Below are 144,179 nucleotides of genomic sequence, written 5' to 3' on the forward strand. Positions count from 1 at the left end.
ATCATCTTAATTCATATATAATAATCCTATATGGACTGGTCCAGGTGTCCTATTTTACATACAGCTATGGACAACACACAATGAAGCACCGAACAAAGAAATCAGTTATAGCAGAATTGAAAGGATTAGCAAGACTGCAGGTGTGTGAACAGTCAACAGCAAATGATGAATAGTGTGATACTAACTTCAATATGGTTGGGTGTGCCCGTTTAAAAGAAATGATTCATCTTTACAGTACACTAACTCCACCAGAAACAATTACCTTATTTTTTAGTAAATAAAAGGTTTGCAGTTCAATTTAGGGATTCTGTCTGATGTGAAACAAATGTCTGAATCTATGTAGGCACAGAAAACGGCAGACTATAAACATGGTCTATTCCTCTTAATGAAAAGCTTTTTTTCCTTTAATACCAACTTGCAGAAGTAGGTAATGAAACGTGACATTTCTGCATTTTAGTGGGGTGTGGTCAACAGATTCTTATATCGGCCTATGCTGTCATGCTCAAATATCACGCATTTACAATTTGAATTATTTCAAAGTGTGCTGGCTTTTCTCATTTTTAAATGCTGATTTCCAATTTACAGGTATTCATAAAATTAACCTGTAAGTCAATTTACAGGTTTTTAGTAAAATACATAAGTGTAAAAGATTTGATGTGGCCTTGTAGACCGAGCGTCCAAGTGGATGTCTTTGTAAAGAGGTTTCAGGCTTCCTCTCCTTGGGGGAAGCACCAGAAACATCAAAACAAGAACTCTGTTTAAAGCAGACCACATTCCTGTCTTAGCATGAGCAAACCGCAGAGCTCAACCCAGTCGTTTTCTCTGCGGATGTTTCCCATTCAACAGCTTTCCAATGACAAGTCTTTGCTTGCCCCCTGCAGGAATCAGAGAACACTGCAGCATCAGCCTAACCTTTAGCCTAGTGTTGAAGTAACTGAACAACAGCAGCTCTTCTAAGGACAAATTAAAAATGTTCCAAAAAGAAAAGGTTTCCCAGTTAGGATGCTAAATTTATTCACCCATTCACAACATCAACAGTAGAAGTGGAACACAAAGGGTCTAGTATCTATGAGTCACAAATGGTAGTTACTTGACACCAAGCTGAAAAGCTTTGTTTCACTCACCTCTTCTGGTGGAAAATAAACGACAGATTTCCAACCACACCCGGCATTGCCATTGGGTGTGGTCAAGTGTGCTCTATCACACAACACTGATGTCAAGTGTTATATTAACTTCTAATTAATGGTTTTTACTTCTACAGCAAGATTTTCAGCAGCTGCTACATTACTCTTATTACTAATCATAGTAGTCTGCACACAAGAAATAAAAAAAAAAAAAAAAAAAAAATATTCCCACCATTAACATTTACTTTGTCCCTTTTCTGAGTAGGGCTCTTGAGAGAGATGCACGAAATTAAATTCATTTGTAGATGAGTTTGCACACAACAAAACTTTGAACAAAACAGACTGAAGTCAGACCACAGACATTAAATCCCATAGGTGGCATCTTGGAAAATGCTTTATTTCGCAGGTCAAACAAAAAACCAGTTTGGGGCCACTGAGACAATTCACTAGTCTTCAAAACTCTGTCATTCCAAGTCATTCTTGCAGTAAAGTAAGCACGTGGTGGCTGAAAGTCCACTGGTTTTTAAGTGCTGGAAATCAGAAGCGCATAATGCTTTTGTTCAGGCTGTCCCAGTGTCCTCTCACTTGAAGATCTTGCCCTGGTTGAAGTCTTTACCCACATGCTCGAAGGTTCCCTCCCAGGCAAAGTACTCCTTTACCATGGTCTTGCACTCCTCACTTTTTGAATCCAGCTTGCGCCAGTCGTATGATTCATAGTCAATCTGCCAGTCTTGAGACAGCTAGGATGGGAATTAAAAATAAAAAATGCTTTGTTAAGACTCATATACTTGAACATTGTCTCACGTTTCAATTCTGAGCTGCAGTCTCTTCACTTGACTGATTATAACCAATGACAAAAGCCCAAACAGCAGTGCAGACATCTAACAATTTTCAACATCTAATATTTAAAGTAAATTTTAACTCGAACTTTGATATAATTTGTGCCCATAGCATGAACCAGCCTATTGCTCACTGAAACAGAGATGACTGGGATGAATATGGTCTTAAGTTTCTCTTCCCCTGTCAGATTAAGACTCTGTGCCATGATTAGCCACCGCCTTGCCCATGACAGGGGACTGTCCAACTCTGAGATGAGTCTCATCCAATCAAACATTTTGTCACTCAGGAAACTTGCATTTAAATTTGAGCTGTAGTCAAGTATTTCATAGTGACTATACACACAAATGCCCAAATCAAGTACTAGATGGTTGGAACGTTCTCAGGATAGGACATTTTACCCTTTAATACTTACAGTGAAGGCCAGGTCCTGGCCTCTGAAGATCCAGATGCCAGAGATGCTGCTGTCATTGTTGGTGCCAAACAAGATGACACTGGCAAAGGCGTTCTTTCGGAGTTTGTCCAGGCGCTGGAACATACCTGTGAAGGGTTTGAGACATGTTATCAATAGAAACAAAGTCATAACATACAATGTAATGTCAATTCTGCTTCAAACATTAACCAATGTGTGTTTTTTTTTTTTTTTTTTAATTACTTAACACTAGAAGTTTATCTGGATGATCAACTTCCATAGCCACCTTTTCAGATATGGGCAAACAAAGGCCAAAACACCTGTAGGGTAGTTCGGTCTACATTTCAGTATTCTTACAGACTTTTTTTTACTGTGCCCATAGCATGAACCAGCCTATTACTCACTGAAACAGAGATGACTGGGATGAACATGGTCTCAAGTTTCTCTTCCCCTGTCAGATTAAGACTTGGTGCCATGATTGGACACTGCCTTGCCCAATGACAGGGGAGCATCCATTTTCCCCCTAAAGAAGGGAGTTTCCTGGTTGGTGTACAGGCCTGTTTCTGGACAAAAACTTGAGAAGCAGCTGCTAAAGTTTTAAAATGTAATTATTCCAAAGACTAGCAGTGGCTTGAGCGGTGACCAAACCTGGTTAAACTTATCCTTAGTTATGTGTTCTGAGCATGATTTATCAACTTCACAGAAAAGCTGTGCTACATTGAAATATGGGCCAAACCACTGAGGAAACATGTTCATGTCACTAAAGAATCTATGAACTAGGCCTCCAGGCAATTTTAATTCTACAAGCCTTACTCGCAAGCCATTATTAAAATAAATCCTTTACAAACAAGCAACATTTAAGTAATTATCAATACCCATTTGGCTAACAAAAACCTTTACACCACTATTAAAAAAACAGACTTGCTTGTCTTCGGCTTAACCATAACCAACCGGAACTAACAGAGGAAACTCACACTAACCCATGAACGAGCAAACCTCATACGTGACCACATTTAAAATGTTTCTTTCCAACCACTGAGGCACCCTATTGCTCCAGATAACAAGTAGGACTGACATACGATAAATGGGCATTCACTTTAGATCCAAGGTGTTGAGGGAAGCGGCAGCTGCTGAGTCTCACCTGTGATAAGGTTGCAGCTCTTGAAGGTAAGTGTGAGCTCCTCTGGGTATTTGTACTGGCCGTACCAGATAGAGTACCCCTCATGGTCAAAGTGCTCCCAAAAGTGGGGAATGGCTACCTTCATGGTGTCCTCATTAGAATACTTTCTCTTGAACTCGTCCATGACAAATGAGCTAAAAAGAAAAGAAAAGGTCATATATCTGTTGTCTGTATATGTGTGGAAGAGAGAGAGAGAAAGACATGGTGTAGAAATTAGGCAAAGTGTCAAAGATGCGATTAGACATCTACATTAGAGGTTGGATACCTAAAACAAGCCAGTTGGGACCCGACGGGCCGAGTTCAAACAGATTTAGAAATGACGTTCGGGTCAGGCTCTGTCACATCAGCGCGATAAGGCATTGAACATTTTAAATTTAAAAAAGCTTATTATGTAGGTGCACGCTTGTGTTAATGTGCGCTTGTTGCCCCGTGTGCGCTGATGCGCTCATCTGTTGACATTCCCAAATGCCTTCCTACAGTTTAATAAAAGCGTGCTTTCCACACAAAGAAACATACATGGGTCATAAGTATGGAGAAAAAAAAAAAAAAAAAAAAGATTTTAACTGTCGGGCTCAGACATAAATATCTAAATGCCTGTTGGATGCGGGCGGGTCTTGGACAGAGAAATGCGGCCCGATCCACGCTCTAATATAAACGTTATGTTTCAACTCTAGTTCATTTATTACCCCAGCACACCAACTTCACACTTATGATTTTTTGTAATTTGAAAATACAGCACAGCAGTAACAGGGGTATGGTCTTAACCCAGTTAAGTTAATAACCAGGTTATGCCAATTATCCCCATATACATAAGTGGGGAAGAATGACTGGAGTAACTACCTCCGGTGCATTAGGTGACGCTCGGCAACGCCCAACTGGTCAGAATAAGGCTTTTTCTTCCGGTTGACCTTCGCCGAGATCACATTTTGGAAAGCGGGGGAAGACATACGACCTTTCAGTGCCAAAAACGGGTCTTCTCATGGCAAAGTCTTTATCGGATTTAAAGCTCCTGTTGCTGCCGTTTTTGGCACTTTTGCTTCCAACTGCTTTCTTCAATTTCCATTTCAAAAACCAACGCAACGGAGTGTGGAGGGGCAGTTATAACCTACGGTGCATTTGCTTTTACTCCATGCATTTAACCCTTGTGTTGACTTAGGGACAAATTGACATTTCATTTTTGTTTTATAATCATAAAATATGGGACGTAGAAATAAGCGCTGAAAATGTAACAAAGAAAAGTGCTACAATTTAAAAAGTTGGAAAAAACAAAAACCAACCAGGCGTAAAAAAAAGTTTTTTCCAAGGTTGACAGGAAGACCGCACAAGGGTTAAAAAAATAAACCAAACATTAGGGCTGGGACAATATGGGTGCCGATTCAATTTGGATTGCGATTTTCTTTTTTAATTCGATAGTATAGAGTATTGCGAATTTCTTTAACAAAACTAAAAGTTGAATACACTATCATGAGACATTTCTAAAGATAATTTGTTTTCTAAAAAGATTGTACATCACGTGTCAGTCAGTCTGACATTTCATTTATAACGTACATAACCTGTACTTTCTGCGATCAATCCGTTTTGCTGGAAACATATGTAGTCGCCGCCTGCGGCACCGTAAAAAAAAAAAAAGAGATTTCGGTGAATCACTGGTATTAAAAAAAAAATAAATAAAAAATAACCAATTTTAAAAATGGCAAAAACAAATACTGTAGATCTTAAGGTTCAATTTGGCTTGTGGCCATATTATGAACCAGCCTTTTACTCACTGACACAGAGATGGCTGGGATGAATATATGGTCTTAAGTTTCTCTTCCCCTGTCAGATTAAGACTTGGTGCCATACTGGACACTGCCTTGCCCAATGACAGGGGACCACCCATTTTCTCTAAAGAGGAGAGTTTCCCCAATTGGTGTACTGCACTGTAAGAAATTCATTGTTGGCCACTGCTATCTATAAAATGTTGAAGAAAAAAAAAAAAAAAAAAAAAAAAAAAAAAACTTTAGACAAGCATTAAGATCGTTCTACCTCTTTGGCAGGTGTGCAAAGGGGTCCTTGGCTTTGGGCTCAGAGGCCAAAGCAGCATCACAGTCATCCATCTCCTCTTCTGGGGCAGGCTTCTTCTCTTCTTTCTTCTTTTCCTTCTTCTCCTGGGGCTTGGCTGCCTCTTTTCCACCCTTCTCTTTCTTAGGAGGAGTCTCTTTTTTGGGCTGCATATCGGCAAACTTCTTTGCTGGAGGAATGGAAGATAAACAAAAAAAACAAAAAAAAAACATGTTCTGTTAAGTGTTCAATTATCAGTCTTTGGTTTTGCACTCAAAACTAAACAATCCATAAAGTAGTTCTGTCAGTAACATTTCAATACCCTAAGGTCAGATTCTTTACTGTGCCCATAGCATGAACCAGCCTATTGCTCACTGAAACAGAGATGACTGGGATGAACATGGTCAAGTTTCTCTTCCCCTGTCAGATTAAGACTTGGTGCCATGATTGGACACTGCCTTGCCCAATGACAGGGGAGCATCCTTCTGGCGAGGTCTTTGGAGATGAATTTTGAAATATTGCAAGAATTTTGATGTTTAAGGGAATTATCAGCACTCTTGATAAATAATTCAGTATTTCATTCAATGGCTTTAATTCTAAAACCCAGTGTTTGTCAAATGGCATCTAGTTCTTTTAGTGTAATCCTTTAGCCACAAAACATTTATCTACCTTAGATTTAAGACTACAAAAAAAACAAAAAAAAACATTTAAACATAATACAGCCTTTCAAAAAGAGTGAAAATGACAGCATAGGCTACCATTTAAACAATTTAGGGAATGCAAAAAGAACAGATTAATGTAAAATAAGTTAGTTAAGTTGCAGTTATTTTCTTACACGGCTTTTTAATTCACTTCCGCTTAAAAAAAAAAAAAAAAAAAAAAAAAAAGTCTAATTACATTAGGCATTTAAATTAAATGCTCCAGAAGTCAGACTCGTGCTCAATATGTATGCCTTCTGATCTAATTGCTTATAGTTACTCACCATCGAACTGGGCCATCTTTTCACACAGCTTGACCTCTCCAAGGACAGCCTTGAACTGGGGCTGGTTGACACAGGTGGTGAACCAGCGAGTTGCGTTGGGGTAAGACTGACGGAAAGAAGGCTCAAGGACCTACAAGGGACAAAAGCATCTCTACTCAAATATCAAGTATTAATCTAAGAAAGGTCACAATTAATGAAAATAGTGTTTCAGATGCTTTGTGTTACTGTTATCTGCGGTGTGTATGTCAAACCTGTTTGTAGAGCCAGAGCATGGAGCAGGCCACAGTGATGTCAGCAAGGCTGACCCTCTCTCCCACAAGGAAGGTACGAGTGTTCAGGTGTTGGTTCAGCACTGCAAGGACCCTCTTCACATCCTCCTTGGCCTGCTCTGTGGCCTGGACAGCCCAGATAGAAGAATGACTTTGCATGATTACGCAGAAGATGTGCCAAGTCTCAACTACAGGGTGTCACACTGACAAACTGATACTGGCACCCAACTTCCACCACAGCTATCAAGTAATAATGTAAAAGTCTTAAGCTTGACCATAAAATGCTGAGCTGCACACCTGCTTGTTGAACTGCATGATTCCCAGAGTTGGGAAGACCCATGCACTGGCTGGAGGGATGATCTCTGAGTCAGCGAAGCTCACCCACTGCAGCACTTGGGCTGCGGCCTGGGGAGTGGCACCGCGCAGGGCATCATTGCTCACTGTGGTTGAAAAAGGTGGAGAGTGTTTAGGAAAGCAATAACAAAAAAAACTGTAGAATCATAGTCATTCCAAATGTTGTACAAAGAGAGTATAAAAGTTGTTTTCATGGATTTAAACTCTATTTTACTGATTTATTCCCTTTAAAAAGCATGCATGGAAAAGCTGTTGCGTTAAGCGCAGACAGTGCAACAGACATTTCAAACTCGTCCATCAGGTATAACTAATGATGGTGCAATTCATTAAGGTGTGCAGGAGTGCATGTAATGCAAGTGGTAGAGCACAGTGACCTGTTAATTTATGAATTTACTAATAGTTTGCCGATTCAAGTGACAAATTCCACCACAAATTCTAGACCTTCGGGAAACACCAAATGTGTTCATGGAGAAACCGTCCATTAAACAGAGCAGCATTTACTCTACTTCCTTAAAAAGGAACACGCTGACTTATTGGGAATTTAGCTTATTCACCGTAACCCCCAGAGTAAGACAAGTCGATACATACCCTTCTCATCTCAGGCAGCGTTACAGCACGCACCGAGATGAGAAGGATACGTATCAACGTCTAACTCTGGGGGTTACGGTGAATAAGCTAAATTCCCAATAAGTCTGCGTTTTTTTTTAAAGATTTCTTTATTTAAAAAGGGACAGTGCGCATTAAATCAACATTAGTACAATGTCCAACATGTAAATGTGCCAGATTTAGCCGTACCGGCTAATTTTCATCTGCAGTCCCTAGCAGGTTAATGACAGTGTTCCTTTAAGACTTAGGTGCACAATAAATAGGGACCTTTTGGATGAACAAATTGATAGTGCATAAGTTAACAATATTACTAAATGTGAGACTTACAGTAGTGAGCAATGGCATTACTCTCAAACAGACAGAAACCGTCATCTCCCTGGTAGGCGGGTACCTACAAACAAGGACAAAAATTCAGTAATTATTTAACACATGTAGCTTTTTTTTTTATATCCAGAGCATCATGCAGTCAAGTGGAAACATGTTAATTACAACAGTGGCATAATCAAAACAGTTAAAGCCTTTATAATTTATCATATTTATTTATGATTGGTTAATCGACTTGAAGGCAGTAACTGATTCGTCACATTCATTGTTGAAACAAGAGCTACTGTGGAACAATAGTCCTACCAATCAAGCACTATTGCACTAACCTAGCCTACAAGCCAAGCACTACTTCACTAACCTTGCCCAGAGGGAAGTTGTTGAGGAAGGCAGGAGTACGGTTCGTCTGCCCGAAGGTGAAGGCAGGGGAGCTGTTGGCGACTTTGAGGCGAGCCCCACTGTACTGGGCTGCAATCTGGGCCTTGAAGGCCCGCCAGTTCTCTGGGTACGTGTACAAAGTCTGCAAACAGAGGAGACAACCCTACATTAATCAAAACAATCAAACACATAACAAATCTAATTTGAACATACAAGCATTACATTTTTGCTGCCAGGTTAGCAAGACACTGAGCAAACCTAAGGATGTTTCGCATGGCAATATCACCTAACAAGAAAGAAAAAAAAAAATCTCGCCCTGTAATGCAAATTCGGTTAATTTAAAATTACACTAGGGAGAAAGAAAAGTACGGTAAATAAAGCCACACGTTCAGTAGAGAGATTGTTCTGGTAGTGTTCTTTAAACAAATGAATGTTCAAAATTAACGATGCTATCCAAATCTATAAGCTCGATCGGTTTAAAATGGACTGGAAGCAGGGTGATGCTAGGTCGTAACGTTAGTTAGATGCAACTACCCACTGCTAAAGTACTTTGTGGACCAACAAGGGAAAAAATTACTATATTCACGTGGCTGTTGACCAACTACAAGGGGGAAGAGCTATATTCACGTGGCTTTTAGCTTGCTTTAAAGGCTCACTTATGCTAGCTATCGCTACCGGTAATATAACCCGACCAGTCTTCGTTCGCATAACGTTAGCTTTAAACAAAGTAACAGGTTAGCCTTTGCACTACAACAAAGGACATAAGCACCAACGTCTTGCGAAAACACCTATAAATGCGACAGTAAGTTTTCACGGCTCGAAAACAGCCACGTTAACGTGGCAAAAGCCTGGGCCGGGAGAGGGGCGTCTTTTACAGTGAATGCAACGTCAGGACAGCAAAAGCTAACCATAGTTTGTATGAACACTGAATGAAATTCTTCATAAATACCCCCAATAACAGCTAATTAACAGACAGAGGACACTTTTAACGTGTAAAGGTGCTCAGTACAAGTGCAGATGGGCAAGATTTTCGTCGGATTGCGCCAGGAAAGTTGAGAAAAAACCCCAAACTAGCTATTTGTCCATCTTACTCACCCCTGCCGCCATCTTCAGGACGAGAGAAAGAAAGAACGAGCGTCCCACTGACGTATTTACGGCCCCAAGCCGTGCGCGCCGTTGCAATTTCCGCGTTCACGTTTCGGTTCAGGTTATGTACGGCCACAGAGAAATACGTTTCACGCAGTTGCAGCTGCGCATCATGTCTCTTTGCACAAAAAGAAAGACCAATGCTCTGACAAGATATTCAATTTAAAACATGAAACAGCATACAAAGATAACAAATAAAATACTTTATTCCAGTACAAAAAAAAAACTAAACCATATAGATAGAAATTTTGAATTCTACATGTAAGAAACAGCAAATGAATAATGTGCTGCATTGTGTGCCATCTTTCTATACATTTAGCAAGCAGTCTCTGGGTTTTCTTTGAATCTTACACCAGTTCAAATAAAAGCAAATGTAGGTTGTGCATAATAATACAATTGTGTCACTATGATGCTTCTCTACCTGTAATACCATATCAATCAGTGTAGAAAAATATTAATTTTAACAAAGAAATGACTAGGCTACTACATAAAATGTCCAATGTGAAATGTGCTTCCTCTCGGGCGAATCAGCTCACAAGACCTGGAAATAAAGTACAGAAGGCAAGTTCAACGATCAACCATAAAACTGAAAATAAAAACACAGCCAAAATTGTTCCATTGCAACCACAGTAACACAATTAGAGCAATAAAAACCTGTTTTGTCAAACTATGAATCACATTTTCCACATTGTGCAGAATAATTTGACATTAACTAAATCTATGTAAGGCATTATCAATTCATGAAAATTCAACGAGCAGATCTACCACCTGTATGACAAGGTTATGTGTAATACTCACCCAGATAATCATCCATGAGAGATCCAATAGCAAACTGAAAAAAGGGAAAAGCTTTATTATAAATCAACATACAGTACATCCATTTAATAAACTACTGTGTAACATTGGAGATATAGTGACACAACCTTTTTTGATGTCTTTGGCTATGGCGAGGAGAAAAAAAAAAAAACACTTACAATGTCATTCTTGTCCACTCTTGTTCCCACAATCTTTAGCCGGATCTCATCATCTTGCTGGATTACAATGTCCTTGAAAGGAAGAGAAGAAAACATCATTAAATGCCAGACTCAACAACAGTCACATGACAGGAGCAGAACAACAAGTAGCACCGCAACTACTTTGCCTACAGAATTTATGGCATACTTTTTGTTCCATTCTTGCTTCCTGAAAAAAACTTCTTAACACCAGTGTTACTATAATTACCTGGATTTTTACAAGCTCATTTAATGTTAAAAGATGTAAAAGGCAAAGCAATGAAAATATTTGGAGAACATTTATTTGATTAAAAACTTTTGTGTAATATTCTGATCTTTTTTTTTTTTTTTTTTATCTCCATCATGTAATGAGAAATAATGAATATTCTTACCTCATCAACTGTCTTATAACAAGGAGGATTGGAGTTGGGGTCAAACTCCATTTCTGAGGGGATGGACTGCAAAAAAAAGTTTCTTGTGAGATAAAGATAATATAAATCAAAAGGGTATTGAAGCCAACCAATTCGGTCAATAACCATAGATTAAGTTGTTAAATTAAGATGACTCACATGGCGAGAGATGAAGCAAGACATGGGACCAATTTCTGTGAACAATCCAACCTGCAAGAAAATAGAGAAAAATATAACTTAGATAAGACACAAAAAAAGTCTATTATCAGTTAATAATTACTTTATATTCAACACATCAGCCACTTCAGAAGCATAAAGTCTTTACTGAAAGCACATTTACTGTGATAAAGTTAAAAGATGTGCTCTATAACCATAGAGAATTGCAATTTGCCAATATAAAATACAATTATCTTATAATTAATATGATTTATATCACAAAACAGCATAAGTTGGAAAACATATGTAAACATAACCAGTTACATACTGTGCAGATCTTTAAGAAATAAATGTACATGTTTTGGACATCAGAAAATGTTAGTAAGCAATGCAGTGTCAGAATGATTTATTATAGTATCAATTATATGTCAGAATTAATGTCAGATTTCACATGTCATCGTATAAGAATAATGTTTCAGTTTAGCAATCTGCAAAGAGTCCAGAAACCTGCACTGCTTTGTCCCTCACCTTGTTAACCTGAGTAACCACAGCGTCAACCACCTCCCCTTTAAATGGGCGGAACACAATGGCCTTGTACTTGACTGGGTAGAGGACAAACCCTCTCCCCGGCTGGATTACACCCGCCCCGATGTTGTCAATAGTGGTGACTGCGATGACGAAGCCGTACCTGAAGGAGAGACATTAATCAATGTATATGTGCATGCAGTATTATGAATACAAAGTTGATAACTTTGTCGTGCATTGTTGATACGGTCATGATGACTTAAAGGGCATAACAAATATCAGCTTTGATATGTTGCCTTTGCTTGTGTTTTTTTTTTTAAATTGCCAAGTCAAAACTCTTTTCCACAGATCATAAATCAAAACAGCTAAAGTTAAACTAAAGTATCAAAATAATTACACATAGTATACACAAGTTATCAAATAGCACAATCCCCAAGTAAGTCCTACAAGAATTTCTATTATTATTCGATCTTCTATCCCCTATTAAGGAGACGGAAATGCCGATTTGTTTATTTCTGCCTATATCCCTCAAAGTGTGTACACGCATCTCTGCATTGGGTTGAAGTTCATTGCACTTTATTAACGTTTGTTTCAATCTAAAAGGTCTAACATTTCACTGAAATGACAACTCTCCAGTAAAATTACAGCCTCTGTACCATTTAACTAATGAGCTCTGCTCAGAACAAACACAAGTCATTTGTATGTAATTGCACATAACTGGGTCTTGCAGCCACTCACTTGCCAGTGCAGGTACCTTCCACTTCTGTGAAAAGCTTCTGCTTCACGGTGTTTAGGAGGTTAGGACCAAAATACCTTGGGTGTAGTAAAATTTCATGCTCCAAAGAAATCTGAGAACACAAAAAATATACGTGCATTATAAGACAACGCTTCTATTGGTAGTGTGGGTTGCATAATGTTAGATGTTTTACTTTTTTTAAGTTATTATAAATGTGATAATTAATCAAGACTAAAATTGTATATATTATTTCTGCATGACTATAAAACAACAACGCTAAGTTTAGCTAAGTTTTGTTCAGCTACGTTAGCTAACGTTATGCTAACAGCTCAAGCTAGGCACACATTGACAAACAAAACACGCAAACACTGCTATTAGCCGGCTCATACACAGAGGGTATTGCAGATACTTACATGGTAAAACATGTTTGCTGTAATGTTCAATCCCTACTCGATTAATTGTCTTGTTTTGATAAACTAGCAAAAACGTCTTTCTCGGATGAATGAAACCTTGTCGCTCATTCGCGACTAAATCATTTCCGGGGCACGGGGTCGAATTTAGGGCTTATCTTCCCTGGGTTCTGTCTCGCAGGGAGCGTTCAGTTTCTTTAACTGTCTTTGGTTCTTATATACTGTCTATGCTTTGGTTCAGTCCGGTACCAAGTTCTCTTAATACATCCATGGGTACCAACCTAGAATGATTATTATGGTACCAACCGAATACACTTTATTGGCCAGCTATGAGTACACATATTTTTTAACTCCGTTTTACGTACTTACACATAAATAGACATAACAGCTAGAAACAAGGACAACAAAGCTGGACAAGTAAAAAACAGACAGGGCTATTCATACACACTTGTCTGTGGAAATAGGTGTTCATACAAATATTATATAAATGTATATAAAAAGCACCAATGGTCAACAATAAAAAATTAATAAATACAGTGTCTATGTATAAGTCAAGTGTTCTGTAAGCCTTAAACTATGTCTATACAAATAGTGCAAACAAATGGACTGGATGTACAGTAGTGCGCATATGTGTCTATATCGTAGACTGTATGGTGCATGTTGGATTTATAGTCAGACAGTGACAGATGATGTGGTACGCCTAATTAATGATTAGATTCCACTACTGCCCTGCCTCCTGAACCCTATCTTTAAACACTCGTCTTTGTTTAAGTACTTTATTAAAGTTTATGCAATACAAGTTTATAAATACAGTAGAAATAATAACATACAAAAACAAGACAAAACATGTGCAAACCATTGCATAATGTGCAAAATATAATAATATGCATCAAATATAAAGTGTAAGATCTTTTATTTCCACCTCATTCAATGTCCAGTATACCTTTTCATCTCAAACCTAAATTATACTATTTATCTGTAGGGGCTTGGTGGGAAGGTCATTGACAATGGATTGGTGCACGAGGGCGGGGAAAGACTGCAGGCGTGACTTAATTCGGCTCTATGATTGGGTTGTTTGACTTGTCAGTCAACATGACATGTCATGAAGCAAAACAGAACCGCCAATAAACACCAAAGAAGAAGAGGAAGAAGCAAAACAAAATATTTTAACCACACAATAGGTAAGTGGTTACTTTGTCATGATCATTGGATGTTTATAAGTTAAAAACCCATTATATTAATTGAACAACGACAGGCCACTGACAGTTGAAAAGACTGATAATTGTTTTTATTGTACTAAGTTACATTAGAAGCAGTAAGTCGATACCTGACAAGTATTTGCTTGACTTCTGTTAATCGCTTTCGAAAGACTGGAAACTACCCCAGCTAGCTGACAGCTAGTTTTTGACGCTCACTTTCAAGCCAGGCAAGGCGACTGACATGGCGAGTAACCTCGTCTCGAAGTTATTTCGTCCCTCTGTGTTCACACAGCTGGTAAGTTGTCGTACTTACTTCTCATTTTGCTAGTGCAGTTTCTGTATTGAACTCGTGTGACTTTCCTGTCCTCCGACCAGGCGTCTCTCCGGTCGGGTTGCGTGTCTCGGGGGAAGGCGGCGGCGGGCATTAGACATTTCTCCAGCGACCCGCCACCGGAGAACATCAGTCGCTATCCAGTTCCTTACAAGAAAGAGCTACCTTATGATATAGTGGAGCTTATGGAAGAGGTTGAGTCAAAGGTAAAACAAAAACGAAACAAAACAACACATCCTTAATATATGAGGCATTTAACTGCACATAAACATTGTTACGAGTCTTATTTTACAACCTGCTAAACTTCACCTTTCCTTCTTTACAGGGAGGCTTTTTGCCCAATGTCTTCAAAGTCCTCTCCCATAGACCAGCAGAGTTCAGAGCCTTCTTCGCTTACTACAATGAACTAATGAACAAAGAGTCAGGTGTGTGTTTGTTGTTGTGACAGAACGTGCAAGTGGTAAGGGCGGTGATAGAAATGCTAGGAATCCTGAGGACAGCGCTTGGTCCCCTGACACAGTATAAACATCTAATTTCTGTTCCTGGGCCCATATGACACTCATAGCTTTAATCTAAACATAAACCTTTATAAGCAGTATTGCTGACTCTGTTTACAGGGCTGCACTCTGGCTTTTCTGGTTGTGTGCTGCATTTTGTTGTGCAACCAGTGTAAGGGTGAAAAGGTACTCAGACATGCCGATTCAATGACACAGACTGTATCTTGTCTCGCACTGAATCTTCAGCTTTCAGGCACATTCGCTTTGCAAACATAATTTACATTTTTAGCTCTAGTTAGGAATTTATGGCATTGCCACTATAAGAAAGTGAGAGTATATTTTTTGTGTCTTGCTGCTGCATGGTGTCTGCTCTCCGCTACTCAATAAGCATATACAAACGTAGTAGATGTCAACCACAGCCATAAGAAGCAGGGAAGCTTGCAGACTCATGTGGAAGTATTAAGCTACTCCTTAAAAAACGAAGGTAAATGCTGTGTGCTCATGAAGTTACTTGAAGTGTCCATTGTAGCAACAAATACGCTGAGTTGGCAACGCTGTTGGCAGGTAGAGTGAGTCCTCGTGGTCATAGGGAGAGGGCCATAATAAAACCAGAGTAGTCATTGCAGCAAGAGATCTCCAGAGCACATTAGGATTTTGTGTTGCTATGCCTTTATTTCATTGGGTTTTAAAGTTCAATTTCACTTTGTTTTGTTTCTATTTAGTGAAATAAAACTGAATGTGTGCTTAGTAAGGCCACATGTGAACTGTGACTTATTGACTAAAGAGAAATGTGAACCCTGAGGGTAGACCAATTAAGGCTTGGAATATGCTACAAAGCACCCCATTGTCATGTTTCAGCTTTTCAGAAGTGAATGATAAAAAAGCTTTTAATGAGAAGACATTTACACAGTTTTTGGAACAAAAGCTAACCTGTAAGCATCCCACTCCACTTCAGCTAAAACCACACACTACAACCTCAGAGTTCTCATAGATGTGAATCCAAACCTTTTTGGTGTTGTGGCCACTTCTTTAATATCCTGGACCTGAACCAAGAGGGAGTTTACTCAGTTATCTGGATAACTTTGTTTACTAAAACCAGCCAGCCATCTCTGATGCTATGTACTTTATATTTGTATTCTTGTTGTGTGAATGGGTGTTATTTTTTCATGATTTCACATTAATTTGATAAGTAATGTCTTCCAGGTGGATTAACCAAGGCAGATCGTGAGCTGATTGTAGTGGCTACTAGTATCCACAACAAGTGTCTTTACTGCGTGGTATCCCACAGTGCACTGCACCGCATCTACTCTAAGAAACCCACTCTTTCCGATCAGGTAAAATCTTTAATTGATCTACTACTTGCCTCTGCTTTGCTTATTATAATACACAGTTACTGTTGTATGTTGGGCATTTTAATCAATCACAGTGGCGGTTCTACATTGAATTACACCCAGGGCGAGATACCCCCAAAAAAAAAAAAAAGCAGAATTACTATATTAAAGTGTATATTTATTTTAAGTTCTGATAACTTATAACTTATACTGTCATATTTTGTGCAGAATTGTGTTCATTGTCTTTTGAAAATGTTGGAGGAGGAGATTGTGCAACTTAAAAAGTGTTTCCTGTTGTAATTGTAATAGTTAAATAACTGGATTCTCTTAAATGTGTTTTTCAAATGTGCTAATGAAGGATTTGTGCAATTGAGAAATATAATTTTCTCTTTCACTTATGTTGTTATAATAATAATATATATATATATATATATATATATATATATATATATATATTTTAATATGTGCCAAAAATATATACAATCAGATATATAAAAAATGTAACGAGCAGAGAGCAACAATAATATAAAATATTAATAATAATATTCAAATAAAATATAGAATAAATATTCTAAATAGCACAAATCCTTCATCACACAAATGTAAAAACACACTAAAGAGCATCTAATTATTACACTATCGCACTAAGAACAGAAAACTAAAACTAAATCCTGACCTTTCTGGCCTTCCTTGATGCAAAAGCATCAATGATGTTATCGTATGAAATCTGCTGCCCTATTGAATGATTGATACTGATGGAAAGGCCAGTGAGCCGTTCCTGGGACATGGTTGATCTCAGGTATGACTTGATCAACTTTTAGTTTTGAAAAGCTCCTCTCTGCTTGAGCCACAGTGACTGTCAGAGTAAGTGCAATGCTGAGAGCAGTCCAAAAGTGGGGATAGATCTCCGATAGATCCTTATGCATAAACGTGATAAGCTCAAGGAGGCTCGTGGTCCCCCGTTCCCCCGCTTGTCCGGACCATTTCATTTGGGAGACCCAGCAACATAGGCGCCGATTTATGTTTTCCTCCGTGGGTGCTCACGGGCGCACGCCCTTTTAAAAAAAGAAAGTAGTCAAAAAATGTTTGCATTTCAGACGGCCGACACAAACACACACGCCTATCAACTCGATAATAGTTAAAGTAGGCTATCTTTCAACTCAGGATAGGATTGGAGATGAAAAGTTTAACTGACACATAACCGCGATCAGCTTCGTGGGTGCTCAGTATTAGCGAAGCACCAACGGTATCGGCACCAGAGGTGAACTGTCCCCCGCTCCCCCCTCCCCTTTCCCCTTCTCACACAGCTTATCTGTGCATGCTACCTTCTCAGCAAGCAGGGGCGCCAATTTGCCAATTCCCCACACGGTGAAATGATAGATAATACAGTAGAAAACCGCTTTGAAGATTATTTTTTTTTAAGTGCTCGTGCCGCCCCCCATGTGTCATGAAGAAAAAATGCCGCCCTGTGCGGCTGCCTGCTTCGCCCGTGCCAAAAAACGCTACTGATCAATCGGAGCACAACACATTTTGGGGGGTTTCAAAGAAGTTCTTTATTAAATCACAAACATTTCCCGCTCTTTCTGATTGGCTCCATCCCTACTTCCACGCAGGTCGTTGTTAACTATGAGAATGCAGAGCTGTCCCCTCGGGAGCGTGCCATGTTGGACTTTGCGATGGCTGTGTGTCGCTGCGACACCATTACAGAGCAGCATTTCCAGTCTTTGGAGGAAGTGGGCTTTGACCGTGAGGATGCGTGGGACATTGCTGCCATCACTGCTTTCTTTGCCATGTCCAACCGGCTCGCCCACCTCACAGACATGAGACCAAACTTAGAATTTTATAACATGGGCCGGTTACCACGGGACAAGAGCAAGGACAAAGGGCAGTTGAAAGGGGAGTAGCGTTACAGACAAGATTATCAGATGTCGAGATGTTTTTTTTGAGGTGCAATTTACAGATTTGAACGTTAACATTGGAATTAGTCCGTTTTTCCTGAGATCATAATTTAGGTTCCACAGTTGCTTGACTGAGTCAGGGTAGGCACGGAGAACAACTAGAGACTTACATGGGAAGGAAGCAAAATAACTGACCTCCCTGATATTTTAGTACATGCTTAAAATCACTCCAAAGTGTTTTTGCCTGCCCTTTACTTTGAACATAGCAGGTCAAATTCAGGATTCTATGAAGTATGTGTGCCTTTTAAAAATGATTCTCATTTAGATGACGAAGAAGCATGAGAGAGACAGTTTGATGGGGTAGACATGGTTTTGTTAATTTGTCATTCTGTGTAACTCATTGTGTCTGCTTATTTACCTTGACATTTTGAATTTTAGGTGGCTCTGGTTGTTTACTGGATACTTGCCATATGATGGGGAAAAGTTACTTCTTTGCAGCTAGTTGTCTATTACATTACATTTAATGACACCGTTTCATAATTGTCTTTTAACTTCCATGTTTGGGTTATAAAACCTATGGAAAAAAGAAAATCACATAAAACTCAGAATCTCGAACCAGCTCTTTATTTCCTTGTTCACCAGTTGAAAGTGCTTTGTGTTGTGATGTGTTGCTCAGTGCATTGTTACTGTGACTACCAGGAAGAGTGTAAATAACTTGCTGGCATTGTTCACAGCAATGTAAGCGAGTGTTGTGAAGTATTAAAATGAAAACTGCTTCTCTAAGCCTTCCCTTTATCTTCTAAATAAACAATTTTTCTTGATAATATGTAAGATTTGGCAGTTATTTTTCTGACTTTAGCACTTTGCTTTCTTTGGGAATAATTTATCTAAAATAAATCACTTTTTTTGTCACAGTTTACTGCTGGCAGGACAGTCAGTGGTGGGACAGTTAAAAAAAGAAGAGATCACGTAATATTGGGAAAGTACTGTCTATCACCACCAGATGGCAACGCACCCATGCGCATATTGGAATGGCTTAAATGTACACTGCTAAACTATAATTAAAAGATGAAGGTTATACGCCATAGGAGCTGCACATGTGAGGGACATTAGCCAACGCAACCTTATAGAGATAAAAGGATTTTTGTCAATAAGTATTATTAAGATTACGATCATACATGATGGGTGCAAATCTTAGCTATAATTTAGTTTCTTTCACTGGAGTTGTATAGAATCACTGCTCCTGATCTAATTTCTGTGTGCTACACAACATTCTCTCCCAGACTTTATTTTCTGGCAACCTACTTTTAATGCTGATGTCCCTGTACTGTCTATTATCTACAGCGATACAAGTCAAACAGGACTCAAGGCGTCACCAGAAGATTTACTTTGGTGTGCATGTATGATAGATGTTGGAGTTACAAACTGCAATGAGAGCACGTATTGTATTTTTTTACCGTGTGCATTTGAAAGCTACCTCGCTCACTTGAGAAAATGTTTTTGAATGTGAACCGAGCTCTGGTGAATGACAGCTCAGTCCAAAGAATCACAAATGATGTTTCGGTATTAACATGTTGAGTGACAAGCTGAAAGTCATCCAGACTCTGAAAGTCATTCAAACTGGATATTTACTTCAGTGTAGTGGTAGTAGTGTACTTTTTAAGTATACACATACTCACATTGAATTCCTCTGACAGAGCTTGAGACACATTGTTAAATCGTTTGAAAGCTAATCTATTGACGTTAATGAAGGTCATTTCACTAATAATTTCCTTTCAGGGCTGCTCCTGTACTGTCCTTACTGTACTGTGATTACTGTGATTACTGTCTCAGGAAGTGGTCATGTACTATTACAGGTACTCTTATTATGGCACCAACCCTCTTGACCCCCTTGTCTCCTATTAGTATTGAAAGGAGACAACAGTTTCCAGACAATGCTAATGTATGGTATGTGGCTGCTGTTCTCACTCATCTTGTAACAACATGCAAACAAAGTTAATGTCTTTCAGGTGGAGGCTTTTTATTTCATTTTTTAAAATTATTTTATATTACTGTAAAGCAAAGAGCAGGAGCAACAGGTTTAAGGCATCCTTCATCTGAGCAGTCCTGACAGTGGTTGTGAGAGTGTGATCTGGGAACTTACAGCAATTTCTGAGGGGATTTTGGCTTTAGTTTAAATTGCCCCAAAATCTGAATGTATAGGCATCTACAATTTAGAGGTTTTACTCACACCCCATTAGAACCCTCATCTAGAGTGAATGTGCAGTGTAGAATGGTAAAAACTGTCCCCCTCAGACTGAGCCTCTCCATGTTTACAACATGAAAGAACCTACTTTAGAAAAGGGGTCATAAACCATAGAGATGTTGGAGAAAAGAAAGAACATTCAATCTCAAATGTAAAGCATCATGAATGAGAAGCCTAATGAACATTCAAACAAGTACACTTCTGTGAAAATTGGTAATGTGCAATGTGGTGAGATTGCTTTGTCAACTACATGTGACCAAGGTCAAAAATACACTTTCAATTAAAGTTTTTAATGATGACCACGGCCATGTCATCATAAATATTTGATTCAAGATAGATCAAGTAATTATTTCTGCTTATATGAACTCTAGTAATACATGTCAAGTGAACTTAATGCTTTGATACATGAAGCTGTTCATTTGTGAATTTGCCATCTCTTTGTGTCTGCGCTCAGCCTCCCGACTTCCTGCTGTTAGAGTCAACCCACATAGCTCGAGGAGAGATAAGAAGAGGGGGTTCTGGAAGAAGTGCTTCTCATCTTTTATGCCTCTGCTGTGTGTTCGGAGCAAACTTAACACAACTCTGAGAGTTGTCAGACAACTCCTCCATTCTTTCACAGCTGCAAAGGAGTGTGCAGTTAAAATGGGAAAAAATAATTCAAGGAAAAATATTGAGGAATGCTCTGCCCCACATTGTGTGTTCAGCTTTTTCTCTTTATTTTGTGGTGACCAAACTCTCCCAACTGTGCTTATGCATAGTTTGCCTTTTCAACCCACTAACTGTAACATCAAATTCCAATACAGAACTTCAGCTGTATCTTTGACTGGATGCTAAGGCACAAGGTTGGAAACTACTGATGGCTGATGTAAGCAGGGTTGAAGTATTAAGATAAAAAGCAACAACTTTCACAGTTTGAATTCTTTGTTGGAAGCAATATGCATTTTAATGGCAAGCAGAGAGAATACTGTAGATCATAGAAATATTTTACTAGATTAGAAACAGCTGCTGCATGGCAATGAAATCACGTTTTTTTTCATACAAAATGCTAGTATTCCTTCAGAGTTTGAGACAACGTAGAAGGCAACATGAACATCAGACCTTAAGAGTCATGTATATGAGATATGATTCTTGAAGTAAGTATTTTACTGTAAGTTTGCATTGCATTTCTATGCTTTTCTAAGCTCAGTCTGTTGAGGTGACGTGATATCTTGTTGCAATACGAGTATTTCAAGGACAGCCACAACTAAAAAAATGAACAGTAAACATAAATCCCTCAAAATGAAGGAATGAGGGCCTCTTTCTTCATCGACATTATGACCCAGTGTTAAACAATTACTTTCTATGCTTTTCTAAGCTCAGTCTGTTGAGGTGACGTGATATCTTGTTGCAATACCAGTATTTCAAGGACAGCCACAACTAAAAAAATGAACAGTAAACATAAATCCCTCAAAATTTAGGAATGAGGGCCTCTTTCTTCATCGACATTATGACCCAGTGTTAAACAATTACATAGATAAGCTGGCATTTAACATTTGAATCTCTCCTACCACAGAAGCCTCAGTACACCAGAAAGCATTAGAGTCAGGAAATGTGTTTTGAATAGTACTACTGTGATTTTGGCCACCTATATACAGTTATTTTCTGCACATATAACACCAATGTATTTAAATAATTTAGTTAATTTAGTTTAAGTTTAGCCAAAGTTCACGTCCACAGGATTTGTTGAAAATTGATTCAGGTAAATTAAATCTGACTTGAAAAAGCATGAAAAAAGCACTTGATTACATTTGATTTAAAAAAAAAAATAATAATAAAAAATAAAACAGGAAATAATAAAATGTAGTGACTGTAACAAACTGATTTTATCAGGTATTCTATTTTAGGATGGCTTTTCCTGCTCTATTTACACACAAGGGATGCACTCGCACTGTGTAACTCATTGAGGAGAATGCAGACGGACATAAGGTCTGACTTCTAACAAAGCGAGCACATATGGGACATTAGCAAATGGACAGACACAAGGATGTGTCAGTTCCTGTTACAGTAAGAGTGTGTGTGAGCACGTATATATATGCACAGTGTGTGTACCCATTAATGTACATTCTCCAGCTAAGTGTGTGTGTGTGTGTGTGTGTGTGTGTGTGTGTGTGTGTGCAGAACATGCTTTTAAATAAGCATGTTCTGTGAACATTTGCAGCTGGAGTCTTTTGCATTTATTTAATTTGATGGAATTTCACGTGTAACAGAGCAGCTACTTGTCCCTTTACGGGAGTCTAATCCCCACAGATTCTACATCAGAGATAGAACATGCAGTCAGACACACAGCTGTGACACAGGGAGGATGAGGGCCAAAAAGGCAACACATCTTTGAAAATAGGCTAAATGAGAAATGTCAGATTTTGGTGTTAGGGCTTCTGTTTGGAGCTGCCATTTAAAATATCGGATAACATTTTTCAAATTAGGCACCTCATCCACACCCTCAGGAACCATAGATGTTTGCATAGGCTCCCCTGGGCCTTGGGCAGAGGTCTTCTGTACCCTTTGACCCTCCCTGACGGCAGGCCTGCTGATAGCCTCGATACACCAGAGTGCAATACGAAATGTACTTTGAAACACAGGTCACTTTTTTTTCATGGAACAAGAAAAAGGGCGTATTAGGTACAATTTATTCGTACCGTGTCCAAGTACAATTGCCCCCCACCTCTCCTCTCCACTCCCCCACGCTCCGCTTTCACATTAGTAATGTTGTTTTGTACCCGACTACACTTGCGTCATCATCTACATGACATTTGTTTAGGTTGTCGCTACAGTTTAGAAAAGGGTGCCAATCGTAAGATCCCAAGCCCAAATTAATTTAGATCAGTGCTATGACTTTTCTTCTGAAAGTGTGTACCATGATATTTTCATTGACATCAATGAATACATTTATTAGTATAGTTGACCAGTTAGAACGAGGAAACATGGGTATGATAGAAAAGTAAATTTGCACATTTTGAATCTGATCAGAGTGCTGGTAGACTTGCCATAGCAATTGTCACATGAGTGCATCATGATGAAAAAAGTAACATTGACTCACAGAGAAAGGTGTGGCAGCAGCCAAGGGAACTCTAAATATCAGACAGTGACCATAGGAATGTTACATGTAACACATTAACTCTGATATATCCTCTGCTATTTATCATAATCATAAGACTGACACACTCCATCTCCACATGGCTGAAGCTGTTTCATGACCTCTCAGTCAACCAGTTTGAGAAGCGTTTCAGATTAGACTGTTTCAGACTGATAATCCAAATGCACATTCGCTCAGATTACTTTATGCCTGTGGATTATGGGTCATGCATCATCTCATATTTGCAATAGAGAGATTCATGCTTGTACTCTTTGTTTGTGTATCCTTGTTTTTTAGTAGGTATTTGTGCCGTGTAGTGTATGTCTGCTTTCTGCATTTATGGCTGTTTGTGCGCTTACAGGTGCTGAATGTTGCTGTTTGTTTCTCTGTTGTTTTTAGGATTATATTTAACTTTACGATGAAAGGGCAGTTCAGTTCCTGTCAATGCAGCCATCAAAAGTGTGACCTGCAGCCTGTTATTTGAGCTCCATGAGTACACTGGAACTAATGTCTTAAGTATTAGATGGAAGATTGTTTAATCATGTGATCTGTTTGGTTTTGGCATCACTACCAGTTTACAGTTCAAAGGCTTCAATCTGCTTGGTTCTTTCTCTGTTTTCACAGTGTTTAGGTTTCAGATTATGCTACAGTCTACGTTGTAATACTCTTAACTATTTCAGAGGGCTGCTTTCTCTGCGGTTGTCCTCGAAACTTGGCAAAATCATCACTTGGCAGACTAATGTACCTATTTACAAATGGTGTGCTCATTTTTTGCGTGTCATGAATATGAATACCATTTGACTCATTTAATTGCCACCATATCTCTTTTGGGGAGTATCACGTCTCACATATAAAACTTCGAGCCTGCAGACAGAGCCAAGTAAACCGTTTTTCAGACTTCTGACCAAAAGAGAGGATAAGGGCTCCGCTCTGTCAAGACAACCAGGAAAGTGAGATGAGATGAGACTGATGGATGACAGGACTCCCTGTCCGGCCAACCCTGCTGCTGTTCTCTCATTTGGCGATGTGTCACTTTAGTATTCAGGGTGTCGCTTTTTCCCACCCACTGAAATGAATCACAGCTTGTTACAGTAATGAAAGTGTCACAACAGAGTTGATTAAATAATGCCTTAATGAATTACTGAAACAGCACAGAAAAAGACACACAATAAAGAAAATAGAGAAGAGAACACGACCACACAGTAACAAATAGACAAAAAACAAGACATAGACAACATAAGAAATTAACCAAATGCTAACATGCTAATGTGTAGCAGGTAAAATGTTTAACATGTTAACATCTTAGTTCAGCGTGTTAGCATGCTAACATTTACTAACTGTATTGGCCAAGCTAATACTTTGACTTGATGGTAGCACTAGATGAAAATTTAGATGATCACCAAAATAATTATAATTCATTCTGAGGGGAACATGACAACAAGTCCTCCAAATTATATGACAAAGTATGTTGTTTATAACTGAACTGCCTTTTAGAAAGACACAAACTTTTTCTTATCCGATGCCCATATTGGACCACATCATTTGTTCGTGCCTTCCAAAACCATAAAAAAATCACTGTTTAATTGTTTTATGATGAATGCTATGGTTAAGGTTTGGTTAGGTCTAGGCACAAGAAAAACTTGGTTAGGGAAAGATCACAAGTCCTTAGTTGGTTAGGAAATATTGTAGTTGAAGATTAGAAGACCTATGTTACCATGGTTACAAAAATAGCTGAATATGTGATTAATCCATCCATCCACCCAGACCTCCACCCTACACTAACTTTGTTGGTCTATAATATCATTACCTGACTACATCCTTTGCTCCTGTTGGATGAGTCCTAACTCCTATGGCTTTTGGACAGTCTCTGACATGAATGTCTGTACCAAATTTCATGGCAATCCCTCACAACCACAAATGTCAACCTCATGGTTGCTGTAGATTAAAAGATAGGAGATCACCAAAGTCTGTGAGCTTTATCCTTTGGGGACCATGAATGTCTTTACAACAGATCATGTCAAAAAATCCAATAGTTGTCAAGATACTTCATTCTAAATCAGAAGGTGGACCGACAGACCAACCAACCAACCAACCAACCAACCAACCGACCGACAGACTGACATTGCCATCCATAGAGCCACGCCACTAGTATGACTAAAACGTAAAGCAAGCAAATGGGTAGCAGCAAAGCAGAATAGAGTAAAGTAAGAGATGTCGTGATGACGTGTCTCTCACAATCCACCTGACACACACATAAACAAACAGCGAGAGCTTCATATTTCTTTTAACTAATAATGCTAGGCCAGCAGTTCAGCAGACAGAGGTCGTTGCTATATTGGATAATAATAAGATTGAGCTTCAACCGATAACTTTTTCATGAATTTCATTACTTTCCTGCCCTTTCCCCACTTTGCCCTTATAGCTCCCTTGACATGTTTATTTCATTTTTCACAGATCAGATTTTATTCCGGAAAAAAGGGCAAGTGTCTCTGTTTTGGTTCATAACTTTTGGATTCCCCATGAAGTATACATCAGCCGCATGCTGAGCTCAGCAGTCTGACCGTTTGACACTCTCTGAACAGGCAATCTGGTCTCGCTCAGGCCCCCGCCATGCACAGTGTGTGTGAACGGTGTGTGCGGCTGGTAGTGGCAGCTACAATTGTGTACATGTGTGTATGTGAGGCATCCAACACCCAGTCTTGCACTTGCCACGTTACCTCTTAGACTCCATATCATCAAGCTTCCTGTCACTGGCATGAACTAAAAACAACAATAACAAACACAACAACAACACTTGTTTACATGTTGTCATCTCAGAAGCCTGAGTCTGGCAGCTGAGCTGTTCATCGTCACAGGGGGTTTGCTATGTAGATCAGGCGGTATTGATGAGATTGGGACACATGGATCTGTTCTAATAAACCGTTTTCATTTGTTTATAGCAGCATAAATAAAATTCCAACAAAGACATTTTTCCTTCAGGATTTCTCTGTATTTTGTTGCATCATTTTACCCCATACCTTCACAAGTCTTCCAGGGCCTCAACCTGGCAAATAATACTTTATATTTATATATAATAGGTGTAGATTGATAGATTGGAATATAAATAGTGATCACCTTTTCACAACTTGTGGGCTGTGATCCCTGATTAAATTCTCAGATGAAAATAAGAATGAACAGATTTCTAATTAAACTGTGTGTAATGTGGTGAGTGACTGCTACAGTATGTATTCCCAAAATCCCTGAATAATTACAAGGTTAAAGCTGATTTTCAATATCGGACTTTTCCCTCATGACAAACCCCATTGTGCTCAGATTTGTTACACTGGTACAAAATCAATGTAGTACATGCTTTTACATTCTAAATGCAATCTAGTATTAATATTATATTTATTAATCAGATCTGCGCTCACAAATTATAGTCAGGATTTAATTTGGACTCAAATGAGGGTGTGAAATGTTAAATAAATTAAACAACTCTAGTCTATTGTTGTCAGGAGGCACGAATACTTCTCTATTCTAACAACCCAGCCTATTCCAAACTTGATCACTTATTTAACACACATGCACACACACACACACGCACACGCACACGCACACATAACATATGGACTGCCAGAGGTCACTCTTTATCATGAATTTGACATTTCTCTTCTTAACCTATGATCTAGCCTTGCAGCTGGGATTCTCTGTTTATCCTCAGTTATGTAATATTCTTTATGTGTGGCCTACTGACTGGTTGCTCCCCTAAAGTCCAACCTCTTCCTCTCTCCCTTTTCAATTAAGCAGACCATTTATTGGAAAGCACACACAATTTATGTTCCAAAATGATTTATTTATTGTCCATCTGAATTAATGTAAGGGAATCATTACATGATATCTGGTTTTGGTCCTTTGCTATTTGCTGTTTTCACCCTCCTGAACTGTTTTACCTGTTCATTCCTTTCCTCTTTGACTTCTCATGCTCTCCCACACAATTGATGTGTCTTCTCCACCAAAAATGTAACATTATCTCCCTTGCAAAACTGTAGAGTTAGGCCAGTGGCATAATGCAATGTATTAGGATACTGTTGCAATACTAACGCAGCAGCACATCTATTTACAGTACGAGCAGTCCAAATCACAACTGTATAAGTATTAACTGATGTCTGATCATACTGCTTGATGTTTAATATGGGTAATCTACGGGTAGTTCCTACATTTTCTACTGAATCTCTGTATAAGAAGTTTGTTCAAAGTGCTGTATCTCCCTCTGCCCACCAGCTGCTGTACTTTCATCTGCATGGACTGTTTCACTCATTTTTATTCCCATGCCCCTTTAATAAATGATTAGAATACTGACACAGTGCAGGAAGCATAACTCAACACTTTAGTGTCCTACACACACATACAGCACAGAAGAGCACTGACTGGAATCTTTTAGTCTCAGCCTGTTAACTATGATGTTTATTTAGTATTTTCTTGATAAATTCCACAAGTAAAGCTGCCTCTTTTGCTCAGTCTAATTGTTTATCTGATGTTTGCTTTCCTTTTCGTCTGTGAACCCTCAGAGAGTAAAGTTGAATTTCTTTTATTATTTAATTAGTAGTTTTAAGTAAAATTTTGAGTTCAGAAGATATTGCATAATGACGAAATCATTTGAAAAATAGATTCCTGCCTTAATTTGATAACTTTTGATAGTCATTGAGCAAAATAAAACTTATATCTTTCAAAGGAACCGCCAACAATTCCTCCTGAAATGTGGGTTCTGCCTTATTCATTGGAGTTCATCCACAAAACATCAAACAATTGGAAGTTGAGAGGCAGCCTTGGTTGTCCACACAAAAAAAATCTGAGAATATGTACTCAACCACAGAAGGAAAACATGCCCCACATTCTTTTTCTTGCATGCTTTGCTGGCATATTTCAGCTCAGATTTCTATTTGATTTCCTCTCCCATTCAATGTTTTATTTCCTTTCATTATCTCAGACCAAAGACATTTCTACCACTGTCTAAGAAAACTAGAGCTTTACTGAAATAAAGGGATTTTTCCCATTATATTGGTCTTGTCCTAACCAGGTTCTTTGACTGTTTAACTTGTCCAAAAGTTGTTTTTGCCCTCCTATCAAAATAAGCACATTCCGTCCCATTAACATGGTGGCAAAATTAATGTAAAACAGTTATGAAAGCTGGAGATTTAGAGCCGTCTGTGACACAAACACAAGACACTTTACTGTAATGGCTCATTAGTCTTCTTAATTATCACTGAAGACACTAATGGTGACATTGTGTTTGTGGATGTGCTCATCTTTAAATATGGCACCATAATTGCAACTGTTTTACAATCAGTTTAAGGACTTTTTCCCATTTTCTTTTGCATTGTCCCGATTCATTTGACACTTTGAGACATCTGGCCAATCTGTTCTCTTGCAATTTTGCCAGCTTGAAGTAAGCAAAATGCACTCTGATTGAACTTGTAACTTGTGGATGGAGTTTGTAGACTTGAAGCTATAAGCTGGTGTTTTGTCCAGTAAGTTAAGCAAAAGTCTGAGCTTGATTTGTTTAACCAAGAAACTGTACAGAGAGCAATCTAAGGAGAGGCCTCAGCTATTATTTGTGTTTGGGATAATTCTATGAAGGCCACAACACGCTGTTATTTCAATTTATTTACCACAGTGAATGTATAAGGCTTAGTCTACTTTCAATGGCAAATGTTCCAGATGACTATCAACAAACCATTGGTTTCTTCCAAGACTGAACCAAGCTTTCCCCTCCCTCCACTTTATATCTTCACAGATCTATCCAGAGCCTGGTATACAGAGAATAAATAGAATTTTATTAACATAGAGAGCCAAAACCCCATACTTGGAATCACAGAAAAAGAGATAAAGAGACCAATGACTGTAGCACTAAACACGTTAACAACGCTGTGTGAATCAGTCACTCGGATCCCTCTACAAAACACAGACAAAACTTACTGACAGTAGGGCCTTTTATAAATCTACAGTATATTCTCCAGTGATATGGTGGCGGATGGGGTTGTGAAGTTTTCTTCTTGCTTTCTGTGGTGTCAGAGGGTCAAGTCACTTCGCTCTTCATCTTCAGTGACCACATATGTACAGCGAAGTCCAACAAGGTACATAAATATGAGTATTTCATTTACAGCAGTTAGACAACTTTTACTTGACCTATTTCCTATAATTGAAGCAATGGCTTTTACGTGTAGTGACAGAACACTTGGTTAAGAGATGTACTTACAGTTCATACAGTATTTGACTGCACTTTAGAAAGACATCTGTGCATTTTGTGTAAGTGGTCAACACCATTACATACTAGTCGACACAGTGCTGAAACAATATACTGTATGTTTCATTGTTTCATACACTGTCTGAAACTGTTCTTAATATGTTACAGATTCTATTGGCTAAAATAAAACAGCATAAGCATTCCTAAAAGCAAATTAAGTTGTGTCCAATGGTATGTTGATGGAAGTGAAAGCCAAAACAATTACATTTACAGTGAAACATCTAATTTTATTAACTAACCAACATCATTATGGGGATGGTACAACATCAGAAAACGCCTAATTTCCTTACTAAGAGTTAAGAAGGTGAACAGTTGGTATGAACCCAAACTGAGGTGATATTTGTACATTGCGTGTGTGTGTGTGTGTGTGTGTGTGTGTGTGTGTGTGTGTGTGTGTGTGTGTGTGTGTGTGTGTGTGTGTATGTGGATTTGTACATACAGGACAAAAATAGTTGCGATGAGTGAAATGAACTAGAGAAAAAATAGTGAGGTGGACTGTGGTGCTGTATGAGTCATTGTGCAGTAAATTAAGCAGCTTCTAAATGAATACTACAGATAAAACACTGATATTTACACTGTTTTCAGGGTAAAGACAATTAGTTGCCACATTATCTTCCCCTTATTGATATCTTAATTAATGTAAAAAATTAAATCTACACAGTGTACTCCTCTACTGCCTCCTACTACTTCCTAACCTTTTGCCTTTAGTCTCCCCAGATTTTTCTGTTTAGTCTGCATGCCCAACCTATTTTGCTCTTCTAGATATGAACAGTTTGTCTCCAACATTAGGTCAGAGTGTGACAATGAATGTATGTTTCTATTCTTAATTTGGAATGTGCTAATGTAACATAATGATTTGTCTTTGCTATTACTTATTTATCAATCATGAATATTCTGTTTCCTGATTGGCTCGATTCAGCAGCTTAACAGAGCTGCAAGGCTCCATTTACATTCTTGAGTTTCTTGAGTTAGATTTTCTCATGATACTGTGTAGCCCAGCTCCTTTCCAATGGAGTGCCCAGACTGTAGGTTGAGGACCACACACTGCACCCTTCATTGTTTCCTTCCCCCATCCACTTTCTCTCTCAATCTCTTCTTTAACCCTAATATTCTGCTTTTTACCTTCTCTCTCTCCTGCTGCTGCAAACAGCTATGTGAAGTCCTTGGAGACGGCCTCTATGAAGTTGGGAGCTGACATAAGGATGGTGAAGGTACAAATGATGGAGAAGAGAGAGAAGGCCACCAGGCACAGCCGGTCCACCACCGCCGCTGCAAACTTCCACTCGCTGCAGATGGCCTCAGCCTTGTCCTGGTCACGGAACCGCTGGGCTATGTACGACACCTCCTCCAAGATGCGCTGGATCTCTGGTGGGGGGATGCTGACTCCCATACCAGGTCCAACTCCCATCCCCAGGCCTCCGACACCACTGCCAACTCCTCCAGGGGTCTCAGCCTCATCACTGAGGGAGCCACGGGCACGTCCTCCTAGTGCTACCCCGGAGTCGCTAGAAGGTGGGCAGTGTGGGCTCTCTATGGCGTGGTAATTTCCAAAGTAGTGGCTCATGGAACCATTGGTGGTGCCTGTGGGGCAAGGTGGGCAGGATGTCTGTGAGAGGGGCATAGTGAGGCTTGGTACAGTGCCCATCTCTAGAGAGCTGGTGCTGGTGTGGTGCTGGGAGGTGTGACGGTAGCTGTAAACAGGCCGCTTGCGCTCATCGCCAGGTTGTTTCATACGGAGAAACCAGGCACACCAGTTCAGCAGAACCACACGAACCTGAGGGGAGAGAGGAAGCGTCAGTAGTGTGCGCGCATACACACACACACACACACACACACACACACACACACACACACGATCACACACTTAAACAAACATTGACATTAACAGAAATAATTATCTGATTAAATCATTTGTAGTCACTCACCCACTTGGGCATTTTGCCTCCCTGAGGGTCATGATGGTGAAACTGCAGGACTATAACTGTCACCACCACAGACATTCCCACTATCATCATGGTGCTGGCAAAGTACTGGGCTGCCGAGTACACAAAAAACATCAACATACTTTGAATTTTTTATTATTTTTGCTCAGAGATAAGGTCATGCCTACCCCATGGTCACATTTAATGAACATGAACAGGTGAAAAATTAAGATAGAATAGGTTGATTTCACACTGTGAAAGGAAAGCAAGTCTATGACGGAGCATTAGGGCCACATCAAGGGGAAAAAAATTAAGGAGGAAGATTTATTTATTTATTTTGCATTTCGAGAATAAAGTCGAAATGTCGAGAATTAAGTCAAAATGGCGAGAATAAAGTCAACATGACGAGAATAAAGTCAACATGACGAGAATAAAGTCAAAATACCATTTTGAGAATAATGTCAAAATGTCGAGATTCAAGTTGAAATGACGAGAATAAATTCAACTCCTTAATCACATTAGTTTGACTGTCCGCCATGCCAGCTACCATGTAGGCAACATTATAGATAGGCTATAGGTTACATCCTTGGAGTGCTGCGCCCCACTCCTTCAGGATCCAAAAATGTGATCAATTGTCTTAATGTGTCTTGCTATACAACATATCCTCTCTGTATTGCGCATAAGCGTAACTGTCCATTACAAGCTATTTCATTACAGGAATGCAGCCACCTCTTCCAAGTTTGTGTGGTTTCTCCTTCTGAACAGCCGCAATTTTTGGCACAATCTCTTCAAAGTCCTAATACTTATCACCATACTGTGTTTATGCGCTCAAAGAGATATAATTTCCTTATTATTAAAACTGATTCTGAAGTATAATTTCACTAGTTCATATAGACCTTCACAATGCATTTAGTAGAAGATTATAGGTAAAGCTAGTAGTTTGGTTTAGGCTATTCTCAAAAGTCCCACTTGATTCCTGAAATATCAAGATTTTTTCTCGACATGTCGACTTTATTCTCGAAATGGAATTTTCAACTTTATTCTCGTCATGTTGACTTTATCCTTGACGTTTCGACTTTATTCTCGAAAATGCATAATAAATAAAAAATCTTCCTCCTTATTTTTTTCCCTTGATGTGGCAATAATGCTCCGTCGTACACGTCTGATCAATTTGTGCAAGCAGTTACCAAGAAAAAAGATGCACACTTGCACTAAAACGGGGGAAATAAAATAAGTGCAAAAATGTGACCAAACAGAGAATGGGGGTAAACAAACCAAAAAACAGTGGAGAGAGAGAGAGAGAGAGAGAGAGAGAGAGAGAGAGAGTGAGAGAGGCATCTAAGGGCATAAGTGTCATGACTGCTTTATGGTCAATCACTAATCACTTTGGTTTTCTTTATGGAAGAAAAGTCAGAAAAAGACAGATATGATGTACAGTAATTCAAAACATAACTGTGAGACCTTCTGTCAGGAACCACATTGTTGATCATGGCTAAACTAACTAAATAAAAAATGAAAGCTGAACAAAATTAAAATCAACTGATGCAAGTCTTGAAACAGATAAGACAGGTCTAACTAAATGAGCGAAAATGAAATGGACACACTATGCTTATCTGGTGATTAAGGGCTGATGATAAAAGACATATGGCTTAATACTGGCAGCAGTGTTGAACAGTTGCTTCAGGTATTCAAGGTCAAGCTCAAGCAGCTACAATAACTCATATCTACACTCAGACATTGTGTTGTAAAGGGCCATGAGTCATTTTAACAACGCTGCTAAGTGTCCCAGTTGGCCTTGTGTTGAGGTTGAGGGAAATAAAAAAAACACAGATAAATCACTCTATTGACTACGCATTTATCAAGCTTTTCTCAGCGAGGTTAGTTATCATCGCATTCATGTAGTGCTGACCATGTTCAGCATGAGCAAACACAACTCACATCACTCATATAATGAACAGTTGATATGTACAATATATTTAATTTTGACCAAGTGAGATTGGTATGACACTACAGTGTTAACAATACATTGATTCAATGATCAACCATTCAATATCATCGATGCAAAGTGAAAATATCGATACTTAACATCATCTTTAAGCTGTGCCTTTATTTTGAAAGTCCCACTTTATATGTATTCTTTTTATTCAAAAAAATAGTTTGTAATTCATTTAAATGTCTGGAAAAAACAAGAAATTGTCAAATCATATTTTAGTTGCTTTTTGTTGGTTGATATTAATGTAACTTATTGTGTTAAATGGGCATATGATATTGTCTATTATTACACGGGTTGGTTGAATACTTGATTCTGATTGGTTAACCATGGATGCAGTTATGATCAGTCTGGATGACAACCATCAATCCGCAGAAAGAAGTCCTGCTAATTTATAAACTGTGGCAAAAAGTTGAGCAAGATCCTGTCCTCCAATCCATGCAACTGCAGTAGATCTGGTGATCGCTACATCTTTATATACAGTCTATGATCACTACAGTAACTTCAGTTACATGCTAACGTTGTGTTTCTAGGTGTGTCGACTGCATTGCCTGGGCAAGAAGGAAACAAGATTAATGAGGACAGAAACGTCAACATGAAAATTCCCCAAATTCACCTTGTCTCACTTCACTATCAACAAAAAATTTCAGTTTAATGTGAATTATAACGCTAAGTAGGCTACAGCACTATCATTGCTATGGACGCAGTGTTCCAACTGTAGAGAATACAACACAGACAATTTACAATTTTCTCCACACACACCATCCAGGAGCGCTGTGAATGATGTATAGATGCCCTCAGGCTGCTCAAACCAAAGCCCAGGCAGACACCAAGATGGGTTTTTATTTATGATTTTATTTATATATATATATATATATATACACACACACACACACAACACACACACACACACACACACACACACACGCAACCCACCGATGAGAGGAACAGAGTCCGACGTGGCAGGCATGATCTCTGCTACCAGAAGCATGAAGACAGTTAACGAAAGGAGCACAGTGATGCCTTGAGACAGAGATCGAGAGAGACACATACAGGGGGAGAGGGAGAGAGAGAGAGAGAGAGAGAGAGAGAGAGAGAGAGAGAGAGAGAGAGAGAGAGAGAGAGGGGGACAACATGAGTATATACATAATGATGTGATCAGAGTCACTGGTGTAAGAAATTATTCCTGTAACTACTTATGTATGTAATCAGTTATGTTCCAATGACTACAACTATTTATCAGATGCTGGCTCCTCTGACATGTCCAAGGTAGGTTACAGCTCCAGAAATCCCTTAAACACTTTGACTTTGTAAGTGTTGACTGCTCATTCACAGATGGCTATTTATCAAAACTCACTGGCACTGACAGAATTCCAAAATGCATTTAGTGGCAAGCCTCTTATTTTCAAATTTAATTATTCCAAGGAGATTTGACATGCATGTATTCATGGCTTGCTATATGATTCATGAAAACAAATATGCATGACCAAATATGTGAGTGTGCTTTAATATGTTTATGTATTGCTGTACAGTTCTGACTGTATTTGTATTAGTTGGACATCAAACTAAAATTTGTATATTGCTCTTGGTGGAGTTTTTTATTTACCAAATGCCATGTACTTAAAAACTGTACAAACATCTTCACCTTCTTTCTTCTTCAGATCAATAACATGTTTTATAAATGTTTTACAAAGCAAAGTCATTTAATGTGAATAATATGTGTGTTCACCCAGAGAAATCTTTTCTCCAGAGTCTGCAGGTAGCAGGAAGACCAGCAGGGCCAAGCCAGAGATCAGCACACATGGGATGAGCAAATTGAGGCCATAGTAAAGCGTCCTGCGGCGCATGGTGACCGTGAATGTCACATCAGGGTAGGGCTCTTTACAGCACTCATAGTACAGCTCATTGCGCTTGGCTGGCACACCTAAGAGCGGGGCACAGGGCATACAGGTCAGGTAGAATTGTGTGGACTAATAAAGTCATTCAAGATTTAAATAGCTTCTATAATGTATGTAAACGAGAAAACCAGATGGAAGAAATAAAGAGTCTAAATGTTTTATGGGATGTATTACTCAGACCAAGCTTTGAACTTTGCTCTGCCTTTGTTTTATCATTGTATTGTTAGTAAAAATGTTCAGCATCCAAAGAAGAAAAAAAGCTTAAACGGTTTTGATTTTTGACAGTTGAACTATCTAACCTTGAACTACAACTCTGGGGATGTGGTGTGCTGCTCTCACACATAGCCTGGCTACACACCTGCCAACGTGTCAAACTATTGCATGCCATCTGCTGCTGTCTGACACCCATTTCCAGCTAACCATCACCCAGGGGGCACAGGGATCTGCTCTGTTCTAGCTGGAAACACCCCAATTGGGAGGTCTTCCAAAAATTCTTCCCTTTCCAATTCATCCAGCTACAACCATCCAAATGATGTCCCATCAAGAAATCTTTTATATAAAAAGACTTTGGACACAGGAAGTTTGCGGGGCCTGATCACGGTGTAATATGGAGGGAGCACAAATGAAGAGATGTTATTTATGGATCCATATGTATTTTACTCTATAGCCTGTAAAGCATTGTCCTGGTCAGTTATGTTTGAATATTTTTTCAATTATTAAAATCATGGAAAATAGTGACTCAAGTAATCTAACTTTTTATTGTATAGGCTATACAGCAGCCAAACATTTTTAACCACCTGAACTAACGTTTAGAGTTTGTTTTCATCTCATCTCAGGATTTAGATAGAGAAATCTTAGGAGACAACTAGAGAAAACAGTTTTATGTTAAAATATACTTATTGTATTATACAATTACAATGGATTCTCAAATACAGCTAAAACAGTGCATCTCTCTTACCCACAAGGTCCCACTCCCCGTTGGGTATATAAGTGGATGTGTCCACATCCAGCATCTGGAGGTCCAGCAGCCAGCCATTGTGCGTCCAGGAGCCAAACTTCAAGTCGCACTTTTGGACGTCGAAGGGGAACCAACGCACGTCAATGTAGCATGTGCTCTTCAAGATCCCAGGGGGGATGTACTGGCAGTAACCTGACGCATTCACCAGTACGTTGGTGTGGAAGGTGGCATCAAACCGCTCGTCCGCACTGGGGAGAGAATAAGCGAGAGTAACGTGTGTGCACCTTCGAAACATTTCATCATCTTGCTGTGAGCTAAAGCTCTATTTTGCCAAAATCTTTTTATTGCATTTTTAATTAAATCATTTTTTTTTTTTTTTTATTGAACACAACATTGACATATCATCACCTTTCAAGTTTATATGGCTAACTAGTTAGTCAACAGTTGCTTATTTACACAGTCAGCAGTTACGGAGCAATGTTTTCATTCATTTTGAGTCGTTTGAGTTTCTGACCACCTAATGAATGTACTGTAAGTCTAACATTCACTCTCTTTTGGCTCTGTTTCGGTTCTCTACCAACTACCAAGATAATGCCTAGACACCTTACGTTAGACCCACTTTTGGCTCTGGCACTCCAGTTGAACTCTAATTAAGAATTAAACAGTAGCTCATCTGGTGTCGGCGAGAGTGTGAACTCTTGAATAAAGTGCCAGAGGCAAAGTCTGAACTCAGACAGTGTCTTGTTTTGTTTCCTTATACAGTATACGGCCAAAATCCTGTTCATACAAATTGATTATCCACTGTAGAAACTAGCTGGAAGGAGTTATTATGCAGGCAGCTTATAGGAATAAGATCAGTTTAGACCAGAAAAGCTATGAAAGCAAAATATAGAGAATAAAGTTTGTCATTGTGCTATATTTGTTTTGGATTATCCTTTTATCTCTAAAAGATAAACTAATGTTATTTAATTGAATGCTTTAGTCATCTGGATTTACATGCCCCCATTTACAGTTGCATAACCAGTTTCTCTTTATCTATTTTCATCAGCCAGACAGTGGGTTTTATATTTTCTGTCAGTTGTTCACACAAAAGACAGTTTACTGATTGTTTTTTATCACTTGTTGTCAGTCTGCATGGAGGTAATTGAAAACCTCCACACGATAGTCATATACAAAATCATTTAGGGAGCAAGAGCATTTATAAAATCTCCACCTATTTCATTACTCTGAACTAAACGGTTTTGGATTTTGAAAAATGTGTAAACACATTTTAGTCCAAAAAGTACTAAAAGAAAGAATCCCTTCAAACATAGTGAATATCACATGAAATTGAAAACAAGGAGGCAACCAATCAGTAGCATTTAATCCATTTACCCATTCATATTATTGCTATAAGTGTCTTAACATTTGAACAGACAGCCTTAGGCAGTAGCAAATGGCAGTAGAATAAAAATGCCAACCCTACACAAACACTGCATGAAGAAAAAAGGAAACAACGGATATTGTAGCGAACAAATTGGGACAAAAAGGGCAGTACCCCTTTCTGTTAGACTTGCTGTCATTTGAAGGTAGTTGGAAAGAATGAAAAATATTAGTGTATATCATTCCATGAACTGTCCATAACACACAGACACATGCACGCAAACAGGCAGGGGCACACACACACGCACACACACACACCTCTCAGTAAAGTCCTGCATTTGTCATCGTAGGCCATTCAAAATACAAAAGCCCATTGAACAGCTGACAGTCCTTTTCACTTTACAATCCACACCAACTTAGAACTAAAACCCAAACACTGAACTCTATATACATATATGGCATAAAGGCACACAATACACCTATACATGCACACACAAATCAACACACACAAACACAATGTAGTCCCCAGCAAGAGAGATAACGCCAGTGTGTCTGAAACATCCTGGAGTCTCATTCAGCCCGACAAAAGAACGTGGCAAGCATCTTAACAGAATTTGTAGATGGACCCGTTTTATTTGTCACTGCCTTTGCTCAAGATTGAGTGATTTATCTTTTTTCAGGTGCTTATGTGTGGTAATTTATTTCTCTTCTGTGTGCAGGTTGCTATCAGCTGTGGCTCCGGGTGCTGGGGGAGGGATGTGTGGGTTGGCCAAGGCGGAGCTATGTGATTGTGAATTATTCAAGATTTGGCCTTACTTCATCTGAAGGTGTGCGCTTTCCTGCAATCAGCCCTTAAATACATCACAGCAGAGCATGACCTGGACTGTATGTGTGTTTTGGAGAGTACATACAGTACAAGTTGTATATGTGCAGAAAAAGAGAGACAAAGCAAGATATTTAAAGTTATCTAAAAACAAATTAGAGCTTGTTTCATGTACTGTTTCAAAATATATTTACTTTATTGTAGCTTGCTTCAGAAATTTTAAATCTGAAATATGCATACAACTGGACAAGTGATAGCCCTGGGAGAAAGGGACCACACCAGAGAAAGAGTACTGTGGACATGTGAGAGTTGGGCAAGGTGGAAACAGAAACCGACTGACAATGAAAATGGTGGCAGTGACAGGTTCCTGCACCATGGGACATGAGTCACCAAAGCTTTTTTCTCACTAACTCTGCTGCGCACACACACACACACACACACACACACACACACACACACACACACACACACACACACACACACACACACACACACACACACGACAAAAAAGAGGAAGCCATAAAGCAAAGCGTGTTTTTTTTTGAAGCAGAAAGAGATCAGTGCCGGATGGAATAAATAATGCACTGATCTTTAAGGAGAGATCTCAATGCCAGACTAAGAAATAAAATGTAATATACCAATATTATGTACCTTTAAAGTCAATATTTAACTTGCATGCATTTTGTTGATGCCTGCCATCAGGTTGCACAGCATGAAATAGCGACAAAGATTACTACAGAACACTATTATCTTGGGCATTGTTTCTTTGCAAACAGTAGTTCTGAACTTGTTAAATCAGAAAGAATTGGTATTGCTCCGAAAGAGAAAACACCTTCCCTGAAGCTTTTAGTCATACACAGTTGAGAGCTACATATAGTCAGCGCCTACTCATCCCTGCATTAAGCAAAGACCTATCCATCCATGTTCATTATGTCATATCCCAAGAACATAGCATTCAACTAAACAGCCTCAGGGGGTGCTGGCATTAGCCATTCTGTTTGACAGCCTGTAGGCTAAGTGGTTAGCTGGTCAAGGAAGCTGCAGGTAAGAAGTACAGTATATTTCCGTGGGATGGATATTCCTGTAGAGCCATGACGAATGGATTACTTAATTGTCATTGGAATCATTATGTTGGGATAATGATATGTGACATAATTGTTGTAAGATTAAATACTTTTTTGTGAAAACTCCAGCAAAATAATGTTATGTTACTAATTAAAAGTGAACATGATTATTATTGATTACACTTACATATTCACTTATGTATCATGGAAGCTTCATTATTGTTGATTAGCAGAATTTCAGTACGACTTTTAGATGTCATCAGGCACTCCATTGTCTCTTTGGCTTCTGGATGCTCACTTTGTCAAGTAACAATAAATTCCATAGGAAGGTACTGACACTTGATACCCCCAGTATGCACTTTAGTACATCTTTGTGCACACAAACATACAAATAGTGCAGGCTCTTGCTAATCATGGTGATATCAGCTCACTCCAATTCAGGGTGTTATAACTGATTTTATTTAAAATTTAAGGTTTGACCTCATTCAAAAATTTACAGAAAAGTATTTTTACTGTCAGATCTTATTTGGAGGGTCTTTGCAAACCTTGTTCCACAAAAAAATGCAATTTAAAAACATGCACCTAAAAACATTGCATATTGTATTTTAGTTCCAGAGTATTTTTCTATTTAATTAATCACAGAAATGTCAACAAATTCATCCATCTATCCATTTATTCAACCATCCGCCCATCTAAAAGAAAACCAAAAATCCCTTCGACTATCCCTTTATTCAATTAATTTCCCTTTCATCTTCATGGCCTGTCGCAATGCCTGGTTGTACATCTACCGTCCCTGCTGGCAGAATTAGGATTCTGTCTGTGTTTTACCTGAGTTGGACGTCCTTCATGTGCCTCATTGATCTCCAGTCAAGTGAGACCATTGACTTATCCCTCTAATGAGAGAGGAGGTCAATGGCTTACATAGCTGTTTTAGATCTGGATATTCTTTTTCCAAACACTATCATCAATCACACACACACACACACACACACACACACACACACACACACACACACACACACACACACACACACACACACAGCAGACGAGCCGGAGCCAACATAAAGTTTACAGTTGGTTCTCATCAGTGAAGTGGAGGAGCTTCATCGTAAACATGCATCTCTGTCTCAGTGGAGGCCATGTGCATTTGTCCTCTTGTCATAACCTTCTTATGAATAATACAATATTTAACTTTTCTATATCAAATAGACCAATATCTTGAATTGTTTATTGGAAGGATCCATTTTCATGAGCTGAGTTTAAAAATATATATGTTTAAGCAGTACTAATATCAGTCTGAGCCATGGAAGATGCCAGCTGTCAATCACAACAAAATCTTTGCAAATATGGTGAACAACAAAATATTTTGCCCAGGGAGTATGCATGGATATGGGCAGGATGGTCAATCCATGTCTCACAGATTATCCATGCGTGAAACAGTGTAAGCAAAATTGATCTTAAAATATGCATATCTCTCAAGCAATTTGAGAGAAATATGAGAGATTCCCCACTGGGATAATATGAGCTAAGTGACTCATTACAGACAATAGCAGATTTTTTTTTTATCTCACTCTTCCTTTCTTGAACACATTACATATTGAGATGGCATCTGACCTTGACACTCCAAAACATCATTAACTTCATATTAAAACAATAAATATGAAAAAATGGATTGATGGCGAGCTCTTGCTGAGTTGCATGCTAATACGCCTGCATTCATCTGCTATTCAACACATTAAGACTAGCGTGTTTTTTGGTTGCGCACTTATGGCCCACTGTGTAATGACGTGTGTTATGTCAAGAGTGTGCGTCTGTTTGCAACTAGCGTGCATGTGTGTGCACAGATATTTATTTTGCATTATGTAGTGAGACGAGAGCTTTAATGTGTGGTGTGCATGTGTTTGTGTGTATCTAGCATATTATTGCTGAAAACTGTAAACTCTTTCCTCAGAGGGTGCGTAAACCTTCCAGCTCGGCTGTAAACTGAATCTTCCACTTCAGCTTCATGTAATCTATTCTGACTTCAACGAGCTAAGCAATAGTCTTAGCCTGAAAACCAGCAACATCAACACTGGGTTTTTTTTCAGTTACCAAACTAAGGCAGACAAGTTTGGCTGTTTTCAACAAGTTATAATGAATAAATGTTTTGTTTTTAAACCTGGCTTCTAAAAAGAGTTTAGGCAACTTAGACTGTATTGCTGTAGACTCTTAGTCCTGTTCAGTATTTAAAGGTCCCATGACATGGTGTTCTTTGGATGTTTTTATATAGACCTTAGTGGTCCCCTAATACTGTATCTGAAGTCTCTTTCCCGAAATTCAGCCTTGGTGCAGAATTATAGCCACCAGAGCCAGTCCCACAATGAGCTTTCCTTAGTAGGTGCCATTTCTGTGTCTGTAGCTATTTTTAGAAAACGTAGTTGTTGTTTTCATGTGTGAACAGATTTGAGCAGGTAGCATAGTAAAACACAGCACAAGAGAAAGCAGCCGACAAACTAGCAAGCCACAAACAGGTAGACTGAGAAAAGGGGGAGAGTAAGATGCTGACACTTTGACAGACAGAGACAGGTAGCTGGGATGATTTATAAAGAGGAGTCAGTGAAGACAGGGAATGGAAAAAATGGAGAGAAAGAGTTGATTGAATAGAATGAATTATAGTGAGACAGTGAGTTATGAAAGAGAGACAGAAGAAGACACAATTTGAATGAGATGAGAGAAAAGATGGTAAGACGGGATGTGTGATGGAGGTAGAGAGGGAGGAGTGGAGGCAGAGGGTAAAAGGCAGAGAGAAAGGGAGATTAGGATGGGTAATCCTGGCAGGTCTGAAAGCTGAGCTTTTAAAATTTGGGTTAATACTCCCAAACCTTTGTTTTGTCCTTGTATTCCCTGTGATATGCATGTGTGTGTGTGTGTGTGTGTGTGTGTGTGTGTGTGTGTGTGTGTGTTTGTGTGTATTGGGGGGAAATATGGTCATTTTCTCCATTAACTCAGTAACATGGGTGATCAACATCAACTGCAAAGCTGTCTGTCTCTCTTGACCTCACTTTATCTGTTGAAATCTCTCAAATCTTCTGTTTTACAAGCTTCTCAACTCATTGTATCTGTGTCATTGTCTCTCTGTTTGTGACTGAATCCTCTTCGTATTTCTTCCCCCCTCACGGGTCTCAGACCAGATCATCCATCTCTCACTCAAGCATGCAAACGCAATGCAATTAGTTGTTCTGGAGAAAAACAACTGGCCTACATTTCAAATTGACCTGAGAAGCCTTGCAAAGAAGCATGAACAACAGTGGATACAGCCTGACCTGAATCAAAAAAATGCAATGAGCCAAGCTCAGTTATTAAAATAAGGGTCTCAACCAGTATGTCTGGTTAATTCTTTCAAACAACAGAATTCTTTGTTTTAATGTAATGAGAAATGACCTGCAGCATGTTGACATCAATAGCTCTTTATCAGCTTTCTTGACACTAGTTTCTTTATTATTAACAAGCAAGTCCAAATTAAATCATCAAGGAGATCAACAGCCTTTGTCAGCCACTGCACAGCATCCTAAGAAGACTGAACGACAGTTTGAATTGAGACTGTTGATATTCTGTCAATGATTGATGATTGGAGGAGTGTAACACCACTTGTTAATTCTATTTCAATAAAGCAAATTAATTGTCAAAATGGTTGTTCTATTAATACATACTTTTCTTTTCTAAAAGAAAGCTTTTGGAGCAAATTCCCATCAGTGGGAAAGTCATAGTCAATTAAATGTAGTTTTCAAAGTTTTTAAAGCGACCCATCTCCTCCTGCTAACTGTGTCACTTGGTTTTGTATTTGGTTTGGTGTGATCTTATCACATTGGCTTAAAGTTCCTCTGACACTACTTTGGTTTTTGGGGATTAAAAACTGAATCAATAAAACAGAGGTGCATTAAGGATTAGAGTGATATTTTAATCACTGACAACCAATAATAAAAATACTAAGAAAACATGCCAGGTGTGTGTTTCTGCTGGACTGATAATGGTGGATTATAACACCTATTTTATCAAGTTTGACAACAACAACAACAAAAATGAAATTAAACTAAAAAAACAAAACTTTAAAAAAGTAAATGAAAAGGTTACAACAGTTCACTATTCACTCAGTGAACTACCAGTAAAGTTGTTAAACTCACTATAAAACTAATTATAACAAATATTGCTGCTTTAAGAAAGGTGGTTATGAGCAGGAGGAAGTAGCTCTGACCTGTTGTAAAGGAGGATGTCAGGGGTCCAGATCTGGTCTGAAGGGAATCGTAGGTTCTGGACACCGGGGTAGTTTTCTGGATTCCAGCTAAGGTAGATGTCTGTCCAGTACTGTAAACAGAAAGAGAGAGAGAGAGAGAGAGAGAGAGAGAGAGAGAGAGAGAGAGAGAGAGAGAGAGAGAGAGAGAGATATTTTCACAAAATTTCACTAAACTTTAAGATGATCTTAAAATCAATTTTAAATAGTTGCGATAACTCACTGCATGTAGTAATGTGCAATGGCTAGCTGAACTAATCTAACTGAACTTTTACAAGTTAATGGCACATTTAAGAGAAATAAGAAGGGCTGTATCTTGCCAAAATGGGAATGAAAATAGAGGGGTAAAACAATTCTTGCAGTATTACGGTTTTCAAAATTAAACAGCAATTCTGAAGTTATCAAGGAATGGAACAAAAATGTTATTATTGTAAGCATGTTTCTAATCATGCAGGCACACCTGATGGCTTAAACAATATAACTGTCTATCACCATTTACAGCCTACTATCTACATTATTAAGCTATAAAATGGCAACACTATCGGATAATGAGCTAGAGACAGTTCTTCACTCTACTTCATGAGAATGTGTTATTTATTTCAGGCCACCCCGTCTAACCAAAGCAGAAGTCAGGATTTTTACTTTATTAAACAGTAAACACCAAGCAAACTGTGTCCTACTTGAAACTGTTGCACTGAATAGTTTGGCCCGAAGCTTTGAAAATGTCTGTGGAAATTTTTGCCTGTTGGCATTAAATCCATTAACTATCAAGTTGACTGGCACTTAATCCTCCTCCTCTTCTTTTTTCACTTTCTGCTTGACAATCTGCCTAAAGTGATGTTTTCTTGAGTATGCTGATGCCAGCATTGAACACGGACACACACAAAACTACTGTCTCTATTTCACACACGGTCAGCAACTGTTGGCTGAGTTCCAGTATTGAAGATGAGTGCTCTGTTAAACTGTGAGCTCTGAAAATAATTGCAAATAGCTTAAAAAATACTTAGATGGAGGAGCTAACACTAATACCAACTGGATATACAGGAAATATTAGATTATTAATATTTCTTTCAGACTGTGAGTAAGGACAAAGAAATAATCCAGGAAATAAATTGCAAATCTGGATGTGCATGGTTAAAATTTGATATCATCAACAAGCACTTAATGTAGTGGTGCTAGTAATTTCAGAAACAGTCACAGTGTCATTAGAAGAGATAATTGTGTAATAAACCAAAAATATGTGTCCTTCTCAAACTTTGACTCACCAGCTGCAGCCAAGCGTTGGTCATCAGCACTTGGTTTTTTTCATCCTGAGGACAACAGAAAAAAAGAAGAGGAAAAGAGAGAATACGTTTTTCTTTTGTAGAAGAAAAGACAACCAGGGCAATCCATATTTAATATAGTGGAAAAGGGCTTCGCCATTAGCAAGTCAGGGCAGTTGCTTTGCATATCCAAAGAACAAACCAGGCTTTGTAAATCTGTATAAAAGATGGTTTTATGTAACCAAGTGTAGTTCTGTTGAATGGTTTCACAGTGGAGCCATCTGACAAATTATACAACCCTTTCAAAACTAAAATACTGTAGGTCCTAGTGGATTTAAACAATAGTAACTGTAAAATGCCATGCTGGCTCGAATGAAAAAAAAAAATCTAATCATATTCACAGACATAATAACATCACAAAAGGAATGCTCTCAGTGTTTCTTTTCTCGACTCACTGATGCACAATGAAAACATTTGCAGCAGGTTTATCTGTGTCCATTTATTTATTTCAAGTGTGCAATGCATGCCAACAGTTAAACATGCTCTGTAAAGGTGTTGAATGTTATTGTGTAATTATGTATTATCTTAAAAGCACTACTGCAAACACAATGATAACAGAGATTGATCTTAACTGTATTTTCTACAAAGGAGGCAACAGCAAAGAATCCTCAGCAATTAAAAAATGTAAAAGCAACTATTTTAACATATTTTTATATTTTAAGTGTGACTATATGGTTTGTAACTTATATATTGTATGTTCTATATGCTGCTGATGGTTTGGCAAGGACATTCCTGTAAAATCTATTTGTAATCTCAGTGAGACAATATCCTGGTTAAAAACATAATTATTATTAAAAGTTATTATTAACAATAAGTAATTAAGTTAAGTAAAATATGTAGAAACAATGCAGTTTGAAAAATGTCTTTGCCTATATCTATGTCTTTATTATATTAAATAATGAACTTCAGAAATGTTTTCAAAGTGTACTTTGCATTTTGGAAATTATGTATTGCTAATTATGTTGCTAATATTCTAGCTGCAAGGTGAAATTAGCATTTCTGCAAGCTTCAGAATTTCAGCTCCAAGTGCAGAGTGAAAAAGTCAGAATGCCTGCACTGAAGAGAGGAAGGCTGAAAGGGATCAAAGAAGTTTCCTTTTTAAAGCGCACTGCATTTGTTTATCCATTCATCTCTCTTTTTGTTCTTTTTCTGAGCTTGGGGTTAAAAACATGGGCAGTGGGCACATATGGCAAATCCTTCTATAATGTCTTTTCTTTAGGCAGATGACCCAGATGATCTAGTAAAAGTAATAATAGGAAACGTGTGTTTCTTCAGAGATTTTGAATGGCCCAGTGATTTGTTGGTGTGTGTTTGCAATTTGTTGAAATGGATCATATAAAATGTATTAGGACTGTACCCTACTCAGAATATTGCCAGTCAAATTGGATTTGATCCACCCCACCCCCCCAGGTATTGAGTATCAAGCAACACTTTATTGAACTGGGTTCGGCAAGACAACTCCGATATTGACAATGGCAGCGCATAATGCTACAGCTTTACTTCTTCCGTTTTACCCTTTAAATAAAAGCCCAACATAAATTCACTCAGAGCATTTCGCTAAGAGGCAACCCAATATAATAGCTTAAATTACACTAACAACATTGTTTTGCCGACACTAGATATTAGAAAGAGCGCTCACGCTGAATGACAAAAAAAACTGATCAATTTGTGTGGATTCTGCGAAGCACTTTGTGTTACAAGTCAGTGTTTCCCACTCATAGACTAATGTGTGGCGGTGCGCCTCACTATCAACGCCGGCCGCCACTGTGTTGTGTTTATATTATATTTATATATATATATATATATATATATATATATATATATATATATATATATATATATATATATATATATATATATATATATATATATTATATATAATATATATATATATATATATATATATATTTTTTTTTTTAATGCTATTTAAAACATGTTCTTCTGCATTTCCTTTTCCTGCTCTCCTCCGTCTCTCTGTCACTTGTGTCTCACTCACATACACACACACAGCCCCTCCCACCGTGCGGTGTTTGGTGTTTTTAGCCCCCCACGTCGCCGTCCACGTTGGAGGCTTAAAACACCATCGAGCCCACTGTGCACACAGCGTCTGTCTCCATCAAGGAGAGAAGATGGCTGGCGAAATTCACAAGTTCACGAAAGGTTGGTATTTATCTTGTGAACACCTTTACACAATCACACATTCACAATCACCGGCCCGACTCTTAGCAAACAAGCGATTGTGCCTGCTTTAGAAAGTTAACTAGTCGCAAGTTTGTGGTAAAATGCAGTTGGGTTGTCGAGGTCAAAACACTATGTAGCAGCTGTGAATCAAATAAACGTATTATAAATAATGTAATTTTTTACTCTTACACTGAATGTTTGCTGCTTCAATCCAGATGAGTATTGAAAAGTATTTTCCATGACTGAAAAATGCACGTGTTGAGGATGAGGACCAGCCTGAACCGGAGGTATCAGTCTGAAACAGAGCTCAACAGTCCGACCAGTGGAATTAGTTATGTTATTAATTGTTTCCAATATTTTCAGGCTTCAACCAGTGAAAGACAGGGTCAGGGAGAGAAAGAGATAGATTTGTTAGGCATTGAAGAAGGAAAGGAGGACAGCATCCAACAGCATGTCCTCAGTTTTTGATACTTGATTATTACGAAAATAAGTAACAACCCCCCCCCACACACACACACATAAATTGCTTTCTAATCTGTGGGAAACACTGCAAGTGCTATACAAATAAAGTCTGACTGCATCAGATGCCTGCCGCATTATGTGGATAGTGAGCACACACACAGACTTCCCTTTTCATAACTACTTTAAGTAAAATATTTATTGTCAGTCATTGTACCATCAAAAGGTCAATCTTGTATATTAATTATTCATTAAGTATTCATCATCGGCATATTAATTTGTCTTGTTATCTATAGATTGTTGTTTCTATAAATGCTTAACATTATTACTGATGTCTTTTCTTCAATACACTTTTCTTAACATTTATCTTCTGTTTCAACATGAATATATTTGTGTGTGTTTATATGAGTCTCTGTATGGACAGATTTACCGAGAAACACCTAGAACCTGACCTAGAAACCTAGTCAGTCAACAATGTTTACTTTAAAACTGATGAATAAATAAGTTGAACGAACATCTGTTTCCTAACAACAACTGAACAGCAAAGTTACAGTGTACTAGTACAACTCTGGGTCTCAGCACATCAGTTAATGCTACATAATTGAAGCAATCCCATAAACTGACAAGGTATTTTTTTCTATTTCTTATATTGATGTTTATAAACATATGGAGGCTACAGCGAAGAATACAAGATATTTGCTAAGAAATGGGCTAAAAGAGGTTTTAAGTACAAACCTCAATTCCAATGAAGTTGGGACATTGTGTAAAACGTAAATAAAAACAGAATACAATGATTTTGCAACTCCTTTCCAACCTATATTCAATTGAATACACTCAAACTGATAAACTTTTTTTTTGTGTGCAAATATTCACTCATTTTGAACTTGATGCCTGCAACACATTCCAAAAAAGCTGTGACAGGGGCAACAAAAGACTGGGGAAGTTGAGGAATGCTAAAAAAATACACGTCTGGAACATTTCACAGGTGAACAGGTTGATTGGTCATGATTGGTTATATATAAAAGGAGCATCCCCAAAAGGCTTAGTTGTTCACAAGCAAGGATGGGGTGAGGTTCACCCCTCTGTGAACAACTGCATCAGCAAATAAGTCCAACTGTTTAAGAACAACGTTTCTCAACATACAATTGCAAGGACTTTAGGGATTCATCATCTACAGTCCATAATATCATGAAAAGATTCAGAGAATCTGGAGAAATCTATACACGTAAACAGCAAGGCTGAAAAACAACATTGAATGCTCGTGACCTTTGATCCCTCAGGCGGCAGTGCATTAAAAACCGACATCATTATGTAAAGGATATTACCATGTGGGCTCAGAAACACTTCGGAAAACCATTGTCAGTTAACACAGTTTATCGCTCCATCTACAAGCGCAAGTTAAATCTCTACCATGCAAAGCGAAAGCCATATATCAACAACACCCAGAAACTCTGCCGGCTTCTCTGGGCCTGAGCTCATCTGAGATGGACTGACGCAAAGTGGAAAAGTGTGCTGTGGTCTGATGAGTCCACATTTCTAATTGTTTTGGAAATCATGGACATCATGTCCTCTGGGCCAAAGAGGAAAAGGACCATCCAGATTGTTATCAGTTCAAAAGCCAGCATCTGTGATGGTATAGGGGTGTGTTAGTACCCATGGCATGGGTAACTTGCACATCTGTGAAGGCACCATTAATGCTGAAAGGTACATACAGGTTTTGGAGCAACATATGCTGCCATCCAAGCAAAGTCTTTTTCAGGGATGTTCCTGCTTATTTCAGCAAGACAAAGCCAAGCCACATTCTCCCCGTGTTACAACAGCGTGGCTTCGTAGTAAAAGAGTGCGGGTACTAGACTGGCCTGCCTGCTGTCCAGACCTGTCTCTCATTGAAAATGTGTGGCGCTGTTGAGCAACTAAAGTTGTACATCAAGCAAGAATGGGAAAGAATTCCAGCTACAAAGCTTCAACAACAACAATACGTCCTCAGTTCCCAAATGCTTACTGAGTGTTGTTAAAAGAAAAGGTGATGAAACACAGTGGTAAAATGCTCCCAACATGTTGCAGGCATTAAATTTAAAATGAGTGAACATTTGCAAAAAAACAATAAAGTTTGTGAGTTTGAACATTAAATATCTTGGTTGAAAAGGATTTGCAAATCATTGTATTCTGTTTTTATTTACGTTTTACACAACGTCCCAACTTCATTGGAATTGGGGTTTGTAGATTGATTGTCTTTTTTACTAACTAAAATTCAGAGTCTCTTCTTCTCTATCCTTGCTGTGTTCCAGAAATCTAGTTTACCCATTATACAGTATAAATAAATCTAAACTGCTGGCTAAGCTTTAGTGCTTTGCTCAAAGTGTTAGTGACAACATTCAAATTCTTTCATTTTACTCCGTACCATATTTTCCCAACCGCTCAGGGCATATGCAGATTGTTCTGCCCCATCCTCCTTTTACAGTATAATGGCCACATAACCCCAGGTTTTATATTAGGTTACTTGTCCACTTGACTTGTCTCTGGTAGACACTCTAGAGAATAGGATTAAAAAGTGCATCACGTTCATTCTCCTCCTCTGAAGCAGATGCGAGAACAACAACTTCCAGGACTTCCAAGGACAAACAACCCTAAAATTGCTCTCCTGTGAAAAGTACTAGGCCCATTGGGAAGAAAAACAGTCACACAAAATGTATATTTGTCTGCTACTTTGAGCAGAATTTTAACCATTTGAAAAGTCATTAAAGATCAGTGTTGCCGCCGGCAAATGTTTTACGTATGAAACGGAACTGACACTTCACTGCAACACAAATATAATTATTCACTTCTATTCACACACAATGAGGCATATTTTCAGTTGTGATTGAACTGTATTTTTTGAGGAACTATAGGGCACTTAACATCTACAACAGGCCTACACTTAGAGTATATAGTCAACTCGGAAAAAAGCGAACGTTTTGACAATAAACTACAGTACATCAACAGAACAGTATGTGGAGTTAAACTTGGGCCCAATAACCTTTGAATAGTTCTACTTGTTGTTAAATTGCAATGTGAGCAGCAGCCATGGCTATGTGCATTATGTCGGCAGGATAATTTAAACTACATTTTTTGTACAGCCCTATTTCTGATATGATGGTGGCAGAAAGTTTGCCATGGTGGGCCGCCACTACAAAATCAACATAGAGGAAACACTGAGACCTGGATTGATTTCTTGGTCACAAGCTGAAGGGAGGAAGGAATGATAATTTTCTTAAATGGGGAATGTGTCAGACAACGTTAAAAAATGTGGAGGGGAAGTTAAATAAGCAGTGTTAATGCCTCTCTCAGCAGCTAGTCATGAGAAACAAAACACCTCAGACAGAAAAGCAGGCATTCAGACAGAAAACAGCACTGCGTTATAACAGCGTAAGGGATTACGTTGGTGAGTGAGTGTCGTTTAAGGTACTGGTGAAACATCCAGGAAGTTCAGTTTAAATAACATATTAATGCGTTTAAAGGCTTATTAGACACTACAACACTGCATACTCACTGACAGGATTTTACAAATCTGGAAAGTTATCGCAGCTGCAGCTATTTTATCTTTGATCACGACGATTGCCAGGTTAACAGCACAAATGGGGCATTCACGCTACAAAGTTATGCTTGCATGCATCTGATTGGCCACAGTGGCTTGCAGAAAACGTAGAGTCAGATTTAACTTTTTTGCCAGACAACTGTGCATTATTTTTGCAGGAGCCCCATGTGTTGCCACCCCCATGGGCGCTAGCGTTAGCCATGCATTATGTCATGCATGGCTACTGACGGTCTGAACGTGGCCCTAACCCCACTCTGCTTCAGTTTGTGCAACAAAAAAACTATGCTCAGCCACCTTTCCCTTGATGAATAAAGATTTAAAAACAAATTAAGACATACAGTTTGTGTGTAGCCAGAATTATTATGTTTTCAAATGTAAACGATGCAAGTCACCAGTACAGTGGTACAATACTACTTCAACCTCCATTAAAGGCAGGGTTGGTAACTATTTCCAATATAAACTTTTTTACATATTGTTTGAAATGGTCTTTACACCCTGACAGCAATAAATAACTAATGAGCCACCAATCACTGCCTTCGCGGTCCGCTTGGAAAGAACCAATGTAATGCCTCTTTGCCCCGCCGCGCTTACTCTACCCATCCCATGTACGAGCCTGAGCTCAATGTGCGTCGTAGTAGTCAGTACTCATTTTTGTTTTAAACATTTGGTATGATAACATTAGGTGTTTGCTTACCAATGAATGAGACATGAAATGAAATTGCGGACCCTTCTCTGCTCTGAAGTAGCGACGTAGCGCGTGTGGGTCAAGGCCCGAGGGCAGGAGGAGGGGTTAGATGGAGCCCTGAGGAGATGCTACTTTCAAATCAGACTACCTTTACAACATTACCAACCCTGCCTTTAAACAACAAAACTTCATATTTTACCACACTTCCTACATTCTGCACTCCGCCCAAACTAAACACCATGTCACACACACACACACACACACACACATAAAAGAATATAAGTGAATGCTGTCTCCCTCACCACGTCTATAATCTGCAGCAGTGTGAGGCCCAGCTCCACCAGGATGGCTGCTGAGTCATTGACCACAGGTCTCTCCAGTCGGTTGTAGTTAGCCAGCAGCTCTTTGTACAGCCTCCTCTGGTGTTCTCCCTGCATGGATCCTGGGTAAAACAAAAGAAACAAGAGAAAACATGATTTGTCTGATGATTGTTTTGAATACAAAGCATCACTTGTACTAATGCACTAAACGTTGTTCAAAACTAATCACCAACATTTGAACATGGAAGTTCATTATTGACCTTAGGTAACAGTTTGTGTGACAAACTCAGCTCCAAGGTCCTTAATCCGATAAAACTAGTAAGTGGATTTTAGACATAATTTTGCCACACATAACCACCAGCACTTACCTCATATTTTAGAGTTGAAGGTACACCCCTCCATTCACTACAGTTTCTGAAGGTCACACCTCGACTTACAGACATACGGGGGTGCAGTGTTTTTATTTACATTTTAAACAGTAAATCTCTTGCTGGATTAATGACGTTCCAGGGCAGGTTTAAAAAAAAAAAGTGCTGTTAGTGTTTTGGCTTGGGCTATCCATTTCCTGCAAATTGTACTTTGGAACACATTCTTGTGTACTGAGGCTGAATTCCAATCCAGAAAGTATCTTTAATGACATTCATAACCTTTTACCCTTCTTTTGCTGGCACCAACCTGCAGCCAGATTATAATTTACCTGATGGAGTTTCAAATGTGCTGCCATATACTTTACCTATTCAGTCTATTCAGATTGCCCCAATATGTCCCAGATTCCTACAGTACCTTCTGTAAACTTGCCATTGATATGAAAAATGTATAAGAGGAAGGTCTGTTGAGCTGAAAGTTTTGATGAATAATGAATACTGTAAATATACACATGTGCTGACTGGCATATACATCCACAAACTGTAACACACACACACACACACACACACACACACACACACACACACACACACAAACACAAACACACACACACACACACTGTAACACACACAAAGTGGCAGGGCTGTAGATTGGTGTGGTCTTAAGGTCCAGTGTGATTAAAATGATGTGTTTGTTGGCCGACTCTCATCACCATTATTGATCCTCTTTACCTCACCTTCCACACACATTTTGCACTGCCCATTTGTCCCGAAATAAAGGGAGACAGAGACACACAAACACCCACGCGCACACACACAAACACGATCAGACCACATTGTTAAATTGGACCTAATCTCACTATAGTGCATTTTACGAATAAAAGACAGAAGTGCAACAGGGTAAAAACTTCACCATGCAAAGATTATTCATATTAACAAGTCATTTGCGTAATGTGTTCACACCGCAAGTAAAATCAGTTTTTCTGTCCTTTATATGTGACACAGATCTGTGACACAGATCTGTTTTAATGTATCCTCTCTATCTATGCATCCGTCTGTCCATCTCCCAGTACCTTATGTAAAGGTTGGATAGACGGAGCCATGGCCTTCCTGCAGACACATATTCAAAACACTTGCACACTCACAGACATGGATAGAGACACATGTTGTTTTGGACACCCAGGCAAGTGTTCTAATGGCTGATGGTTTCTGCAAAGACAAAAACACAATCTCAATAAATCCATACACAGCACCACTGTCATAAATCTGTCCATCTATGCACAATGTAATTTGCATACACACGTGCACTCAAATTTAACTACCGCCTCATCTACAGCTGCTATCCTACAAACCTCCCTTCTGTGTCTCTCCTGTGTTTTATTACTGTGAATTGTGAACTGAGGTCCAAACAAAAATAACAAAACTAATAAAGTCAGTGAAGAAGAATATAAAACTCAGTTTCCATTGCTGCGTGTCTCATAAAACCGTGTTTGGAAGGAATTAAATAATCAAATACAATAACCCACGTGGCAACTTTATTTTGCAAACAAATGTGCAGTATACGCCAGGGATGAAGGGATACACCCATTAGATGTTTTCTTTTTTTATTCTTCTTGTTTTCCTTTCCTTATTTTTTTTTTAATCATCTCACTAATGAAGCTGATATGAGAAGCTGGCAGGAAGACACCATTTTCCAAACCCAGCGAGAGGCCTCATCAAACAAACTCCAGCAGAGGGAGGGAATCAGAGTGGGGGATAGAAGAGGTAAAGGGAGCTGGAAGATTTGTCGTTTGTTCAGAAAAACTCTACGTTACACACAGAGACAGGGCTCACGTAGTAGGAGCTGAAAAATTTATAAAATGTTTATGCCGTAATTTTGTTATTTATTTTTGTTTTATAAAATTGGTACCGAAAAGAGTATTGTTTAAGTACCGGTATCAAAGTCATGATATTGGTATCGGTCGAAAATGTTTGATACCCAGCCCTACCTTTTTAGTCCATCATGTACAAACACAAACAAACCGTAATCCTATCTTATTGTTTTTCCTGTTCCCTAAAGAAAAGTTAAAAAAAGTGCTCTTTGAATACAACCACTACTGTAAAAGTGTTTTCACTTTTTTCATCACTGTGGAGGAACCACATTGCTTAGTCATTCTGTCCCAGTTAAGAGCCAATTCATTATCAGTGCATTGAGTGAAAATACAGTTTTGAAAGAAATAGTCAATATTTATTGAAGTCTTACTTAAGTCAAAGATATCAAGGAATTAAAAATATTTTTAGCAAACTGTTATATAGTTACATTTATTGAAAATGGAAAGAATGAATTCACCATTGATGAACACATTAATCATAGTTCAATCAAAAATACAAAACATATAGCACATGAGATGGAGGATACCGGCAGCGTTGCCATAAGCGTATCAACTATGAGTGATCACAGCATTTCTCCAATTAACGGGGTTTGGAATTGATTAGAGATGCACTGATTACAATTTTCTCGGCCGATTCCGATTTTTCATTGAGTTTGACCAGCCGATACCGATTTTAGCTGATTCCGATGTCATTTTTTCTAACCACTTTACAGCACACACAAATATTTATTTTCTATCTTTTCTTTAATAGAAAATTTTACATTTTGAATAGAACATAGAACATTTTTTGAATAGATAATAAATCGCTATAAAATAGAACTATATAAATTAGGCAATAATTGTGCAATGTTATGGAAGAACAATTTCCTTCTTTTCATATCCAACTAAAAAAATGTGATATATTTAGCAAACCAAAAACAGTTATGGCAATAAAATATATAAATAACAAAAATAAAACAAATATAGCCTTGCAGTTTAAAGATATTTCTCAAAACACACACAGGCCTGTTTGAACGTCAACAGTAATGTTACCTGAAAACAGCGTGTAGTTCCTTTTTTTTTAGCAAGTTTGCTTTAGGTGTCATTGTGCGTAAATATAAACACTACCGTTGCTTTCAACAGGCTTATCTGCTAACGTTAGCTACCGACGGTTATCTCGGAACAATCCAGCAATTAGACGGTACCCTAGTGTGCAGTTACCTGAAACAGATCATTTAACGTCCCCACTCATTTTACACACAGTTTAGCAACAAACCTAAACACTGAGGGAAGATTACTACATTTTTAATGTTGGTTTTGAGTGGTAGGTATCCCCACTAACCTGGAAAGCATTTTAAACAGTAACAATACAGAGTCTTTTTTTTTGGCGTCAGAGGCAGAGGAACCACAGCATTCACTAACGTTAGCTTCTTGTCTAATCTGGGGTCTGATAAACAGTAAATTCATCAATGTCAGGGTGCCCAACGCTATTTCCCGTCATATTTCACGGGACCCGAGTGAGTGCGGTTTTCAGGTTCCAGTTTTTCAGCCTCAGAGGGGAAAGAGAGAGCGGCTGACCGTTCGCCTGAGATCAGTAGAGCAGACGGCTCTGCAGAGCCGTGTATAATTACGACTTTATGACATTTCATAAACAGCTGATTGAGCGGCAGTGCGCCCTGCTACATGCATATAGCGGAAACCCTGCATGTGCACTGTGGTGCTGATGTTGCGCAATGTAAATCATGCGGTGCCCGAGTGAATTTGACCAGCATAAAATCGGCATATGTCAGACTGACCGGCAGGTCGCCGTCATGGCCGATGACGTGAAAATCGGTCAATTCCGGTCACCAGCCGGTCAATCGGTGCATCGCTAGAATTGATACTTCCCAACAGAATCATGCCAGAGGTCAGTGCAAATGACATTAAATCACATTATGCAGATAGTGCATGTTCAAATGGTTAGGTTTAAAAAATATATATTTCTGAACCAGACACAATTGTTATATATTTTTTTTAAAAGTCTACGTAAGTATGTGTTTTCTAATGTAATTTCCTTTTGTTATGTCTTACATGAGACACACACACACACACACACACACAAACAGACACACAGAGAAAGCACTGTGGCCTCACAGCAAGAAGGTTCTGGGTTCGAATCCAGGTCGTTCCGGGCTTTTCTGTGTGGAGTTTGTATGTTCTCCCCATGTTTGCATGAGTTTGCCACCATAAAAAAAACAAACATGTACAGGTTAGTCAGTGCCCTTGATCAAGGCACTGGCTCAGATCTGGAGTTGATCCCCGGGCGCTGTAAATGGCTGCCCACTGCTCCCTTGAGGGATGGGTTAAATGCAGAGAATGAATTTCGCTACATGTATGTGTATGTGACAATAAAGTACCTTTACTACACGTACACTTAGAATTTATTGCTACTTTTGTTCATCTCTGTGCTCATTTTAACTTTGACAAACATCCCATACAAAGAAATAACACTTCTTTTTGACATTGTTCATGTTAACCTAACCTCACCCATCTAGCACACTAATGCTGCCCCTGAGCTCCAGCCTGTCTGCATATGAAATTACTTCTAGTTTAATAAGCAGAGCCACATTGCTTCTGGGCACCTCAGGGACCCCGATGGACATCAGCACCCAAGGGGACTTTTTATGTCAGCTCGGCATAACCCCACAAAATATTAATACATTTCACACATTCACGAGGTCTCCTGTGAGACCAAGCCAATTTTCTTTTTGAGGGTGTTTCCTCGACATCAACATTTATTAGAAGAATATTGGACGTGAAAGCTCTAGCAAATTATTATGAAAAAGAATCGAGAGGAAATGAAAAATGTAAGACACGTAGAGATGTAAATGTGTGTATCTTTATGGATTTTACTTTGTGCACTGTGGGGTTGAGACACTGTGTCCAAAATGTGTCCCCCTGCCTTTCAATCAGTCCAAACTGGGAGAGGCTCCAGCCCCTTATGTAAAGTTTTAGAGCCATTACGAATACTAAGGACTGAAATAATGATGTTGGTGTTTTGGAATGACAACCACTATTTTGTAGGATTAGAAGGAACACATTAAGAATTTGAAAAGTTGAAAATATTGACAACAATGCACTAAGTCAGAATGAGCCAACTGCAGCAATGAATAGAAATTAAAGATAATCTTGCTTAGCATTAGCTAAAAGGAAACATTTCCATAGTGTGTTCTAGGTAACAGGAAAATCTAATTTCAGACACATGGCAGCTCTGTACAAATGTGAAAGATGAGAAGAAGAAGAAGACTGCTGAAGATTGCTGTAGTATTCAAGACTGTTTGTTGATGTCAGAGGTTATCCAGATGCTTTCATGCTTCATATTGCACGCTTAAAATGTTAAATTCACTAAGTGTGAATGTTAATCCCATTCCAATTATTCTCAAGGTCAACTTTCTAGCTTTTTCCACAGTTGTCAACTGCATCTCAGTCTTCAACAAAAGATTAAAGCTCCAGAAGCTACCTGTAGTAAGTGGACCTTCAATTAAGAAGACAACAGAGTAAACTCAACACACAGAGGAAGACAGTGAGGTGCATTTGAAAGCTCCCAAAAAAGCTTTTAGGTGAACCCTTGAGTTAAAAGCTGTTTTCAAAGCTCGGATAGCTCAGTTGGTAGGGCAGGTGCCCATATACAGAGGTTTACTCCTTGACGCAGCGGGCCCGGGTTCAACTCTGACCTGGTGCCTTTTGCTGTCATTCCCCCCTCTCTCTCTCCTTGTGTGTCTTCAGCTGTCCTGTAAAAATTAAGTATCTAGAGCCAGTCAAAAGATAGCATGGCAACTGCAGATGCTGGTAAAAATCGACCTTAGAATCAAAAATGTAATTGAATCGAGGATTTAGAGAATTGTGACACCCCTAGTGCAGAACACTGTATGTTATTTCAGAAGTGAAAGAATGGCTTTTTTTTGTTGATTTGCTTTACCCTGAGCTCGAGTGAAATTCACTCGCTCATCTGCTACAGAATGATCCACTCATGGAAATGTAGCCGGCTGATTCGTGCGACTGACTGACTGACTGACTGACTGACTGACTGACTCGCACGGGAGCTCGCAGGTCATCGAGGACTCGTGGGTTGCCGAGGGCTCGTGAGTTCTCGAGTGGTCTGCATGCTAGTTGTTGCCTACGAAATTGTAAGCTGTAAGCTGCTTTTGGCAGCTAAGATGGCTAGGACTAGTAGTAGCTAATGTTGCAAGAGGTTTGTGTGTGCCGCTGTTATCATTTTAGATTGAATTGTAGTAGGACTCAACTGATCCGAGTTAATGATACTAAAGACTCGCGACTCGTGAGTTAATTTTAAGAGTCGGGTTAAAGATCCAAGTGAATCACGACTCAAACCGGTTTAATTCAGATCTGTCAACAGACATAACAGCATGTTATGATATAAACATCAACATATAGGCTAATGCTGTAAATAAAAATGTGAAAAGAAAGAAGCTTTTAATAAATCTTTGTGTGTGGGTGCAATGTGAAATAGTAAAATGATCCAAAATAAGATGCTAGTTGTGTGCCACCGCCCAATACAGGAGCACAGCCGGGATCCAGCGCACACCAGACCAGCGAGCCACGGCGTAATATGCAACGAGGCAACTTTTCTGGAAGAAAACCGTTATGACAAGAGGATTGTAAAAGAAATATAAAGCGTGCTTCAGGAAAGCAGACTTTTGCTCTGTGCACTCCAAACCACTTTCAATTAATCTTCTACAACCCTGCAACACTTAAGAAGCTACTCTTTTTATGTCTGTGTCCTAATCGGTTGAATGTTTTCCTACAAAAGGAGCTTTACACACAACCTTATCACAGCTGAATATTTAATTGAATATTTAATTGCTGTAGTCAGCTCCCCCCTCCACCCCCCAATTTGTCGATAGGCAATACTTGACGAATCTGGGAGCGTCTGACACGCCTGGTCTAATCTATGTCAAAGTAGATTTACAGCCACAAATAATGTAATGATTTTGTTAGATAGTGAATGTGCGGATTGTTAGCTGGAGAGAGAGTTGTGTATATACATACATAGGCTACACAATACAGTGAGATGGTGGGATTTAACACAGTTTTTAGCAAATGTTAATAACTCTATAAAGGGGAAAATCTGAAGCATATTCTTTCCATCCATCCCTCTCAAGCTTTCCACCTCTAATCCCAATTATATACACCTTCTTTCCTTCTCCTATAAAAGCCACTCCAACTTTGCAATATTACACTCCTTTGCTATTCCACTGTAAATTGTCATTCTTCTATATTTTGACTGCACCTCTCTTCCTCTATCAGTGGATTTATTCCTTTACAAGCCTTTTCAAATCTTGTGATATCCCCTTTTTTGAGCCCCCTCTCTATATGCCTCTCTCTTGTTTTCTCTATTCCTCATTTTCAGTCTTTCTGCCTCATCCTGAATTGACTTGTTTCTGCTTTCAGCATTGTTGTTCTTATTTGCAATGAATGAGCTTATTCTAGAGCTGATTAGGTTGTGAGGAAATAAACAAAAAGCTGGAAATTATTCCTTGGTCATAATCAGTGCTGTCACCAGTTAGTTAGCATCATCAGCAAACAAATGGTGGGGATTTAACAGCCACTGTCCCTTAAGGTACAGGGCAAGAGATGCCAAATAAACAGGTGACTGTTAAAAATATAGGTTTTTGTTCAGGGTGGCATCTGAAAATACAAGAACCGCGCAAATACACTGCAGCACATAATTATTTTCTCACTCACGCTCTCTCCATCACATACTCATATACACAAACACACACACACACACACACACACACACACACACACACACACACACACACACACACACACACACACACGTTAACATACTGAGAAATTCAGCTAGACGATTCTGTCCCATCGGAATATTTTTTACTGGGTCAATGCGTTCAGATGAGGCTTCCAAACACAAAAAACAGGCGACAGGGACCCAGTCTCACACACGCATGCAACTTCTTATAGAGATACATGTCTTAAAGTAAATGATTAGGAACCACTAAACAATATGGGCGTTCAGCAGTTTCAATTGGAAAAAAATTAAGTGGGTACCAAAGGCTTTTTAGGAAGAAATTCCTTCTTTGTGTTACTATCCCTGAACTGCCACTTAGAAAGACCACAGTGTCCAGGAAAGCATATTTATTGTTGGTATGTTTGCTTTATTAGCAGGTGTCTCAGACTATCAGCTACAGTATGTTTTTTGCTACTTACTGCAGGTTTCAAAAGGTGACACTACAGATGTCTTGTGTGTTTTATCTACAGCTCAAATGTAACTGGTTTCAGCCACTGCTTTTCACACCAACAATCTTGCCTGCTAGACAGACTCTGTAGACAGGATAAACATGGGGCCACGAGTGGCCACTGAGGTTCCCAATGATGTATAAACAGCGATAACAGAGCTGTGGTAACAAAAGGGTCGGGACTCAACATTAATTTACATACTTTGAGCAAGTTCCTTCTTTTGAGGCTTGTCCCAGAACTAACATAGAAACCACACTATTGTGAAACAAACCCCTCATTATTTAGAGAAATCTTGTTTCATGTTGTAGTAAACATGCTTGCTAAATTTAAAAAATGTATGTAAAGAGCCAAGTCTATTATCCGGTCTGGAACATAACAGGGCTCTGATCCCAGAATGCTCTTGGACAGAGGAACCTGGAGGAAGAATAGGGCTGCACAAAGAAACCGCTGACAGACCGCCGCTCCCCGAGGGCCTGGACAGTCAACACTACGACAAATGCCACACATCTACAGCCATTCTGATGCAAATATCGTGTGTGATATGATTAAAACCACACACACACAAAAAATTATTTTTGCAAAAAAAAAAAACATTTTCAAAAACATCTGCAGAATTATTTTTTTTCTATTGCTAAACGACAGTGGGCACAACTGGAGTCACGTGCAAAACTCAAACTAGTCTGCACTACCAACAGTCACCTGAGCTAAACAGTTCACATCACCAGCAAAACTCATTCCATGCAACACAACTCTTAACACACGTCTCAAAACACACACAGTCACTCAGAACACATAGTAAAAACACTAGCATCAAACACCAATACAGAAATTACAAACTTTCTCATCTTTACAGTTTGAACAATTTGAGTGACTTCACACTGCTCATATCTTTAAATAAAAGATATAGATTTTCACGTAAGGTAAACAAGAAGGAATGATTAGCAGTTTGCTTCAAGATAGTGTTTTGTCACTAGTAATTTAAGGAATTACTGGTAAAAACTAAAAGGTACATAACAGTAACAAGGAATAGTGTGACTAATCCTGCCTCTCTCCAGCATCATGCGGCAAGTTTTCTTCATCACATTGGATGTCTGCATCATCTCTAAATAAAAATGAATGTGGTGTTCACCTCAATTACTTTCTGAAAAACAGTAAGAACACAATTTTACTATTGTAAAGATATAGTGTTTTTCACTTCAATTTTTACATTTGTACATAACCTCAGACATCTTACCTGGACATATTGGTATCTTTGCTCTTTTACCTGTTTCTCTCAAACAGTACAGTGTATAATTGTTTCATTCTTATTTGGTGTTTGTATACAAAAAAGGCTTTCTGAGCTTATATAGCTCTATATAAATACCATATATGTTCACTAACTAGTCTAAAACAAGACACCTGCTTAGGCGTTCTGCTAAAATTCCAATCAACAGTGTTTGATAGACACCAGAATGAAATCTATTCTGTTTTGAATGTGTGGTTAACAGTTTTGACAGCAGTGTGTTAGCAAAGTGCTGTCAATCTACAGTGTTGTGCACGAGTTTTGAAAACTGTATTCAAGCAATGAGAAATGAACTAGAGTTTGGTCCACATGAACTGCTGCTGTGCAGACTGTAGTTAGAGTTTTGCACATGTTAGTTCAGTCATTTAGCAATCGAAAAAAACTGTAACACCGCGAAGCTGGAACAATATACACACACTAGAACAAGAGTTATTAGCTTAGGGTAGCAACATGCTGTTTGTTTGAAATCAAGTCTTTTTGAAAAGACAGTGGGCGAATGATAAAAATGAAACTTAATTTAATTTGGTCTTCATTCCATTGGGATTTTTTACTTAATTATATAGCAGCAAATAAAACGTGGATATGCTATCACATACTGCCATTGCTGAAATTTCACTGGCCAGAATGGCATGATCAGTAATGCGTCTTGCAGAAATCAGGAATGTTTGATACAAATGGTAGTCATGCAGCAGTCACTCTAGAATATAGTATGTGCATATTCTGACACTTCCTTTTTCAAACCTATAAATAGGTGTCCACCGTAACTGAGCCCATCCATCTCACCTTTAGATTATGGCAAAGACCTTGAAAACGATCATTTAACTGTCTGTAAGAAAAACACCCCAAGGTGAAGAAATAATGGGACTCAGAGACTATAATGTTTGGTGGGCTGCAACAAATTGTGTGTTTGTGTGTGTGTGTGTGTGTGTGTGTGTGTGTGTGTGTGTGTGTGTGTGTGTGTGTGAGAGTGCTTTTGAGAAATATGTGTCCTTTAAATCCTAAGAGGATACTTGTATTGACTCCACTGTTGTTGTCTATGGATTTGTATGTGTTTGCATTCACACAGGTTGTGTGTGCTGACACAGTTTTGCCTCTAAAACTAAGTGTGTATCAATTTAAATTTAAGACACTACTACATTGGTAATGATCTAGCACCTCATTATTTCACTATCAATTATTTGGTAGGGGAAAGAGTCAGGGGAGGTCAGCAGTAAAGTATCCAGATGTTCAGCAGCTTTAAACTGGCATCTTAAAAAAGGTGGCAAGCTAATTGCCTAACAACACAGACAGAATGATAGGGAGAGATGGAGAGGGACTCAGAGAAATGAGAGATGATGAGAGTTGATAACAGCAGGCACAACAATGAGGGAGACAGAACGCAAAAAAAGGGCAGGGGTGAGAAATAAAATATGGGTCAGAGGGAGGTGAAAATGAAGTGAAGGTACAGGGAAATCCAGTTCATCTATATGGTATGTGTATAGTTTCATTCATTAAAAAAATATGGGCTGTAGTGTGGTGCATTGGTGCGCATGCATGTTGGCTATTATATTAATTCAGGACAGTTTCAATACATCAAACATGGTATTTAATTATTCTCTGCATTTTAATATAGCCTATAATTAGAGTGCACTTTAGGTTTTCATTTGCTATGTTCATGTTGTGCTGCTTTGTGTTCAAAACATTTCCAGATGGCAATATAGATATTGTAAAAAGGCTTAAATCTAAAAAGAAAACTGTAACCACTACAATAGACAAAAAGGCAAGAGAAGGGTAGCATGCCATTATCAAGAACTAATGTAGAAAATCAGTTATAATAAAGGGTAAAGGGGATGTCAAGGAGACACAAGGGAGAGTGAACAGAGACAGATGAGTAACAGTAAAGGAGACCACTAGGATGAAAGTCATCCTGAAAAGATCAATTTTATATAAAGGGATTTCAAAACTTTCTGCAACCGACTAGTAATGTCCGTCATTTTTTAGTGCGACTGTCTCTTTGTGTATTTCTCTGTAAGTAATGGGTTTTCATATACACAAGCTCATTACCCCTGTGTGTGTGATGCTTAAAGCCACAGAGCCAACCATTAGCACATTATTTCCAGCAACATGTGACAATCCACAGTGGTGAGCAGGGATCAGGCGTATGGTGTTGTGTGTTAATGGAGTTTTGGATGGATGGATTCATACAGGAGATTAATAATCTATGGTCGAGGGCTCAGAGCTCTAAAACCAATGGATGTTTAATCCTAATCCAGGAGCTAAGACCTTAGTCGTGTTGCAACACTGAGTGCGTGGCTACCACGTCGATACTTCTACACCATGTTGAACAGCATCTACCATGCCTTGCATATCTTTTTTAAAACTAAAACTGTGGAAAGCTCCACATGTTATCAGGAACTTTTATATATGTAAGTTTAGGGTGGCCATATACAGCTCCAATTTTTAACTTTTGAGGTACCTTGAAGGCAGCACAACCTGTCTACCATTTTAGCATTGTCAGTGAATGAACAGCAGCACTTACTGTATAATACCTTAACACATGAATGCTGGCATAAAAAGTGCAATTAACATAAACTTCGTGATTAAAGAGCATAGAGTCTGGGGAAATGGTAAGTATTGCTGATTATGGAAAAAAATAAGTAGCAAGCAGGCTGGGAAAGATTCTGCAAGAGGGAAAGAGAATAAATGAAATAGACAAAGGAAGACATCGAGAGAGATGAGGTGCTGCATTGAAATCAAGCAGATATTATTACAGCATCTGTGCCAGGCAACTTCACTCTTACCAGTGAGAGTCAGTAAAATAAATGCATTGGAGGGTGTATGTACTGTATTTTTGCTGCACCTGAATATGGGTCTGTTGAGTCTTTTATATTTAGTATAACTAAGAAAAATGTCCACTTCGACTTCGTCTAATTTACTCATCTGTCTATATAGCTGCGTGAAGCATGTTGTTTCTATTTCAAGGACACTAAATTGTCCTATCTCGCCTCTTTTGGATATTGTGTTTCTCTTGACACACTAAAGCTGCTTATCAATGGTGCAGTGAATGTGACATACTAGGCCTACAAGCAGCTAGCTGGTACTTTAATCCCCATGCACAAAGACACATGAGCAAGCCATTTCTCGTGCCAACAGTCAAACATGACTCGCCATGACATTCTGTTAAAAGAAAACATATAAGGGGTGTCAGTGTTAGACTTTTAGTAGCCATGTGAAGTGAACATAAAGGTGAAATCTATCTATTGTATCTAAGTAGCGCTAACTGTTTACATTTCCATTGTGTCTGCCGCAAATTTTTTTGCAAGAAAGTTATCTTTAAAAGACTGAAACTTTCTCACCTTGTTGGCAGATTTTTGTGAATTGTTTGAGGGAAAGAAAGAGAAAAAAACCCTACAATATTTAGATTCAGTACTAAATTACATGACTTGTATAGCTTTATATAGGCCTTTGTCTTTTCCCAACTGTGACAGTGTAGCCATGACACATTGTCCCACCATGAGACAGCAACACTGTCAATAAAAGACATAGAGGCCCCCTGTCAAGGCTTTCCGTGTAATCTATTCTCTTTATCTCTCCATTCAGTCTCTGTCATTAAAGCCATTCTTCCCCTTTTCCTTCCCAACAAGATGACCACTGACTAGATTGGTATGGAGATGTGAGAAAGTGGAAGATGTCTGCACGCACACACACACACACACACAGGTTTGAAGGTATATCTTCAGCAAAACTGCTGTGTCGCAAACTGGTAAGTAAACAACCCAGATGTTACAGATGATGATGCTGATGATGATGATGATGATGATGATGGTGATGATGCTGATGATGATGCTGATGATGATAATGGGATGGGGCTTAGGAGAGAATTAGAGTCATGCATGCACATGTAATTGCACACAAATGATCAAACATGAATGCACGGACACATACAGTGTTTAAAAATACCTCTTAGAGTAATAAATCACGTTTTTACAAAGGTGCATAAGTGTGTATTTGTAAAAGACCAAACTGAAGTACAGCCAGGGAGCAGAAAGAGGTGGATTTTTTTTTAACTAATTAACATTTGTCATTCAAAGATTCAGAAGCTAGTGTTATTCAATAGAACATTTGATGACTATAAAACTTAGTCACAGTGATTTTTTGGGCTTCATAACTTAAAATGAACTATTAAAAAGTTCCATATCTGTCATTCCAACATGCAAACTGTTTTGTTTACCATGATGTGATCAAAACAAAGCAGCATTAATTGCCTCTAATCAAATTCAGTTTTACATTTTGCCTTTCATTTAAATAGCCTAGTTTATAATACAAAAGAACAACTTGCACTTCCAGCAAAGACCACACAAAAGCTCGTTATTCCCTTTAGGAATAACAGATAAAGGCCTATATACAGTAACGTTTAGATGATTCAAAAAATGCTAAACGCCTGCACGCCTAATAGGGATTTTCCGTCCAAATCATCCATTTATTATAGTCTTCATTTACCTAAACGGGCTCAGGCACTCATCGAAGTTAGTGCCTTAGGCTAACCATAGTGTTGTCTTCCCGTCAACCTTGAAAAATGTTCTTGACGCCTTTTTTTCACAGTTTGTTTTTGCTTTTTCCAACGTTTTAAATTGTAAAATCTTTCTTCTACACATTTTCAGCGCTTATTTCTACGTCCCATATTTTATGATATAAAACAAAAATTGAAAACGGGTCAATTTGACCAGAAGTCAACACAAAGGTTAAAAGAAAAGAAAAAACTACCTTTGAAAAGCATCGCTGCACAAATATAAAATCCAACCAAACATGGTCCCCAAAACTTCATCCTGGCACCGCTGTGTGGACGCCGCCGGCCCCCGGCAGCGGGCTATCAGTGTCGGCTTAAAATGGAATCAGCTCCGGCTTGGCTGTGGCGTGAACATGAGGCTAAAGAGAGACGAAGAGGAGGGAAACAGTGTGTGAGATAAAAGAGACTGAAAGACCAGAATAAGTCTGGAGTGGAGACTGGCGCGTTCACGCTGCTTCACAATTTCCTCACACAGCGCTGCACGGGAACGCGCGTCCGAGCTGGAGTTTAGCAGAAATATGGCTGCTATAACTTGCTTGTGCTATAACAAGTCAAACAAGCGATGACAGTAAAGTTTCTATAGCCTAATATCTGATAGAGACGGTCACTTCGGTTATACGTCAGAGTGATGTTGCATGGTATTTAATTGCGAATTTATTAAGAGCTCACGGCGTGTTTTACAGTGGTTTGCTTCTAATTGAAGCTGGATTAGGGGTCAATGATATTTAAATCCTTAAATAGTTAATGTTTTTGTTTAATTGGCTGTTACATTCGCTTTCTTTGGTGCTAATTTGCGTTATAAAAGTTAATGTTAGCTCTACGTACAACACAGATCTATCACAACTAGATCTACAGTACGAGGTGAATGCAGGATCCCTAAACGCAGGACAACATTTGGAATAAATGTTTTTTCTTGTGTGGCCGCTCGTCAGTGGAATATGTTGCCCACAGAGCTGATAGGAAGCACAAACTTTTACTCGTTTGCAAGACAGACAAAGAAATGGCTTTTGTCAAATCAAATTTGTACACACATGTGACTGGATATATGTATGTGTGTGTGTAAGTGTGAGGTCTATAAGAGTAGATCTGAGTACATGAAAGGTGTGAATATGACTTTTTTTATATTTTATGTGTGATATATGTATGTGTGGTGTAAGTGTGTGTTCTAAGGTCTATACGAGTAGATCTGAGTACCTGAAAGGTTTGAATATGACCTTTTTTTATATTTTATTTATTTGGTTAATGTAAATTTTACTATTCATGTATGTATGATGTATTGTGTATTTTAGTTAAGATCAGCCTGCCCAGGGACTACAGGTGAAAATTAGCTCTTGAGCTAAAACCTGGTACTATGCATCTCTCCCCTTGGGGTTAATGTTTATTGTACGCTGTCCCTGTTTCTTTAAATAAATAAAATAAAATAAAATAAAATAAACTAAACGTAACTTTATAAAGTCAGTTGTTTTGTGTCTCATGCCCTCACCTGTCTCCAAACCGTGCTCACCTACATTTAAGATGTGAGCGTGCAGCAGGGGGGACCGTGTGACGTAGAGAGAGAGAGAGAGAGAGTGTGAGTGTGTGTGTGTGTGGGGGGGATGCTGCCCTACTCATGGAGTCTATAGGCTGCTGTAAACTGTAAGTCCTGACTTTTATTTTTAGTCAATTTATCCCTTGAAATAAAGATTTAGTATTAGCATTATTAGATGCTTTGTTTAGGCGTATTTATTTTGGCATGAAGCAGCTAATGTGACATCACAAATCAGGTTGTGGCCAGAAGGGTGCATGCTTGCAAGTTTCAAAGCAAGAAGTTATCTGTTTTATGTGATTCATTTAAGTTGATTTAAACTTTAACGATACTTCTAGTATTTTAAAATCACCGTGAAGTTGTTTGTGCTCTAATCAATATTCTTATAACGATGGTTTAAATTTGTATATAATGTTAAAGGGGTTGCTTGTGACGAACCCACAGAGAATTTTCACCCAGCGCTGCAGTTCTCTCACCTTTAGGGAGCTTTTTATTGTCTTTCAGCATTTTGGTTACAGACAGAACTTTACTCATTTGTTTCAGTCCGCTGCTTCTCAGTTTCTTCTTCAGCTCTAAAGCTCTGTTAAACCCATAGTTCGCTACCTTCCCAGTAGCCTACCAAACGGCAGACAGACAAAGTTAGTGACTAGCTGGTGAATATAGTGGAGCATTTTAAGGAAAACAGACCAAAAGGAGAGTCTATATTAGACTTACATTCATAATGTGGACAAAGACAAAACTTCAAATAAATGTTAGTGTTGCTCTGTGACTGCTGGGTGTGTAAATAAGCAATGGTTTGTAAACACATTCACCATATCAACTTTATAAATTCATAATTTGTCAATGTTGTGTTTACAGCTTGAGTCATAGCTACACACAAAAAGACACAACTCATTTCAGTTTTTCCTCAGCGCTGGTCAACACCAGGCCTGAAACTTTGGCCCTTGAAGTAGGCACAGATTACCCAAACCTCTTTCTCCCACAGCTGTAGACTATGAATGCGATGTGTGTCACACTGCAATTTCCCACTTCACAATTTTACAAAGAGGTTCATCAACTGCATTTGTGTCGTATTTGTCACCTTTTTATGCCAGCCTGGCTAATAATCAAATGACCTATTTATTCCAGTCCATAAATAATTTCAGTTGGAAATAGGATCCGACAGCCGATGAGGGGGAACGCTGAACATTTGTGCAAATGTTCTCACCGTCTGGCTCCTTTTCTCTCCCTCTCAATGAAACACGAGCGTATCATCTAAGAAGCAGTCATGTGCCAGTGGTATTAGACCACTTCTTCTTTCAAGCACTTACTAACACATGCTCACACACCAGAGAAACAATGCAACAGCCCCCCATCAAAAAAGACTTGTCTCTTTCAGCCAAAACTTAGATCCGAAACCAAACCCTCAATTCTTTTTACCATATATTTAACAATTATCAAGTAAAGCAACAAAAGCAGGAAGACGTCTCAAAAGCACCTCAGAGGTTTGGCTCTCAGGTGTCAGGCCAAGCTATATTTGCTTTAACATCAAAGATCAGAGAATACTTGTAGATTTAGTTCTAAAAAGTAAATCTGAATCCACAATTTACATTTTTAACCCCTCAGTAGTAGGCCTACACTGATCTACTGATAGGATGTAAACAACAATTATCTATCTTTTATGAATGAGAAGTGTTCTACTAATGGACTTCAAAGTTTTGAAGCCATCCAAGCCACCTTTGCTTCTTTCCTTCTTCTCTCTGTACATTTTTACCCTCCACATTTCTCTTGTCTGCTTAAAACAAACCTAGAAAAAACATAATTGTTGAAACACAGACATTGCTAAATAACCCCGTTTTCACCTCGTAGAAGAAGACGATCTGAGTGATGTGATCATCACAAGTGGACAGCTCTAAGTACAGGTGAAAACTCTCTCACACTCAGTTTAGCAGAGATATGGCTGCTATAACTTGCTTGTGCTATAACAAGTCAAACAAGCGATGACAGTAAAGTTTCTGTAGCCTAATATCTGATAGAGACGGTCACTTCGGTTATACGCCAGAGTGATGTTGCATGGTATTTAATTGCGAATTTATTAAGAGCTCACGGCGTGTTTTACAGTGGTTTACATCTTACTTTTGGGGTCAATGATATTTAAACCCTTAAATAGTTAATGTTTTTGTTTAATTGGCTGTTACATTCGCTTTCTTTGGTGCTAATTTAATTTGCGTTATAAAAGTTAATGTTAGCTCTACGTAAATTACTGTAAGATCAGATCGCAACACCTAGAGCTGTCCACATGTGATCCGATCTCTCAGAATATGTGTATGATGTATGTGAACACCACACAAACACTGTACTGTACAAGTTACTGTAAAACAAATTGACAAAATGTAATGTTTTCCCAAATCAAATATTTGAAATATTCGCCAGTCCCAGCAGGGTTTGTGTGTGTGTGTGTGTGTGTGTGTGTTTGTGATAGAATTGGGTCAGATGAGTTTTAGTTTTGTCTGAGTTGCTACCTTTGATGTGGGGAAGACACAAAGCTTTTGCTGTGGCAGAGAGCACAAGGGTCCCAGAGCTACCCGAGGTCTGTGTGTATTTGTGCATGCTTTGGGAATCTGTGTGTGTTTTATGTCTGTTTCTGTAGTTTTACATTCATACTTGTCATTTGGGATCTTTTCAGAAATACGTGCACTAAGAAACAATTAAAGTGAGGCTTTTTCTGCCCTCTAATACATGTTGTAGGTTATATGTGACTATAGGCCCACACAATGAAGTGAATCTTGGTCCCCCTGAAACAGTTCCTCTGCTGTCCTGTTGCCAGCCAGCCATTCATCTCTGTACCACTGCCGAGGTGGCGACTTATTATGGGTTGTCAAAGAAAGGTCACACTTCTCACACACACTTATGAGTTTTCTCTGGGAAAGGTCAGCAGTGCACACAAGGGTGAGGGATAGACACAGAGTCATACAGTCTGGAAAACACATACAGCAGCAAACAAGAGTTGTGCATTGTGTGGGTGATCAAAGAGGTCTTCAAAGAAGGGCTCATACAATTACATGCAGTAAAGTCACACTATACACAAACTTAGAGATGCTTAGGTTCATAAATAGAAGGAATTTAAATCATTCATGAGTTTTGTTCTGTTGGACCTTTAGTTATTGTCTCTCGGCATCAACTCTTATCCTCACTTCAGCTTTAAGGTGGTCATTTTCATGTGGCTGCATCTCTGTTTGAGCGAGAGTGTAAATATTACATCACACAAAGTAATTCTCAGGAAGCCTCCTGCTGTGAGCTTTTAATGCAGCACCTTCCAAAGTAGAAACTTAATTAAATGAATACTCTTGGGACCTGCTTTGAAATTTCCGAGGTCTTAGCAAGCCTTTCTTGACTCAAAAAACAGTCTTTAAATCCCCTTCCCTTCGGTAATGCATACAGTTCACTTGCGTATATTTTAAGTTTTTCTTTAAATCCATCACATAATCTTTTGTCACTTCTATTCCTAATTTCACATCCACAATTTACTGTGCTTACATATTTTTATTTTGCCAAGGACTATTTTTAACCCTTGTATTGTCCTCCTGGGTCAAAACTGAAAATCAACACTTTTTTCACATTTTTTGACACGTTTTGTTGATGCTTTTCTCAACATTGTTGACGTTTTTTTTTTATGCTTTTGTTGCTTTTTAAAACATTGTTAGTTGTTTGATGCTTTTTTCAAAGCTTTATTCTGCTGTTTTCTAGGCCTTCAATGCCTTTAGTCGCTTTTTTCAGTGTTTTTGGCGCTTTTGTCACTTTTATGTCATTTTAGTCAACATTCTTTGACGTTTTTTTAAACATTTTAATTGCGAAGAGCGCTGTGTCCATGTTATTTTTGGGCAATTTTGTTGAAAGAAACCCACATTTCTGATATAGAAAACTTTGAAAAGCGGTCAGACTTGACCCAAGGACAACAGGAGGGTTAAACAGTTCTGCTTACAGATTTTTTTTCAGTCCATTGACACAGGTTCGATTAACTAACAAAACAAGAAACCTGTTTCACACATGGGTTGAATGCCCCGAGCAGAAAGGTGAACTGTCTACCAACCATAAATATGGTAAGAACCCCACCCAGTGGAAGAAATGTTGATGTACACAAAACTATGTATATTAATAAACACACATATTATAATTCTTTTGTGACCTGTTGTGAAGATATTTTATATAATAATGCATTTTTATTTGAAAAACACATTTTAAAACAATTTACAGCAAACAAAGCTAATTTATTTCAAATAAGTGTGAATGAAGTTTATTACTGACACACCAGATTGCTGTCATGACTTAAACTTCATAAGATACTGACTGGAAAATAGAGTCCTGCAATGTATTAGTTTACTGAGAGACTGTTAGTCCAGACAGTATGTATTTATGTTGGGTCTGAGAGCATGCCTTGTTCCTGTGGGCAAGCACCAGTGTGTGTGTTTTGGGACGGTCAGTCAGTGCTCTGGCACCCAGATAAGTGGTTACTTTGAGTGTCCGGGCATGATGCTTGAAGCCATTCACTCTTCTCTGGTTCCTGTAAAAGAAACTCTTGTTCACTTTCACATTCAGACGAGAGATTCTTTTAGCCGTAGAAGACATTTAGCCAGCAATTTATCAGATCAACTGCTCACTGCTCACACTGCAGGTAAATCCCACATTTCTGCTACTTTTTGAGAACTTTATTATTTTTCTTCATTTATCTGCGGCTTATTTATTATACTGTGTTAACTTTGATCTTATTTTTTAGTTTTATGTTGTTATTGTGAATGTTAAAGAATGACTTCATTATTCAAAATGAAAACTCTGTTACCTATAATTCATTAGTCTTGTGAAGTGTATTAACACCCTACTTTATTCTGCACATTCTATAACTTGTACTTAAGTTATACCTGAACTATCTATATGCATGATGATCTGAATGAACTCTACCCCACTTTTGGAGGACACCTCTCTGGAAACATCTGGAAAGTGTTATCAGTGGGGCCCCTATGGAGCTAAATCGGGGCCAAATGTTTTGTTCATTTGAAAAAAATATATACTGTATAGTTGAAAAACTAAAGCTTGAAATTGAAAATTTAAGTTTTGGTCAAAACTTGGAAAAAATAAAACCATGTATTCAAACTAAAAATAAGTGTACCAATTTTTCTTTCAGTTTGAATAAAATATAGATTCAATTCTGGAATTATTTTGAATAAATTATAAATTTTCATTTTTCACTTTTATATTTGTTTCAGTTCCACATTTCATGTTTTCAGATTCAAAACTTATTTTTTTTTACAGCTTCAAATCTTTTTTTTTCGGGCTTCAAATTTTTTTTTTTCGGTTTCAAATCTTTTTTTTCGGTTTCAGAGCTGTTTTTCACTTTCAGATCATTTTTTTTCTTTTTGAGACTTTTGGCCCTGATTTTGCGTAGGGGGCGTGGTTTCAACTCAGAGGGGCGTGGTATTATGAGTGACAGCCTATCAAAGAAGGCAGAAGACTCCTCAGTCATGTTGCCTTCAGGAAATGGTGTTACTGTGAGAACTATGACTGAATGCTTTCTATCCATGTGATTTTTACTTAACAAACTGATGCCAGTGACAAAGTTCCATTTAAAAAATTGTTTTGGACAACACATGGTACCAATTACACTATAAGAGCAATAAACTGTGCCAGATTGTGCAGTTCGGCAGGAAAAATGACTTCTCCCCCTTCCATGTATGACTTATAGCACCACAGTATTCACTGGCACCAGCCCACAGGTAAGACATGTGAAAGATATTAGCCTTTGTGAATAGATACTTTGCGACGTTATCCCCTCAGTGGCATTTTTTTTTGTGATTAACACAAAGGGAAAATAGGTGGACAGCTGGGAAAAGCTGGCAATCAAGCATCGCTAGCACTAAAGTTAGCATTAACTAACGTTAGCTTCACACTAGCTGGTGTTTTTAAACTAATTTCAGTGTCCAGCTCAAGTTTTTTTTTTACTTTAACTTGGTCTTTGTTAACCTCCGTTTGTCAGAATGACCATAACTTGACAGTGGCTGCAGTGAAGAAGGTCTCTTTTTATAAAGTAGACAAATAAAACTTTACATTAATGCTCTGGCCTGATAAATTACGTTTTACACTATAACGTTACATGTAACAGCATGACAGTTATGCCTTACAAAATATGCCAAGTGGGCAAACTTTGAAGGCTTCTACCACAGCCTACCTTAAGTATCAGAATACACTAACTTGTCTTTTTGTATTTGTATGTCTTACTGTCTGTTTTCTGGACCGTGTGTGTCCGTAATAAAAGCTTTGATTGATTGATTGATTGATTGATTGATTAACAAAGCGGACCAGGACAAGTTATGTTGTTTAAACTAACCATGAAAAGGTAACACTAGCAATGTTAGTTATCTATAAGTTTTTACATTTATAAGGCTGTACGGCTGCAGGCAGCCACTGTCGAGTTATGGTCATTCTGACAAACAGAGCTTAACAAAGACCACTACACGTTAAAGTCAAAAAACTTGAGCTGGACACTAAAATTGGTGTAAAAACAACAGCTAGTGTGAAGCTGACGTTAGTTAATGCTAACTTTTGTGCTAGCGATGCTTCATTTCCAGCGGTCCACCTATTTTCCCTTTATGTGTTAATGACAAAAAAATGCCACTGCGGGGATAATAACCCAAAGTATCTGTTCAAAAAGGCTAATATCTTTCACATGTCTTACCTGTGGGCTGTGCCAGCATGTTGCTTTGGCGGAGCGGACGCTATGCTGACTGCCAAGTGAATACTGTGGTGCTACATTCAAAGTCATACATGGAAGTGGGAGAAGTCATTGTTCCTGCCGAACTGCACAATCTGGCACAGTTTATTGCTCTTATAGTGTAATTGGTACCATGTGTTGTCCAATACAATTTTTTAAATGGAACTTTGTCACTGGCATCAGTTTGTTAAGTAAAAATCACATGTATATATTGGATAGAAAGCATTCAGTCATAGTTTTCACAGTAACACCATTTCCTGAAGGCAACATGACAGAGGAGTCTTCTGCCTTCTTTGTTAGGCTGTCACTCATAATACCACGCCCCTCTGAGTTGAAGCCACGCCCCCACGCAAAATCAGGGCCAAAAGTCTGAAACCGAAAAAAAATGATCTGAAAGTGAAAAACAGATCTGAAACCAAAAAAAAAAAAGATTTGAAACCGAAAAAAAAAAAAAGATTTGAAGCCGTAAAAATAAGTTTTGAATCTGAAAACCTGAAATGTGGAACTGAAAACAAATATAAAAGTGAAAAATGAAAATTTATAATTTATTCAAAATAATTCCAGAATTTAATCTAAATTTTATTCAAACTGAAAGAAAAATTGATACACTTATTTTTAGTTTGAATACATGGTTTTATTTTTTCCAAGTTTTGACCAAAACTTAATTTTTCAATTTCAAGCTTTATTTTTTCAACTATATATATTTTTTTCAAATGAACAAAACATTTGGCCCTGATTTAGCTCCATAGGCCCCAAGATAGAGATGTCATTGTTGAAAAGAAGGCCAGTTGGCTTGTAGCCATTGGTCAATTATTGATCCCACCCCAATTTATGAAGTATAGATATATACTGTTTTCAAACAAAGAAAGACAGAGGACCATTGGAGAATTGGGAAAACAGGTCCTCTCCGGGCTCTTCAGAGCTTGTAAATTGATGCTGAATTCTTTGATGTAAATAAACCTTTATAATCAAGAAACAGCGTCAGCGGGTTCCTCACCACACAACATTACAGCATCGCTACCAAATACACCACACTTGTACCCTGAACATGTTTGTCATCTCTTTTTAAAATACTTATCTGTTTTTAACATTGTGTTCAGGGGCTTTTGCTGCCCCATTTATGAAGGAAGAGCAGGCAAAGCGATTCATCAGGCTGAAGAGACAGTCGGGATACTGGGATCCGCACCACTCTCAGAACCAGTGGGGTTACACCATTCAGGAACAGGTCGCTGTGTGGTGTGAATACATAGACTACAATAAGTAGACATAGATACCAAGACATTTTCATCAATTAAAGAGGGGTTTCTATAACAAAGCGTCTTTCTTCCTCAGGGAAACGACTACTGGACAGCACTGCGAACAGACGCACAGTACTACATGGACATGAGTAACATGATGTTTGACCGCTCTGTTGCCACGTGAGTGAGATAATCAGCAGTAAACCAGTTTTTGGCATTTTCAATGTGCCTTCCAGTACCATGACATCGTAGTGTTTTATTTTGCAAGTGAAGGCAGTTTTAGTGCCTTTTTCTTCCCATTTTACCAACGTGCCACCCTAACATGCACCAAGTTCATTACTTAATAACTCTGAATTGTTTAATTGGATTAAAATTAAATTAAATAGATTTGCCGTCAGTTAAATATTTATTATTCAATTTATTATTCAATTATCATTGAGCAGTGCCTCTTTTGCTGAGTGCTATAATTTGATTTTTATATGCTATTAAAATAATATAATTTAGCAGATATTTTTCTTCTATCTGGTTATGTTGCAGGGAAAACAACAGGCTGTATATGGAGATGCTGCACCAAGCACGAGCTCACCTGGACAGTCAGATGGATCAACACAGATAAATAATAAAAAGAGGAAAATTAAGGAGAGAAGCAATCCTGTTGTAGTCAAACATATTACAGTGCTTCCTGGTGGTTAAAGCTAAAACATTTACCCTAATGTAATTTAGGAATACATTTCAACATATTACATACATTACATTGGATCTGTATAAAGTGGACATCAGAGTTTAAAATGGTTATGATTAAAAGGGTGCATAAGATGATTTTTGTTGGTAACAAATAATAACATGTTAAGGCTACACTTCTGTTGCCCATTTTAATAGATAAGATAAAGAGACATGTAATATCCCATGATGAGTTGAACTTTTTATCCTTAATATAAAAGGCTGCAGTTGTGTAAAATCTACAGCTTAATATATGTTTTTTTATATTCATTTTAAACATTTGTGAATTAGAGTAGTTTGATTATTTTAGAACAATGATGCCTACAATCAAACATTTTATTCAATAAAAGTTATAAATCAAAGCAAATGGAAATGTTTTTTTATAGTTGTAAAGATTCTTCTTTATTCCCTTAGGATTGTCATTGTTCTATAATAAAAGCATTGCATTGCATGCAATTAATGATGTTGAACACTCAAATTAGTATTAAAAAAAACCCCTGATATATCCATCCTTAGCAAATCTTGCATGTTCTGCTTTTGGAAATGAGATTTGATTTAAATAATTTTTTTTCAATTCTTCTGGGTAAAAATAATTATATTTATGTTTTGCATTCTGAGATGGTTTCCACATCTGTCTGGTTTACCACTAGGTGACGCCATCACTTCACCCACTGCGTATATATGTTTTTTTAGTACTGTCCTTTTTTTGTGCCTTTGTTATCTGTGACATCTGTGGTTTCATTTTTCTTTTAATTTAACATTCTGTATGCTAATTTGGGCAACTTTAAGTTTTATTGAGGTAAATATGGCATTAATTATGAAAAATAAAGCATAATGTATTTAAAACTTTATTAGTGCAAGAAAGTACATATGAACAATCCAAATACTTTTAAGGATTGTGTAATTGGAGAAAAAATGCCCATTCCATGTCTTCATTTATTTATTACACTATGTATTATGTTGTTTGAGATGGTTTAACTAACTGCAGTGATAAAAAATATAGCAAATTTTGTATTTGAGGAGGGTGACAAAGACAAGGACACATTATTTAACAGAAAAAAACAGTACAAGCTGTTGAGATACAACATCACAAATTAGAGCTCCTGTTGTCTTTATTCCCGTATGCTAACATCTTCAAAGATTTTGCAAACATGTAACAGGTTGTTGCATTTCTTACGAATGTGTAAGGTAGTTCAAATGATGTTGTTAGATGGTCCACCCATACACCAAATCAAATGAAATGTCGTTTAGAAACAATAATGACGAAGTTGGCTAAGTACAGCTACTGTAAGTACAGCTAAGTACAGCTGAGTAATCATAAAAAATAGTTTATTATCCTGAATGAAGTTCTCCTTTTACTCCTTTATTCATGTTTCATTTAATTTGAGCTTAAATACCTTTTCAAAGATCAACACTATTTCCCCATTGTATGATTTATAAGGATTATCTATCTTCTTTTATGTGTAACCTAGTGTTGTGATAGCTGCATGCTACTTACACTTACCATTTGTAGAATTGGAAATTTTATAACTGGCTGAAAAGCAATATTTTCACTAAGATTGTCTTATTTATCTATAGACAAAACATTATGTCACCATAATAATTTGAAATATACTATGTGCATAAAAGGTATACATTATGACTTAATGAGAAAATGTTACACAGTGGATCTAGAGAAGAAACCTAACATCAAAGAGTCGACGTTCTCCTTTACAAAACACCAGCAGTGGCTTCCTCTTGCTCATAGATTGTTGAATGTGGATCATCAGTGAAAGAGGTGTGCTATTGCTACAGTACTAGTTTGAAGGTGGATCCTCGCTTGCAGTTGGAGGAGGGATTTTAAAAAACATGTACAGAGCTGGAGTGAAGATGAGGACAGTGCCCAGTACTGAGACGGTGAGGAAAGCCCACAGGAAGATCCTGTCTAACACCTGGGCCACAAACTTCCAGTCTTGTACCACCTGGGAAATAGAAGAAATAGGAGATGGTAGACAGCAACATATATAAACATTAAGCCCTAAGAACTATTTAAATTATTACTTCAATCTTTCTTGATCCAGCTAAACCCACCTCGTGGATGAAGTGTTCCTTGCGGATGTGTCTGCTGATGTAACGCACCGAGTAGATAGCCTTGTCCAACATGGTCGCCCAGGCCTCGTCCTCCTTCCCATCAGAAGTTGTCTGTCCTTGAGTTCCGCTGTTCGCCTTCTGGCCTCCTTTCCGACCTCCAGAGCGAGGCTTGAGCTCGGGGCTTTCAGGAGCCAGCTCTGGGTAGTGGTAGCGGTCGGTGTGTCCACGCATACAGAGCAACCTCGGGAGTTTCTGAAGGAAGAGATTACGGACCCACGGCGACATGGGGTGGTAGCTGGCTGAGGAGCGGTGGTGCACGTTGATGACAAAGACAGTGACGATGATTGACAGTGTTACAAATATCATGATGAACAGCAGGTACTCTCCAATGAGCGGGATCACCTTGGAGGAGGAGGGGATGATTTCTTCTATGACCAGGAGGAACACAGTGAGCGACACAAGGACAGAGGTGGAGAGTGAAAGCTTTTCTCCTTCATCCGAGGGAAGGTAAAACACCAGGACAGTCAGAAAGGACAAACCCAAACAAGGGATGATGAGGAAAAGGGTGTAGAACAACGGCAACCTCTTCAGAATGAAAGAATATGTGAGAAAGGGGTACGAATACGTGTCGTCCATCCTGTTCCCTCTGACACCAGTGGCACTAAGGATCTCCCACTCCCCATTATCGAAGAAGTCCTTCCGGTCTACCTGGTTGTCTATCAGGACCAGGTCCACCATGTTACCATCATATGTCCAGGAGCCAAACTTCATGGTGCAGTTCTGGCGGTCGAATGGGAAGAAGGTGACGTCCATCGTGCATGCGGATTTGTAACTTGCAGGTGGTGTCCAGGTGATGGCACCATTGAACTTGACAATGGCTTTTGTCATCAGAGAGCCCTCAAACCTCCCATCAGCACTGAATAAACATGGAACAAAACTCAGAAAATAAATCTCAGAATCACATTTACAGAATATCTGTATATGTATCTGGTGATTGTATTGCTATTGACTTTTTATATATTATCCTATTTTTATTAGTATGTATTACTGAAAATGAATGGACTAAATGAACGTAGCACTTGTGATCATAACTCAGTATTACATAAACGGTATTTTAGTGCATTAGATTAGTGCTAACATTAGAGTATTAAAACTTTGTTACATCTTGATAATTGGATTCTATACTAAAATGATATATAGAAGTATATGGACCGTTTTGTTGCTGTATTTTTCATACTGGCAGAGTGTCTTGTTTAAAGGAGAACTCCGGTCGATTTCAACACGTAGCTCTGTTGTTTGTAAATTTGGAGTGCTTTCAGTAGCGAGAAAAACGAAAGCAATCGGTGTTGCCTACACCATGTTATCCTCCTGCTAGCATTAGCACCCAGGAGGCTGAAACTGGGCAAGTTTTAAACATGCTTTTAGTCTCTTAACATGTTCGAAATGTCATTAAAAGTGCCTACCCATGTGAAGTGATTCCTTCCGAGTGAACACAGTGAATCTGACTGCAGTAGATGTGAAAGAAATACATAAAGGTTTATGCTAATTCAGCTCTGTTTAGTTCCGGTGTTAAGACAGCAAGACGAATGCTTAGGGACCGTCTACAACACCGAAAAGAGATACAAAAATATTTTCAAAAATAGGCATATGCTTATTTTTTAAAAGTAAGTGCTGTGGTACAACTAGCAGGAGACAAGTTATAACTGAGGTAAGTTTAGAGACACTACCTTATTTAATCATTAAATTAATAAATATTTTTGTATCTCTACTTTGTAGACGGTCCCTAAGCATTCGTCTTGCCGTCTCAACATCGGAACTAAACAGAACTGAATTAGCACAACTTTTATGCATCTACTGCAGCCTTGTAATGACATTTCAAACATGTTAAGAGGCTAAAAGCACGTTTAAAACTTGCCCGGTTTCAGCCTCCTGGGTGCTAACACTAGCAGGAAGATAGCACGGTGTAGGCAGCACAGATTGTTTTCTAGCTACTGACAGCACTCCAAATTTACAAACAACAGAGCTACGTGTGTCTCCTTTAAGTTTCACAAGGTAATCGTCAGGCAGTTGTATCCTAGCACATTTGAGCATTCTTACTTCTCATAGAGGACGATGTCTGGGAGCCAAATATTTTCAGAGGGGACTCTGATGGAAGTGATTCCTCCGTATTTGTCGGGATTCCATCGCAGCTTGTAATCGATCCACTCCTGGTCAACACAAACAGGATGCAGTATTGTTATACAGTTCTGAGTTTTTGTTTGCGTTTATAGCCATCAAAATTGATTAAACTTATTTTATCAAGTTCTCTGCCCCTGGAATTGGATCACGTACACTAGAGAATCCTGATAAACAAACAAAACCCCAATGAAACTCTAAAATTAAACAAACCTTTAATAGGACTTCAGAAGGAAATAACGTATGTATATTGCCCTATTGCATAATGCAACTCATTTTTAAATAGTCTAGACTTTTACAAAGAAAAAGTAAGTCAAATTCTGTACTGTCTATTTGAAAATACTTTACAAAAATTCTTTACTGTGTTATACAACCAAAAGTATTTACATTTATCAGACAGAACAGAAAAAGGTGAGACTATTGCAGTATGTATAACTATTAGCTTGTGTCTGCTTATTGACCTGTGGATACGAATGGTAAGAATGATTGTAAACATTTCGCCTTGGTTGGTTTTTGTGTCTTGCTCACCTGACAAAGCCAGACGTTAGTTGTCATTAGCTGGTTCTTCTCATCCTAAAACAGACAAAAGAGTAATATTTTAAATGGGAGAAAGACCCCCGGAAGCAAGACAATAGTGTGTTGGAAATAGGTACCTTTCATGATCAAAATTCAAACAAAACGGTTTGAACATCACCAACATTCAAAACACACGATTGAAACCTAGTATCTCTTACAACATTATTGTCAAGCCCTTAAATAAATGGACCCAGATATAAAAAGTAAACCTGGCTGTGAAAGAGGCACTGATCCCACCCACTGTCACGTTCCTGCTCCGCTCTTATTTTGTGTTTTTGGACTTCCTGTTTTATTTTATTTATTCTTCGTGTCACTCTCTCCAGTGTTATTTCCCTTGTGTATTCTCCAGTGTTTTTTGACTTTTGCCTTACTCCTGACAACAATTACTGCCTACCACTTTTTGTACTGTCACCTGCTTTGTTCTGAGAACAATAAAATCTCCTTACCTGTGATTCCCTGTCCAAGTCATGCATTTGGGTCTGCCTTTGTACTGTGATACCCACTTGAGTTAAAACATTTGAGATACAGTACACATAATTACACATATTCATAGTTTAAGATCATCTAAATCAACAACATCAGTTATGTTTACATGGATATTTTTATCTCTACAAACAAAAAGCAAGAAAATTGACTGCTTTTTTGTATGGGATGTTACTTGTTTAAAGCACAAACCATTTCTGATCTGGGTGCTTCCATCACAATGTTAGATTTGATTAGTGGACTAAATAAGAAGCTTGGTTGGAAGTAAACTAAATTATCCTTTCCTTTGCCATGAAATCAGACAGAATCGCATGTACCTGCCTCTACCACTTCCTTAGCAAACAAGAAAAAGAAACCAGAGGTGGGTGCAGGGAACCATGAAGCTGAAGCAATATAAATGCAGCAAGAGGTAAACAGATGAAGACAGGAATAGAAAGAGGGAGAGTGGTTAACACAGGTTTATTTCCACATCAGTGGAGGTGAATTTTAAAAATAAGGGAACGATTGATAGCAAAAGACTTAAGAGTAATACACAGTAGAGATATACAGAAAGATGTGGCTGTTCAGTGTATCCAGACCAGGCCTCAGCTGTCAGACTGAGTTGTATGTTTTGGTGATCACATAGAGCAGAGGTGAACCATAATCTAATACAGAGCCATGTACAGTAGCAGCCCAGAGACACTCAGGGGAGGTACATTCAGTATAGCCAAGCTGCTGTGTCTCTGGTTAGCTCTCTTTTCCAAAATCCAACACATCATCAACCTAAATCTTTCTTCTCTGCAGAGCCATGAGGTGGCGTTGTTTAATTAATCACTGATTGTCTTTGCCTAGCACACTTGTGTGTTAGGTGGAACGATGAAGAGTTAAATGTAAACTGGTTGAGATGAATATTTCAAGCCGAGAAGAGCGCCTCCACCATTAGCATCCTCCGTTTTCTCCTCTTGGACACCTAAGCCATTTCAACCTATCAAAGCCAGCCTCTGAAATATTAAAGGAACACTCCAGAGACAGAGACTGTGTGGTTGTAGATATGAAGTGAGTGTTCCAGATCTATTTCAGGACCCCGGAAAGCTCCCCACTGTGAAGCTGCCAGTGGCCTGTTCGGTTTCAGCACAACGGACAGCGACACTGCTCGGCTGAAAACAAAAGAAAAAAAGTGAGAACCAACCACATCTAACTGTGATTCTCAGTTAAAAAAGAATCTATATTGTTCTTTTTGTTATATTTCCACGTTTTAACGTATTATCTTCTTTTGAAGGATAAAGCTGGAAATGTTCAATATTTTAGTTGTTGTCAACTAATCCCGTAAAAGGACAAAAACCAACAATGTGTGAGTCCATCTATAAATACTTTCCTGCTTCACCACCACATATCTGTAGATTGCAGTCCCAAGCCTATTGATTCCTAATGAAGACATAAATCTTCAAAAACTGGTCACAATATGTACACAATATATACATTTTCTTTCTTTTCTTCAGTATTTAACAAAAAGGCTAAATGATTTCCTAAAACAGCTAAGCCCTATACTTTTTTTTTTTTTTTAGCAAATTTAGGCCACAAATGAGTAAATTGTTAATTTGCTTGGGAGTTTACAGACTTGTGCACTAGCAAGTTATTTCTGAAAGCAGGGCAGTATATGTGGCAACGACTCCAGTTTATGGACAAGAATGGATGTCTATGGCACAGAAGAAAAAGCTATATTAGGCTTTGACTAAACAGACAATAAGTAGGATTTATTCATTGTTGGTTTGGGCTTTTTATGTGATTTGTTGAGATAGTCATGATGAGGTTAAATATTAGGTTAAAAATAAGGTGTTTGTTTAGAGAAATAGTTGGGTTTAACCCCTTAACTTCTATTTTCTCCTTAAGTAGCTTCAAAAGTAATTAAATAATAATTGAATGCATGTCTATGTGATTAACCTTTTAGTCTGAAAACCTATTGTACTTTAGGACAGTGACTAGATAAATAAATAAATTTTTTAGATCCACTAGTGGGATCCAAACTACAAATCTCCTCATGAATACAGGAGTGCATGGATATGTGTATGTGATTGCAGGTGTGTTCTCACCACATCAACCAGCTGGGAGATCTTGAGTCCGAAGCGGACCCTAATAGTGTCGTTGACGTGCTGGATGGGCCTGACCCAGCGCTGGTAGCCTTGGAAAAGGTTCTTCAGTAGGGTGTCCTCCATCTCCGCCAAGGACACAAACTCACTCGGAGCTGGAACAAAAAGGAGGATTAGCATCTGTTAATTACATTAACACATGCTTTGTGTAAACTGATGAATAAAGTAGAATAGAGTAAACCTTTCTCACTGACAAAAAAAAAGCAAACATCTACTTTTACAGCCATTTCAGTGGACAGCATTGGAAAATAGACAATTACAACTAACTTATTGTATTGTATTGAACACCTTTTCATGTATTTTCTTCTTCTTTCTTTCATCTCTAACGTAAGAGTGATACTGTCTTTTAAGTAGGTCTTTGGAAAAGTTTCCAGCTACAGTTGGGTTGGCAGCAGCACTTTGACATTCAAATGCTTAAATTTCTTCTGCCTTATAAGGTTACCTTTGAAAGAGCTTTCGTGCAAAGAAAAGATGGTTAAAACTTTGAAAATATGTTCCAGCACCATGGACTCCTCCTCAAACTGAAATGGTAAATTAACAGATTTAGCTTATTCAACTCATTAGTTCCATTCCATGCACAGCAATCATAACATTAGTCCTCCAGCTGTTATATAGGCAGGTATGCTAGATACATTGGACTACAAGAGAGGATGAAAAGTGAATGATGCAGCTCTGCACTGTGTTACAAATGGAGGGGGAGGGGACAGATACATAAGCTGGGCAGTCAGCACATCAGTCAGCCTGAGGCGATATGATATCTCTAGAGGGACAAAGACAGTATTATTGACAAGAAACAGCTATAATGTAAGACACAGGGGACATCAAGTGCAAGAGCTGATGTGTGCGGTGAGGAGTGTGGACCTGCTGCTGCTGGTTTCTCCTCTGGCTTCACATCTGTCTGACATCATCTGACTGGACTTTGTAAATTATAGAGTGTGGTCTAGACCTACTCTATCTGTGAAAATCTGTAAAGTGTCTCGAGATAACTCTTGTTATGATTTGATACTATAAATTAAATTGAATTGAAGTGAATTGACTCAGGGGTGAATACATGTAAAGTACCCCACAAAGCAAACATCAAACCTCAAAGTTAGAGGGGATTTTAGTCCTACTGGATCACCTCTATCTGTGCTTTCAAGGACTCTGTAAGAGGTACTGAGAGCTGAACACTGATATCTGACACCTGTGTCCTGGTTTGTCTGATGACAAATAGCTTCAGGGCAAACAAAGCTGGGCACTAACAAATTATTCTTGAACTGATGTACTGCTCAAAATCTCATCTGGATGATGCAGGAGTGCAGTGGATACTATCTGATTACTTGTCTTGGTTCCAAAGAATATATTTCTATTTTATTATTGTCTTTACAATTAAAAATACCCCCAGAAAACAGGAAATGTTTTTGTTTATAAATGTTTTATTGGAGGAGAAATAGCCAACAAATTGTATTTATACAGCCCAATATCATACATTTGCCTCAGTCAATTAGAATAACAAGCAGAAAATTAGATATAGGTAATAAGTAGGCTACGTAAGTAATACACGCGAAATATGTAACATATTGCTGTGAAATAACAACAATAGACTACTTTTGGATAAGCAATGAATGAGTAGGTTGTACTTTGCGGGTGACGAGGTTATCGGAGGTTATGCGGAGCTGATTTGAATCTTTATCAGACATCAATCACCACATGGTCTGTCTGTCCGTATTTCCAAACAGAAACAACACTGTAGTGGATACTCAAAAATATTTAGTAAAAACAAATCAGAGTTTTCTTACCGGTGATGTCGGCGAGGGACAGCGGAAAGAAGAGAAGGAGGAGGACCGCCAACTTCATGGTGTTCTCCTCCCGGTCCGAGCCAGCGCACCTGCAGCCTCCTGTTTCTATCGGCTATTCAGCAGGAGAGGACTAGCCTACAGTACACACACAGCGAGATGGCAAAGGCACCCATTAGCTGTGCTCAACACCATGCGGAAAACAAGTCCTCTGCTGCAGTTTGACAGAGAGCAGGGACTCGGTGTGAGGGCGCATGTGGCCGGTGTCCGTATGCTGTGACTCCGGTCGAGGCGTCACGGGGAGCGGCGGTCAGCAGAGCGGCTCTCTGTAGGAGGAGGGAGAGGGGGAGGGATGCCCGGGTGATGCTCAGGCGTGGAGTTTAAAAGCCGCTCTTTTTTTTTTTAGCTACATAGTAGTGTTGCTGGTCGGCTCAGGAACACTACCCGTGTTTAGAGTCTAATGTGTATAAAAAAACATTGTTGAAAAGGATACTTTAAGTTGTGACATTGTACTGTAAAAATGTGTACAGTATTTGCACATTTCACTAAGGTATTAGAGGAACTTGCTCACATATAAAGACTTTTGTAATATTTGTATTGTTTCTTTTTTAGGAATATAGAAGTAGGACGTGTTGTGGAAAAATGCTGGAAGTCATGCGATTTATAGACTACAATAGGCTACCTTAATCCATGCCCCCCATGTATTGAGTAATAGCCAGCAGTTTAATTGGCAGATGTACAGATGCACTGCTCAACCACTGGAGGGCGCTACTTGGAACACTGACCCAGGACATCATGTTATTAGAGAGTACAAGACAGGAGAGGCCTTTTCTGTTATTTACCGTAAAGATCCCCTCCAGCTACACGTTAATCTGTGATTTAGAGATTATAGAACAGGCATGTAATGGAGAAAAAATGACTTATAATATTCAAATTGTTTTTGTTCTTACTGTATTAGGTTTAAAGTGACATTGTATTAATGTGTATTAACATTAATCATGGCGTTTATTCAATAGGCCTAGTGTGAGTACTTTGACTAGAATTGCATTTGCTGTTACTGATCGTGGTGTGTGATACTGTATTGTCCTCTACCTACATACAGCAGTCTATCTTCTAACATTTTGCTTACACATGTAGTTGTGCATTATTTCCGATTTTACAGAGTCATTATACTTTTCCAGAGGCCTTTCCTCCCTGACACAAATCATAGAAAAATATCATTATGCTGGCTTAACAGATATTGAGCACTTGTCACAAAATCTAAGTATTCAGTTGCTTCAGTACAAAAACATTAACATCAGAAATGGCCATGGAAAAATATAATCAGTTAAACCATAAATGCTGCTCTTCTTTCAAAGTTTGCACTTCACAAGTACAGAACTCAAACATTTTAATTAAATATAAAACACTTTTCATCTTGTACATGCCCACACAAAGATGGAACCCACGCATGCACACACACACACACACACACACACACACACACACACACACACACACACACACACACACACACACACACACACACACACACACACACACACACACACACACACACACACTCACTTCTGTGTAGGAGTTTCCCTGTTGTACGGCCTGTCGTGTCCTATCAGTAAATCAGCTGCCGTAAGAGAGTCTCATGGACACACAAACAGCACACTCTGTCACAGCCAGATGTTTCCAGTTTCAGATACTCAGTCAGCCAAAGGATCATTGTCTATCCGGGGATGCATTTCTTTGTCTATGCATTCATGTATTGCACCTACAGTATAGACAGAGCATATGTGAGAGTAGTGACCAGCAGGTTCCACAGACTCATGGGAACATCACCAAAGACCAGCGCGTGTCTGTTTGTGAGGTGGTGTTGTTGTTAGTGCAGCAGGTTGAGAGACCAAATGCTGCATCACAGTTATGTAACACTTACCTTTCTTTCTAGTCTTTCCCCCCCTTTAAACACACAAAAAACAAGAGACTAAACATGAATGGCACTAGCAATCTGTATAAAGGACAAGAAAAAGCAAACAGAAGGTCTGATTCACACACAGAAAGAGACAGAGATAGAAAGAAAAAAAGAACAGAGAAAGAGCACTAAGAGCAACAGAAACTCATTAACATCACCCCGACACAAACACACACTTTGCCAAAAGTGTGTAGGCAAAGTGTATGGCAAAGAAGACTTCTGTGTGTGGAACATGTTTAGTTAAGGTGAGAAACAAGCGTCTACAAGCTTGGCAGCTTACTGTTTTCAATCAAATAAATAACCATCCAAACCATTGGTTTTAGCAATCAAATAACCCAACACACACCTGCACAAAGAGACACAACATGGAGCAAATTCTCACACACTGATAAGGAAAATCATTGATATTGTGAATGTTTTTCCAGGTTCAGGATTGTGTCCAATAAACTTCCCCCTTCCACTTGTGTGCCACATGAACATGCCTAAAATTATTACCTGATTTTGATTATGTGTAGGTACACTATATGGTCACAAGTATGTGGACACCTAAACAATACAGCCACACATCTTAAAGAATTTAAGTATTGCTTTAACTGCCTCAACTCATGTAGGAAGGCTTTCTACAAGATTTGCTCCCATTCAGCCAGGAAACAGTGAAGGGTCTCTCTTCACCATACTGTTGCCACAACGTGAGTGAAAAGAAGTCTCCACGTACTTGCCAGATGATTTATCTTTACTCAGTGCATTGGGGTCAAATGATGATGACAATTCATAGTTGTCATGAATCCAGCATTCACTCATCAAAACATGAGTGGAGATACAAGATTGATTGCTTGCATTTACATGCTTTGCATGTACTACTTTGAATGGCGTTAGCGTCACTCCTTTTGTCTTTTATCCTCTGTTCGGCTGCTTCATATTTTTGCCTTAATGGTTAATCTGGCCAACGTTGAAAATTAGCCCTTTGGCTAATAATTGCATATCTGCAGTGTTGTTGATTAATGTGCATTGTCCAGGTAAGATTTAAAAAATAAAAAATAAAATAGCAGTCTTGAACCATGCAAGTAGTTTCAGTATCATGTGCAGACATTTTAAGAATCCACCTCTGAAAGTTGTGCCTCACACCAATACAGTGAAGGTGTGCTGAATTTAGTTTGTGCTGCTACAAGCAGTGAAAAAATGAGTTGTAAACTCTGACAAGAAGCAATTTCTGGGTTACTCTGGTAGTCTACAGAGTTCATTGTAAATAGTTTTCATTGGGACTTTCTACTTCCAGTTCCAGTAAAAACTGTTGACTGTAAAATCTGTGGATTATCCAAAGGAACTGGGACACAGTTTCTGGAAAGATGTAGAGTTTTCATATCCAAACAGAAACCTCTGCGACTGATCTCTTAAAAAGAAAGTGTCTGCATTGCTAGAAATGGCAGTAAAGGGAGGGATATGGCAATGAATGTAGTTCAATTAGGAGAGACAAGTGAGATGAATGTTTATTTATTTATTATTCATATATAGATATGTGATATTTAAGTCTTGGGAGAAAGAATTTGATGGATTTGTAACTGAGGGGCGTCTGCCCTCGGCAGCAGCAAGATAAACCCATCCATAGAGTCCAGACACTGGTGGAGGTGGCTGATGATTGTGATGAGGCTAATGGAACTGAAGAATCTGCAAAGACTGGTGGTGATGGGGAGGTGGAGGGGCAAATTGCCATTTGCAACAATTAGACAGAGAGAACATATTTAAATATGAACCTATTGCGCATAACAACAGCATGAAGGTACTAAAGGCGAGAGAAGCATATTTAAACAGAGGCAGCAGCAGAATGATAGGCTAACAATGTAGTTGTGTCACTGAGCTATTGGATAGATGAGAGCAGCTCATGAGAGCAGCTGATATGATAAGTGACAGCCCCAGACAGGACAGCAAGGAATAATGAGTGAGCATGTGTGTGAGAATTGAATGCAGAAGCGTGAGAAATAAAGAAGGCCTAAGCATGCAGAAGTATAGTCTTACTGACTGAACTTATGCTATAGCTTCATTTCCTCAAGTTTTGGAACCACAGAATATAGACACACAGACTCCAACAAACACACATACACACACACACACACACACACACACACACACACACACACACACACACACACACACACACACACACACACACACGTATATTCTAAGCTAACCAGGCATGAAGCACATTTTGCAGCATTTTCTTGTATGATCATTCTCTCTCTCTCTCTCTCTCTCTCTCTTTCTCTCTCTCTCTCTCTCCTCTATTGGGGGGATAACGGGAGGCTGATTATCACAACGAAATTATCCTGATTTTCTGCTCCACTTGGAGCTATGGGCCGGGCAGCTGCTGCCTCCGAGATCGTCCCGTCCACCTCGCCTCTAATCACTCAGAAACATAAATTCTCGCGGGCTGCAAACCTGTCCCTTCCCAGATGACTTTGGGCAGATGCACGGTGTATGCATGTGTGTTAGATACAGTAATGTGTGTGAGAGAGAAGACAGAAAGAATGGAGGATATATTTTCTGCATGTGTGTTTGCCACATCAGAGCTTGTTAGTGTGTGAGTGTTGTTTTTGTTTTCTCAGCCAGTTATTGAGCTCATAATTAATGTCTGCATAATTTTACTTGGTGCAGAAATATGTAAAAAATGAGAGGAAACAGCCCTGTCTCCCAAGGCCCATGGTTTTAATCTTAATCTGTTTGTTATTTTAAGGGTTTTTTCAAAACTGGCGATAAAAGCAGAAGGGGGCTATAACAAGGGGAATCAAATCTCACACAAGCTTCAAAGCAAAACACAAAGCCAGTGGTCTCACACATGCTAATACTATTAGCCCACTAATACTAGCACCAGCACTTTAAGCGGAAACCCTGATAACCACAAAGCTTTGGTGTATCAATTGAAGCCAAAGTAGCTTTAAGAGGATGCAAACTCCCCACTCATCAAAAATGCAAGAGTTCGGTTATTTGATATGTTAATCATCATAAAACTGAAGAACAAAATAGATGGCAAGATTCTGGCCAGATGAGAGGGAAAAGGTTACTGGAAATGTTGTCAAAACTCACAAAAGAGAGAAGAACATGGAGTGAAAAAAATAAATGAAAAGTGTGGGAAAGAAAGTGGCTGAGACCAAGTTTAATGTCAATGTCAGGCACTGCTGGTTAGCAGCAAACTGAGCTTTCTCACTCAGCAGACACACACACACAAAATATTTATTGACCTCTAACATGACACTTTGATCTAGACGTCTCACTCGGATTTTCCTTTGGTCTTTGTCTGACTGATACGATGAGAAGAAAAGGTCGCTGATTGAAACTAATGCCTGCCAGACAGTGTTACAATACTGTCTCCTTCAGATAACGTACTGAAGGAATGACTAAGGACCATATAAACAGCCATGTAAAATAATAATGGTGTGTGTGTGTGTGTGTGTGTGTGTGTGTGTGTGTGTGTGTGTGTGTGTGTGTGTGTGTGTGTGTGTGTGTGTGTTAGGAGTGTAACAATACAGGTTTCATTTGATGCTTTAAAAGATTTAATATATTTTTAACAAAAGATAATTAAAACAAATAATGACAGTGTCTTAAGTTTAACAGTTTTTTCCATTGTCTTGAGCATGTTGTTGATCTTATCATTTTGCTGACAACACCTATGTAGCCTCACAAGAAAAACTCAAGTGACAGAACTTCTCTCTTAAATAAAGAAATATGGCAGCTTTTTTAACAAGCAGTGTCTTAAGGGAAGAATAAAAAACTTCCTGAGATTAGAGCAAATATCAGCTTGACTTACTTAATTGGTCTAACAATTTCCAAATACTTATTTTATAGTAATCAACATGATATTTGATGACATCTGATGACAACATCTTTGGTGTGTGAGTACACACACCAAAGATGTTGTCATCAGATGTGAGTCAGATGTGAGTCAGCTGTGCTTTGTGTGCATGTCTCACCTGTATTCGTGCATATACATGCATGAGTGTCTCACACTGGTGTGTTTGGACATGTGCTTGTGTTATGTGCACATATGCAAAATTGTGAATGTTCACCTGTGTTGGTCCATGCACAAATATATAAATCTGCATTTGCATTTTCATGTGTCTTCACTTTATCGGCCTGCATATGCTGTGTATTTGTGAGTGTGTTTGCCTGTGTGTGTGTGTGTGTGTGTGTGTGTGTGTGTGTGTGTGTGTGTGTGTGTGTGTGTGTGTATACGGCTATGTATATCTCTGTGTAGACATGTATGTATATGTGCTCCAGTGTCAACAAAGAGGACGGCTGGGTGTGCGTTTCGTCTCTCTCAGTGTCTGTCTCTGTGTGCCCATGAGGAGTTCACAGTGCTTACTTGTCTCCATTTGTCATCTAGAGTAACAGAAAAGTTGTGTAACCTTCATTTGCCTCTGGACAAGGCAGACAGATAATGAGGCACCTTCTGTCACACAACCACATATGCAGTGTGTCACATTCACATAAAGCCTTGGCGATGCCATTAAAAAAGTCTTGACTCCATTGAGCTATTGGCAGAAGATTTCACATTGTATTTATATCCTTTCTAACACACAATGTTATGAGCAATTGGATAGTTGAACGTCATCAAATTGTAACAGCAAATGCAACAGAACAGTTGTTCTGGCCCTAAAAATCCATCCAACTGTTGTTCATCATGAACGACAATGACATCACTGGATTTACACCAACCCTGCTTTGTTTCCTCATCTCAAATGCCATGTGTGTTCTTTCTAACAGTGACAAGCAACAAAGGCCAGAATCGAACCTGGGATGTTGCGGTTAAATGGCATGTGCTGTAACCTCTCGGCAACTAAGGCGCTCCTGCTATCCATTTACCAGACTTGACTTTATGCTGCCCACAGCTACCTTCTCTACCCTTCAGCCATTTATTTTTTTTGGGATGGACCATCACCTTAAATATAAGCTTAATTTATTTCAGGAAATATATGTTTAAGCAAAAGTGAGAAACTCTAATATTATAAAGATATTATTTTATGGTGTGGTGTAAAACCAGAAGGAACACACACACACACACACACACACACACACACACACACAGACAGACTAAGCTGTGCTAAAACACCAGGATTGTTTTATTAACAAATGTCTCTCTTGTGATTCAGAAGGTCAGAATTGGAGACTTTCTTGCTGTGTAGCAACAGCTCATAGACTGCCTGCCTGCTTCTTTTTTAATCTGAGGGTAGCTACAGTTTTTGACGGCCAGCAGTTGTGCCACAGCACTCACAGGTGTTTTCAGGGTCCCGCTCTGATTTGTTTCAGCTGCTGTTCGAGTTGCTGAAATGGCACAGGCACAGATCTCCACGTTTGCTGCCCAAGCTGCTGATGCGCTGTATATAGAGCACCATGGATCCTGTGGGTCAGTGTCCTGTGTCACACATTTAAATTAGATTATGAAAAAACAGGGTACTTAAAAAAGGAACAATTTTTTACTACGAAAGTTGAAAGAGTTAAAGGAATAGTTCAACATTTTGGGGAATATGCTTATTCACATTGATGAGAAGGTTATTTACTGTTTAAATTATGTTAAAGGATGGTTTTCTGTAAGTGTTTTCTTGTGCAACTTTATTCAAATTTTTGTAGTTTCTTTTACTTTCATTTTTGAGTAACAAAGACGTGGCACAACCTGGTGACGGAGTGTGACAATGTGTGACTGCATGAGGCAGCCACATAAGGAATCAGATGTATGAAGAGCACGATGAAGGAACCAGTGTCCTTGCTTCAAATGTCTATTTACAAACAGTGATATCTCCTTCCATAGTGCATTTCTTCTTTCCTCCTTCTCTGCTTCTATTTAACCTCCTTTGTGTCAAATACTTCTGGGTTTATGTTAGATATTGCTTGTCTGCTTTGTTTTCTTGAATTGCCTTAGATCTCAGCAGGTAGTCTCTCTACATACAAACACCAGGACTCAAACACTGCATGAGTTATGCTTCCTTGATGCTGTAGCAATTGTCATAAAAAGCAGGTTACACAGCACAGGTCTAAGTTGCATTTTTTCCTAGTTATATTTTACATTTCCCAAACAAGCACTGAATGCCATTATGTCACTGGGTGCAGACCAATTTCAAAACACCACTGAAGAAATGCAATGCAGCTATTTTAGGGTGATATAGAGTGACAATGTTTTTAACCTTACTGTATTATTATCAAAAGATTTAAGGAAAAGAAAATGTCACGTACCCTGCTGCCCATCTTACCTGTTCAACCAGTACAGGTCATGCAAAGATGGCAATAAATATTTAAAAACAAAATAACGTGCAACAGAGAAATGCATATCACGTCTTTATTTATCAAAAAAGTTAACCATTTTAGTGACGTTTTCTCTCAAAACAAAAAAAATGTCAGAAGCATTTTCTGTTGTTCCACCAAAATGCTTTTTCTTAATTCTAAGACAATGTTTCTTCATCTATAAATATTCATCAGAGAGTAAAATTAGAAGTCTGCTCTTTGTAAGCATGTGTGTGTGTGTTGCAGTCTTCTACTTCAAGAAGCAACCATTGATGTGTATGAGAAGACCCTGCATGTGTGTGTGTGTGTGTGTGTGTGTGTGTGTGTGTGTGTGTGTGTGTGTGTGTGTGTGTGTGTGTGTGTATGTGTGTGTGTGTGTGTGTGTGTGTGTGTGTGTGTGTGTGTGTGTGTGTGTGTGTGCATGATTGTTCAGAAGACTCCCATTGAAATGAATTATTTAGAGGAGAGTCTCTTTTACTTATCCACGGTCGACTGGCCGCCGGCACGTACCGTTCTGCTCCTGACGACACAAGAGACTACCCTAATTCACCATCCACCCCTTCACAATCCGCCATATGCCCCCATGTCATCCTTCAACCCCACCCAAACTTTTCCCAGCATGCTCCACTGCAGAAGTGCCCTCATTGCAGCTTTGCCTAGACAGGGTCCCCAAAACCATTGTAGAAAGACAGAAAGAGGCAGAGAGAGGAGGACAAGAATGAAGACGAATGGGCAAGAATAACCTATTTTATTTAATTAAAAAGGTCTTTCAAAAATTGCAAAAAAATATGTAAAACAAGTGGAAAATGTAATAGAACTATTAAGTTTGATTACAAAAAGCAAATGAAATTAGATCCTACAGACGCATGCACTGCGACAAGTTTGTCCTCTGAAGAATCATGTAAAATATTCATCCATGTAGCTGGCTTAATAATGTATTATCCCTCAATTTAGCACCCGGAGCTTTGCTGTGCTCTGCTTGGCTCCGGCTGCCACAAAGTACTTGAAGTCCAGTCATTCAAGATAGATCAAAATAGCAAACTCACTCCATTACAAATTCAGATTAAAGTGGCTGAAGCTTTCTACAAGCAGCTGATTGCTGTGTCTTACTCAAAATATTTTATAAGTGGCATCCAGAAATGTCTGCGTTTAGGAGGATTGGGAGCGTTAGTGTGGATCAGATTTTGAACAGAAAAGTGTTCAAAAAACTATTACTATTTCATTCCCTGTTAAAGGTTTGAAGGGCAACCCTATAAATTGGTGGAGAGCCATGGAGGAAAATTGCATGCATCACACAATAATAGTCCAAATATAGCTGAAGTAGCTGGTTCTCTGGCTGATCTCTTCATTCTGTGGCAGCCAGGCGCTGATGTGACCCTGTCAGGCAGCAGACTGAGACTGATGGGATAGTATGTGTGGCTGTTGTACAGCTGCTGCTGCTGCTGCTACATCTCCATATTTATAACTAGACTCCATGATCCATCCCATAATCCGCATGTAGCAATATCCATGATGCTGAGTTCACATATGGATGCACACTGTCAATAGCCCACAATCTCTGTTTCTCACTCTCACCTCCTCAGGTGACAAGCGTATTCTTTCTTGTCCCCTCTTGAACACACACAGACACACACACACACACACACACACACACACACACACACACACACACACACACACACACACACACACACACACAAACACAAACAAACACACATATTCACACACAGAAATGTCCACACGCTCATTCAGTACTCGCTAGTAAGGATTAAGTGTGAGTGGTTGTTGGGAGCCACAAGGTGGACCAATTCAAAGCTAGACTCCAATTTGGCTGGAGGGGGAAAGGACTGTATCTTCACCACTCTCAACTTTCAGTGTGTGTGTGTGTGTGTGTGTGTGTGTGTGTGTCAGTGCTGACAGGCACATTCAGACTCACCCGTGACCTTTGGGGAAAGAGGGATAAGAAAAAGAGGGGAGCTTCAAAGGAAAAATGCTTTGCTGTGCTTTTGCTTTGGAGACGCAGTTTTGGCCACTTCACCCAACATGCATCAGTATGTTTGACTGTGTGTCCGAGCTGTTTCTTCAAGTAGCACAGCAAAACTGTACAGTTCACCCTGAAACTGCTGCTGTGATTATGAACAATTAATTTCCTCAAATATCTTTTCTAAAATCATAGTTGTTGAACAATTCCACCAGTACATCGTTGCAATATCCAATCTAGAAATAATAAAACATGTTTATGCTTTCATTAGATAGGTGAGAGTAGAGAGATGATAAAAAATTAGCTGAGGGGAAGAGAGAGAGTGAGAGAGAAATGCAGCAAATGTTCCTGATAAGAGACATACCTCAAAATTGACTGGCCGTCCTGAAAAACATCTATTTTCACTTTTTATTTATTTTATAAAATAATGACCAACTGCCTGCTACAAGTGTACTCTTGTAATTGTGAGTCCCAGCTGAAGAAGCTGGTGGTGAAATGTCTTGCTCAAAGATGTATTGTGTGTGAGTGACGAAACAATATTCATTCAGTTCCTCACATATTTATTCAGGGGAGTTTCCAGTCACAAAGTGTTTGACTGTTAGATGGTCACTGGTGCTTGCTGTTGTTAACAAATCTTACATACTCACTTAATATGACAGGTCTTTACACAGATTTAGAAACAATCACCAAGACTGTTATATACGTAACGAGAAAACACACACCAGAATCATCTGTCACTGACAGATATTTGGCTCTTGTGCCATTTGCTAAAACTAACAAATCCAGAAGTGAAATAGAATGTAATGCTATATATGCTTACCAACAACAGCTCAACAAAAAGTGTGTCTACTGCTGTAGGTGAACACAATAAAAACAAATCCAATTCCTTATAAATACATTGGCTAATATTGCCTCAATATTATAGTACATAAACTCAATAATTATGCATCTGACCAGACCTGCCCTAAGTTGGTAAATATCAGGGAACATTCAATTCAAGCAGAATACTGTTTTACCATTAATTGTATGCTATGGCACTAAGACGCACTTCACATTGATAAATATGTTGCAATATTCTTTGCATAATAGGTTAGCTGCTTTTGAAATGTTAAAGGATGTTAAGAGGCAAGGTACATATGTGGCAAGTTGACTACAGTATAGTAGAAAACTGGAGCATCAGAGGAAGCCCTCACAAATACAGGGAGAAGATAGCAACCTCCACACAGAGTTTGAGTCCAGGACCATCTTTATTATTAAATAACATGAGACCGTTTGGCTTTTTATCTTTTTACAAGTTTAATCTACATTTCAAAGAGATTCTATAGATTGTAAGTTTGCAGTGAAGTTGTGAATTCATGTGCGATGCGTAATTATTAAACTTAAGGCCTTTACACACCAACTCAGAAATTGTTGCACGTTTAATAATAAATGCAACCTCACATTGCGTCAATCATGTTCACACACCAAATCCGAAACCTTCAGCGATCATTAGTTTTTGGAACAAGTTTGTTTATTTCGCATTCATCAAAAGCCTTTAGAGAGATGTTTGACCCCTCAGTACATGCAAAACGTCATCATCCAAAATGGCATCTGATAAACTGATTTAACGTCTTCCAACGCAAAGCACTTTATGATAAACAAAGTAAAGAATACGGAGAAGCAGAATTTAAAGATAGGTTGTGGCAGGTGATTGCAGAACAGCTTGGAATCAGGGATGGTAGGTACTGATCGCAAACCTAAGGATGTATGAAAGATTAGAAAGTGATTAAGCTCTAGGCAGCTAAACGATAGCTTCTTGCTAATGTCATTAATTAATTAGCCCTGTTTGGGACGAGCACTATTCATTGCACCCACATACATGTAATAACACGCATCAGACTCAGTGTGCAAGGTTTCTGTGCGTAATCATTTTTATAGGATGACCCCATACGAAATACATGAACTTGGTGTGCAAAGGCCGGTTTAGTGTGAGCATGTGGAAAACACATTTTGCGTGTACAGCGATAGCATCCTTCTCAGAAGCCATGCATAAATCTTTTGTATTTTACAAACATATGTACAGGTGCCAGCCATCAGGTGACCTTCACATCACAACATCATACTTATTATTACCAGCTGTCAGTATTTGTCTTTAACACAGAAATTATATACTACATTTCTCAAAAGTTTGTCTTATTGCACTGGCCTACAACGCCAAAGTCCTACTGCAAAACTCACAAAAAGGTATTCAGGTATCCCTTCCTGTTTATTAAGACGTTCTGTTAGAGCAATTATACTAATTACTTTAATAATTACCTGACATTGTAACATATTGTATAAGATTGTACAATAACAATGGATTTTCAGTAAAACACAGAATGGAAATGCAGAGAAGAACGAACAAAATTGAATAGATAAGCTGTAGGCAGGGGCAGGTCAGAATATGGCTGAGGAGAGGAGAAAAACTGAGAAAGGGAAAGAGGAAGGAGAGCAGATGTGATTATCATGTCAGAAAATAACATTGTTGGAGAGGAAGAGACTGGGTAACAGCATTGCGTGCACATTGAGAGGGCAAGGCAAAGATGACATGGGGAAATCAGGGTAAGTCATGTGAGGAAACAGCTGAGAGCTAGAAGTGATGTCTGATGATGGAGTCCCAGAGAAGAGCATGAGACAGAGAGATGAGAGACAGAACGCCAAAAAAGGAAAAAGAAGACAGTTAAGTGTTTGATGTGAAAGAGCTACAGGAGGGATAATTCCCAAAGTAATTCAAGTGGGATAAAGTGACAGACAGAAATAGACAAAAAAAAGAGGGACAAATGGACAGGACAAAAAAGAGTTTCTCATTGAAAGAAGCTAATGAGTGGCTGGAGGAAGAGTCCCACTGTTCCCAGCACACACACTGTCACAAAAACCCACAAGAAGATCCTGTCGATGACCATGGCAACGTACTTCCAGTCGTCCTCCACCTGAGGAAAGGAAGGAAATTTAGGTGTGTATAAGTAGGAAAAAATAAAAAATATCTATGGCACACAAATACATAGGCAGTAGCACTTTCCTTTTGAAAATAGTCCCAGTGACCTTTGCTTAATGGTAATTGTGAAATGTGATGTTATGTTACTATGTCAACAGCTGTAGGTCTAAAAGGTGTGTGTGTGTGTGTGTGTGTGTGTGTGTGTGTGTGTGTGTGTGTGTGTGTGTGTGTGTGTGTGTGTGTGTGTGTGTGTGTGTGTTTATATGTAAAAGAGGCTGACAGAGTATCCCTTGATCAGTCAGGTGTGGATAATAGGATCATGGCTGCACTGACCATAATGCCATTGTGTCCTATAGAAGGAGCTATTCTGCATGCATCAAAGAAAGATCCCAGCTTTGCTAAGAAAAGATGGAGCTGAAGCAACAAACATATCATTGCCATCCAGAGTATGCAGGAGGCGAATGCAAAGCTCTCCATCTGCAACGCACAAGCAGCTTTACACTCCCTTTATAGTGCTGTGTAAATGGTTTCTACATCTTTTACTAAGCTAGGTAGAAATTCACACACTGCAAAGATAACACACATACAGCATAGCTTTGCTGTGTTGTGTACATTGAGGGGACTGACTCTGCGCACACCAATCTTGGGACAAAACTCTGGTCCCCACAAGGTTAACCATTTATTTTAGGGCATTAGGTCTTGGTTAAGTTTAAGAAGTCACACAGCCTCTGTGATGGCTCTGCACCACATCTTCCTTTTGTTTTGATTTATTTATCCTTAATTTACCCCACACAACACCACGCATTCACTCACAAACACCACTGATCTACTGAATAATCATTTCACACAGTTAATCAGTATATTTGACTACTTTTGTAAATAAATTTGTTTCAATTTCACCACCACAATTGTGTGTATTTATTTCCTTTTTTTTTTGCCTATCAGCCGGGTTATAGCACCCACAGCGAATGAAAGCAATTCAGTACAAGTCCCCATAAATATAGTAATTAAAGGTTATGTTTGTGTCTTTCTGCTATATGTTTGTTTGTAGTTGCAATTCAGGACTGTATCTATAACTTTGCATCCATGGTCAAGATACAGCAAAGATACAGTGACTCTGTTGTTAGTCACAGTCAAAAATATGAACAGAAATATATTATTTACTGATATGATAAAGTTTGACTGCTAAGAATATAGTGCCACAGAGATACATATAAAAATAGTACTAAGTATTGTTTTATTATGCAGTTATCATTTCAACAGAGACAACTCAAGCTTTTGTACCTCTTTAGCTTTGTTGCGAGTCCTCATGTTCTCTGCGATGTACTTCACGCTCTCTATGGCCTGCTTGATCTCTGGAGACACCACGGAGAAGGCAACAACAGCGTTGACAGCTGAAGGGGCATTTAGCGGCCTCGGCACCTTGGGCAACTCTGACTCCTGGGGCACCTGGGTCGGAGGTGCCTGTGGGGGGGGAGGAGGAGGAGGAGGAGGCACCATTGTGGGAGGGACAGGAGTCGGTACCTCCTTGCCTCTGTAGGGGCACCTCCTGTTCATATCCCGGTTCATGTCACGGTTCATCTCACCATACTCCACACAGTTCATGGAGCTGCCAGCTGAGGAGGCCCCTCCTACTCCTGTGCAACCATCCAGCGGTGCACACGCTACACCTCCAGTTATACCTCCGACACTCACACTTCCTGAGCCACTTCCTCCTCCTATGCTGTTCTTTCTCTTTGTGTTTCCCCCACTGCTCCCTCCTGTAATACTGGCAGGGGGGGAGCAGCCCTGGTCAATAGGCCGCCTCATCAGCATCACCCTGGGCAGCACCCCAAGGAACACAGACCTCACCCACTCCGGCATTGTGTGAGTCATAGGGGTGCGGTAGTGAACATTCAGCACAAAGACAGTGATGACGATGCTGAGCGTGACAAAAATCATGGTGAAGAGGAGGTACTCCCCGATCAGAGGGATGACAAGTGATGTCGAAGGGATGGTCTCAGTGATGACCAGCAGGAACACAGTGAGGGAGAGGAGGACGGAGATACACAGGGTGACCTTCTCGCCGCAGTCAGACGGGAGGTAGAAGACCAGCACTGTGAGGAAGGAGATGAGGAGGCAGGGGATGATAAGGTTGATTGTGTAGAAGAGAGGCAAGCGGCGGATGTAGAAGGAGTAGGTGATGTCCGGGTAGATCTCCTCGCAGCAGTTGTACTTGATGTCGTGCTTGTATCCTGGTGCGTCGATGATCTCCCACTCTCCACTTTCCCAGAAGTCTTTCAGATTCACCTGAAGAAATACAAATATGAAGTCAATAGAAGTAATTCTGAGGGAAAAATGTTTTAAAACAAATACAAAAACTTTTGTGTGAAAATGAATACAAGTCAGTTTAAAGAGACAAAAGAAGTAGGTAGATCAAATGTTCAAAAGTTGCCACTTGTAAATTGTGACACATCACTAAATGTTTTATGGCATTAAAGGATAAAATGATTTAATAGAACTTGCTCCCATTTTGTCTTAAAAGATGATATGAGCACATAAAAGGGTATTTGTGGCTCAGTACTGAAACCTTCCTTGTAATATGAAAAAAAAGAAAAGAAAAAAAGACCTCTTTAAAACCTCACTGGAGACATGCCACGTACCAGCCTGCTTCAAGTCCTCTACCATCATCCTGGTCCCCGAGAAAACAAGGATCACAGGACTAAATGACAACAGACCCATCACCCTGACCTCTGTGGTTATGAAGTCTTGTGAGCGCCTTGTGTTGTCTCACCTCAAATCCCTCACTGACTCACTCCTGGACCCCCTGCAGTTTGCCTATAGAGCCAACAGGTCTGTAGACGACACACTCTTCATTTCATTGTCGACGCTTCCCCACCTGCCCCCATCACCCTGGGTGACTTCACAGTCAACACTGTGGAGTCCTTCTGCTTCCTGTGCTCCATCATCTCCCAGGACCTCAAGTGGGAGCTACATCAGCTCCCTCATCAAAAAAGCACAACAGAGGATGTACTTCCTGCAGCAGCTAAAGAAGCTCAACCTGTCAATGACAATGATGGTGCTACTTGTACACTACGCTGCTGCCACTGCTAAGGACAAGGGCAGAGTGCTGCGCATCATCCGCTCTGCTGTGAAAGTGATTGGCTGCAATCTGCTGTCTCTCCAGGACCTGTACGCCTCCAGGACCTGTACGCCTCCAGGACGCTGAGGCGGCCAGGAAAGATTGTAGCCGATCCCTCTCACCCTGGATACAAACTGTTTGAACCTCTCCCCTCTGGCAGGAGGCTGGGGTCCATCAGGACCAAAACCTCATGACAAAAAAACCTCACCAACAAAGCTTTGGACCCCCACTGACACTGACTTAAAATATATATATATATATATATATATATATATATATATATATATATATATATATATATATATATATATATATATATGTTGTATATTTGTTTTGTTGTATTTATTGTTTAGTTCATATTAATGTTTATACAGAGATATTTAACAGGGGTTCCGGGACCCCTTGAGGGTCCTCTGAGTTACTGCAGTAGGGCCACCAAATTATTGTAATAAGTGTGAAAGTTTTTTCAAAAATGAAAATGTACCATGAATCCAACATATTAGCAAATATAAATCAGCCTATCTGTGAGAAAAAAAACATTAATGAGAAAAGTAGTCATTAATGTAGCCATCCACAGGTACAGTGAATCCACAGGATTGGTTGACATTAAAACATGTTTTATAAAATCATGCCAACAAGTATTGTTTTAATAACTTAGTATGCACTAAAAAGGTATGTATAAAGGCTTTAGGCCGCCCTACGTGTTATTGCAGACCCAGTTTAATATACAACTTCATTTTATACAATATGTAGTAGGGGGTCCCTGCTCCAAAATGTTGAAGACCCCTGGTTTAATATGTTTATGTTTTATGTATGCACCAACCACCAAGGTAAATTCCTTGTAAGTGTAACTTACTTTGGCAATAAACCTGATTCTAACAAATATAAATAAAACATTGTGTTGTAAACATGCCGTGTAGAATACATTTGCATGACTGCTAGATGACAAGGATCTCTCCCATAAGACCCAGAGATGCCCTCTGACCTTTGAGCCAATGAGCACCAAGTCGATCTTGGCCTTGTCGTAGGTCCAGGAGCCAAACTTCATAGAGCAGTTCTGGTAGTCAAATGGGAAGTAGGTGATGTCCATGGGGCAGGAGGATTTGAAAATAGCTGGAGGAATCCAGGTGATGGTGCCATCAAACTTCAGCAGAGCCTTGGTCTTGTCTTCCACGAGGAAGTCACCTACAGCACTGCGAGATGTAAATACCATTTTACTTAAAGGCCATTACAACATTTAACACAAAAGATCAGAAGATTGAGAGCATGAGCAGTGTTTCCTCTATGTTGATTTTGTAGTGGCGGCCCGCCACCACATCAGAAATAGGGCAGATGCACAATGTAGACGCGGTTGCCTTTTTAAATTATCCTGCTGACATAATGCACTGCCCATTGCAATTTAAAGTAGAAATATTCAGAGCTTATTGGGCCTGTCCAGTTTATGGACAGGCCCAATAAGTAAGTAAAGTAAATCCATGTACTTTTTGCACATGTATGTACTATTGTCAAAACGTTCGCTTTCTTCCGAGTTCGGACAGACTGGCCCCCACTGCTAAAAGAAATCCTAAAGGAAACACTGATGAGTAAATAAAATTAGCGTGTGTATGAAGAAGAGTAAAGAAAATATGAAAAGGTTAGAGGGCTAACTCTGAATTTCTCTCAGAGTATTCGGCAAGCTGAGCATGGAGTTCTTCTTTTGCATTTGGGCACTAAAACTTACTTGTTGTACAAAACAATGTCTGGCCTCCAAATTTTATTGGATGGAACTCGTATGAACTCAATCCCATCGTAGTCAACAGGGGCCCATTTCAGTTTGTAGTCGTTCCACACCTAAAAGACAGACAAAACTTAGCATGAGTAAAAAGCCTGATAGAAAAATAATGTGTCATCATTAATGACATCACATAAAGGATAAACTTCACTCACATGTCTCAGCCACAGATTGGTTTCCATAATCTGATTCACCTCATCCTGTAAAGACAAAAGGGTGAATTAGTACCAAGAGAAAAGGATGCTTTTATAAAACATATGATTTCTTTGTTTAGACAATGAGTTGTTCATTATCCACTTCTTACCACTTTAACCAGTTGAGACATGGACACCTCAAACTCCACTGTGACTGGATCCGATACATTCTCCACTGGCCGGATGAACTGATTGTACCTCCTGAACAACCTCCGAAATAATCTGTCCTCCCCCTTCGATGAAAAACAGCCTGATAATAGAAGAAGAAAAAACAATTTAACCCTTAAATACGTGGGTGTGTTTTCAAACATTCCTACATACCTTGGGTCTTTAGAGACCCAGCACTCATATAACATGGATAAAATATATTAAAATCATATTGCAAAGGGTGTAATATAGTCTTGGGTCACCAAAGTCCCAAGTTATGCATTTAGGGGAATTGAGAGAAGGGAAAACATTGTAATGGGGATCAACAATCAAATGCATAGGTGACTTAAAATGTAGTTCCCTTACTGAGCACTCAATCTCGGACTGTACTGAATTATATTCATGAAGTCCCAACTTTCTCTAGAATGTTTTTTTCAACAAAATGTTAATTTTACTTCTTCTAAAGTGTATTTTAGGGTATTTGGGAAATCCTGAGTGGATATGTTAAAGGTCAGTTCAACCAGTCATATATATATAAAATACGTACAAGTTAATTGTTTATAAGCAACAGTAATAAATTACCTTGTGTGCCATTCAAGATGTCCTTTCAACGGATTTAAGGATGTGTCTTTTACAATAGCTATCTATGGGTAATTGCAATTTCAAATTTGCTGTGGTCACAAAGTATCCAGAGTTCTTAATGCCTTCGAACAAGTCCATGTTTTTCTATGGTGTCAGGGTCAAAAGTTTAAGACAACAAAAGTGTAAGTAAAAAAGTGTAGAAATTAGACTTGACTTAAAGTCAGCCACTCAAAATGATTAGTGTCTGCTAAAGAAAAAGATAGAGATGGTTGTTCTCATATCAAGGGGTCACCAGAAAGCCTTTAGACATGTTTCACTCTTCCAAAAGATATTAAGAAATTAAGCAAGGAAACAGTCAAATTGAATCCACATCATCTTCAGAACAGCTCCAACGTTTTCCCACTGTCTTCACTTTCACTTTGTAGCTACCACAAACAGACAAATAAACCTATATATAAACATCTGTGTCTAGATTCCACTGTGGGTAGTGGGAATATGTGTTTTAGTTTGATTCAGATTAAATTACCCTTTAAATGAATGTCTCTTTGTTCTGGATGGGGGTGAAGGCTATGAGAAATTGAAATGCATTTTGAGAGGTGTTTATATGGCATGTTTACAGAGGGAAGACAAAGCCTGCAAGCTTGTAGGAAATATCCAAACACAAGATGCTTTAAGCATTGGTGTGCCATTGGCCAGTTTTAGTCTGAAGAAGTCTGTGTGTGTGTGTGTGCAGGCTTTGTAAGTCTGGACTGAAGGTCATATTGTGGAAAACCGCCACAAGTGGTGCCTGGGATGGCTTATAGTCCCACGCCTGTCCAAGCAGAAAATGTTGCCTCACTTGGGACTGCACACACTCTCACCACCAGCATGTCAGAACAACTGAGCCAGTGGCTTCAATTAGCTATATCCTCTACACAGTAGATTATCATAGAAGAACAAGGAATGAACATAATCTCTCTTCCTTTAACTTCCTATGTGTCCTCATCCCATTTTTCTGTGTCATGTCCCTTTCTCTGTTACCCTTTTCTTGTGGGTAGCTGGTACGTTTGGCCAGTTCAATGTCAGAACTCCATCACAATTGCACTTACTGGGTGGCGTGTACCATTTTAGAGATTGAGGAGAATGTGCTTCACCAAAAGGGCATAGCCCATATACACCCAATTGGCCACATTCACTGAAAAGGCAAACGGTTTCCTTGGCAACAAATAAATAAAATATGGGTACTTTAATGGAACACTTTCTTTCTGTGTGAGTTAGTTATCTTTCTACAAACCAGAAGCTTGTAAAACTGTTTCACAGCCTTATTTTTTTCCTGTCAATTTACTCTTCATTATCTTCAAAGATCATATCTTAAAGTGCTCATATTATGCTTATTTTCAGGTTCATAATTGTATTTAGAGGTTATATCAGAATAGGTTTACATGGTTTAATTTTCGAAAAACACCATATCTTTGTTGTACTGCACATTGCTGCAGCTCCTCTTTTCACCCTGTGTATTGAGCTCTCTGTTTTAGCTACAGAGTGAGGTATCACACTTCTATTCCATTTTTGTTGGGAGTCGCACATGTGCAGTAGCTAGGTAAGGACTACCACCCAGTCAGAAGCAGAGTATGAGGGCGTGCCATGCTAGCAGATAGGCAAGCATTATAACATGTTTTACAAAGTGACGCACATTCGTCACAGAAATAAAGGCTGGACTACAATAGAGCTGTTTTGGGCAGTCTGTGAAAAGTGTTTTCTATTGGAGATGGTAAGTGCCTTTGGGGTGGACTTTGGGCTTTTTCCCTTTGTAAACCTATAACATGCACAAAAAGATATAGAACACAACAAAGGAAAGGGAAAAAACCAAAAAGCATAATATGAACACTTTAATAAATTGTAGGTCATGTCTTTACTTAACCTTGTACAAGGAGAAACAATAATATTGTGTAGGTAACGTACAGATTCAACCCATTCTAATTAACAGGTTTGTATGATATCGTATAAGAACGTATGCACAAAAATTCATATATCATTCAAAATTACAGCGACCGCCAACAGTTTAGCCAACCAGTCACAGTTAAGTTAAGCCAAGAAAAGGTGACTGTGAGCCGGGTACAAGTCACCGTAAGGTGACGGTCGTGACAGCAGCTGTTACAGTTAAGTTTAGCCGACAAAAGGTGACTGTGGTTTATGTGTGGTTTAACAGCCTGTCATATTACACAACTAGTTGATCTAAGCTAGCATTGCCGGACTTCAGTATTAGTACTGTGCATGTCTTCCACAGCCAAAAGACACTATACCCAATGCATTCACATACCTTAGATAAAAATGGACTTTCAGTAGGATGGTACTTTAATTAAACATCATTCTTTTTAGGAACCTACAGTATATGCTGAAATGTTATTTCATATTTTGTCCATACAGTAAAGTCATAAAGCCGTTCATCCATCGGGAGTACCCGTAGATGAATATCTTGCAGACATCTCAGATTACGGTCTGTCTGGTTTTTCATTTTAGGAGAGTTGTTCATTTGCTCATGTTCACAAAATCAGACTTGCCGAAGCGGGGGAAATAAAAATGTAATTGAAGTTTATCCCTTGTTAGTTTGTTAGAATCTAATTCTGAAGCACATTCCCTAAGATTTTTACATTTTACAGGTTTTAACTTAATTTTAATTTAACCTCACAGGGGGCTAACACAGCTCAGGGGTAGACCTAGCTGACCGAGCTAAAATATTCAAAAACACTCACAACACTTACATAATCACAACATCTGGTGCACATTAAAACAATGACCAAACACAGATATGACTCTGGACAATATTTAGTCCCACATAAAAATGAACAGAGTGCTACAGCAAAAGGGAGAATATGCAACAATGTATTCCTATATTACACTTTCAATAAATTTTGTATCTTTATCCCTCCATCCCTCCCTCAAGTTCATATAGAGCACACACAATGGGGTGCAGACTAGTGGAGGCATAAGCTATTTGTGAAGTCCACTGATAAAAAGATGAATGTAAATGAAAATCAGGTCGCAGAGCCTTTTTCCCCATCATGTTTATTCCCCCAAACATTTTCCGCAGCATAGCTTTCATCAAACTAACCACCCTGATCAGGATCACCACCCTGATGAAGGCAATGTAACCACAACCATTTGGGGATTTTATCTTACTTTAGTGAAGTTGTTAGTGTCATTCTAACAGGCAGAATTATCATAAGAATGTAACTAACTAAGATAATTAAAACCTGTCAGATCTAGTTCTCTACGGGTAAGAATTTGCATTATACTAAAGTGGCTTCAAAACTCTCAAGAAGTTTTCTGAGGTCACTGGCATAGAAGAGTTGAATCTTAAAGCTTAATGAAAAGGCCTCTCTCCTGAGACGCTTGTGTAATTTCAGCTCTTGGTACCTACCTTTAAAACTGCCCGCTGCTCCCTGATTCACTGCACTCACAGAAAGTTGTTTAAGCCTCTAATTGGGCAAGGGGAAACCAGGGCAATTATAATCAGTCAATTAATTGGACCTTTTGTTCACTGTGACAAAAGAAAATTAAGACAATATTTTTTTTTCTCTGTTGGCCAGTCACTAATTCTCTTCTTTGCTCTGCCACTGAAGATCTTAAGTCAACTTAATTTAAAAAAAATTAATCATTAATTTGCCCTTTCACCTCAGTTAATTCTGCACACACACACACACTGTTCACTGCACTCATGTACAGCATTTAATGTAAGGATTTCATTTATATGGCACAGAGAGCATTTATGCATTTGCATGTGAAAGTAACAGACAGTGAGCGAGTTAAAGTTAAAATCCAGAGCATTTCCAACTGGTCCAGCTGTGGAATTATATTTTCAACATAATAGGCTCATAAAGCATTGATATATTACACTTAGATGAAGTATATTTTATAGCAAGGCTAACATGTCTCGCAAAAGTGCACAGGGACACAAGACTAAGAATCTACAGCCATGCTCACAATGCTATATAATAATGTTCACCATGTTCAACATCTTAGTGTTAGCATGCTAACATTTGCTAATTAGCACTAAACACAAAGTTCAGATGAGGCTGATGGAAATGTCATTAATTTTGCGGGTATTTGGTCATAAACCAAAGAATTGGACAAAGTGAAATGTCGACCTGATGATAAAACGTAGCCAAATAAAAAGTTTAGGAATAACCAAAGTTTACAACTTATCTTGAGGGGGACATAAATGTCTGTACCAAATCTCATAGCAATCCATACAATAGTTGTCGAAACATCTCACTCGAAACGACAAAACTTCATGGTGGCATGAGAAAAAGTCAGAGGATCACCAAAGTCATGAAGATACATCATCTGGGGTCCATGAATGTCTGTACAAAATGTTATAGCAATGTGGTGAACTAACCAACATTGCTAGAGCCACGTTGCAAGCTACCAACATAATGTGCCAGTTCATTTGTCTCAAGCTTTAGAAGAAAGTTGTTAATCATTGTAGACAGAACTGTCTTTGCCTGTGATGATGAAAACCACATGAAATCAGCTTGACAGTTCATTTTACCAGACGTGCATTCTTTCCCTCCTCTGCCTTTGTGATTCGTTAACAAAGTGATGAGGCTTTGTTCTGACACATGAAGCCAAGTCAAGCAGTCATGCATTTCACCCTTAAATAACCACATTGATTTAGGATTAGCAAGCCAAATGTGAGTTTGTCCCCGTATCCCGTGGCTCCAGGAGCTCAAAGCTGCAGAAAGAGCCGTGGCCTGTGGGAGGCTCTTTGATCAGGCATGTGCTTAACAGGATGAGCCTAGGAGCAAGTGGTGGACACTATGAACTAATTACCCTCCAATAATACACTGCAGTGTGTGAGTGCATGGAAAAAAGATACAAAGAGAGAGAGAGAGAGAGAGAGACAACAAAGAGAACAGATAGGAGGAGTAAAGTGACAGCAAGAAGAAGCAGAGAACAGCTAGATAGTGTGTCTTCACTCTCCAGGGTTTTTGATGGCCTTACTGTGACATGCTGAGTGACGCATAAGAGTATTTCACAGTGATTATTGTATGTGCTGTGACCATCCTATTAAGCATTACAGTGCATGTTTTAAACCTATGTGTCTTCATGTATGAGAGCTCGCCTATATATTGTACATACATGAAACTGTGTGTGCCCCTATGTGTATGCACATGTTCCTATTTATGTACAGTATGTCCACTCACCTTTGATGCAATGCCCTCTGAATAGCATATGATTTTTTTCACTGATGCATGAAATTCACTGGCTTCATGCTTTCATCTGAGAAGATGTGGGAGTTTTGAGGTCAGATTCTCTGAGTATAAGATATTGTCAGTGTAAAAAAAGAGGGAATTTCTCCAAATGTAAATATGTTCTAATAGGAAAACAGCATATCTAAGTAGCTCAATCCCATAGAATGTTTACTAAGAATAAAACGTAGGCAGCAGGAACCTTTAAGGCTGATATCATCAGTCTAATAATGGCCATACTTGACAGACGTGGGGTGTTGGAAACAAAAAACAATAAATGTATATTGTGTAGTTAAATTTTAGCGTAACACTTCCCTCACATTCACTCTTATGTGTCACACAAACAGCAAAGGGACTTTCATCCCCTCTAACTCAAGATCAAAAGAGATGACACCAAGTGAAATTTCCCTACAAAATAAATTAAATAAACAACAAATAATTCAGATGCTGTTTATGTCATTTAAACTCATCCATGAAATTCATCCACAGCATTAATGAATAAGATGAGTAGATAGACAGATAGCCAGGCAGCTCACCAGGCAAACATGTGGATGTGAGGGAAAAAGAAGTGAGAGCTTATTAAGAAAATACAACTCAATACTTACAGAAAAGGTGAATGACAGATTCAACAATGTGTTTCTATGGGACCGATTATCAGCATTAACGGCTGGGATTACCATATATTACCATATATTTGCTTATTAAAGTAGCTACATATTCACATTTCTAGAAGTTCCTATTGCAGCAGGAGCTAAAAATGCACTGCTGCAACACTCAGTTTGGGAGCTGCGTCTGTCTTCAGAGGGAGGTTGTGATGGTTCTCTACAGTGCAGCTGTCGCAGCTGCAGATAATAGACTAATCAGAACTAATGTCGGATTATCTCCCCTGCAGTGAGGCTGGAGAAGGCCTGTTGATCGTGTATGCCAGCAGCCTTGAGTGAATCAGTATTGAGTAAAGGTTTTGAAAACCTCTGTGCTTCTGTGGTTCAAGTCCACAACAAATATTGTATCATTCCCCCATCTTTTCAAACCATTGGGAAAACGTGTCTTTTCTACAATATATGTCTCAATCTCACAAAATAGGTAACTCTGGTGTCAAGAGATAAACTACATGGAAGATTTAGCAAAATGACAATATATTCCTGGATGTTCAAGCGACGCTGCTATAAACTATTCAATTGTTGTTCAAACTGTAGGTATTGTTCAGGGCACAGTAATGATCTGAGGAGTGTTGAGCTCCTGCTCTTCCGTATTGACAAGAGTCTCTTAAGATGACAATGACAATGCAGCTTCCTCCCTCTGGAGAAACTCTGGGGCAGGTAGCTGGCTGGAAAGACACCTTAATTTCCCCGCTGGGGATTAATAAAGTCATCTATCTATCTATCGATCTATCTATCTAGCTATAACCAGCACATGCTGGAACAATTACATTTTCCACTGTTCCCATTGACCTAAAAATATTTTAGGATCCATCAAGAGGAAGAAAATTCTTAAAGAAAGTATGCTGGGCAGTGCTATTTTCCATGACCCAGATGTGGGTAAGTTAATGGAAAATGGCTGGATGGCTCAATGGGTGACTTGCACTGCTGCACTACTGATGGATTCTGAGAAGGAAGCTATGACATTGTTTTTTTGTAGCAAACTGAAATCCTACTTCCCAATAATGGTTAAGTAGTTTGTTGGAACCTGGAAGGCCAGAACTTTGAAGAATACAGGAGGGCAATCGGTGAGGGCTACATCACTCAGCAAGTGGGCAACATGGCAAAGCCCAACCTGGTGATAGGCGTGAATGAAGATTGGCTATTTTCAGGTATCAGAGTGCTTTCAACACCTCAGAGATCAAGATCAAACTAAACTAAGAATTCAACGAGACGACTGCAGACAACCAAAATACAGAGACCAACATCACTCTTGAAAATGGCAAAAACAGACGTGGGATAGAAAGACAACACATGAAATACAAGATTCACAATGGGAAACTAACAGCAAAATGTATTACTGATTGTTGTATGGACCTATGAGAAGGAGAGCTTGACCCTTGTCTGTTAATTAACCCTCAACGTTTAAAGTTGTTGAGCCTCGACTTCTGTTCCAGTACCAAGACAACAAACAGACTTAGCTACTGCCAAACATGCCGATAAGGAAGTAACAACAACTAATGCAACTAAGCATTAAAACAATTAATGAAAGGAAAGACTGAGGCCAGTCAATAGAACATTTAAACCGGTAAGGAGGAGAAGAAAAGTGGGTGCAAAATGCTCAAATATCCCTGTCGTCCATCTGCGGCATCTGTTGTTATGCTCAACCTTTTCTCTAGCTTCCTACTTCTCACCCTTTTTCCTTCCATCCTAAAGCCTGTCTCAGTTCATCGCCAGCACCAAAGACCTGGATGTCCCAGAGGAATCAGGCAGCAGGGCTGTCTGGAGGAGGATGTCTGTGTATGTGTGTGAAAGAGAATAAAAGTGTGTGTGTGGTGTTGGTTGGAGGGGAGTATGATGGTTTAAGCCAATCCATAGGGGATGGAATAAGTCGGCTGCCTCTGCCTGTGGTGGTTACACCGTGTGTGTGTGTGTGTGGGATAGGGGTTTGGTTGCAATAATCCCACGACAATCGCGTTAAGAGGATCCTCAAGCCCCTGCACACTCCTTAAGCCACACGCACAGTAACATACACACGGATTGCCTGTCAGACTTTAATGCAACTATATTGCTTCTGGGAGAGTAACCAGGTTGCTGTTCTGTAGTTCCAAGCTCAGAGGAGCATTGAAGTCTGGAAGAGGAGCAAATATGCTTGATGATGCTGCGATGCAAGCAGACAACTCCATACAAGCAGACTTTGATAGAAGCCACAGGGGCTTAATATAAACCATTTTGAATGCTGGTGTAAAAAGAACATTTGATTGTTGGCCACATGACAGCCTCCATTGTGAAGACTCAGTTGTGAAGACTTTTTTTTTTTTTCATTGGATTTTTTAAATTATTCACTGCACTTATTGCTCTCTTGAGCAGAACTTTAAAAAGGCAGATCCTCTTTCAGTCCTTCCAGGATTTTGCGATGTCGCGATCGCAACAATTCACGTGAATTCAACCAATCCCAGCAGTACCACGTGACAGACTTTGCGTCAGTATGTGACTCTGAGGCGTACTCTGAGAGCCACTGACCAAGTAAGAACGGGTTGACGTAACACACGTACGTCGCCAAATTCATTTCCTTGTTTCTGATATGAAGTCAAGACGTGTGGGACTCGAATATCTCACATTTACCAACAAAACGTACAGCAAAAGATTTCAGATCGTCCTGCCAACTTGTATACATTTTAACATCAATGTACGCTGTAACTAAAGTCGCTGAAAGCTGCTGCCGTTTCAATTCTGTCGGCTCTCTGAGGCAGGCGGTGCTGCTGCTCTGTTCCCCCCTGCGACTGACGCGCGTAAACACACACACACAAACACACACAGTGGATGCAGGAAAAACCGGAGATGAGACGTACAGGATGACCTAAATTGAGGACAGCTCCGCTCGTTATTGGAAGTGCAATGATAAGTTAAAATCCAATAAGTACTTTATCAAACCGTATGAATGTGTGTCCCAGGCTAGGTTAGAAGATTAACTAACAATGTAAAGATCAACAAGCCACACATATGTTCAAATTTGATTCATTCAATAAATTATTATTTTTCGTCTTAAATCCACCAGCCATTTTCATATTATACCAACATTTGCAGCATTCTGAGCCTAATTGGTAAGGTTACTATGAAAACTCAGCCCATAGTAATTTTATTCTCCCCAAAACAATTTTCCTTTTTATTTTAAAGAACTATACCAAAAAGAATCGCAACTTTTTTTGCAATTTTCACAAACTTCATTTTAACAAAAATACAAAAGACATCCCAACTTTTAGCGCAATATTTTACAAAATCAGGCATTTTGGGGCGCAACAATCTCAAAAAAAGCCTGTGAAATCCTGGAGTGACTGCTCTTTACACTGTCGACACGCAGCTGCAGCCTATTAAAAAGAACTGTAAGATAAAGGGTCAAGCCTGAAACATAATGCGGATCAGATCAGTATAATGCAAGCATGGGTGGACAATTCTTTCAGCTATTTCTGCTGGAGAGGTTGTAGGCTGTGGGGAAATGCATTATGCAATTTCACTCATTTTAATCACTCAATCTCAACCTTACTGAAACTATCCCATCCTGAAATATGTTGTTAATATATAAGCTGTGACCTAATTTTGTATGCCATAACTCCAACTAACAGGCACCATGCTTTATACAGATCTCCCGCTCCTTACCTCCTAGCTATTTCAGCCAGATTCGACTAAAATACCTCAATCCCATGGTCTACAGGATCAGCTTTTCCTCCGTTATCCTTGATAGCATGAGACAATACCTTCTATAGCCTGCTAATCGGACCCCCACTGGGAGTGTGTGTGTGTGTGTGTGTGTGTGTGTGTGTGTGTGTGTGTGTGTGTGTGTGTGTGTGTGTGTGTGTGTGTGTCAATGTGTTTTATTAAGGCACTTATCTGCATACGCAGCCCCTGTACAGAATCATACAAAAGCCCACACAGTCAATGAGGGATTGAGTGAAGAAAATGAAGGGTGGAGTTAATGTGTAGGACAGAGTGGTGGTTAGAGGAAGGTGAGGGCAAAATACTTCAGTTTTCTGGGATTTTTCCATCTAAATAGTTGAGTTAACCACCTCTAACAAACATGAGCACAGTTGATTTTCTCTCACTTGAGCAAAATCTGCTCTACTGTGAAGAGCATTGACACTGTCATCCCTTCACGGCACCAATTTCTTGTTCCTTTTGAAATTCGCTCAGTTCAAGGGCGAAGCGACAAAGCAGTTAGCCGCAGCAAATCTCTCTAGCTGAAGAAAATGACATAGTGAGTGAGAGAGTCCATCCCACTTGTCATACGGCGACACATCCCTTTCCCTCGACTCTGAGTCTGCATCAGGTTACAGGATGTGTGAAGCCAGTGTCTTTCACATGTCGACTGGAGCATTACAACACAAAGGTACTTAGTGTGCTCCAGGCACCACATCTGGGAAAAACTCACTCCTGCCATCTGAGCTTTAAAGTGAAAAAAAACTGGCAGTGATTCAACCTAAAGCCAGAATAATTACTCCTCCCACAGTTTGTTCAAAGCACACTGTGTCATTCCCAGAAAAAAATGTCTAGTTTGTATGGGACAAACCAAAGATGACTTTTAGTATGAGTGATACCCACCATGGCTATGGGGAGCCCTAAAATGGAAAACACAGTAACTACACATTTGGTCAAAATTGAGTTAAGACCTGAATATAACTTTTTATCCGTCTTAATATATATAAAAATAGAATATCATTGAAATGAACATATTTCTGTAAAAACAGCTTAAGTGAAAGTTGGTGAGATAGCCCAGGCTGTCCTTTATTTAAGGCAGTGCCCTCTACTGGCTGTAGTGATTATGACCGGAGAACGCAGGACTTTGAACCGGGGCAGCAGCATTTGTGTTCCGGAAGAACTTTAGGGGCAAACACAAAAATTCACCTGGGAAACAGATGTTTGTGTCCCATAAGTACTAATTAAGGTGAGCTGTGTTTTAACCCAAACAACAAACTTTTTCTGATCTTAACTAGTGGTTTTGGTGCTAAAACTTAACTTCACGTTGCCATTTCAAAGTCACCTTTTGTCGGCTAAACTAGACGATCACTATCACGACCGTCACTTCCCGGTGACCGGTACCCATCTCGTAGTCACCTTTTGTTGGCTAAACTTTACTGTCACGTAGACCTAATGGTGACTGGTCACCATAATTTCTTAAAATATCATACAAGTTGTTGTGCATAGGTTTGTGTACATTAGCACCTGCCAACCCTCCAAATGTGGGTAGATTTCGGCAGTTGACGGGTAACAAAGTCACTCTCACTAGCATCTTTGGCAGGTGGAGTTGCCTACTGTGCCACCGCCCGATACAGGAACGCAGATGTGACCGAGTGTGCAGTGGCAGCCCACGGCTAGAGTACGGTGGCCCATACGGTACACCAGACCAGCAAGCCGCTGTGATTCCTTAAAATATCCCCCAGAGCTCTGTTCAGCGCGCGCAAAAAGGATCTTTACACATTATCAGAGCTGAATATTTGATGACTGCAGTGTTATATTTTATGTAGTCTTGATTTAGGTGTTTACAGTGCTCATTTACATTCAAAAGGGTTTTAAATCTGGTTATTCAAGTTAATTGTAGCAAACCATAGTCAACTTTATTCAAATAAAACGTAACTTTCCACAAAAAACTGGCTAGTGAAATTGCTGAGTGGCTAGTAGCTTTTGGAAAACCACTAGCCACAGGGGCTGGTGAGCAAAAAAGTTAATGTCAAGCCCTGTCTGTGTACACTATAGAAACCCATTGATGAGAATGTGTTGGATAGCCGCAGCTAGCCTGAGCTATAGACAACACTTACTTACCCTGATGTATTTTCATCTAATTGAAAAATAGAAATCTAATGAACAGACAATTCAGTTTGCTCATCCACAGCTACTTAAATGAGGCAGTAATGTTGAAGAACAAAACCCTGTCTCTGCTAATGGTAACTAGGACAGACACAGATACGTTTAATTCCTATGAGCTATAGATCGTAAATAATCAAATTAGTTTAAAGGGTCAAGAAAGCTGTAATTGTCAGTCTATATGGTTTCCCCCCATTGCATTTTGTGAACATTAACCAAAGGCAGAAAAAAATCAACCTATAGGCATAAAACCTGTACTGTATGGTTACACAGTTTACCAGACGGCCTGAACATGTTTCTTCTTCTTTGTTTTCTGCTTTTGTGGGGTAGTATCGAAATTCAAGTTTCAGCAACAGAAATCCAAAGAAAAAGACTGATAGACAGGTGTTAAGGTGCAAAACCAGCAGTGAGCACTTAGAACAAAAAAAGAACTTAGAACTTTAAAGCGATTTATTTTATCCTCCATATAGACACCCATTATGCTCCCCTCGCTGAAGACAATTCCCCAAGCAACCTGTATCTGTGTACTCTTTATGGTTTTGAATAAGATGAAATTCAGGATTAAAATAACTATTCAGTAACATGTGAACGGAGCATTAAAGAGTTTAACTATTCTTTATTCTGCTCTGGGTCCCCTGGGAGCCACTCAAGGACCCCACTTCAAAATCTGTTTTTTTTTAAACACACAGGAGACTGGCAGCCTTACATGAACCAGAGACGGGAGAAAATAGAAAATATATGTAGAGGGATTTTCAGAAAAGAAGAGTAGGAAATTGATGACACAGAGAGCTAAACAAAATACAGACAGTGATCCAGCTGTGATTTAATGTCACTACAGACATTAAATCAAACCACAAGGGAAATGAGAGTCTTGCACTTAAATGATTGCTGAATCATCAACATATATAGGTTATTTTGTCCTTCAAGTACCACTGGCAACCATCCACCTTCTTAAATCTCCTTAAGCAAGACACTGAACCCCAACAGCTCCATTGCATCTGGCCTCTAGCTAACCCTGACCTCTGGCTTCTGTGGATGGAGAGAGCCCTCAACATCTGGAGGATCCAGGAATGAAATCAACATCGGTATTCATTGAGCCGCTACTGCTGCTGCTGGAGAAACGTATGTCATCCATGTGGCGGCTCATGTTTTGCGCATGTATGGCTGCTTCTCAGTAGCTCCAGGGGATGAGGTGTCAGCTTTAATGAGACATGTCACGATCACAGATCATCATGTCCAAAAGGAAACTAAACCCTAAGTCCCTTCCTGCAATGTTACAGTGACGATACAAGTTTCTATAGAATATAGGATATTATAATTCCCAGGCACGTGGGTTTTATCAGGCAAGCACATTACTAAGAATGGAAAAAACAATATTATATCCCTCCTTCTGAGATAGAGCATATGTCTTTTGATAGAGCAGCAAAGGATGCACTTAAAATGGGGGGCTTTTTTCAAGATCAGCTCTTGATTTTCTGCTTTGAGTTGTGCACTCCTGAGCTTTCAACGACTTAATAATTTAAGAAGTATGTTGAATATGTTGTACAAACCGCCAGTTGCAGCAGTTAAACGTATTTATCATCATGCTTAAGTTTCGTTTATAACCATGTTTACGCTTGGTCAATCAATTTAGTCGGTTGGGCAAAAGCGCTGTTTGTTTTTACGGATCTCACGGAGCGCAAAGGGGAGGTAACTCGAGGTGGGGGGTAGCTAAAGACAATTTAAAAGCAATGTATTGAGCACATTTGACATGAGCTCTAAATAAGGTGATGGTACTCCTAAAGTAACTAGTATAATGCTACTTTTTGCGAGCCCAGCATTGACTGACGGAGCGCTGTATCTTACCTTGCGCTGCGAGGAGCACCAGCAGGAGGGCGGTTGTTAGTTTCCTGGAGAAAGTCATTGATACATTGGCGCTTGACTATGCTTTCTGAGGATAAAGATGATGCTGATGATTGAAGTCTTGTCAGTAACGCATTACAGACGTCTGTGAAGCCTTAAGATTCGAGCAAAATGTTGCTTTACGCTTCCGAGCGTGGAGATGTTGGACTCGTCGTGCGCTCTCCCGACATGAACAACTTCTGCACGTCCCGCCTTCCTCTCTCCCCTCCCTTCGTCCCCGCGCGACACTCACAACACCCTCTCACCCAGGGGCCAAACCTAGCGACCTGACTCACAGTGACTCACATGTGATAGGCTAAGTTTGGAATAATGAAATGGTTTTCAAATATGGCTCTAGGACCGCCAGTGCCACTGCATGTCGATTTCAACATTGTATCTAATATTTAGTTTTCAATCCTGTTTCCTTAAAAAAAAGTTGTTTTGTATTTTTGATTGCCTGATTGATCGTGAAGAGCTCTGTACAAATAGCCGACGGCAAAATGTTCCCTGAATATAGAGTTTAAGTTTTTAAGTTTAAAATATTCAAAATTATCTATCCACTGTATATGTCTGTCTGATTGAATAATGTAGATGTTTGTAAATAATTGGCGTCACTTCTCAGAAAATTTAAAAGAAAGTTAAACTAAAATACAAACCAAAGAATTATTCTCACTTCTACTCAATATAATTCTATCGAGTAAGATGCAGCAAACACAAGCATGTGTATATATGTTTTAGTATTCAGCAGCATATGATGTATTTGTGTCACATATTCACTCCTCTAAACCCACTTACCTGGCAGAAAAACTTACTACTATTTATAACAAGTTTATACTTGTGCATGGACACATATATACACACACACACACACACACACACACACACACACACACACACACACACACACACACACAGTAAGATCACTTATTTTCACTGCTGAGCTGTAAATGACCTATTTAGTCACTTAATTGATTTTGTACCATAACAATGCACAGGCAGCTTAAAGCATTAGCTGCTCTATAATAGAGTCTTGAAGGCTGCAGAGTCTGCCCAATTCAAATAATGGAAAACTATTAATGCATAGCAGCAGCATGCAAAAGTGCACGGTTGAACATGCAAGTCCAGACTAATATTATCTTTAAAAGAAAACATGCAGTAGTAGTGTGTTTTACACACTGAAGTAAACATTAGAATTAATATACTTAATCGTTAACATCTTCAATCTGTAGTTTTGTTCTGCACTATGCTTTGAGTTTGGGGAGTAAAATATAAAACTCCTTCAACTTGACATGATTTTATCCAATCATTGAGAACAGTATACAGATATGCATCCAAAGTATCTTCTTTGTATTTGTCCAACTTCCTTAAATTAATCTTTTATAAAAGAAAATCAGTGCATGCACTGTAGTGATGTGTTATAATGCAACAAATGTCAGGATGGACAGACAGTAATAACTCATGAAATTACATGAAATACACTCATGCTTGTGTGCATGAGTGTATGTGTGTTTGTTATGTGTTTTAGTATTCAGCAGCATATGATGTATTTGTGTCACATATTCACTCCTCTAAACCCACTTACCTGGCAGAAAAACTACTACTATTTATAACGAGTTTATACTTGTGCATGGACACATATACACACACACACACACACACACACACACACACATATCAGTGTTGACATGCACATAAATACACACCAGGAAAAAATAATAGTTAGGGACGAAATATAAAGAGACAAAGATAGTAGTTTTGAGAGGTTAGAGCAATTTTTTTTTATCATGTTTGACATGCTATTGTGTGTTTTCCTGTTTCACACTGCCACCACATTAAACAAAAATCAGTAATGTGAGAATAGGACCTGTGTGCTGCCATACTGGTCGTTAATTGTAAATGTGCAAAGTGTCTTGCATGTTAGCAGCTGGCAGGTCAGGAACCAAGAGGCTGAAGTCCTCAATTTTCAGCAATGTTTTGTCAGCCGAGGTTGTTGTTGAGGCTAAGGAAGGCTGAAAACTGTACTGATTAAATGCCTCTCGTGGGCCAGAAGCAGCCCTCAAAAGAACAACAGAGAGAGAAAAGAAAAAGCAAAGTTAAAGATGTGTTTTATAATGAAAGAATAGATACAAAATATATGGATAAAAGAAATAGAGAGAGACTGATGCAGAGAGGGCATGATGGGAAAACTAAAGGCATCTGGACAGCTAATAGAGAGAGAGATACACAGCTGAGCATGAAATGTTGAAGAGTTGACATAATACGGCAAGGGAGTGTCACTAAAAGAAGAACATAAGAAAAACAAGGATGCAACTTGGCTGCTTGATGTGCGTCAGTGTGACAGAGCCAGTGAATCTATTTGAAGATTTTTTTGATTCAGCGAGATGCTATGAAATGCTGAGGAAGAGTCTCCACCCATCGGCACGGACTGGAGAGAGACAAGAGATCCTTTTTTTTTACTCTTTTATTACCAATATTAAAATCTTTCCTTCCTTTCTGCCTCTTTTCTTCTTCTTTGCTATACCTGTAGTTTTGATTTAATTAGGGAAGTAATAATGGCTTCTACGCATTTTTACTCTCTTGCTTTTAACTCCCTTTGATTCCTAATTTTATTTAATTTTTTTTAAGATTCAGAGCTATGAACTGAACTTAATTTTTTCTTATCTTTTTGTATTTACAAATGTTGTTCCATTGTTGTTTTATTCTATGTTACATTATTTAAATTGTTCCTTTGCTTAACTATATTCATGGTACCTTGCACACTTGATTATGTATTGTTTCTGCCTTCCCTGCTCTATTTGTAAAGCACTTTGGGTCAACTGTTGTTCGTTTAAATGTGCTATACAAATAAAATTGACTTGACTTGACTTCACCTGGATTAAAAAAATGGCTTTAAAGACAACACTGGCTATTAAAGAATATCCAAGGACTCCATTAAGAGTCTTCCATTAAAAAAAGAGAATAGAAGAGTATATTATCAGTCTATTAGACTTTTAGATTAAATTATTAGATTATGAATGTGTCTCTCTTCTGCGTTAAATCAAATAATTTAAATCAGACATGATACATAGAACTGCTTATGCATACAAGAAAAAAGAAAGGGAAAGAGACAGAGCATCTGCAGCGATGCAGGAATTAGTCAGGTTCACAGGAGGAGACTATTGCCCTCCAGTGTCACAAACACTCGGTCGGTGATTCCAGCTGAGGTGACATCCTGGAACTGCTTACTCTCCACCAGAGCAGGCGAACAGAGGAAAACACTCTCTTACCCTTCTTCTCCATACCACCCTATTTTTCTATTTCATCACTCTACTACTACTACTCTATCTCTTTCTTTTGTGTCTTTCGTGTCTCTCTCCCTGTAAGACCACGCAGCCAGACACACTGTTAAATAACAGCAGGCATCTGGTCAGACAGCTCAGACAAAGCAGAAAGACCTTGAGGGTCTGATGTAGGCAAGTGTGTCAAACAGGACTGTCTTGGCTCATCAACCTTGTACACTCAGCTGACTCTATTTGGGTATTATATCTGCATTTACAGTACGTTTTTCCAACTTCCTCCCTTCATATGTCTGTCTTTCTAAATCACTCATTTGCCTGACCTTGGTTTCTCGTTTTCACGTTATATTTTGGTGGCCATAAGAGAACAGAGCATAGTCTTTCCTTTGCTAATCAAGTTCAATTTTAGTTCTTTACTTCTTCCTCTCAACTGGTTACAGTCTCACCTCGTTACTTGTCACTCACACTGATGAGACGTCTGTGCTTAAACAACCTGTGGTCTAATGTTGCAGCAAGTCTGATCAGTAACCTGTATTATTGAACAGGTTGTGTCTGTTGCAAGTTTATATATATTGACTGATTTTATTTGTTTTACACCAAAATATCTAAACTTGCAAAACAATATCTGCTTGTAGTGTCCATAGCATTATTATATGTATTATCGATAATATATATAATATATAATATAATATAATATATTATGGCTATGTTAGGGAAAGCTCACAGTCTGGTTTAATACAGAAAACGTCTGCAGTGATTTGAGACGCAACATGTTTATTAACATTTAACCATGCAGTTCAGTTTTAATTTATGCATTTATGTCAAGTATTAAATAGTTGACTGGCATTTCATTGTTGGTCATAGAAACATGACTAAAATGGAATCTCAAAGTTCCTAACTGTGCTTCTGACCTCTCACCATCTTTCTTTCCATACCCTTTAACCCCATCTAAACAGTTTAGCCTTCCTCCCATGATCCCCTTCTTCTTTCTCCTCTGTCTAATCCCACCACTCCACTCTCAACAACCTCCAACAACCCCTTTTAAAAGCTTTGAGCATCCACTTTCCTCCCACATCTCGTCCCGTTCTGCTAGTCACGCTACACTCTGTGACCCCGCTCAACCCTCAAGCATTCACCCAGCCTTCCTTCCCTATCTCCTCCACCACTCCTCTTACTGCTCCCTCCTCGTCTCTCTCACTCCAGCAGACCCATTAACACCACAGAGTTTTCTTCCTATTTTCCATTCACCAAACGTCTACCATATGCAGTGTGCTTGGTCATGCTGTGGCCTGTTGCAGCCACTAGCAACTAATTAAAGTCCCTTCATTGCTCAAATCACAGCTATCTGCATAAAGCTGCTAATTAAATTGCCCTTCTCTCACAAATACACACACACACACACACAAATACAAATCTAGAGCAGCAACTTTATATATAATGTAAAACAAAAAAATTAAAATCATGCTAACAACTCCGTTCTGCTTCATGTTATGCTTTCCATCTTGTTCTCTGAATAAACAGTGTCATTTTCATTTAAATGGCTGCAGCCCGAGGGGTCAAACAGCCACACAAAGCTTAGTCATTATCCTCTCGAGTTTGTCCTAAGATGAAATCTGACGATTGTCTGAGCTTCTTTTGCCATGACAGATGATCAGCTCATCATTGCTTAAATATTTTATGAATCAGTTTAAAATGTGTTAGGAACATTTTGTTAATAGTCATTGCAATCCTCGTTGGTGGCCTAGGGGCATGTTTCCAAATGGAATATTTAATATTTTTCTTATTATGACTCCCATAAGAATATTGCAAGATATCTGGTGGCATTTTTTGTCACAAACTGTACTACATTAGAAGCACATGATGTAATTCATAACATAAGACAGTTGACAAGATGTAGATGTGATCAGAGCTGTAACAAACTAACTACTAACTACTTCACTACTGTGACTTCAGTACTAAAAGGTTGTATCTGTAGGCTACTCTACTGGAGTATTATTTTTTTCTCCTACTTCCACTTGTATTTGAGTACATATTTTCTATGAGTTTAATACTTTTACTCCAATACATTTTTTATGTGCTGCATCGTTACTCGTTACTGTTGTGAATTCCTCACGCTACGGATACTGTGTAGGTTACAATGAGTGTGTATCTACGGCTGCGTTAGTTACATACGCTAATTACGTAAGTCGCGCCTCGCGTTTCTTTTCATTGCGGCGATCGCCTGTTCAGAAGTCAGAGACGATGTAAGTTTGTACTCTTTCTACTTAGTTATTGTTGCAGAAGATTAAGCTATTTCTGAGTTGTTTCAGTCTGAAATAAGTACTGAATGTTAACCGTTTCACCCTGTGATGTGAAGCTGCTAGTTTATCTGTATTTTGCTAGCTTGCTAACTTTCCACTACATCACACATTTTATTTCAGTATTTGTTAATAAGTGATTAATAACCCACTGTTATATCAGATAATAGTAGTTATAACAGTTGTGACATTAATGAACCTTTTTGGGTTTATTTCAGAAACCTCCTTCATATCCAGCAATGTACAGCTTGTGACTGTCTTAATACCAAGTAAAATGTTGAACTCCAACAATATGATATTCAACATTTTACTTTTAGTACTTAAGTAGTACATTTTAAAATAAACTACTTGCAATACTTAAGTACAAAACATTTTGAATAATTTAGTACTTCCACTTAAGTGGGGTGCTTAAAGAGCACTTCAACTTCTACTCAAGTCACTTTTTTGATAGAGCACTTGTACTTTTACTCAAGTATGGGTCTCCAGTACTTTATACATCTCTGGACGTGATGGACTCATAGTTTTCCTCTGGCACATCTTTATCTATAATAAAGTGATTCCTTTAACAGGAGATGCTGATGCTGTGCATGTGGCTCTATATATAGAAGCAGCGTAAAGCCAAAATAATTTGAATCTTACAGGCAACTGAGTACCTTATTGTGAAATTCAGTTACTGAATATATGCTGTTGAAATTAAATGCAAATGTATTTACAGCAAGTATTTTACCTTACTAACCATCATTCTGAATTTATGTGGATGGAATTCCCCTCTTTGTAAATTCCAGAAGGTCATTTCAAGGTAAGTGGTGCAATTTTAAAAACCTTTTAGGTTTCACAAATCAAGATACAAAATCCAAGTGTCCAAAGCTGAGTAAAGTCAACAAACTAAGGTTGCTAATATTGGATTGTTTGAATTGAGATGACAAAATTTGAGACAAAAAAACTCAAACTTCAATCGAGCCTGAAAGGAATCGATCAGACTGATTAGATGTTCTGTCTTACAATGCGGGTTGGAAAAGTTCAAATAAGTGACTGAAGAAAAAAAGGTGTTTGAAATTGAACCACTTGCAATTTCGATATGCAAACCACATACATTCAAAATGATGGTTTTCAAAGTGTAAATTCTGTGGTATTTTAATTTCAACATTAAGTAATCAGTAGTAGTTAAATTAGGCATTCACAGGCGCCTGGATGGCTCAGTTGGTAGAGCAGGCACCCATATATAGAAGTTTACTCCTCAACGCAGCAGGCCTGGGTTCGACCCCTACCTGCAGCCCTTTGCTGCATGTCATTCCCCCTCTCTCTCCCCCTTTCATTTTTCAGCTGTTAGCTATTCAGTTTCTTATACAAATTCAAATGATTATGGTCTTACTTTTCTTCAGTACCATAAAAATGCTCTCTGAGATTAAGACTTCATGTTAGTTAAGTTAAATGAGGATCCAGACTATAAAGATAACAACTTTACTTACTCTCAACACCTTACACATAAATCATGTATATGTAACATGCAATTTGTACCATAACTGATCATTCCCAGAATATACCTTTAAGGATCTGTGTGTTTATTGTAATGGCATCCCACATATGTCATAAATATAGACTCATGCGTCTTCTATGATTAGCTGTAGTGGTAAAGTAGTGACAGAATTGCTCATGTTGCCATACTGTTACTGAGAGAACTATGCAGTGTTTCTTTTGACCACTAGCGAGCAGCAGCAGGCACCTTGATCTGTCAGCAGGTAGCAGACTTGAGGACATATTTATTGCTCCAGCGGGGACATAAGAGAGCGACACCTAAAAGTGTTTGGACCAAAGCTCTGCATCTTTTCCCCATACGCTCAGAGGCTCAGCAGCTCAGAGCTGGGGATCGATGGCCACCTGACTCAACTGCACGACAGCTACACACTCTGTAGTGCAGTAATGTACTTCATAAATATTGACCACAAAGCTGACTACAGAGAGGTATAAATCCTAAAGGAATCTCCTGTGGAGGATAATGGGGGAGATGGAGGGCAACGGCCGACTAAAGGAAACAGATCAAACTGCTGACATTCACCATGCTGCTCTGGAGATTTAAGAGTCTGATTATAGCAGGTTAACAGAAAAATATAATATAATAGAATAGAATAGAGTAGAGTAGAGTAGAAGAGAAGAGAAGAGAAGAGAAGAGAAGAGAAGAGAAGAGAAGAGAAGAGAAGAGAAACATGCTGTTGCAGACAGAGGGTTGTAGTTTGCAGTGATGGAATGTACATTTACTGTATTTAAGTACCAATTCAAGGTTCTTCTTAAGTATTAACCATTTTATGATATGTTATACATCTACTCCTCTACATCTCAAAGACAAGTATTTTTTTAATACTTTTAAAAAATACTTTATATTATACTTTTTACTCCGCTACATTTGTCTGACAGCTTATGTACTTGTTACTTTTCAGATTACAATTTTTCATCCCCTTCCTTTCCTGCCCATGTATCTCCAAATTTGGGTGTTTTGAATTAGAATTTATGATAAACTGAAGGATGAAGAGTTCCTTTATGTGTTGAGAAAATTCTCCTACTTCTTAAGCTAAATATATTCTTTAAAAAGCCTTTTGGATCAGATGGAAAATGCATCACTACAAAGCTGAAAAGGCTGTTTTTCTGACACCATGAAAAGTTGACTTTTCAGAGATACGTGGTTCTCACAATACAGCGATGCTACAAACATATGATGATCTTACATAATATGATGCATTGTTGTAAATTAAACTACCCAACAATAATTAAAGGCGTTGGAATGAGCTCAACCTTAAACATCTACAGCAGTAAAATGCTACATATTATGTTACTGTAATCCATATATAATATAAAACACAGGAAACATTTTTCTTCTGATTTTTGATATTTTCAGTACATTATGCTGATCATACTTACATGCTTTTACTTGAATAAGGTTTTAAATGCAGGACTTTTACTTGTGGTGGACCCTAACCCCTTTTTTGTGCCTAAACCTAACAAAACTGTGAGTGTTTCACAACATTAACAACATGGTTAAAACAGTGACTGATACGTTTAGGCATGAGGAAGGAAAATGCTCCTGTGGGTTGTATTTCCAGCCACTGCTAGAGGCGCTAATTTATGAAATATTCTTATGGGTCGTATCAGAGGGTAGGAACAAACAACCTATGTGGTCATATGGTTTAGAAGACTTGTTGGTACTTTTACTTAAGTAAAAGATCGGAATACTTCTTTCACCACTGATAGCTTGTGTGCTTGTGTGTGTGTTTGTGTGTGTGTGTGTGTGTGTGTGTGTGTGTGTGTGTGTGTGTGTTTGTGTTTGAATGGCCTACTGATTACTCCTTAATTTCTATCTCAAATGAGCAAATGTGCTGTTTGGGATATACTAATGCAATTCCACTTCTCAAACATTTCCTATACTTCCCTCACAGAAAGTTTCGGTTCTGCTTTCCCAGTCAAAATGATCATGACATGATCAAACTTTAACTTTTGTGGCTAAGAATGAAAAAGCCAACCTCACAAAATTAATCTTTGCACAGAATCCTGTTCAAAAATCTTATATTTATTGCAAATTTACAAGACAATATAGTGTACAATAAATACATATTTCAATTGGATATGACTGCTTGCCTGCGTCTGACTGCCTTTATGTGTATCTGTGTTTGCATGTATGCACATTATATATGCCTATGCATGTGGGTTTGTCTTGCAGAGAAGAATAAATGCTTATTGATCTCTACAGCATTAAGCAGTCTTTAATGTCGGCTCCTCTGCCGGCCTAACAGACTGCAGAGGTTTTGTGTCTCTTGTTTATGACCGACATTCATCATCCCTGTCTCCCTTTATATTTATATCTTTGTCTCTCTTTCTCTCCCACCCTGTTTGCATCCCTCCTCCCTCACCCATCCCACTTCGAGGAAGTAGTACACTGCTAAATGGATGAAAATACACAGATATAGGTATAAATTGTGTGTACTGCTGAAATCCAGTAGATTCTTTAAACCCATAGTTAACAAACTTGGTGCCTGAGAGACGTTTGACACCATTGAACAACAAATTCATGCCAATTTAAACTCTAAGATAAGTAGAAATCAAAGCATCCTACTTTCTACTCTTTAAAAATAGTTGCAGCCCTGGTTGGATTGACTGTAGGCTTTAAAAAAATTTAACTTTATTTGTTTTAGTATTTACCATTAACTGATAGCTCATTTATAAATTGACACTTTTGGATACCTATGTCCTGCTGAGGACAAATAGGAAGCATGTCCTTCCGCAAACACCAGCAACTCCATGGTGATTAAGATATAGGCTTCAGTTTGAAAAAAACTCCCATTGACAAGCAATAGGTGAAATGTGCATATTTAAAATCTTTGAGATGTGAGTTAGCACTATCCAATCTAAACTTCTTGAAAGTCCTCCTTATAAACATGCCATCCTGGAGAATTTCTTTGCTGCCAGACTCAACGTCTAACAGTGTTGTAGTACTCGAGATCGGTCTTGGTCTTAAAGGGATATGTTACCGTTGAATATATCTTTAAATTGGGTCACTTATGTAGTAGAAATGTGAAATTTGTTTAGAAATTGGTGGTTTCTAGGCCGAGAAAAGCCTGAAAATGTGTTTTTGGCTCATGTGGATGAAAGACACCAAATCCCAGAATGCACTTGCTTCGCTGCTTTAGCCTCTACTCCCAAGCCACGCCTACCATTTACAGACAGTGAGACAGTCAACTCAACTCAAGTGTGTTTTATTGTCATTTCAACTATATACACAAAACGTTTTCACCGTACCTCAAGTGGTTACACAATTAAAATATATAAAAACGACATTATATAAAAACAACATACGAAACAGGCTACATTTAGTGCACACACATTATATGCTCCGTAAAGTTCAGCTAACACATAGCTACTAGCATTAGCGCTTGGTGGGCTGTAAACACAGCCGTATATTTGTGTGGAATGTAGAATGGTCGGCATTTAACAGTCACAAACTCCACCAGCAGTTAGTAGTTAGTTGGATACAAGCATTTCTGCACCAGGCAGTCCATGATAACACAGCCCACCTCGACTAGTCTTACCCGGCGATAGAGCAGCCAGCCTGGTAGCTGGATAGTCCGGTACACTGTTGTTCGGCAATTTTTCCACAACAACAAAAACACAGCAGTCTCTGAACTCACGTTGGGAGTTTCATTGAAGTTGGATGTAGTCCAGTTTGTTGTCTAATGAGCGGACACTTGCAAGCAGGATTGATGGAACAGGTGGCCAGCTAGCGTTATTTTTCCACCGGCACAGTCGTTTATCGTTCCCCGCTGATGATGTCCCTTCAGATGCATCAAGCAACACCGCTGGTCTCCATAGCCAGCAGGCGAAATTCGCGTAGTGTGTCGAGTATTCCGTCTGTAGTAAAGTGTCCTGCATATTCTCCGATCTGTACCAATGTATTCCGGTGGTACACGTGTGCGGTAGTTTGAATGTACATAATTGTTGCTCTAAAATTTCCTTCGGGATGAATAAATCTATCTATCTATGTAAAAGTTTTCTGCTGAGAAGCCAGTAGTGAGGATTCAAGATGGCTGACGCTCGTTTTGCTTCAGCAATTCTCGGAGAAAGACGACAGTCCGGAAGTAGCTCCTACTACTGGCTGTAGTCCATTGCCTTGGACTAAAAAAATCTTCAGATGAGGCAAAAAATCGTTGTTTTACGTCATCGGAAGATTTTTTCCAGACCCACAATACAGAGATCTCTCGTCTCAGGGGCACATGAGGGAGGGAAGCACGGTCATTACAAAATACTACCATATTTCTGCTGATACAAAGCTTAATGCTAAATCGGTAAAGTATCCCTTTAAGACCAGTCTCAAGACCACTTTTTGAAGGTCTCGGTCTCGTCTCGGAATTGACTGCATATTTACTTGGTCTTCGATAAAGAGGACTCTGGATTTTATTTTAAGACCTGTCAAAACCACCATTACAGGGATATCACTAATTTGTCTGTGCATTGTATAATTTTATGTGTTAACATAATTACTGTGATTGGATGTAAAACTTCCTGCTTCAAATGCAACAAATAACTTGATTGACTGATTTCTAATATAAAATGTGTTACTGTTAACCCCCTCTCCCGCCTCCTTAACACATACTCCCAAGAAAGTTAATTCAGGAGACAGGAGAAGCTCTGGCTGTCTGGCACTGTTCTGGTCTTGGTCTTGACTCTGTCTCAACCCCTAAAAGTCTTGGTCTTGTCTCGTTCTCGATACACTCTGGTCTTGGTGATGACTTGGTCTTGGTTTAGGTGGTGTAAGTGCTGTTAAATATGTGCTGTGTTTTGATTCATTCATGCAAAATTCATAGTAAATTTATAGTTTATATTCATAGTCTCATACAGTAAATAAATAGGAAATGTGTTTAATGTAAAGGTTAAAATGAATGTGATGTAATGGTTAGATTTTAGTCCATTGTGTTTTTGTTTATCTCAGAACTAAAGTTTTCTGTTGTGGTTTCCACTTCTGCGGAATTTGTTAATGGACCAAAGGAAACCTAACGTGTACACATGTTACGGCGCTGTTAATTAAGTTGCAGTTTCACTGTTGTCTGAGGTCAAAGCGAACTGTGAAGGATTTACAAAGGATTTAAAACCTCTTTTCAGGACAAGCAGCCAATGAGGTATTTTATGTTACATGTGAAACTTTGTTTATATTCGCACCAAGCGGAATTTGTACTTTATTTTCTTTGGTAATGTATAATTAATTTGACGTGCTTACTGTGTTCATTCATGTAGTTCTCACGGGGTGACATGGATGCATTAAGGACAGAAGAGCAAAGCAATAAATGCCCGTTTCAAAGAACCAATCTGTGTCTGTGTTGTCGTGAAGAGAGCTACAGGTGGTCTGGATTACAGCACTGACATCTAATCTCTCCAGACCAACAGAGGGAGTTTTTATCAACACACATGGGCAGAAATTGGGTGTCTGGACAATATATCATTGTAAACATAATTTAAAGTGATATAATAATATGCATTGGGAGCACTTGTTGTACTTATAGCCACAAAACAATGTGTTTTTAATAGGGCTGTCAGTTTAACCCATTTTAACGGCAAAAAAAAAATGTTAGCGCGCGATTAACACATAGACAGTTAAAGAAGGATTAACGTTCTTTCGGATCTAGCTAGACCGGAAGCAAAATTACAAATCCCACTATGGCCACACCAAGACCCGCCCTACGAAGCAGCTCGATTGGTTGGAGTTAGGCATTTCACCTTGAGTGGTCAGGATAGTTGTTTTGTCAGGGGATAGGACCTACAAAACAAATGGGGTTCTATTTCGTATAGGCTTCGCCCTCTAAGGCTACGCTATTGGGTTTATCCCTTCGCGCATGCGCAGTCGTGAAGATTTTCTTTCCCGCCCTTGCGTACAGTACGGGCTTCAACTACGTCCGCAGATACTGTATATGTACAGAGCGAACCCGTTGTTCATCTCCCACTTTTTCTTCAAGCTACCAGTATGAAGACAAACTCGACTTCCAGCGGTGTTCGCCTCTGCTCCAACTGCCGGACCGGCTACATCCTGCCGTCGGACCTCCATCCCCGCTGCGAGACCTGCCTCGGTGCCGCTCACGCGGCCCCGGCTCTCGCCCCCGACACCTCCTGCCAGTTCTGCGCCTGCCTGCCATCTAAAGAGCTTAACCGGCGGGCGGAAGCTTTTCTGGTTTGTCAGGCTAGCGGGGAAGGGGATGGCAGCTGGGCAGACAGGCGGCAATCCGTCAAGACCCTGGATCCGCACGACTTCCAGCGGTGTTCGCCTCTGCCCCACAGTCTGCCGGACCGGCTACATCCCGCCGCCGGACCTCCATCCCCGCTGCGAGACCTGCCTCGGCGCCGCTCTCGCCTCCGACGCCTCCTGCCAGTTCTGCGCCCGCCTGCCATCTAAAAAGCTTAACCGGCGGGCGGAAGCTTACTGGCTTGTCAGGCTAGCGGGGAAGGGGATGGCAGCTGGGCAGACAGGCGGCAATCCGTCAACACAAGGCTTTGTCGACGAGCACGAGCCCGATGCCTCGATTCCCTCAGATAACGCCTCCGTCACCGGCTGTCCCTCCTCCCCCCTGGGAGGACTGGACCTTGAGACGGTGATCGATGCACTCTCATTGCGGCTCTCCCCATCTCTGAAACGGCCGGGGGCACCGTTTCGGTGGCCTCCATTGCTAAGGCTCTCTTCTTGGATCTCCCGGAGATCATCAAAAGGCGGCAGACCAGAGAGGCATAGCGCTCCCGGCTGAGCTGAGCTTCCAGCCCCCGCTCTTGGCCTCTTGAGCGGGGATGTTACACTCAGGAGCCGCGGGCTCTGCGCTCCTTGCTGGCCATGTCTGTAAACACAAACATGCGCACGCACGCTTTCGGAGCACAGCGCGGCATGGATGAGTGTGACACACAAAAGAAAGGCGGGTTGCGTCCTATTCTCGACCTGCCCCAATTCAACCGGTGCATTACGGGGCGCCAATTCCACAGGCTGACGGTCAAGCAAGTGTTGGAATGTGTGTGCCACCACGAACGGTTCACGTCTGTGGATCTCCCCGCACTTTTCCAAGTGCATGGAGACGGCACTTCAGCCATTGCGGAAAAAAGGCATCAGGGTCCTGTTTTATCTGGACGGTCTGCTCATTCTGGCCCCCTCCCTGGAAAAGGCAGCGCTGCAAACTATGAAAGTTTGCGACATCTGCAAACACTGGCTTCGACACAAACTGGCAAAAAAGCTCACTGCTCCCCGCACAATCAATAGTTTATCTGGGCGTGGACATAAACTCGATTGTCATGAGGGCCAGGCTGTCAACGCCAAGACGAGACGAGCTGATCTCTCTGTTGTTGCGCACCACGCCATACGCGGCACTGTCAGCGTTGTCTGTGATGTTTTTTCTGGGCATGATGTCTGCGGGTCGCGTAGTAGCCCCCCTGGGTGTCCTCCACATGAGGATAATCCAGAGGTGGTCTCACCGCCAGCGCCTCGAGCCTATACGCCACAAGTGGCGAATGCTGACCATTCCTCCCTCTCTTCAGTCAGACCTGGCATATTGAGGAAACCCCCGAACACTCTCAACCGGGGTTCCCCTGTTGAAAGTGACGTCACACGTGACGCGTCCCTTACTGGCTGGGGAGGAATATGCGAGTCGCGGGTGGTGGGATGAGGATGCCCCTCCCCCCACACACATAAACTGCCTGGAGCTGTCCACGGTGCTGAAGGTCTTAAACACTTCACCCAGTGGTAGCAGGGAGACATGTTGTCGTATGGACAGACAACATTACAGCAGCGTTCATAAACCGCCAGGGCGGCGTGCGTTCGGCCCGGCTATTGGAAATGGCCAGGAGCCTCCTGCTGTGGGCCCACAGTCATCTGTGGTCCCTTAAAGCTGTTTACATCCCCGGGGTTTTGAACCGGGCGGCAGACCTAATGTCGAAGGGAGGGCCCTCTCACAACGAGTGGAAATCCCTCTATTGTTCAGGAGCTGCGGAGCAGGTTCGGGAAAGCGGAAGTGGATCTGTTCGCCTCACGAGAGAACACACAGTGCGCACTGTGGTTTTCCTTGAGCACACGGGACAATCCACTCCTCGGCATAGACGCCTTCTCCCACCAACCCTGGCCCAGAACCCTCCTATACGCTTTCCTCCGGTCCCTCTTATCCCTCGCCTCCTGGAACGCATCCAGGAGAAGAATCTGTCAGTCATTTTAGTGACACCGGAGCGCACCAGCGCATCCTGGTTCCCGACTCTGGTTCAGCTGCTGGCGGGTCCCCCCTGGCAACTGCCGTGGCGCAAGGACGCTCTGTCACAGCTGGACGGCGCGATATTTCACCTCCGGTGGTAACCCAGCGACTGCGGGGCTGGCTGCTGAGCGGGAACGCTTGCAGAAATTAGGCTTGCCTCCTGCCATGGGGCGCACTATCCAGAACGCTAGAGCCCCTTCCACTACAGCGTGTTGCTTCCCAACACTGGTGCACGGAGTAGGAAGCGGACCCTATATCGTGTCCCCTGCCTCTCGTGTCGGCTTATCTCCAAACATTAGTGGTTAATGATTTGGCTCCATCTACAGTCAAAGCCTACGCAGCGACCATCTCATCCTGCCACGAAGGCTATGGAGAGAGGATGGTTTTTGCGCACCCCCTGGTAAAGTGTTTTCTTGAAGGGGGTCAGACAACAGAAACCCGCCGTGCACCCTCTCACACCCCAATGAGACATAGCAGTGGTGCTTCGAGCTCTGGGGAAGCCTCCTTTCGAGCCCCTAGCACAAGCCTCTCTCAGGTTGCTGTCACTAAAAACGGCGCTACTCCTTGCCTTGACGTCAGCCAAGAGAGTGAGCTACTTATGTGCGCTGTCAGTTCACTGTCCTGCCTCCCCATTAGAGGGGACGGGAGCGCAGCCGCCTTGCAGCCAAACCCCTCGTTCACACCAAAAAATTCTAACTAATTATTTTCGGTCGAGGGTGTATTTTCCCTCAAGGGTTTTTCCCCCCACCTCATTACAACGACGCGGAGGAGGTTTTCCACTGGTTATGCCCGGCGCGCGCGTCATCACGGCACGTTTTACGCACGGCACGTTTTACGCACGGCGGACATAAGGCAGACACGGCAGCTGTTTGTACACTATAGGGAACACTCCCAAGGAGCGGCCCTTTCAAAACAGCGTCTGTCTCACTGGCTGTGCAAGGCTATCACCCATATGTCTGAGCCCTCTATGACCCACTCGGCTCTATCCTCACTCAACGTCGAATAATACTCCGTTGTAATAATACTCTGCCTGCCTGCTTCCTCCCCCCCTTTTTGCCGTGGGTGCTGGGAGGACAGCGGTGCCTCATATATATGTTGTCACTATCTCTCACTAACGCACGCCTACAATCATGATATGTACCGCTGCATGTGTAGGTCACTCGTCTGAGACCCTCACCCCCCTACACTGGGTGGCTGAGAGGAACATGGACGTCCCATAATTGTCAATCATTTACAACTCTCACTATCATGCACGCCTACACTCATGGCTTGGGCTTTGCAGCCAGCTAGGTCAAGTCTTTACCATGGCAGGCTTTTTTACCAGAATAACGCTTCTGATGCGATCTTCTGCCAGTGCATGAGAGAGAGAGAAGAAAAAAAAAAAAGTCTATGTCGCAGGTGGCATTGACTACATCAGCTTCGCCCTAACCCAATAGCGTAGCCTTAGAGGGCGAAGCCTATACGAAATAGAACAATAGTCACGTTATTGTAACTCCAGATTCTATGAGTATAGGCGTAGCCCTCTAAGAGTCGGGCCACCTGCTCCTATTACATTAGCTGAAGAAAAAGCTGATATTGGGAGATATCTCTGTACATATACAGTATCTGCGATAGTTGAAGCCCGTACTGTACGCAAGGGTGGGAAAGAAAATCTTCACGACTGCGCATGCGCGAAGGAATAAACCCAATAGCGTAGCCTTAGAGGGCTACGCCTATACTCATAGAATCTGGAGTTACAATAACGTAACTATCGTTACATTACCTTGGACACCTGGCCAATAGTAGTGATTGAAGGGCGGGTCTTGGCGTGGCCATAGTGGGATTCGTAATTTCACAGACCGGAAACAAAACAGACACACGCTGCGGCGTCACGCTGTGACATATGGCGGCCGCACACATTTGTTTGGGCTTGCGGAGCAAGTAGCGACTCTAGAGTCATAGTGAGAGAAACAAAGTGTCTCCTCTGTTCTTTCTGACAACGGTGGGAAACCTGTAGCAGGAAAAGTTAACCCTCTCCTTGATTTTACGTTGGTTATGGAGAACGAGAACCAGGAAATGAGTCGGGGGAAACCATAGTCGCTATGACGACCAGCCACGCTCACCTCAGGCATGAGACAGTACTATCTGCAATGGAAAATGGAGGTAACAGTGTTACATTATGTGACAGATTATTAGTTCCAAGTGAGAATGTTAGTGTGAAATTGAACACTACATATATGCCAATGTTGTTTTCAATAAAAAAAACATTTGCACAAAGCAAGCCGATCCATTTTTCCATGTTGATAAGAGCATTAAAACGAAAAAATATAATTGGACAAAAAGAAATCAAGGGACATTTAGAATAGATAAAAATGTGTGATTAATTGCGATTAATCGTGAGTTAATTATGACATTAATGCGATTAATCGCGATTAAATATTTTAATCGTTTGACAGTACTAGTTTTTAATATTTAGAATAACAATAGCACTGATACTTTACTAACATTAGCTTGTATATGTTTGGGAACCTGATAGCTGATGTTAACAATGAAATGGTACCAAAATAACGTAAAACTATTATTCCACTGGAAGGCACACTCACGGACGAAGTCGTACTTCTTGGAATAATACTGCCAATGTAGCCAGTGGCTCGTAATGGGAGGGGCTAGAAAGTAATATTCAGTTGGGTGTTACATACAATTTCACCGCTAGATGGGAGAAATTCTTACACAATGTAGCTTTAAACAAATATTGCTTTTACCTATATGTCAGTAAGACTTTGAAAACAATGTACTCAATACATTTGTTTCAAACAGACATTACCATAACATTAATAACACAAGCAAATACTGTAACCTTACAATGTACTGTGCTGTGTGGAAAGTTTCACTCAGGAGAAAGAGTTACTAGTTTCCAATCTGTGTGTTTGCCAATGGATACTCACTCACTGCCCAGACGCCAACAGTCTCCACCCGGGTCTTGGTCGTGGTCCAACAATAAACGTAGATAAATATGAACACTAAATCAACCATACAACACTAAAATATAGATAACAGAACATTTTTAAAACACACTTGGACTAGGACAGAAACCATTAAGAACATATATTTTTTTCCATGAGCCTTTGCATCGCTTCAGGGCAGAACAGTTCAAATGACCCCGCCCCTCCCACACAGAAACTTAACATCCTTAGTTATCGCTGCTTAATATGATCTGTGCACTGCATACTTAAGCTGATTATTACAAACAACTAATGTGATTCACACTTATTCTTTCATGTTTTTTATAAAATACGCGTGAGAGAACGCATCACAAGGAATCTAATAATATTACAGTAATAATAGCAGTACTTTTGGCACCTTTGGTGTCCCCTTCAGGAATTGCTCTTTATAATGTTTTATGTTTATTGCTCGCCCCAACAGTGAAATGAAATATCCGTCCTTGGCAACCGGACAGCCAGCAGGACATCGGAAACTGGACATTCAAAATTTGGGAGCCAAATTGTAATAACACAAAGAAACAAAAAAGCATTAAAGGATATCAAATACTAAAAGAGACCAGAACAAATAAATAGAAAATGGCAACAAATAAATACTCTCTAAGGTCAGTGAGAGTTTTAAGAATCATCCCTTTTGACTTGTAACTAAAGGAAAATAGTAAACAATGCAACAGAAAGTAATGAAAATGTTGATGTTTAGAAACCAGACAAAATATAGTATATAAACACCAACAACACTACCCCTTCACCCATCAGCCCCTCTAACCCTCCTAACCCTCATGTGGCCACTCTCTTAATGGAAATTGATGCAGATGTCATGTATCTAATTTATGAATCATATGAGGGGATGATGGGGGTAGAACTTTGAGCTATAATAGCTAAACCCAAATTCAATGGCTGTCACTATGTTTGTAGGATTATGTCACTGTTTGACTGTGTGTGTGTGTGTGTGTGTGTGTGTGTGTGTGTGTGTCTGTGTGCGTGACTGAATGCGTGCGTGCGTGACTGATATAATGTTGGAAAATTATGATGCGGTATTATCTTTGCTGGAAAACAGCATCTCATGTACATTTGTGTTCTGGAAAAACAGATCTTAAAATATCTATGGAGACACTAGTAACTGCAATTACATCTGTTTGGGATTATACAGTGTCACCTAATGCTGCTATTGTTGGAGATGATTATCAGTGGCATCTAACCAACAAGCTGTATGTGATGCTTCTGGCTCCCATTTAGGTCTACACCACATTTCAGAATAACAGCTGCTATCTGATAAAAAAAGGGTTGTAACATATAAGACTCCAAATGAGCATGTGTGTATTCATTCACATGCTGTTCCTTTAGCAGTAATGCCGCCTTGCTGCCATCTTAAACTAACAGAAGGTGAAGTTGCAAACCTTGGGGATACGAGACTGTCTAATGAAGCCTTAGTCAGCGGACTATAACATTTAGCCCTGGCCCCGGAGAGTTCCCACACATACACAAAGAGGACATACACTTCAGGAACTTCTGTCCAAAATGCCAACTGCCTGGTGATTGTGCTTAGTTTTGAATCATCTCAATGTGGCTGAAAATGTGTGAGGTAGGAGAAAAGAGCCTGGAGGATGTTTAAGCTTTTACTTTGTTATGTCCTTAATGAGGTGATATTCAAATAACCTTTTAAGAGAGGAAAAGCAGGAGGAGAGACAGAGAGCAATGCCTCAAAAAGAGTTTAATATAGAAACTTAGACATGTTTATAATGTTGAATAAAAGACTGCAGGATTTATCAGGTCTGCTTGTTGCTTTCATTTCCCTTTATTGGTCCAGTTATCATGACATCAGCTCCCATCATAGTTTCTGTAATTCTCAGCATTTACTGTCAAGTCAAATAAAACTCAACAACATGACTGGCCAGTGGGAAAAAAAGAACAAAGTATTCATTCCATCCACTGAAAAATCAAAGATTAAAGGATACAGCTGGATTAGTACAGTACACCTATTCCTTGGCTACCATTGGTAGCAGTGACAGACGGCATTGGGATTGATGATTGTGACGAGTTATAATAACTCTTGGAAATAATTACTGGACACTGATTTAAGTAATATCTCTAAGAGCAGACTGCAACAATTGGGCATACAATATGATGGAAGATGAAGCAAGTGAAGAGCCAGGCTGTTTGTCTAATTTGCCCCAGGTCGGTGTTATAAAATACTTTACAATAGTATTGCTGCTGGTTTCCTTGGTGATGGATGCTGGCTGGCAATGCTTTCATAAAACAAGTGTACTGTACCTTTAAAAGAACCATGGTAAGTAACAAACGCCTAATGGTCATTGGTTTAAAGTTTAGTTATTTTTTATAGCACTATTCAATTCAATTCAATTCAATTTTATTTATAGTATCAAATCATAACAGAGTTATCTCGAGACACTTTACAGATAGAGTAGGTCTAGACCACACTCTATAATTTACAAAGCCCCAACATTTAAAGTAATTCCCTCAAGAGCAAACATTAGCAGTGGCTATTGCGACAATGGCAAGGAAAAACTCCCTTTTAGGAAGAAACTTCGGCAGACCCAGACTCTTGGTAGGCGGTGTCTGACGGGGCCGGCGGTGTCTGACTATTGCAATGTCACTCCATCTAAAACACGACTGCTTTTAAACATCACAACAACAGCTTGTCATACATTTGATCAGTCTATTATTAGTAGTAGTAGTAGTATCAGTCCACATAAAAACAGGCTGGGCACCCTCTCACACACCCATTTTTATTTTAACAGTCCAACAGTTTGCTGTTTTGTGTGCCCTCTTGCTCTAATTTTCAAGGCAAATATTAGAAATCCATACAGTATGTGTGCTATTGGCAAAAGGACAGGGAGGTGATCTTCTTCTATGTATCTACACAGAAGGGATTCATCTTCTCTTCTGCAGGGGATGTGTTGTTAACGTGAGGCCCGTATCTCCAAAAGAATTCTGCTTGTGAGTTTCTGTTTCTGTGCCTTGTTCATCTTTGTGTTCTCTCTTTTAGAGTCAACAAAGAACAGTGCTTGTTGTATGCATGCAGGCCCCAATAATGTCATGTTAGGGCCATTAGAATGTGATTAAGTCACAGAGAGATAGGGTGGTAGAAAAGCGCAAAACCAAATATGTTCTTAACAGAAAAAGTCCTGAGTTTCTGTTGGCCAGGTAACCTTTGTGAACAGCGTTGGAGGTCAACACACTTTCAAATTAACAATGTCAGGTAAAGGTTTTCTTTTTAAAATACTGCTACATTTCAATCATTGGAGACTCCAGATCCATATTGATCCCACTTCATGTTTTCAATGATTCTGGTTTATTATAAATTGGGGCTTCTTTTCATAGTTTCGGCCATGGTTTCTTTTGATTATGATATAATTTCACACACCAAAGTATTTGCTGTGTGCACGTATAACTACGATAAGTAAGCTAGGCCAAAGTTGAAACAGGAAGTCAATCAACTGTGATTGCTGGTACAACAGACTTTTAAGGTTATACATTTACTGTTTGCCTCCTTTGCTTCTCATTCAAATAAGTTTGGCTAACCCAGGGGTTTGCAGGTTTTCTGGTAAACAAGTGGTAGGGGCACATATACCGTGTTGCGTCCACGTTCCCAGATCTCCAGTTACAGTACGATCTCCATGTATTGAATGATGGCCACACTATGAAAATATGACCCAAGGTGTTATAAACCAGAGTTATCCATTGATTAAAGATGAGTGGAGCAGAGGAGGGCTCATGGAGGATGAAGGGGACAAGGAGTGGAAGTAATGAAGGGAGCAGGTTGTGGAAGAGGGCTAAAGTGCATCATTATAATGTCCCAGTGAGCGTGTGGTGCAAGGCGGACATGTGAGTTTGTGTGTTAAAATGTTGTCAGAGCTCTGTTTCTAAGGGGGCACTCAAAGTTCATGATGATGTTTCAGCTTTCAGTTATGGTCTATCTCATCAATGGGAGTGTTGTAATTCTGGAACAGAGGCTGCATGAAGAGGCCCAGTGTTCCGACCACACACACAAACACAAAGATCCACAGGAAGAGACGGTCGATCACCATGGCCACGTACTTCCAGTCTTCAATGATCTGCAGAGAGAGGTCATATTTTAACAGTTGCCACTGTTGTGTTTCCTTTCCTGAACATAAGTCAGCTGAATTGTTTTTTGCATAGTAACTTTTGTCTCTGGTGCTTATATTTTGTTATACATAATAAAAACATGTAAACAAATTCACAAACCACTGAATTAAATATTTTGATGGATTTGCTCTGAGGGCAAACCATTTGTACCAAAGCTGCTTTGGTCTTTGCCAATGTTGTGGCTAGTTTTCCTCATGCTCAATAGTGTAATTAATTGGGAATCAAATTACATGCAGTGCAAATGAATCACCACTGATATAAAGCATAACTAAGACCTTAATTAAGCTAATTATGGAAAGGCAAACACTCCAACCACAATCATTTCCAAAACACATAGGATGGAGATTATATAGGCCTAAATAAATCCATCACATAGCATATGTGGTACTGCCTAGGAAATCAACATTTGCAGACCAAGACGATTGTTCAGATTGTGTCCAGTTTTAAAATAGGTAACAAGCTACAGTTTGTATTGTAACATCATCATTTCTGTCACTATGAATCAATAAAAAATAATAGATAACTTGAACACAAAGACATAAAGAGGTGGTGATTTGAGCTACATGCTAATGTCAACATGCTTAGTTTGTCGTGTTAACATGCTAACATTTACTAATTAGCATTAAACACAAACTACAGTTGATGCTGACTAGAATGTTATTTGTTTTGCAGGTATTTGGTTGTAAACCAAGGTATTGGATTAAATAATAACTTTGACATGATGATGGTGCAAGAGGAAATGTGAGTGGATTGTTATCACAATTCATTCTGTGGGAACCTGAATGTCTATACAAAATTTTATGACAATCCATCAAATAGTTGTTGAGGCATGTCATGTAAATGTGAACCACATGGTGGCCCTAGAGGAGAAATCAGGGATCACCACGGTCATTAGATATATCATATTTAAGACATGTTTGACTCAATCCATCATGTCAATGCTGAGAAATTTCACTGCATAATTAAACATTATGACCTGCTCATGGTGTTAAATGGAAAGTCAGGGGATCAACAAAGTCCACCCAGTGGGCACCATGAATGTCTGTACCAAATCTTATGGCAAACCAATAAATAGCTGTCAAGATATTTCACTCAGAAACACAAATGTCAAGCTTACAGTAGCGCCAGAGAAGTGGTGGACTGGCCAACAGATCAATATTGCTATCCATATAGCTATGCTGCTAGTGTGGCTTCACTTTACTCTATCCTATCTATCTGTTTGTGGCTAGCCTGCCACAACAAACAACAAGCAGGTAAAAGAAAAGTTTGTGAAGAATGCTGCATATATTTAGACTTAAGACACACATGCAGATACACCTACCCCTTCATCATCATCCTCGCTTTTCATCTTCTCAGCAATGTAGCGCACACCATCCACAGCATCCTCCACATCAATGTTGCACTTGAGCGTCATCCTCTTCCTGAACTCCGTGTTCTCTGGCAAGTCACCGATCCTCCAGCCGTAGCGTTTGGCAGACTCCTCATTCACAAAGAAAGATGAGGGGGAATCTACCATTCCTGCAGGACTTCCAGACCCTCCCTCGGCTCCACGCAGCTTCTGGTCAGAGTATGATCGCTGCTTGTGTCTTTTCCGGAACTTCTCACGGATGTTTGAGCTACCGGGTCTCCGCATAAAGAGGTAAGAGGGGAGCTGGTACAGGAAGATGCGCTTGACCCAAGGAGGCATGGTGTGCGTACTGGGGGACCGATGGTGCACGTTGAGCACACAAACGCTGGTGACAATGGAGAAGGTGACCAGCACCATTGAGAACATCAGGTACTTTCCAATCAGAGGCACTGCTAAAGACGTGGGTGGTACAATCTTTGAGATAAGGAGTAAAAACACAGTCAGGGCCAAGAGGACAGAGATACAGAGAGTCATCTTCTCACCACAGTCTGACGGGAGGTAGAACACCAGAATAGCCAGCGAAGTGATCAGGATGCAGGGAATGATCAGGTTGATGGTGTAGAAAAGAGGTTTTCTCTTGATGATAAAGTCATAGGTGATATCCAGGTATCTGATGTCATTAGGGTCTTCATTCTTGCGTCCAGGCAGTGAAACAATATCCCACTCCCCGCTGGGTTTGAAGTCGTCACGTGAGGCGAAATCACTGAGAAGGATGAGATCGATCTCAGTGTGGTCGTAGGTCCAGGAGCGAAACATGAGGGTGCAGTTCTGCTGGTCAAAAGGGAAATCACGGACTTCAATTTTGCAGGCCGACTTGTAGATGGCTGGTGGGAGCCAGGCCACCTCACCGTTGTTGGAGACCACGGCATTACAGTAGAAGGAGACTTCATAGGTCCCGTCAGCACTGAAAGGGGAGAAGGTAGGAGGTAAGCAAAGAAAAGGAGAAATATGAAGTAAAATCACTCAAAGAGAAACTGGTAGGAAGAGGCAAGAAGAGGATGTCTTGGTTACCTTACTTTATTTAGCCTGCTTTTTAGATTGTTGAATTGTTACTTTTACTTGAGTAAAGAATCTGAATACTTTATCCACCTCCTCACAAACACATACATGAAAATTAAATTGTTGTCAAATCAACAATACCAAAAGGTAAGCTTACAAGGAGGAGGTTGGGCTGGCGGACGAAGCTGGTAGCTGAGCCAGTGATGGGGAAGCATGAATAGAGAAGCTGATCACCTAATGCAAGTGTGACTTCAGTGCTTTGACTGATAGCTTCATCACACTGTTAACTGAGAGGTTCTTCCACACTCTCAACCTTACTTAACGAGAACCACTCCACTGTATTTCTCTGGTTGAAATCTATGTAATCATTTGTCAAATCCATTAGTACACCTAAACAACAGAATCATAACTGTCACCGTGTTTCTGCAGA

General features: G+C 39.4%; 7 protein-coding genes across 9 annotated transcripts in view; 1 reads left to right on the top strand and 6 right to left on the bottom strand.

Moving 5' to 3' along the window:
* Positions 1 to 1,482: 1,482 nt before the first annotated feature.
* Positions 1,483 to 9,699, bottom strand: eef1g (eukaryotic translation elongation factor 1 gamma). 2 transcript variants are annotated; one of them, XM_028588759.1, is made up of 10 exons: positions 9,599 to 9,699; positions 8,487 to 8,645; positions 8,132 to 8,195; positions 7,142 to 7,284; positions 6,827 to 6,970; positions 6,576 to 6,705; positions 5,579 to 5,783; positions 3,515 to 3,687; positions 2,377 to 2,501; positions 1,483 to 1,864 (listed from the first exon to the last, which is right to left on the bottom strand). In XM_028588759.1, exons 1-10 carry the CDS (start codon positions 9,608 to 9,610, stop codon positions 1,706 to 1,708), a joined length of 1,314 nt encoding a protein of 437 aa, XP_028444560.1. In that variant the 5' UTR covers positions 9,611 to 9,699; the 3' UTR covers positions 1,483 to 1,705. The 2 variants fall into 2 exon arrangements, with proteins under 2 accessions (XP_028444560.1, XP_028444561.1); XM_028588760.1 differs by lacking the exon at positions 9,599 to 9,699 and adding an exon at positions 9,412 to 9,435.
* Positions 9,700 to 9,837: 138 nt separating this feature from the next.
* polr2g (RNA polymerase II subunit G) lies at positions 9,838 to 13,051 on the bottom strand. Its single transcript, XM_028588761.1, has 8 exons — positions 12,882 to 13,051; positions 12,471 to 12,580; positions 11,736 to 11,895; positions 11,211 to 11,261; positions 11,034 to 11,099; positions 10,624 to 10,695; positions 10,448 to 10,481; positions 9,838 to 10,190 (listed from the first exon to the last, which is right to left on the bottom strand). Exons 1-8 carry the CDS (start codon positions 12,891 to 12,893, stop codon positions 10,177 to 10,179), a joined length of 519 nt encoding a protein of 172 aa, XP_028444562.1. The 5' UTR covers positions 12,894 to 13,051; the 3' UTR covers positions 9,838 to 10,176.
* Positions 13,052 to 13,968: 917 nt separating this feature from the next.
* Positions 13,969 to 18,965, top strand: si:ch211-175m2.5 (uncharacterized). The gene is made up of 6 exons (XM_028589475.1): positions 13,969 to 14,059; positions 14,248 to 14,372; positions 14,453 to 14,614; positions 14,734 to 14,833; positions 16,109 to 16,239; positions 17,850 to 18,965. Exons 2-6 carry the CDS (start codon positions 14,319 to 14,321, stop codon positions 18,138 to 18,140), a joined length of 738 nt encoding a protein of 245 aa, XP_028445276.1. The 5' UTR covers positions 13,969 to 14,059; positions 14,248 to 14,318; the 3' UTR covers positions 18,141 to 18,965.
* A 10,318-nt stretch (positions 18,966 to 29,283) lies between these two features.
* Positions 29,284 to 67,314, bottom strand: LOC114563022 (neuronal acetylcholine receptor subunit alpha-7). Of its 2 annotated transcripts, none has more exons than XM_028589780.1 (9): positions 67,101 to 67,314; positions 52,582 to 52,721; positions 45,324 to 45,368; positions 44,023 to 44,132; positions 36,543 to 36,790; positions 35,416 to 35,610; positions 34,623 to 34,661; positions 31,700 to 31,809; positions 29,284 to 31,548 (listed from the first exon to the last, which is right to left on the bottom strand). In XM_028589780.1, exons 1-9 carry the CDS (start codon positions 67,159 to 67,161, stop codon positions 30,925 to 30,927), a joined length of 1,572 nt encoding a protein of 523 aa, XP_028445581.1. In that variant the 5' UTR covers positions 67,162 to 67,314; the 3' UTR covers positions 29,284 to 30,924. The 2 variants fall into 2 exon arrangements, with proteins under 2 accessions (XP_028445581.1, XP_028445580.1); XM_028589779.1 differs by having other exon boundaries at positions 34,623 to 34,709.
* An 11,610-nt stretch (positions 67,315 to 78,924) lies between these two features.
* On the bottom strand, positions 78,925 to 84,645 carry LOC114563023 (neuronal acetylcholine receptor subunit non-alpha-2). The gene is made up of 5 exons (XM_028589781.1): positions 84,502 to 84,645; positions 81,902 to 81,946; positions 81,296 to 81,405; positions 79,199 to 80,114; positions 78,925 to 79,089 (listed from the first exon to the last, which is right to left on the bottom strand). The coding sequence occupies exons 1-5, from the start codon at positions 84,622 to 84,624 to the stop codon at positions 78,925 to 78,927; spliced, it is 1,359 nt and encodes a 452-aa protein (XP_028445582.1). The 5' UTR covers positions 84,625 to 84,645.
* Positions 84,646 to 97,822: 13,177 nt separating this feature from the next.
* On the bottom strand, positions 97,823 to 119,098 carry LOC114562554 (neuronal acetylcholine receptor subunit alpha-3). Its single transcript, XM_028588998.1, has 7 exons — positions 118,880 to 119,098; positions 104,691 to 104,830; positions 104,542 to 104,586; positions 104,336 to 104,445; positions 103,601 to 103,808; positions 100,779 to 101,783; positions 97,823 to 99,489 (listed from the first exon to the last, which is right to left on the bottom strand). Exons 1-7 carry the CDS (start codon positions 118,935 to 118,937, stop codon positions 99,364 to 99,366), a joined length of 1,692 nt encoding a protein of 563 aa, XP_028444799.1. The 5' UTR covers positions 118,938 to 119,098; the 3' UTR covers positions 97,823 to 99,363.
* A 21,537-nt stretch (positions 119,099 to 140,635) lies between these two features.
* Positions 140,636 to 144,179, bottom strand: part of chrnb5b (cholinergic receptor, nicotinic, beta 5b) — a 16,709-nt gene continuing 13,165 nt past the window's right edge. The window contains exons 5-6 of the mRNA XM_028589461.1: positions 142,664 to 143,654; positions 140,636 to 141,290 (exon numbers count right to left, since the gene is read on the bottom strand). Of these exons, the coding sequence (XP_028445262.1) occupies positions 141,138 to 141,290; positions 142,664 to 143,654 (1,144 nt within the window). The 3' untranslated portion in view covers positions 140,636 to 141,137. The remainder of the gene's footprint in view (positions 141,291 to 142,663; positions 143,655 to 144,179) is intronic.

The sequence above is a fragment of the Perca flavescens genome, chromosome 10 (genome assembly GCF_004354835.1).
Source record: "Perca flavescens isolate YP-PL-M2 chromosome 10, PFLA_1.0, whole genome shotgun sequence".
In the NCBI taxonomy this organism is placed as follows: Eukaryota; Metazoa; Chordata; class Actinopteri; order Perciformes; family Percidae; genus Perca; species Perca flavescens.

Bases quoted from the DNA above. Each gene is read 5' to 3' on its own strand.
- eef1g (XM_028588759.1), bottom strand. The intron at 6,971-7,141 runs GTGTGCAGCTCA...TGGGCTGTCCAG, and splicing joins TCATGCAGTTCAACAAGCAG to GCCACAGAGCAGGCCAAGGA. The intron at 5,784-6,575 runs GTGAGTAACTAT...CCATTCCTCCAG, and splicing joins AAAGATGGCCCAGTTCGATG to CAAAGAAGTTTGCCGATATG.
- polr2g (XM_028588761.1), bottom strand. The intron at 11,896-12,470 runs GTGAGTGGCTGC...TCTCTCCTTCAG, and splicing joins GAAGGTACCTGCACTGGCAA to GTACGGCTTCGTCATCGCAG. The intron at 11,262-11,735 runs GTGAGGGACAAA...ATTTTCTTGCAG, and splicing joins TGGTTACTCAGGTTAACAAG to GTTGGATTGTTCACAGAAAT.
- si:ch211-175m2.5 (XM_028589475.1), top strand. From the start codon at position 14,319: ATGGCGAGTAACCTCGTCTCGAAGTTATTTCGTCCCTCTGTGTTCACA. The intron at 14,615-14,733 runs GTAAAACAAAAA...CCTTCTTTACAG, and splicing joins TGGAAGAGGTTGAGTCAAAG to GGAGGCTTTTTGCCCAATGT. The intron at 16,240-17,849 runs GTAAAATCTTTA...ACTTCCACGCAG, and splicing joins AACCCACTCTTTCCGATCAG to GTCGTTGTTAACTATGAGAA.
- LOC114563022 (XM_028589779.1), bottom strand. From the start codon at position 67,161: ATGAAGTTTTGGGGACCATGTTTGGTTGGATTTTATATTTGTGCAGCG. The intron at 35,611-36,542 runs GTAAGAGAGATG...CCCCGCTCTTAG, and splicing joins CGGGGAGTGGGACCTTGTGG to GTGTGCCAGCCAAGCGCAAT. The intron at 31,810-34,622 runs GTGGGTTGCGTG...TGTACTCGGCAG, and splicing joins GGACTCTGTTCCTCTCATCG to CCCAGTACTTTGCCAGCACC.
- LOC114563023 (XM_028589781.1), bottom strand. From the start codon at position 84,624: ATGGAGGACACCCTACTGAAGAACCTTTTCCAAGGCTACCAGCGCTGG. The intron at 80,115-81,295 runs GTAAGAATGCTC...ATGTTTATTCAG, and splicing joins GACATCGTCCTCTATGAGAA to TGCTGATGGGAGGTTTGAGG. The intron at 79,090-79,198 runs GTGGGTTTAGCT...TCTATTTCCCAG, and splicing joins AGGAACACTTCATCCACGAG to GTGGTACAAGACTGGAAGTT.
- LOC114562554 (XM_028588998.1), bottom strand. From the start codon at position 118,937: ATGACTTTCTCCAGGAAACTAACAACCGCCCTCCTGCTGGTGCTCCTC. The intron at 104,446-104,541 runs GTGAGTGAAGTT...TCTGTCTTTTAG, and splicing joins CCAATCTGTGGCTGAGACAT to GTGTGGAACGACTACAAACT. The intron at 99,490-100,778 runs GTACAAAAGCTT...TCCTTTCCTCAG, and splicing joins CTCGCAACAAAGCTAAAGAG to GTGGAGGACGACTGGAAGTA.